Here is a 144,179-nt window from a genome sequence, read left to right as displayed (position 1 = left end):
CATAAGGTTCTTATGCCACCCGCATTTCCCCATTTTGTATCTATGTAAAAGCATAATTCTGACTTATAATTCTTTGAGTAACAACTGAAAAATCTCTTGCCTGTCCTGAAAAGTTTCATACAATTCATCATTTTAAGTAGAAACTTACGAATGTGTCCTTGCTTGTTAATTTCTATGACACAGAGGAGTGAAGTAGTCAGTTCCCTGGCACTAGAGCTCAGGAAAGTGTCGACACACATTCAGCAGAGGTGTTATAGGGGAGTTTAAGCATCAAATGAATGATTGGACCAGATGATTTTTTTTTTTTTGAACCACATGTTCTGATTAGTTTACTTACAGAACTGAGATTCTTTTTTTTTTTTTTAATTTTTATTTATTTATGGCTGTGTTGGGTCTTCGTTTCTGTGCAAGGGCTTTCTCTAGCTGCGGCAAGTGGGGGCCACTCTTCATCGCGGTGCGTGGGCCTCTCATTATCGCGGCCTCTCTTGTTGCGGACCACAGGCTCTAGACGCGCAGGCTCAGTAATTGTGGCTCACCGGCCCAGTTGCTCCGTGGCATGTGGGATCTTCCCAGACCAGGGCTCGAACCCGTGTCCCCTGCACTGGCAGGCAGGTTCTCAACCACTGCGCCACCAGGGAAGCCCCGGACCAGATGATTTTTAAGAGTTTTTCAATCTCGACTCTCAGTGATCCCACCTAGAAAACAGAGAGCTCTGTCAAGCCTTTTGTCAACCAACCAACCAACTAACCAACCAACAAAAAGCCTTCTTCTAACGTATTTTAAACATTTTAGAATGATCCCTCGGATTTTCAGTATGAGCATCAGTATCAGCAACTCAGTAAATGACCCATTATCCCATGTACCCACATTTAATAGTTTGAACTGGAAAGTAGCTATAAGTTGCAAATTCAGTGAATGGAGCAGTCAGCAGCCATATTTTACTAATTTTTTTTTAGATCTTTATTGGAGTATAATTGATTCACAATACTGTGTTAGTTTCTTTTGTACAACAAAGTGAATCAGCCATATGTATACATATATCCCCTCCCTCTTGAGCCTCCCTCCCTCCCACCCTCCCTACCCCACCCCTCTAGGTGGTCACAAAGCACCGAGCTGATCTCCCTGTGCTATGCTGCTGCTTCCCACTAGCCATGCATTTTACATTCGGTAGTGTACGCATGTCGATACTAGACTACCTATAATAATGCCCAGGAAACAGGAATGTAGGATACTTTGAGGAAAAAAAAAATAACAAGAAAAACCTTATGACTCAAAGATCCAAACTAAAAAAATAGCTGGTGTTTAGATGAAGGGGGCTAATTATTGTGGGGTTATCTCAATAGAGCTGATTATTAAGGAAACACTTTAAAACATCTACATAGCCGTGTCAGGAAGAACTATTTGGGAGAAAGGACACCAGACTGTCTTGGAATATTAGCATACCATTTCTCTCAATGTTCACAGCAACAGCATTAGCAACATTCGGACTTTTCAGATTTTAAAGATAATCTTGTCATCCCAAAGTGAGTATGTCACCCATCACTATCATTATATATGAGTATGATAACCAAAAATTTTGTTTCATTTGCAAAAAGCATACAGAAACCAAAGGATAGGCATATATCTCCTACCACCACATGTACCCGGCCTGCATCTACCTTTCCTCATTGCCCACCCTCCCCTTACACACTAGCCCTATTCCTTTGGCCAATTTAAGAGCATTGCCCTAACAGTTCTCTCCTCTGTTTCCAGCGTGTCAACTTGCCACCCTGCAGCCTTCCTCCATCAGTATATAAAAACCTGTTGTAATTACGCCCAGCCTTTAAGAACACTTTCTTGACCCTATTTCTGACACACCTTTCTTTTTACAGAATGCTTCATGACATAGTTCTCTATATTCACTTGTGTCCAATTCTGCTCATTCTATTTTCTCATTGATCCACACCCATTAAGTTTTTGTCCTCACTACTCCACCAAAACTGCCCTTATCAGAGCTCACCACAGACCTCTAGATTGCTGTATCCAGAGGTCACATCTCAGTTCTCACATACGTGACCTAAAGCAGTACCGCTGATCGCTCTCCCCTTGAAACACATTCTTCACTTGGCTTCCAGAATACCACAGTCCTGGTTTTCCTCCCTCTGTCTCCTTTGCTGGTTCTTCCTCATCCCCACAACCTCTAAACATGCTCTTCTTTTTTATTATTTATTTTCACCCCCTTGGAGATTTCCTCGTCACTTTACATGCCATCAAATGACAGTGACTCCCAAATTTCTGTCTCCAGCCCGGATCTCTGCATTCAGCTCCAGACTCATGTCCACCTGCCGACTTGACACATTCACTTTGGTGTCTGACAAGCATCCCTGCCCTGGGATGCTCCTCTTGCCATCGTCCCCATCTCAGTAAATGGCAACTCCCTTTTCCCGTTATTCAGGCCAAAATCCTTGGCGTTTTATTGTCTTTTTCTCTCTCACTCCAATCTGATCCAATAGCAAATCCTGCTGGCTCTCTCTTCAAAATACATCCAGAATCTGATCACTTGTCACCATTTCCACTACACCACCCAAGTTCAAGTCACTATCATTTCTCATGTGGATTACTGTAACAGCCTCCTAATTGTTCTTACTTCTTTCCTTGCCCTGCTTTAATTTTTTCCTCAACAAAACAACTGTAGCAGTCATGTTAAAGCATACACCAATCATGTCATTCCTCAGCCTTCAATGGCTCCCTTTTCACTTCTCATAAAAGCCCAAGTTTTCACAGTGACCTATGAGGCCCTATGTAATCTGCCTGCATTATTTCTTTAACCTCATCTCCACTTACTTTCTCCTTGGCTCATTCATCTTCAGCCATATTTGCCTCCTTGCTGTTCTTCAGACATAGTGAGCAAGCTTCCACCAAGGGCATTTGCAACTGTTGGTCTCTGCCTGGCATACTCTCCTCCAAATATCTATGTAACTCACTCCTTCACCTTCTCCAGATCTGCACTCAAAATTCAACTTCTTGGTGAGCTTTCCGTATCTAGAATTGTAATCCCCCTTTCCCTGGTACTTCCTCTCTTTCCTCTGTTTTATTTTCTCCTTAGCACTATTTGAAAATACTATTTTACTTATCTTGCTTATTTCTTTCCTTTTCAGCTGGAGTGTAAGCTCCATGCGGGTGGGAATATTTATTTGATTCGTCCTCTGCACCCCTAGTAGTCACTCAATAAATATTTGTTGAATGAATGAATAACACTGTAGACTTTATGTCAAGTACTTTCTAATCTATGCTGAATAAACGTTGTACAATCCTCAGTTACAAAAGTAACCTTGTGAGCAGTAAGGATAATACAATTGCCCTGGCTGAGGATAAGGCCATAGTTTCTGGTTAGCATAATTAAAACAATGTATCAGAGACAAATAGTGAAAGTAAACCATGAATCATTTTTCTGGTGCTCCAGGTACCAGGAAAGTACTGAGGGAAAAGTATTCTATACTATTGCTGGTTCAGATTCAAGAAGTAAAATGGGACTTCCCTGGTGGCGCAGTGGTTGGGAGTCTGCCTGCCAATGCGGGGGACACGGGTTCGGGCCCTGGCCCGGGAAGATCCCACATGCTGCGGAGAAGCTGAGCCCCTGCTCCACAACTGCTGAGCAACCCCCGCTCTCCACAACTAGAGAAAGCCCGCACACAGCAACGAAGACCCAGTGCAGCCAAAAATAAATAAATAAAAAAATAAATTAAAAAAAAAAAAAAAAGTAAAATGTAAAATCACAGCATAAGTATAATTAACCCAACGTGTATCATTTGTTAACCAATAAATGATTAGAGACTCCCTACTACACTTCTTCAGGTTCTCTCAGAATTGGGGCTCATCTGGTGGGCATACAAATGGATTGAGGCAGAAAAGGAACAGTGGCAAAGGTCAAATTGACCCATGAAGCACAGTAAGTTTTGCCAAAATTACTTACCCTGCTGATGGTTCTTAGAAAGCCCAGAGTTGATCAAAAAGCAAATGTTTCTAGTTTTCATCTTTCTTTTCAGCCTTTAGCAAACAGAAAAACATTCCCTATAGCTGTACTGATCTATTGCAAATTTACAAGTTAGTGAAAAATTAATAGAAATCCTCCCGGACTAGTTTAAGCAGAAAGGAGCAATGTGCTATAAGGATGCAGGAGTGACTCGGGGGCCACAGGAGCAAGGAAGGAGCCAGGCTGTGTTACTGAACACAAGTTCATGCGTTTGATGCACAGTTGAGGCCAAACGATACCGAAATGACAGAGTTTGGAGCAGAGAAATGTTTATTGCAGGGCCATGCAAGGAGAACAGGTGGCTCATGCCCCCAAAACTCCGAACTCCCCAAAGGGTTTCAGCAAAGCATTTTTAAAGGCAAAGATGAGGGAGGGGCATGGTTGGTGGCTGCAAACTTCTTGGTGTTGGAATCCTTTGTTCTTGCAACTGTCCAGGTAGGTTAGGTCACAATGTTCCTGTAAACCTCCAACAGGATAAATGTTACTCTCTGTTCTGCAACTTTTTATCTCTATGTGAATGGAAATGTGTTACACCCTTAAAGGTCAGAGCCTTGAGAATGGGCTATTCTGTATATTTCAGGCTATAGGCAACATTCTCAACTCAAAGCAAAAGCAATAGAATGCACAGGTTAAAGTAAAAGAAACAGGTCTAATATGGAGTCATATTTGTTCTTCCCTATTACAGCTGTAGGAATAAACTGGAATTAGGGGCTCAAATTCCTCAGCAATCTCAGCGTATCTCATCTCTGCCGTTTCTGGGTGTCAAATTTTCCTTTTCACTGCATAGCAGCTTTCTCTGCTAATCTGTCCACATAAGCAGAACATGGCAGCCATTTTCTCTAAGATTTACTTCTCTTCCTTTCTAGAACGAGAATATAATCTCTTGGTCCCAATTCCAAATTCTCAGAAACTGCTTGAGCCGGGTACCCCCCGACAGAAGCACCAGATTTGTATAAGCATGTATGCTATTTGAACTGTATAGATGAAAGTGGGCCATTGCAAGAATACCTAGGAGTGGGTGCAGATTGATTGAGGCAACCTAGCAGATATCTACTATACTTAGGTGTCTTGGAAATTCATGATAAAGTGTTATATTTACCATACTAACTTTTCTCTTACCCCTCAGTTAAGGTTCAGTCTGATTTCTCAAAGGTAGTAAGTATTTTATGGTAAGATTGGGGCAACCATATTTACTTTGAGCACTTTGAGTCAAGGATTGTGCTTGGCTTGTTCACTGCTGAATCCCCATTCATCGTATCAAGCCTGGGATAAGGACTCTGTTAATGTCAGCTGTTACTGTTAACAATAAGGACTCAACAAAACTCATTGGATACCGCTGACATGGAGGGGGAAAAAAGAGTTATAAGCGAGAGGACGGCATAGTTCCTCAATAAAAGCCTTAAAGGGCACAGATATTTTCGTTTCTCTGACCTTGTTATAGAACCAAAACGTGTTGTAGTGGTAGCAACTGACAATACCCAGGAGGATTTGACATTACTGGGACCACTGCAACAGAATGAATAAATAGCTAAAGAGGATCTGTATTACATAAGCCCTGGTATATTTCAATGATCCTAAATAGACTTGTCAACTACCAGTCTCTTGTGTCCATCAAGTCAGTCTCTCCAGAGATGGCTAGGGTGTCAATCTCTCTAAATTCTTTCAAGCTGTGTTTGCAGTCTGGGATAGGATTTTCCTTTTCATTCTTATATGCATGCTTATCACAATAAACAGACATCTGAAACAAAAGATCAAATATCATTAGCGATTACCCTTGCCTTAATTTCCCTCTCACGTTTGGCTCATCAACAGAAACAGTAACATGGGAATTCCCTGGCGGTCCAGTGGTTAGGACTCAGCGCTTTCACTGCTGTGGCCCACGTGGCCCAGATTTGATCCCTGGTCAGGGAACTAAGATCCTGCAAGCCCTGTGGCGTGGCAAAAAATAAATAAATAAAATACAGTAACAAAAACAACCTACTGTTGTTTTACTTGATGGAAGACAGCAGCTCCTACCAGAAATGAGCACTGTAAATGTTGCTGTAGCCTCACCACTCCATCTTTCTCTCAAACCTGCTTCTTTTTGGCTTATAAAGAGGCTTAGCAGAAATTAGGTTATCATCAGTGGAGGTACTTTTGCCTTGCTCCACTGTGAGATTTTGAGACAGGCTGGGACCTGGGACACTTTGCTGCAGTGCTTGCACCTGGACAAACATCTCCTCAAGCAACAAAATACAAAGAAACTATAAGGGACTAAAAATAACTGCTTGCCTGTAAAGTGGGGCAAATTATCGACAAGAAGATACAAAAGGACCAGAAACCCAACTGCCACTTCTGAGGAGCTGGGAGCAAAAGCAGGGAACAGTGCACGCCCCCTGCACACAGCACCACCAAAGGGGTGGGCAAACTACCTAAGCCACCCCTCAGGCCCAACCCCTGGACACACCTCTACCCTCACCCCATATAAGGAACATATTAGGCTCACTCCCCTTGGGGAGTGAGCAAGGGAACCTGTTACTTGTTTTTACTCCCCCCTTGCTGCAGCAGGGGCCCCAGTAAAGCCTTGCCTGAATTTCTTGTCTGGCCTCTTACTAATTTCTATTGATTAAGGAGGCCGAGAACCCTGATTGATATCAATTTTGCTTTGAGATTTTTCTATCAGGGTACCCTATTCCGAACAGCTACTTTCAGGGCCTTGATTAACCTTTCCTCAGGGCTTCATCGCCCTGTGAGTCCAATTCTCTTCTCCAGAGGAAAGGGAAAGTAGCCTCTGAATCCAAGTTTGGAGAGCTCTGATATAATCAAAACAAAACAAGGTCTTATCCTGTGAGGAAGAGGAAACAGTTCTATGTTTTATACTGTGAAGAAGTTATTTCAACTAATAGACTAGGAACCAAGGAAAATAAAGATATTAAAAGGCCTAGTGAGTTGAAAGCTGATTGATGAGCAGAAAACAAAGGAAAACATGTGCTTTCCTTAGGGCAACTGTAAATAACATTACTATGATTATTAGGCTAAACCTGTGGCCCTTGGCATAAAGAAGCGGTCTAATCTAAGGCTCCCATGTAGCCAACACCCTCAAATCAGACTAAAGTGATCTCCTGCTGGTAGTATTGTCTGCTCCTCGCAGAAGCAAACTCAAACCGTCTCTTGGAGGAAAAAAACCCCTCCAGATTAGGCACTCTGGATTCCCACAGGTTAACTTCAGTCAAATGTGAACTCACAATTCTGAAAAAAATCACCAAGCATACAGGAATCACCTGTTCAGTAAAAGTCAGCAGAAACAGTAAATAACAGATTTAGGCCTCTGAGGATTCCAACTCCAGGCATACCCCAGATATTGTGAGTTCGGTTCCAGACACCACAATAAAGTGAATATCGCAATAAAGCAAGTCACACAAATTTTTTGGTTTCCCAGTGCATATAAAAGTTATGTTTACACTATACTGTAGCCCATTAAGTGTGCAATGCATTATATCTAAAAAACAACAATATATATCTTAATTAAATAGTACTTTATTGCTAAAAAAATGCTAACCATCATCTGAGGTTTCAGCAAATCATAGTAGTAGCATCAAAGATCACTGATCAGGGACTTCCCTGGTGGCGCGGTGGTTAAGAATCCACCTGCCAATGCAGGGGACACGGGTTCGAGCCCTGGTCCTGGAGGATCCCGCATGCCGCAGAGCAACTAAGCCCGTGCGCCACAACTACTGAGCCTGCGCTCTAGAGCCCACAAGCCACAGCTACTGAGCCCTCAAGCCACAACTACTGAAGCCTGCACGCCTAGAGCCCATGCTCTGCAACAAGAGAAGCCACCACAATAAGAAGCCCGTGCATTGTGACGAAGAGTAGCCCCTGCTCACTGCAACTAGAGAAAGCCCGCACGCAGCAACAAAGACCCGATGCAGCCAAAAATAAATTAATTTTAAAAAAAAGACCACAGATCACCATAACAGAATAATAGTGAAAAAGTTTGAAGTATTGGAAAATTTACCAAAATGTGACACAGAAACACAAAGTGAGCAAATGCTGTTGGAAAAAATGACACTGATAGACTTGCTGGATGCAGGGTTGCCACAAACCTTCAATTTGTAAAAAAAGCAATATCTGCAAAGTACAATAAAATGAGGTATGCCTGTATGGGAATTATCAGATTCTGAGTTTAAAATAACTGTGTAAGACATGGTTAAAGTATGATCACATTGAAAGAAGGCCAAATTTTAAAAGTGAAGAAATAGCAAGGGAGTATTAAAGTAGATATAAAAAAAGAATAAGAAACAACATTGAAAAATGAAAAATATAATCATGGATATTTCAATCTACATTTCAAGATAGATTAAGAAGTTAACTAGACACAGGTGAGAGAATTAGTTAACTGGAAAATATTTCTGAAAAAATTACCCAGATTTCAGCGTAGAAACTAGAAGATGGAGAAACCCAAAGATGACAAAGAAATAAGAGACATGAAATCTAGAATGAGGAGGTACAACAGACACTGAATCAAAATCCCTAGAGGAGAGAAAAGAGAAAATGAAAGAAAGGCAGTATTCAAGTAGGTAATGGGAAACAATTTTCTAGAAATGATAAAAGTCATTTATTTACAAATTTAAGAACCACAGTGAACCTCAAGCAGGATGAATAAAAAGAAATCCACATGTAGGGAAATTGCAGAATAGAAAGTCAAAGAAAAAGTCTCTAAAACAACCATGAAGAAAAGGCAGATCACTTCTGAAGGAAAGACAATTAAATATACTGCAGACTTCTCAAAGCAACAATGTTAAGAGGGATGACAATAAACAACTTCAAAGTCTGAGAGAAAAATAAGTGCCAACTAAGAATTATGTACCATCAAACTTATCTTTCAAAAATGAGGGCAAAATAAAACATTTTCATATTAACTAAAGCCAGAGAGATTATCTGTAACAGATACTAAAACAACAACAACAAAAAAATCCATAGACCATATACTTTCAAAAAAAAGAAGTAGACTTCCAAAAATGAAAGTCTGAAATATAAAACTTGTTTATGAGGAACCCTCCTACACTGTTGGTGGGAATGTAAATTTGTGCCACCACTATGGTGAACAGTATGGAGGTTCCTTAGAAACCTAAAAATAGAACTACCATATGACCCAGCAATCCCACTCCCGGGCATATACCTGGAGAAAACCATAATTAAAAAAGATACATGCACCCCAATGTTCATTGCAGCACTATTTACAAGAGCCAAGACATGGAAGCAACCTAAATGTCCATCAACAGAGGAATTAATAAGGAAGATGTGGTACAAATAGACAATGGAATATTACTCAGCCATAAAAAAGAACAAAATCATGCCATTTGCAGCAACATGGATGGACCTGGAGATTGTCATACTGAGTGAGTAAGTCAGACACAGAAAGACAAATATCATATGATATCACTTATATGTGGATAAGCGATTAAAAAATGGGTAAAAGTGAACTTATTTACAAAACAGAAGTAGAGTCACGAATGTAGAAAACAAACTTATGGTTACCAGGGGAAAAGGGGGGGGAGGGATAAATTGGGAGAGTGGAATTGACGTATATGCACTACTATATATAAAGTAGATAACTAATAAGAACCTGCTGTATAGCACAGGGAACTCTACTCAATACTCTGTAATGGCCTATAAGGGAAAAGAATCTTAAAAAAAAAAAAAGTGGATATATGTATATATATAACTGATTCACTTAGCTGTACACCTGAAACTAACACAATATTGTAAATCAACTATACTCCATAAAAGTTAAAAAAAAATGGTTGATGAGTAAAGAAATCAATACAAATTAATATAAATACATTCTGTACATTAAATACAAATTAATATGAATACATTCTGTACATTAAAAAAACCAATACCATTAATGTCTAATCAGGAGTTTTAAAAGATAGTAATAGCAAGTAAATTGGAAATGGTGATCAGTACTCTATTTCTTTTTTTTTTTTTAAGCTTTTTTAAAAAATTAATTAGTGAATATTTTTGGCCGTGTTGGGTCTTCGTTGCCACGCGCAGGCTTTCTCTAGTAGTGGTGAGCAGGGGCTACTCTTCGTTGCAGTGCGTGGGCTTCTCACTGCAGTGGCTTCTCTTGTTGCAAAGCATGGACTTCAGTAGTTGTGGCGCACGGACTCTAGAGCGCAGGCTCAGTAGTTGTGGCACATCGGCTTAGTTGCTCCGTGACATGTGGGATCTTCCCGGACCAGGGATTGAACCCCTGTCCCCTGCACTGGCAGGTGGATTCTTAACCACTGTGCCACCAGGGAAGTCCAGTACTCTATTTTTTGATCAATGTAGTGATTACATAGTAAAATTACTTTGTGAAAATCAAGGTATACTTTTATGTCATTTGCACTTTTGGGGATGTATGTTATAGTTCAGTAAACATGCACACATATATATATGAAATATATAAATATATTTATATATGAAATATATAAATAAATATATATAAATATATATATATATTTAAGAAAGAAAAATGTCGGAATTCCCTGGTGGTCCAGTGGTTAGGACTCCGTGCTTTCACTGCCCAGGGCCCAGGTTCAATCCCTGGTGTGGGAACTAAGATCCCACAAGCCACGTGGGGCTGCCAAAAAAAAAAGAAAAATGTCTACATTGGGCCAATTTAAAAGCAAATTCTACCGAATTTGAAAGGAATATATCATTTCAAACTTACACAACCTCCTCTGGAAATAGTCTCCAATTCATTCTGTTCGACTAGTATAAGCTTAAAAGTGAAACCAGATAAAGACAGCTTAGGAAAGGAAAATGACAGGCAGTGTTACTCACGAATAAGATGTCAAAAACATCAAACCAAATATTAACAAACTGAATCCAGCAGCATACAAAGAAGATGACAAAGTTGACTATATACCAGGAATATGAGCGGAATAACAGTAAACAATCAATTAATACAATTCAACAGATCAGAAGAGGAAAATCTATATAATCATCAAAGGATGCAGGAAAATATGAAACTCAGTAACTATAATTAAGGGGAAAAAACTCTTAGCAAATTAATAATAGGAAAGGAACATCCTTTATTCAGTAAAGTTTCAGATATCAAGACATACCTCATACCTTTATTTAAAGTCATTTAAATAAACTTTAAAATGGTGATAGTGGCTAAAGAATAGATAAATAGCCCCATGGAGCAGAAGAGAGAGCTTTGAGATAGATTTGTGTGTAGATGGGAACCAAGTATACCATAAAAATAGTACCACAAATCAATGGAGAAAGGACAGATTACTTACTACAGGCTGTTAGAAAAAAAACAATTTACTATATGAAGAAAATTAAATTATTTCTACATGACACCATACAAAAGGGCTCTGGATGGATTAAATATCTAAATTTGAAAGGCAAAACTATAAAGTGAATAGAAAATGATACAGGAGAATGTCTTTGGAACATCCTTGGAAAAGGAATTATTAAACACAGTTTCAAAACAAACTTAACTGATACATTTTATTACAACAAAATTAATGATTTCTGTTCAATGAAGGATACCATCAACAAAGTTGCAGTACATCACAAAACACATTATCCTCAGAGTCCCTATAGAGTGTGAAAAGTAAGAGCAATCTGACAAGATTTGTTACATCTAAATGTAAGCATCACAAATTGTCAGTTTGTTTTTATTTTTCCTGACCACGTGTACTAAGGGTGTAGCCATTCAGTACCACCGTGGTTACATGGTTAGGCCATCATGGGTCCAGTTCATTAGCAACAGCCCAGGAGCCCTGGGATCCTGTTCACTGGAAATTCTATAAAAATATTTCATGATGCCAAGGAACAGCATGTACCGTTCTAGCTCAGCCACTCAGTGGAACAAAGATCAGAAACAAAACCTAACAGTCGATCTAGGAATGATGTGTACGATGTAATTCACTTGTGAGTGCCACCATAAGGCTCACAGTATGTACTCAGGCAGTTGTTAATGGCACTTTCTGATCTCCTAAAAAGTTATCTTCAAAGGCTGTGGTTCTTGGGTCAGCATTCAAGAGAAACAGGAATAGTATCCCCAGGCCAATGTAATGACGGAAAATGGGATTGATCTCAGTTTGTGAACCTTCTCCATTTAGGTTACTGTTACATGAAATAGCTTTATACAAACTTAATCTAAGGTGGAGGGATACTAAAATTAAAACTGTTGGGAAAGGGGTCTCTTGTGTGCAGTTTCTCAACCCCCGCTCGGCCCCAGTAAGCCTGGAACACTGCCTTCCAAAGAGGTAGAGTCCTTACAGCCTGTGCTGCCTTTGTCACCCTGTGTGGGAACATCTTTCTCTGTTTCAGACTCAATATGTACTCCTTTGTTCTGCTTCAGCATGTGTGTCATACGGCACTTGGCCAACCCCACTGCTCTACTGTCCCGTATGGGAAGGGGATGGGGTCCTTCTGGTACACAGCTCAGGAGCGGGGCATGAGAGCCAACTGCCCTGCATAGGCTGCCAGGGGGCAACCACTGGCCATGGGAGACCGATGCCCTCTACTGAAGCCCATCTTGCTCTGTCTCCTTCATGTGAGTAAAGCGTTGTTCCATCCGGTGCTTTGACTGTATTTTGTTTTCCTTGGCAACTCCCACACCAAGACGCAGTGGGCAGAAGTGTTCAGACTTCTACTCCTGAAAATAAACCATCCATTTCACTTGCTCAACAAAAACTTAAAACAAACCACCAGGCAAATATACAAATTAGGGACAAATTTGGAATGGTGAATAGTCATCTCCAGACTGTTGGACTAATAACACTGTTACCTAGAAATTCTGAATTATTATTATAATAGCAGTTATTATTTTGGTCTTTGTTGTCAAGTCAGGTAAACATTAGCCCCCTAAATTTGCTATAAATACAGACCAATATGAGATTGTACCAGGTCTCAAGAAATCCCTCACTCCTTTGTCTCCATTCAATAGGGAAACTCAAGGGAGAATCCTTCCATAAGGACTAGGAACTACTTACATAGTTCCAGCCAGAGCGTGGAAGCAGGTTCCAGATCTGCAAATCCTAAGACATTGGGATGTGTTTTAGCCACATGTTTCTCAAACTCTCATGAGCATATCAGTCACCAGGCATCTTGTTAAAATGCAGGTTCAGACTCAGGAGGTCAGCAGTGAGCCTAAGATGTTGCATTTCTAACAGGCTCTCAGGGGCTACCGATGCTGGCGGTCCCTGAACTCCACTTTGAGTAGCAAGGTCCCAGTCAATCTTCCAATTCTTGATTTTACCAGGTGTGCTTTGGAGTGGCCTGAAAGGCTGTGAAGAACCTCAGAGGTTAATCATATGCAGTCTTTTGGAGGAACGAATCTAAAATCTAGCGCACTTGAGACTACAGTGTGGGAGTGAGTTACATATAATGAACGAGCATAGAATCCACAGCTCAGCGAGCCTTTCCTTTTTACTCACCATTACGTTAGGCATTTTATGGGGAAGGTTTTAGACTCTGAAGATTCAAGACATATGCTTTGGCAGCACTGAGCTAACTGTATTTACTTCTTGAATTTACATCTTATCTAAGTTTCTTAATGGAGAGAATGGTCAACTAAAAGGAGAGAGAAACCTCAGGGGATAAAAATAGATTGTGAAAAAGTCATCAGCACCCTGTGTTGTGGTATCCTTTCGTGTCAAACATGACTTTTTTTTTCTGTTAAATGGCTATTTTCATCATGGAGCTACATAGGTAATTTATTACAAGACAACAAATGTTCAAAAGTATATATTCTGATGAAAATAATATTATGCTCTACTATATATGTCATTTTTATAAGATTATCTGTGTTGTAAGAGAGCACTTAAATTGATCTTTCCTTTTTTAAAAATAATTTTTAGAATAATTTTTAATGAGTCATTTATTCCCTTTCTTCCCCAAGGATTTTTTTTTTTCTTGTTCTACTTCCACGTGTAATCTCACCTTAAAGTACTTCCCATGGCTAAATGCAAAAACTGATGCACCTCTCTCTTCTATTCCCTCTAATCCATGAAGGAAAGAATATCTTAAAAAGACTTTATTCTTCAGTTGAGGGTTCAAGTATAGAGCGATGGTCTTTGATTTTCCTTCTTTTAGAACAATCCGAAAGCTTTTAAGTGAATCAAATGAGTGTTTTAAGTCAGCTACGGTATTATTATTTATATCCATTAAAAAAAATAAAAGATGGGCCATGATTAAAAACTATATATGGCATTTGTATGCACATAGATAAGATCTGGACAGAAAATGCAGACAAATAAAAGCAGTTTGATATGCTTGCAAGAATGTAGGTATATTTAACATTTTTAGTTAAATGTATGTTAATATACTACCTTATCTGTGAAATAAGTTTGTAAAGATATTAAGGTTAGTGATGACACTAGAGATCTACTGGCTAGAGAGAGAGATTGGATGGGGGCAGGTAGGTAGGTCTGACCGAATCTTTTTATGAAGATTATGATCTTTCAAACCTAGGTAAACTTCTAGGTATCTATATGCCCTTTTCTGTTCTTGAAGTTTTACTACCAGCTCTAGGAAACAGCCCTAAGTTTAGAGTTTCAGGAACTTGTGAAGCCTCTGGAAAAGATGTCTTAAAGTGGGAATTTGATGAGACAACTGACTAAAGGGGCCTTAAGGAACACTAATTCTGATAATGCTTAATTTTCATTGGGATGTGATGCACTCGAAAAAAAAAATTTTTTTTTTCAGGCAAAGCTGGACGCTTTGGAGGAAGTACAAAGGAGGTTTTTATTCAAAAGGAGCAAAGAATAGCAATGTCACTCACTGGTAGCCTGCTTGGCAGGGAACTAAAGTTGCAGTCCCTTTTTCTACCCCCCGGTAGCTTTTATGACTCTGCTCAAGTCATCTATAACCTCCCTTCATATACGCTCACCTGGAAAGTGAGGTCAATAATACCTGTCTACTTTAAGCCTGATAAGGCTGCTGCAAGAGTAAAATGAAATAACAAATAAGATTTGTGGGTGCTGACTCCTTGCTATCTCCAGGCACTTTTCCTTTAATTTCAATGAAGCTTCATACTACAAGACAAGGGCTTAGAACTAAAACCATATTTTGGATTATGAGAACTGCAAAAGTAAGAATGGTAAAACTTTCCAAATGACACCAAACTTTAACCCTCATGAAGGCAGGAACAGGGGTCTGTGTTGATCCTAACTAAATGCTTAGCCCCAGGCCAAGAGGCTAATTCAAAAGCAGTCAGTCAGGGGACTTCCCTGGTGGTGCAGTGGTTAAGAATCCGCCTGCCAACGCAGGGGACACGGGTTCGAGCCCTGGTCAGGGAAGATCCCACGTGCCGCGGAGCAACTAAGCCTGCGTGCCACAACTACTGAGCCCAGGCGACACTGCTGAAGCCTGCGCGCCTAGAGCCCGTGCTCCGCAACAAGAGAAGCCACTGCAGCGAGAAGCCTGCGCACCACAATGAAGAGTAGCCCCCGCTCGCCGCAACTAGAGAAAGCCCGCGCACTGCAACAAAGACCCAACGCAGCCAAAAATAAATTAAAAAAAAAAAAAAAAAAAGGAGTCAGTCAAATGGCCATGAAGATTGGCCCTCGTGATTATCTGTTTGGAGAAGCCAACTGAGAAAGTTGCCCATATGTAGGGTCTGAGTACAGTAATGTTCTACCTGATATGGAAGGCAGCCAAAGAGAGAGGAATTTGGGAAATGTATACTAACGCTCTCTACTTGCTTGCTTAAGCAGTATTCTATGTTTGACTTTGAAGCCTACACATTGTATAACTGTAGATATGAGCAGTGCGGTTAGAGATTATACAAAATAGCAATGTATTACTTGGTGTATTATATGGAGTTAAGGAAATCACTGGCTCTTCAAGCCTTATTAGGAAGGTAGTAGACTGTAGTTTGGTACAAGTTAGAGTGTTTGCTGGATGGATTGTTGTTCGTGGTTCATTCAGTTTTGGTTCTAGTAACCATCCTTTTTACCAGGTTATATAGTTGTATAATAAAGGATGGGTTGAATGTGCCTCCTTAGAATGATTTAAATTTTGTCATTTCTGGGTCATTTTGTTAAAAGTCCTGTGTCTCTCTATCTTAGGAACCAGACAAATACACTTAGGATCCTTGGAGCAAACATTTCCTTCACCTGAAAAGAAAGAGGGAAAATAGGGAAGAGGAAAGAGAAAGATTACATTTTATAATTTGAGCAAAATCTGATCCTGGCGTTGGTTGTACTGAGCTGAGCCTGGCCAGAGAGCCTGGGAACTGAGGAATCCCTGCTTTCTTGAGGGCAGGTTTAGAAATAGCCAGGACTTTTAATTTTATTTATTTATTTATTTATTACTTATTTATTTTGGGGGGCTGTGTTGGGTCTTCGTTGCTGCACGCGGGCTTTCTCTAGTTGCGGTGAGTGGGGGCTACTCTTTGCTGCGGTGCGCAGGCTTCTCATTGCGGTGGCTTCTCTTGTTGTGGAGCACGGGCTCTAGGTGTACAGGCTTCAGTAGTTGTGGCTCGCAGGCTGAGTAGTTGTGGCTCACGGGCTCTAGAGCGCAGGCTCAGTAGCTGTGGCGCATGGGCTTAGTTGTTCCACGGCATGTGGGATCTTCCCGGACCAGGGCTCGAACCCGTGTCCCCTGCACTGGCAGGAGGATTCTTAACCACTGCGCCACCAGGGGAGCCCCCCAGCCAGGACTTTATAATGGCTTACAACATTATATTCATCCCCAAATTATGGTAACTTAAAATAGGAATACAGTATTAAAAACCTGTTAGTTTGTAGCCTTCTCCTCCATCATCAGTTACTTTTATTTTTCATTAGACTGTATATGAGGTTTAGAAATTTCATATTTGTCTTTTCTGCCTGCATTTTCTTGCTTAGGATTAAATCTTTATCCACATAAGAGTTCTCTATTAAAGATACTGGTTCCATTTTTAAATTATAGCGATTGTACCAGGTAAGAACAAATTTGATAATTATATTGGACCAATGTTCTCTCTCTCTCTCTCTCTCTCTATATATATATATATATATATATATATATATATTTATTTATTTATTTATTTATGTTAAGTATCTGGTGTTAACTTCTTTACACACTTTAGGAGAATTATTTTTACCTAAGAAGAATGGATCACCATATTAGTGTTAGTTTAAGTTACAATATGACCCGTCAGTCCCTAGCACTATGGAAATATTCTAATGCCTCCTTTTCAAGTAATGTCACATTTAAAACATAATTTAAAAATCGCGGTTCCTTTTTACATGGCATTACTTAAAATCACACACACAGAGTCACACATGCATAGGTGCAATGTAGTTTCTTTAAAAGAGTTAATTATTCATCCTTGATATAGCCAGAAAAGATTCTCTCTAACGGAAATATTGAAGAAAAGAGGATAAAAATTTAATGTTAATCTACTAGAATAATTCTATTTTCACACCCATTTTACAGAGGTGGAAATGGAGGTGGGAGAAACCATCACAGGAGGAGGACCTGGGACAACAGCCAAGCTGATTAGCTGGGAGACTGAAGCAAAGGTAGCCCCATCCCCTGGGCCCTCCCCTGTCCCTCTTCTGGCCTGGGGCATTAAGAGGGGAGGGGATCTGCCTCTAGGTTGGAGGTGTGAGTGTGGGTAATACACCCTGCTTCTCCCTTATTCCCACTAGAATTTGGCAGGATATAAGTCTGTGATGCTCATCTGGATTCCCACTCCCCCTCTCCCGAGAGACGTACAAATAAAGACAACAGATATTCTACAGAGAGTCTCATCTAGGAAGATGAGCCTGTGATCTGAAATGACCAGATATGGACTTCCCTGGTGGTGCAGTGGTTGAGAATCTGCCTGCCAATGCAGGGGACATGGGTTCGAGCCCTGGTCTGGGAAGATCCCACATGCCGCGGAGCAACTAGGCCCATGAGCCACAACTACTGAGCCTGCGCGTCTGGAGCCTGTGCTCCGCAACAAGAAAGGGCGCGATAGTGAGAGGCCTGCGCACCGCGATGAGGAGTGGCCCCCGCTTGCCACAACTAGAGAAAGCCCTCGCACAGAAACGAAGACCCAACACAGCCATAAATAAATTAATTAATTAATAAATTAAAAATGACCAGATACCTGGGGCAAGCTGACACTATGGAAGAGAGAAAATAAAGGGACTTACTGACTCGAGAGAACACAAAGGTGGCAGAGCCTACAGGGCAGGGATATTTTGAAAGTATAATTAATGTCTTCAAACATTTAAAAGAAGAGATCATATACATGAAAGTTTATTACATATTTTTAAAATTTTGGAGATGTTAGAAATGAAATATCTAGTTGTTTAAAAATTCCTTGGGGCCATCAACAGATGAATGGATTAACCGAATGTAGTATATACATACAATGGAATATTTTTCAGCCTTAAAAAGGAATGAAATTCTGACACACGCTACAACGTGGGTGAACTTTGAGAACATTATGCTAAGTAAAATAAGTCGGACACAAAAAGACAAATACTTTATGACCCCTGTTATATGAGGTACCTAGAATAGGCAATTACATAGAGACAGAAAGTATAATAGAGATTTCCAGGGGTTGGAGCGGGGGGGAAATGGGGAGTTATCATTTAATGGGTGTGGGGCTTCTGTTTGGGATGATGAAAAGTTCTGGAAATGAATAGTGATAATGGTTAGACAACATTATGGATGTACTTAAAGCCACTGAATTGTGTACTTAAAGCCACTGAATTGTATACTTAAAAATGGTTAAAAGGGTAACTTTTATGTTGTATATATTTTACCACAGTAAAAAAAAAATCACTTTGGGTAACATAGGTGAATGAGGATAGCAGCTGATGAAGAATTTCAGCCAAAGAGGCATGGTGGATACATTTAAATGTTCTAATATTGACCCACATGTATTTTATATAATGTCATCTTTCCTCATCAACTTCTCTAGCAGAGAAATCACTGCAAGTGGCCCAGCCCATTCCCACCCACCCCATAGGCCCCAGCCTGGCTGCACTGGCTGTTCCGGGCACCTGGCCTTGTGCCCTGGCCAACACCTGTGCTCACCTGCACCTCCCAGTGGGTGCCTCGGAGGAGCTCCCCAGGGAGCTCGCTGCCACCAGCAGCCTCTTGGCAACCATGGCCCAGGCTGTCTCCTTCTAGAGCGTCGGTCTCAGAAGATGAGAGACTGCAGAATCAGTGATTCGATCATTCAAAAAGGCCAGAAAAACCTTCCTCCAGCTTCCAGTAGCCCTAGGTGAAAGCTGTAAAGTCCAGCACTCTCCCTTCTTCCTCCACGGGGCCCTGGCCTCCCCCTTCTTTCCCAGCCAGGCCTTTCCAGGGTAGTTGCACGGGGGCAGTTGGCATCTTTTCTCAGGGTCTCAGGGTTCCACAGCAGAGTAGGAGATTTGCTGTGAGAGTAGTAAGCACAGGGAGCCCATGACCTGGGGCAAAAAAGGGAGGGAGTCAAGGGACCTGCAAAGCAAGGGGAAGGTGCAGGCTGAATGGTGGTCCTCTTGGCTGGTTTTTCTCCCCTCAGCCTCCAAAAGGAGTTGCAGCGTGTTAGCCCAAAGGCACCCAGATTAACGTGTCCACAGAGTCTGACTACCCAATGGAAACCCTACCTGCCACCGATTTTTGTTGGATTCGGGGTCCCTGAGTGAACCTGTTTTCTGAGAAGACTCATCTCAGGTCTGGTAAAATCTAGCAGGTGTGAGTTGCGTGGGGCTTCTGCTGCTGTGAGCTGATGCGGGGCAGGGCTGAAAAGGTCTGAACGTACCTTTCTGTCTCAGCTCAATAAAGCCATCTGTGTAGCACTGGGCTGTGTGCCAGTCCAGAGTCCTGGCCTCACCACCAACATACATGTTCCTGGAGTCTAGTTCTAATCCTGCCGCAACTCCCCATGTGACCTTGTGTAAGTCATTCGTTAAAGTCAGGCCTTGCTTTCCTTACCTGCCAGTGGTCATCAAGCTGCTTGTGAGATAGATGTTGAATTAATAAAAATGTTTCTGAATGAACTTTCGGATATAGGTGAATTTTGCAAGGCCACTTAATTCAGGAGGCCTCTTTTGATCACTTAGGCTTTACTGCCTAGTTTACTACTCAACCCTGAATTGACCTACTATGTCCCAAAACAAGCACCAAAGGATAAATTTTTAGTTTTCTCTGCTTTTGGACAAATCTTTTAATCTGGAGTCCACTATTTCTAGAGACACTTCTTTTCTCCACTGCCCTCTGGTTGTGGGACCAGCTTTGCCTTGTGAATCTTCTCTTATTGCCTGAACCTGTTTTCCTCTTTGAAGAACTCAAACCTAATCATTTAGAAGGCGATTTGCCTAGAAATACCACCATTGATTTCTATAATATTGCATTCCAATGCAACCAGGATTTGCAGCAAAAGCTGCTTTTGTACAAATCACTTCTATTAAGCAATCAGACAAACCCCACATTATTCTGAGAAAATTTGGGGTGGGCTAAATAGACCAGAATACTGTATTTGGAATTAGAGAGACTGTAGTTCAAATCCCAGCACCTACTTTTTTTAAAAGTAGTGTGACTTTGGACAAATCAATTAGCTTCTTGGAGCCTCAGTTTCCTCCAAATTTCCAAAATAATATTTTTCCTATAATAGCAAACAACTATATAGAACACTAAGTATCAATGTACTTCATCCTCACAACAGCCTCATATACAGGTATTTTATTATCCCCATTTTACAGATGGGTTAAGCTCAGTTATTAAGTCAGTAGTAGAGTCGGAATTTGACCAGGCAGTTGGCTCCAGACTCATGCTCTTAACCATAGCAGAAGCTTGATTGGCTCAGTCATGTATAGAACACCAACTCCCAACATCCTGGCCGGACTTTCATACTCTAAGCTCCTAGTGACTTGTCATCTAAGAAGCCAAGTACTAACCAGTATATGGGAGGCATGAGGAGTAAGGTAAATATCTAAGAACTTTTATGCTCTTAAATCCCTGGTAGAAGTAACAGCAGTATCCCCCATGATTTTATTCAACTCAGAAGATTGACTTGTGACTTCTGGGAAAGGATGGGGCCTCTGCTTGTTCTAAAAATGTTGAGAGAGTTGAGAATTGCCTTTGAACTCCATCTTCAGGGAGGGAGCTGGCCTTGTCCATAGAGACACCTACTGTGCAAAGAGCAGAGGTGAGAATTCCTGCTGCTGCTAGCTCTAGGTTCAACTGAGAAGTGGCCAACTTTTGTCCTCAATATTCCTCAGCTTCCTTTGGCAAATGTTCTATTGTGAAAATTTCAGATTGGTGGTCTGTGGCCTCATACAGCCCGCAGAACTAACCTTTTTGGCTTACAAATGGTTGACCTACAGATTTTTTTTTTTTTAATGTAATTAGCTGTCAACATTTAGCAATAAGAAGAGTTCAGAGTTGTATCCAAGTTGCTGGCCTATTGAAAAATCTGAAGGTCTGACAACAATCCCACAATCAGCCATCACCTGGAGCTCAGGGGCTGCTGCTGCCATTGGAACACACCTGAACACCACTTTCCACCCCCAGCAGCCCATTTCACTAATGTTCATACCTCCCGGACTCCTAATAGCAACCAAAGTGGCCATCCCTATTCTAGCCTCTTAGGGCTTTTCCCTGACGTCAGCCCCTTTCACCAGATGCCTAGCACTTTTCTGGTTGAAGTCAGTTCAGGTCATTTACTCAATTAGGGGCTATTTCCAGGTTAAAAACAAACAAACAAAAACTTAGCCTTGCTAAAATGCAAACATCTCCTTAGAAGCCATTAAGGGAATGGTGTTAATAATGAGGATTTCAGACATGCAGAAAATCCATTTTATCAAATGGCCTTTTGTCAGGACTTGCTTGATGATAAATCATTTTCAGAGCATAAAATATATACATTTTAAGACAGGTTTTTTTTTTAAAGTTTTCATTTCACAAATGAAGTGCCAGAATTATATAATTAGCTCCAAATGTCACACCTGCAGAAAGCTGTAATGATGATCAACGTAATAGCTAACTTAGGAAGGGACTATTACTTGAAAACTCTTGAAACAGAATATGCATAAGTGAATAAGACAACCCTTCATAGAGAGAATTTTCTTCATGATAATTCTTTTTTTTTAATGTGATTTTTTTTTGGTTGGTGTCTTTTTATTTATGTGTTTGTTTGTTTGTTTATTGGCTGTGCCCCGTGGCGTGTGGGATCTTCGCTCCCCGGTCAGGGACCGAACCCATGCCCCCTGCAGTGGAAGCGTGGAGTCAGGAAGTGCCTTCATGATAATTCTTTATGCAAAGTTTTTCAATCCTCCACATTGGGATATGTGGTCTGAGATTTTTTTTTTTATGTTTTGATACTTTCTCAGAGTATATCCTACTCTGGATTATTTTTAGATATACATCACAACTCATTATTCTTGACAATAGTTAAACCATACTAAATCAAGATCTCTGGAAAATCTAGAACTATAGCCCCATCTATAAGGAAAGTCCATTTAGATATAAGTGGATATGAACAAAGATAGCAGTATCATCGAAGCCAGAATTGAGTGTAATCAGTAATTACAGATTTATGTTATATTTAGCATCTCTTAGGGCATGTACTGTACCATATAAGTATTCATCATTTCTCTACTGGGAATGAGAAAGCATTGCTGACAAGCAGGTGTGCTATCCAGAAAGAACAAGAAGTATACATGGTAGTTTGAAGTCTTATATGTGCAATCCTCGTCCTTGCTGTACCACATTGACACAATTAAAATTACTTTCTGTCTTTTTAAATATTTATATAGCAACTCATGGTCTTTGTTTACCTTTAATTTTCACATAATACTTTAATCGCAGTACATCAGAAAGAAAGAAGGCAGCCATGCACTTATTATATGTTATAGGAGCCCCAAAGCTCTCTGCCACGGCAACATCACTAGGCTCTGACAGTCTCTGAAATCACAGCCGTTGGAGACACATGGTGCTGTCTACACCCTCTCTATGTTGGTATCATCTCAATTCATAATACAAGTCTGCAAGTCTACCTGGGTTGTAATCTGTCACCTCTAATTTTATGCCATCCCAATAAGCAATCAAAAATTGTGGCTTCTTTACTTCATATTACTCCATCATCCACTTTGTTAACTACTGCTAATATTTTCTACTCTGTTTAGACCGGTAGTCTCCAAACTTTTTTTTTGCAATAGCTTTATTGAGATATAACTTACATATCATTTACTTCACCCATTTAAAGTGTACAATTCAATGGCTTTAGCATATTTGCAAAACTGTGAAACCATCACCACAATAAATTTTAGAATATTTCCATTGCCCCCCAAAGAAACTGTATACTTATTGGCTTTCATCCTGCATTTCCCTCCACCCCACTCAGCCCCTGGCAATCACTAACCTGCTTTCTGTCTCTGTAGCTTTGCCTCTTCTGGACATTTTATATAAATGGAATCTTTCCCTTAGCATATTTTCAAGGTTCATCCATGTTGTAGTATGTATCAGTACTTCACTGTTTCTTACTGCCAAGTAATATTTTATGGCTATACCACACTTAGGAATCTAGAGGGCAGAGCCGTCTTGCCTTCCCTCTTGTAACCTTCACGAGTGAGCATCCTATATTAATAAATCTACTTCTTGCTTAAAAATAAAGAATCTAAAGATACCAAGTATTTCAGTGATGTGAAGCAATGAGAAATCTTCTGTATTCCTGACAGGGGAGTAAATTGTTACCACCACTATGACGAACAATTGGCAATACGATCATAGTTAAAGAAATGGTTACCTCAGGACACAGCAGTTATACTCTTAGGTACGTATTCTGTAGAAATGCTTGCAGAGGTACATAAAAGACACATACACATACATTCACCTATGTAACTGCAAAATACTGTAATCTTTCAATGGAATAACCATATCCATTTAATGGAATATTCCATACTGAACTGTAGCCATGGATGAAATTTTAGACATAATTTTAAACAAAAAAGCAACTTTCCAGAACATATTCAATATAAAATCGTATATGTACTTTTAAAATTTTTAAACAATACTGATACCTACTTTTATTTCTCTAAAAGCATTTACTTATTTTAAATTTATTTATTTATTTATTTTTGGCTGTGTGGGGTCCTTGTTGCTGTGCGCGGGCTTTCTCTAGTTGCGGTGAGTGGGGGCTACTCTTCGTTGCGGTGCGCGGGCTTCTCATTGCAGTGGCTTCTCTTGTTGCAGAGCACGGGCTCTAGGTGCGCGGGCTTCAGTAGTTGTGGCTTGTGGGCTCTAGAGCACAGGCTCAGTAGTTGTGGTGCACGGGCTTAGTTGCTCTGCCGCATGTGGGATTTTCCCGGACCAGGGCTCGAACCCGTGTCCCCTGCATTGGCAGGTGGATTCTTAACCACTGCGCCACCAGGGAAGCCCCCTCATTTACTTATTTTCAAAACTAACCCCTTCCTCCCACCTCAGCTAGGGTTCTTTGACGTCTACAAGCAATAGAAGACAACTCGAAATTCAAAACAAAAGGATGTATTGCAATCATACTGAACAATCCATGCGGTCAAAGAAAATGCTGAACCATAAAACCTTGAAATGCAATCAAGGCAGCACTGAAGTCGTCAGCAGAAGGAACTTCCCTGTGGGCCCTGCCACTGTGTGAGTCTGCTTCTGACACCTTAAGTCCTTTGTGGGTTTTCTCCCTCATATTAAAATTCCTGAAAGGGTATGTCATTGACCCGACCTAGTCTCCCTGCCCTTGCAGTGGGCATGTGTAGTCCAGCATGTTCCCTTCTTTGACTGGTTGTGCAGCCAAGGGGAAGGCGTCTCTCAGATCTCTGACTGCAGGGCCCTGATACTGGGCTCTGAAGGCCATCAGTAGGTTAGCACAGAGCCCACACGCCTCCATCTCCTTCCCATCTTCCCTCTTCTTTAATCAGCCCTGCATCCAAGTCTGACCACACTCCCAGCCTCTCCAGCCCCCCTCGTCATTTTCTCTGATAAGCATTTCCCCAATAAATTTCTTGCGCATTTAGCTCCATCTTGCCATCTAATCTTGAAGAAACTGGATTAACATATCAAGTACCATGTAGAGTAGGTGAAGACAGATCTCCAAATGATGGGTGCTGGGCAGAAAAAACACACTTCTCTTCCAGCACCACCATATTCCACAGTCCTTCTGCCAGTGTAGGGGGAGAGTGGTCTTCCTGCACCTTTGCCATTAGAAATAGTAATTAAGGAAGAGCCCAGAGTGAACCTCAGATTCTCATCACTCTCTTCACGGCCTCCACTGTATCAGAGTATATCTATTTGGATGCTTTGGGGGGAAAACAAATAACAGAAACTCCATTTAAAATTTAATCAAAACTGCTCAACATCGCTGATTATTAGAGAAATACAAATCAAAACTACAGTGAGGTATCTATCACCTCACACCGGTCAGAATGGCCATCATTAAAAAGTCTACAAATAACAAATGCTGGAGAGGGTGTGGAGAAAAGGGAACCCTCCTATACTGCTGGTGGAAATGTAAGTTGGTGCAGCCACTGTGGAAAACAGTATGGATGTTCCTCAGAAAACTAAAAATAGAGTTAACATATGATCCAGCAATCCCACTCCTGGGCATATATCCAGACAAAACTATAATTCAAAAAGATACATGCACACCTATATTCATAGCAGCACTATTCACAATAGCCGAGACATGGAAACAACCTAAATGTCCATCGACAGATGAATGGATAAAGAAGATGTGGTACATATGTACAATGGAATATTACTCAGCCATTAAAAAGAATGAAATAATGCCATTTGCAGCAACATGGGTGGACCTAGAGATTATCCTACTAAGTGAAGTAAGTCAGAAAGAGAAAGACAAGTACCATAAAGTATCACTTATATGTAGAATCTAAAATGTGACACGAATGAACCTATCTAGGAAACAGAAACAGAATCAGGGACATAGAGAACAGACTGGTGGCCAAGGGGGAGGGGATGGGGGAGGGATGGAGTGGGAGGCTGGGATTAGCAGATGTAAGCTTTTATATACAGAATGGATAAACAACAAAGTTCTACTGTATAGCACAGGGAACTATATTCAATATCATATGATAAACCATAACAGGAATATTTTTAAAAAGAATGTATATATATGTATATAACTGAATCACTTTGCTGTACAGCAGAAATTAACACAACATTGTAAATCAACTATACTTCAATAAAAAAAATAAAATTAAAAAAAACTGAATCAAAACCAATGAACTTTATTTTCTCAGGAACATGAAGTCAGAACGTAGATTAGGTTTCAGGCACATTTTGATCAAAGGTCCTGCTTAATTTCTCACACCTTCTCTTGGCTCTGACCTCCTCCGTGGGTCAGCTTTATCTGTGCTAACAAAAGCAACGCAATGGGGATTGGCTGCTGCCTTTCAGATGCAATATATGCTTTGAATTAGTGGCATATATTATATTTCCCACAGCAGAATGCACAGATACAGGAACCCAAGACTAGAGCTGAGTGATGGATAAGAAGATTCTTCACGACATTACAGCTCATGAACCACTTGCTTTCTTTCCCCGGACTCTTGGCTCTGTAGATCTGAAGGTTTTACTGACATGTTCTCCCTCCCTCCCACCCCATCTCCAAGACATAGCAAGTTTGTTGCTGAAACAGAAGTTGACACTGTCACTTGGCTGTGTTTGGCTTTTTGCACAACCAGGAAAACAGACGAGAAGGGAGGTGTAAGTGTTGGAGGGGATGTGACCTTGACTCTCTCTACAAGGGAAAGAGAGTTTCACTCCTTGTGGACACTCTTTCCCTAGCATCTATTTCTCCTTTCCTCCTTTGCATCAGAACCCCAATTTCCATCCATCCTCCATTTATTCCCCTTATGACTCATGTGATTTCAGAGGTAATAATCCCATTCCCAGCCACAGAGAGGCGTCCTGTTTAGTCTATTCAAATATGGTGATTCCACTGGCCTCACAATAATAGAATCAGAAACCTAAGTTAGAAGCAATCAACACATGAAAACATCAGGCAATTATCATTGGTTCAGGGATAGGGAAGTGACCAAAGCTGGTCCAGTCAGACTTATGGGAAGAGCTTTTATTCTACAACTGGGACGGGGTAAGTGAAGAAGTATCCTGTCTTAAGAGCTACTAGCAGCTGTCTCGTGATTGTGAGGGAAGGTAGTCTGCAATCTTCTCTGCAATGTTGCTTAAATATTTAATAAAGTTTATTAGATTCGTATTCCTATGTTCATGCAACTCATTTCTAATTTATTTTAAAAGCACACTGCTCGGGCTTCCCTGTTGGCGCAGTGGTTGAGAATCTGCCTGCCAATGCAGGGGACACGGGTTCGAGCCCTGGTCTGGGAAGATCCCACATGCCGCGGAGCAACTAGGCCCGTGAGCCACAATTACTGAGCCTGCGCATCTGGAGCCTGTGCTCCGCAACAAGAGAGGCCGCGATAGTGAGAGGCCCGCGCACCGCGATGAAGAGTGGCCCCCGCTTGCCGCAACTGGAGAAAGCCCTTGCACAGAAACGAAGACCCAACACAGCCATAAAAAAAAAAAAAAAAAAAAAAAGCACACTGCTCAAAGCAGAATTCTGTTTTTCCAAATTACTCAAAAGAAAGTTAGAAATTTTTTTGTTACTTAACATTTCAATACTAATTGAACACCTGCTTTAATATTATTTCTTTTTCCATGAGTAATCAAATTTCAGTCATCATGAAACAATTTTTTTTATCAGATTTAGGATCTTTTAAAAATATTTTGGTTATTCTTTCTCATGTGTTCTACTGCATTTTACAGCCCAAAATGATTTTTTTGTCCCGTTACTTCATTCTTGATCACTTCCTGTTGCAAAAGAGAATCCACAGATAATGATGCTGGGAGAGGCAGGACAGATAGAAAAGCAAGTCCAAATTCAGAATGCATCTGTCCCAGTGAAGGAAAAGTTGCTGCCCTTTCTGAGAAGAAAGAGTCCAAAGTTGCCGGCCTACCACTAGGTAGCTAGCTGGCCGTCTCAGATCAGGCTGCCAGATTGGGAGTTCATTGTGAATTATGGTGGCCCGCAAATTAAACAGATTAGGCACTGCACAGTGGCAGCTCTGGTGATTGAAAGTCCATATTACTGAACTTTCACATAACTTGAAGTCCTGCCACTGAGAATGATGTATTCATGATTATACTGGGCTGGCAAGGAAAACAGGTTGCCTTGTCTCCTTAATTAAAAACTTCCTCTGCAATGGGATATAAGTAATTTTCTTGGCCTTTCGGTGACACAGCGAGGGCATGAATGAGAGTAGCATTCATATGGCTCAAAGCCAGTATTCCCATCATCCCACGTCTTGGTATTGCTTCACCTACGTCAGGGTTTCTCACCCTTGGCACGGTAGTCATTTTGGGCCAGATGATTCTTTGTTGTGAGGGGCTGTCCTGCTCACTGTAGATGGTTAGCAGCGTCTCTGGCCTCTACCCACTAGAAGCCTGGAGGACCCTCCCCGTTGTGACAATCAAAAATGTCTGTAGACAACTGCCAAATTGTCTAAGAACCACTGCTCCATCATGCCAAAGGATTTCTTATCTATTTATAGAATTTAACACGGGCACCATTAGGTCCAAGCTTGCAGTAGCAAACCCAGAAAACTGTTGAAATGTAACCAGCTAATAGGGTGAACATACTGAAGGCAGACGGTAGTGATTATACCAATAGCAATACATTTATCTGGATTTGAAATTATGATCCTCTTCATCAAATACCTTCAAATTCAAACTCCACAAACATTCCACCAATTTTTAAGAAATAAAGTAGTGAATTCTTACGGTTTCTTTCTTCCTTCTTCCTATTCTGCACCATTCCTATCCTCATCATACCAAGGCTATACTGAGGTTGAAACTGGATTATATGGCAAGCAGCTATCACTACTCCAGTTGCTGGGGCTGCCACTCACTAGTGTTCTTTTCACTTTACAGGTTACTGTTTAATTCTCCCAACAACCCCACGGGGTTAGGACTGAGATACCAAGAAGTTTAGCAAGTTGCCCCCAATCCATCAGAAATTAGTGGCAATGCAGTCAGTGGGGGATCACTTGCTTTTTCTAGTAAGGAAGGCAACTCTTTGGCTAACAAAGTGGGGTGGGGTGAGAGGGGAGATGTTGTCTTTCTCCTGAGCCCTCCACATGGATGAGCAGGGAGGGAGGAGTGTTTGTGTACAGGCAGACATTCGTGTAATTTTTCCCTGAATTCTTTAATTTGATTATTTTATTTCTGGAGACCTGTGTATGCTTTTTTGTTCGTTTTATTTTTAAGTGACTTTTAAGAAAAGTTTTTATTTTATATTGGAATATAGTTGATTAACAATGTTGTGTTAGTTTCAGGTGTACAGCAAAGTGATTCAGTTATATATATACATGTATCTATTCTTTTTCAAATTCTTTTCCCATTTAGATTATTATAGAATATTGAGCAGAGTTCCGTGTTAAACAATAGGTCCTTGTTGGTTACCTATTTTAAAGACAAATGTCATATGATATCGCTTCTATGCGGAATCTGAAATAAAAATACAAATGAACCTATTTACGAAACAGAAACAGACTCACAGACTTAGAGAACGAACTTATGGTTACGGGGCGGGGAGTGGAGGGGAGAGGGGAGGGATAGATTGAAGTTTGGGATTGGCATGTACACATTGCTATATTTATTTATTTATTTATTTATTTATTTATTTATTTATTTATTTTTTGGGGGGTCCTGATGGGTTTGTTTGTTTTTAAAATTTATTTATTTAATTTATTTATTTTTGGCTGCATTGGGTCTTTGTTGCGGTGCGCGGGCTTCTCATTGCGGTGGCTTCTCTTGTTGCAGAGCACAGGCTCTAGGCGCCTGGGCTTCAGGAGTTGTGCCTCGTGGGCTCTGGAGCACAGGCTCAGTAGTTGTGGCGCACAGGCTTAGTTGCTCCGAGGCATGTGGGATCTTCCCGGACCAGGGCTCAAACCCATGTCCCCTGCATCGGCAGGCAGATTCTTAACCACTGCGCCACCAGGGAAGCCCACATTGCTATATTTAAAACAGATAACCAGAGCCCTATATTCTCTTTATTCTGATCCTGACTAATAAAAATCATGGGTTAAGTCTGAAACTGCAAATCTTTAATTAGCAGCTGTTAATGAAATTTTTTGAAGTTAAAATGATCATTGATCCAGGTACTGTTAGAAGACAAAATTCTGAGCAGTGCTGCAATTTAAAAGACTGTTACATAGACGAAGGCTGGGAATTATCTTTAAGACTTGATGATGGTAAGATTATAAATCCTAATCCACAGTGAAGCAAAGTACTGGATATGGAAGAGGGTCGAAGACATGAAAGAGATTAAGGGTGAGGGAAAGGCCTGCAGTAGGGTGATTTCACTAGCCATGGCAGTACCCTGTGGCACTGGATGGGGCCAAGAGAGTCAACCATATATGCTCCACCTTTCCAAAGGGATATTGTGAAAATATGCACAGATCAGTATATTTGAAATATATTCAAATCTAATTTCCAACCTACTAAAGCATACTTCAATTCATGGCAGATCATTTCGGTTTATTCTGGAGATATCTCCCCTTCTCCTCCTTCAACATTTGCTGTTCCCTTCTCTCCATCCTACACTGATTCTTTACCTCCTCTAGACCTAGCCAACCTTACTACCACAGGCCAAAGAAATCTCTCTCTTTGACCCAATGTCAACTGTGGTCCATAGCATTTATTTCACACTCATCATTAGCTCCTCTGTATGACTAGTCTTTTGTGTGTGTGTTTGTAACATTGCCTACCCAGGGACTTCCACGGTGGTCCACTGGCTAAGACTCTGTGCTCCCAATGCAGGGGCCCAGGGTTCGATCCCTGGTCAGGGAATTAGATCCCTCATGCCGCAGCTAAAAAGATCCCACGTGCCGCAACTAAAGATCCCGCAACTAAAACCCAGCACAGCCAAATAAATAAATATTTAAAAAAAAATAAATTTATTTATTTATTTATTTTTGGCTGTGTTGGTTCTTCGTTTCTGTGCGAGGGCTTTCTCCAGTTGCGGCGAGCGGGGGCCACTCCTCATCGCGGTGCACGGGCCTCTCACTGTCGCGGCCTCTCTTGTTGCGGAGCACAGGCTCCAAACGCGCAGGCTCAGTAGTTGTGGCTCACGGGCCCAGGTGCTACGCGGCCTGTGGCCTATCCAGACTGTAACATCCTCGAAGAGAGAATTCCTTACTCATGTAATAGTTCTCTAACTATTTACCACAGTACCTATACACAGTTGCCAATAAGCATTTGCTGATTAAATCACTGATGTTGTTTGAATTTCCTTTTGATCTCAAAGGATATCCCAAATGACCATCCTAGAATTGGTGCCTCTTGTAGAAACAGAAAATTATAAACCCTAAATATTTTGATTTAGCTCTTACTAAATTGGATGCCATAGGCAAAAAAAAAAAAAAAAATCAGTATCAAATTTCCTTGAGAGCATAATATCAATGACTCAAGCACTGTTGAGAAAGCAACACTGAACTTGTCATTATCCTTGGACGGAGAAAAATGAGAAGACTGAAAAATATTTACTTATCAGTCACCATAAAGACACAAAGAGAAAAGAGAATTAGCCAAGTGGGGTAAAGTGCTGAACGTAATCTGAATTTTCAAATTTTAGCTATGAAGTTGTTTCTGGCTAAGTTTTTTCTGTGAAAGGCAAAACATTGTCCTGTAATCATCTATTTTTCAGTGTAAAATTTTTGCCCTCTCTTATGGAATTTAAGCCTTGAGTGAAGGGTTAAAGGTTTTGTAAGATACTATATTTATGATGTTTTTATTATTGGGAAATATAATTTTTAAATTCATTTGTTGTAGAAATTTAATTTACTCACCCAAACTTTAATGTATACACCATCACTATGATGATTAGTTTTCCATCTATGACCTTATACCTTTGTTCTATAACTTCACCAGTATATATTTAGCATAAATTTACTTTTTAGGTAGAAAGCACTAAGACAGTTTGTCTTAACATTCTTTCTCAGGCCCGTTTCAGAAAAATACATTTTATGAATTTTAACTGTAAAATGTGAATCTTGTTTTTCCAGTATCTTGAATATTTCTTTTAGGTGGCTTAATATGGCATTTCCTGAAAAGGCAGTAAGATGGAAAGTGATCTTTCACTAACAAGAGATTTATAGCTTCTTATAAAAAGGACATCAGAGAAACAAAATGTCTAAATGAATATCCTACATGTCAGTACCAATGCATAGAATCCTGTCAGCTAGAAGTTTTCTCTGAAGCACTATTTCAAATGGCTAAGGATGTTTTTTAACAACAGAGGCTTCAGAGCTCCTTGTTAGGTTACTGTAGTGTTAAGTGATTGTGTGAATTAAGTTGCACTTAGTATTTGCATTTCCATGACACTAGCAAATGTATTGCCATTCTACCATGACTGCCTTTTGGTTGACTTGTCATTTTAATGATGAGGAAAGAGTTGATGAATAGTTCTATTCAAATAGTAACCAGAAGAGAACAGAGGTGGCTATACCAATATAAAAGATAGAATTTAGATCAAAAACTGTCACAAGAGACAAAGAAGGACATTATATAATGATAAAAGGGTCAATTCACCAAAAAGATATAACAATTATAAAATCTATGTACCAAACAGCAGAGCTCCTCAATATATGAAGCAAACACTGACAGAATTGAAAGGAGAAATAGACAGTTCTACAATAATAGTCAGAGACTTCAATACTTTCGACAATGAATAGAACAACTAGACAGAAGGTCCATAAGAAAATAGAACACTTAAACGGACATATATAGAACACGCTACCCAACAAGGGCAGAATACACATTCTTCTCAAGTGGCGTGGAATATTTCCAGGATAAACCATATATTAGGCTACAAGTCTTAAAAAATGATTGAAATCATACAAAGTACATCTTCTGACTAAATGGAATGAAACTAGAAATCGACAGCAGAAGGAAACAGGAAAATTCACAAATATGTGCAAATTAAACAACACACTCTTAACCAATGGATCAAAGAAGAAATCACAAAGAAAACTGGAAAACATCTTGAGACAAATAAAAATTAAACACATTAATGATAGAACTTATGTGATGCACTGAAAGCGGTGCTAAGAGGAAAACTTAGAGCTGTAGATGCTTATATTAAAAAAGAAGAGCGATCTCAAATCAACAACCTAATTTTACACCTTAAGCAACTAGAAAAGGAACAAACTAACCCAAAGCTAGCAGAGGGAAGGAAACAATAAAGATTACAGCTGAGGTAAATAGAGAACAGAAAAACAATAAAGAAAATCAACAAAACCAAGATTTGGTTTTTTGAAAGGATCAACAAAATTAACAAATCCCTGGGGATACCCAAGTGCTAAGCCACACTGCCCTCATGACAGCACCTGTTAGGGACTGAACGTTTATGTTCTGCCTGAACTCATATGTTAAAATCCTAACCCCCAGTGTGATGGCATTAGGAGGCATGGCCTTTGGGGTGATTAGGTCATGATGAATGGGATTCGTGTCCTTATAAGAAAAGACATGCAAGCTTGTTCTCTCTGGATAGAACCAGAAGATGGTTGTCTGCAAACCAGGATTCGGGTCCTCACCAGACCTCAGATCTGCCAGCACCTTGATCTTGAACTTCCCAGCCTCCAGAACCGTGAATAATAAATGTTTGCAGTTTAAAGCCACCCAGTCTGAGGTTATTTGTTATGGTAGCCTGAACTAAGACAGCACCCAAATCCTGATTAATCCCTGCTTCTACTAATTTCACCTCAGAAACCAGTCCAGAACTGCTTCTGTTAGACCTGCCTCAGAATCCTTGAGAGGGACCTTCCGAAAGATGCTTTCCTCCACCCTCTTGGTCAGCAGCCTTTGGTTCCTGCGAAATATCTTCTCTTACGGTATTGAGTCAATAAATCTGATTTTAACAGACAACAGGCTTGTTCCTGGTGGTCTTTGGAATTTGAGGCTTTAACACTCTGAGAAAGTTCCTGACTGACTGGGTCCTGAAGGGGTGAACTGCGTCTCTGAAGCCTGTTCTGCCACCTTCTAATCATGGGTGCACAGCCAAGACAAAACCTCCCAGGTGCTGCGTTCTCACAGCGTTCACTGTTTGGCTTAGAAGTCTCTCACATGACAATTCTGCTTTAATCAGTTCTTGGCAAAAGAGCCAATTGGTAGTGGGTAAAAAGTGCACTGATAAGTAGTCTTAATATTAGAAAACAGTTTTTTTGAGGGCCAAGCATTTTCTGTGTGTGTGCTAAACACTGTGGTAAATGTCTGACAAGGATTGAAACATTCAGAACTAGAATAACCCTTTAGGGACCTCCCTGGCGGTCCAGTGGTTAAGACTCCATGCTCCCAATGCAGGGGGTGCAGGTTCCATCCCTGGTCGGGGAACTAAGATCCCATATGCTGTGCGGCCAAAGAAGAGGACAGAAAAGGATAACCTTTTAAGGCAGGTACGGTTATTACTGCTCCCACCATTTCCTAAACTATGAAACAGGGTCAGAGAACAAGAAGTAGAAAAAGAACCAAGATCGGAGGCAGCTTGAATTCACAGCCAGGCTTAAGCAATAAGCACACAGACGTGGCTTTAGTTTCAGCTCTGCTGTAACCTTGCCACAATCAGGGATAAATCCATTCATCTCTAAGGTCAGGCTCTTCATCCACAAATTAGAGATGTTCTAGGACCTACACCTTTCACACTATTCCTGTGAACTCCATGCTTGTACATTCAACTGCCTACTTGACTTTTTATCAAGAACTGTAAGGGTCTGAAATTTTACCCTACCTGCAAACTAAGAAGCTAGCCTGCCAGTTTCATGGTTGTTGTCAGAAAACACAGCATATTTAGATCAAAACAACAGAGGACTTTATTACTCATGGCACAGCAAGTGGCGTGAGATTCATGTTCATGTCTGTCGGTTCCCCTCATTCCTCAGGTGCCACGGGGGTTACATGGAGCAGCCCAGGTGGATGCTGGGCACACAATAGGTTTGCATCACATTTGAGGAGCCCTGAGCATAGGGACCCCAACTCTTTTATAATGGACGATAAGCCTGGCTGACCTTTCCCTAAATGGAGACATTATCTTTACTACACTGGACAGTAAGCAAACCTCCCCTCTGCTTTGGAAAGAGGCACTCCTATATTTCAAGGATGTTCACTACATAAATACCTTTGAACAGACAGTCTGGAACAAGGGCTTTCAGTGCCTCTGCTCACATGATGTGCAGAAATGAAGAGATCCACAGAAAATTGTCTCCCAACAATATCCACTCCTTATTTCTATACTCTCTTGGCTTCTGGGGAATTTTTTCATAAGTGAGACACTTTGATGACTCTGACCAGTAGAGGCTGGGACCAAATCCATTCATTTTCTCTCATACAGCATTTATAGCTACGATCGACAGAACCCAAGCAGTGGGATGAGACCAACCCATAATACTGACCTCAACCACGCCCCCCAGGGTCCTGGACTCAACCAGCTGAACAAATCTCAGAAACCATCGTTGTCATTAAGGGTCTCTACTGACCTTTCCACGTGGTGCAAGGCATTCCCTTGGGTGCAGCAGTATGTAATAATGATTGCACAGTCTCTGCCTTGGCCCACAATTCTGACACCCATTAGAACCCTGGCCCACGAGTCGAGGCTGACCTGACGACCTCCTCGGGTCAAACTGCTGACCAGTTCTTTAAGGTCAGGACAAATTTTGCAGCACCTTTTCTAACTGGATGACTCCCATTGTAGGGAAGACTGTCTGCAACGTGAGTGTAAATAATGAGGCAGTTATCCCTCTGGAAGGTTCCCCTGAGTAACCAAGAATAGCCTCATTTGGGGGAGATGTCTGCAGTCATCTTAGGGCTACATGACCTCCTGGTGGTGTTTCCTTAAACTCTTGAGGGTCTCTTAGGCCCACCCCTCTAAAGTACAAGTCCATGTGGTTTTGGAAAGGAGGTAAATTAATGCTTGGCTTCTACACAAGAAGTGTGGCCCCAGAAGGTCACATGGATCCAACAGAAAGAAAATGTTGTTGACAATTGTTGGAAACCCCCTAGTGTGACCCAAATCAGTGGAAGGGCACAGGTTGAGTGCCTCCCAAGTGATTTCCTGGCAGGCTGGTAAGCCCTAGAGTTCTTAGTTCAGCTTGGATTATGAGTCTAGTCCTTGCTTTGCTGCAAGCCCAGTTTGCTCATTTTGTCCACGCCACCAACTAGCAGCATTTGTGCCCCTCGTGGAATGACTGAGCAATGTCTACAGGAATGGGGGTGGGGAAGATGTTCATAGGTGTTGACAGCTGGTTTGTGTGGGAGGTGCAGGAGTTGGGGGCATTCCCTGCTGTTTCCGGTGGCCTCCTCTGTCAGGTTAAGAGGATGGCAATCAGATCATGGTCAGAGCTATCATCTGGCCATGGGGATGGCAGACTCAGCAGTCAGTTCAATTTAAGGGACTTGCCAGAATTTAGGAGAACCTCACCGGGGCATTTTCATTTGTGAGGAAGGTCTCAGGGGCTGTTCTGAAAGACAAAGATTATTAATGCCTCTCCCTTCCCCATACCTCACCCCCACCCCTGCCCCCCAGCCCTGTACCTGGGTGTTTCCATTTCTCCATCAACCACAAAATCAGTGAGTAGCTATAACTTCACCTTTTCTAATCATCCTCTACTCTACCCAGACCTTTTGTCTTGAATGGCCACATGCAAAATGGAAAAAGGCATCTTTTAAAAACTTCCAGAGATCTATTATGCTCCCCAACCTTGGCCCACGTGGGCCATTGCAGAGGGACTCTGCGAACAGTGCTCTCCCCCAAGTGGTCCTTATCTTCAGAAAGGCGGAACTATGGTGGACCCCAAAACCAAGAAAGCAAGAATGAATGGGCCATCAGAATAATGCAGCATCAATCCATTTTCATCCTTGGTTTGAATCCTCAAGGTTCAATTTCCCAACAGAATTTTCATTTTGGCCTAGTCTGGCTCACTTGCCCACCCCTGAGCAAGAAAAACTCAGCTGGCAGTTCTGCTAAGACCGTCTGGAATTGAGGAGGGTAGTATCTCAGAGGAAGAGGGAAGGATACTGATCAGGCAAACCCAACACATGTCCATTATAGGAGGTTATATTTTTTTGTCATGGTTCCCTATTAGCACCTTTTTGACTGTTAAGGAAAAATCACTCATGACACTTGGTAAAGACGGTAAAGAAGACTTCATTCTTGGGGGGAGGGGCGCTGCTACAATGGGGTTTTGTAGTACAGGAGAGAGATCTGACTCAACTCCAAATACAACAAGGACAAGTGGAGATTTAGAGCCAAAGAGCAGGCTGAAACATCAGGGGAAGGGTGGGGGCATTCTGTCTAAATCAAATGGACAGGATTATTGCTGAAGGCAGGCCAGGGGGATAAAATACCAAGGGTGGGAGATAAGGAATTTGATCAGATATCAAGGGTAGGGGATTTTCTGACAAATCGACTCAATAGGATTCTTGCTAAAACTGGACTGAATGGGCAGAGCCACTGGACTAAAGAACAGAGCCCAAGATCAGGGCCTCGTCAGAAAGAGGACTCGGAGGAGTTTGACTCAACTTTGGTCAAGCAGACAGTCTTCGTCGTGGCCCATCCTATTTTTTGCAATCACACATTTCCCTAATTCTTTGATCAAACACACAGTGAGTGAGAAGCATTAAAACAACAACAACAATAAGAAGAACAGCAAATGTAAGCACAGGGGCAGTGCAAGAATTTACCTCATCAGATTTGATTCCATGATTGAGTTGCTACCATCACTTGACTTAATTATTGAAATAAGATGTAATGTAGTGGGGCTTCCCTGGTGGCGCAGTGGTTAAGAATCCGCCTGCCAATGCGGGGGACACGGGTTCGAGCCCTGGTCTGGGAAGATCCCACATGCCGCGGAGCAACTGGGCCCGTGAGCCACAACTACTGAGCCTGAGCGTCTGGAGCCTCTGCTCCGCAACAAGAGAGGCTGCGATAGTGAGAGGCCCGCGCACCGCGATGAAGAGTGGCCCCCACTCGCCGCAACTGGAGAAAGCCCTCACACAGAAACGAAGACCCAACACAGCCAAAAATAAAAATAATAAATAAATAATAAATAAAAAATTAAAAAAAAAAAGATGTAATGTAGTAACTCATAACATTTTTTTTGAGTAGAAAAATGTGTGGTCTTTCTAGACCCGCACTGTACAAATACTACAGCCAGTAGCCCCACGTGGCTATTGACCCCTTGCAATGTGGCTAGTTCACACTGAGACATGCTGTAAATGTAAAATACACACTGGCTTTCAAAGACGTCGTATGACCAAAAGGCAGACGGTACGGCAACTCCAAGACTGCAAACACTGGGCGTAATGTACAACTGATGGGAGCAGGACTGAACAGAGGAGAGGTCAACTTGTTAGTCTTGACATCAGAAAGACCATGGGGAGAAGTCTACTTATACTCCTGGGGTGTGTGGGCAGAGACCAGTCAGGATGACTTGTTTTGTGATTCTGTATATGGACAAAACAATTCATTGTGGACGACATCTGCGTGCTTCACATTTTCAAAGGAAAATGATCAACATGTGTACAGACCACAGTCATACATGAATCACGTTTGAAATGCATTCCGACCTACCCCAATCCAGCAAAGTGTATCCTTGCACAGCTTAGCATTTCTATTTTGTTATTTGGCTGCTCCCATTCTTGAAATCCCAACACAGATCCCACCCCTTGCCTGAGGACTGTGAACTAACTACCTCACTATCAAAGGCCAAAGTGATTTATTCAAAACAACCTAAGTTTGAGTGGATACAGTGCCAGGCGCTGTTCTGGGTGCTGGTGACACAGCAGTAAATAAAACAGGCAAAAATCTTGGTCTCATGGAGCCCATATACCAGTGGTCTCACTCCTCTGAATTTTTATGTTTATTCTTTCTTCCATTTATCAGACTGCTCTTTTTTTTAGTTATCTTTCCATATATGTACATATATACGTATTACGGTATCAAGGGGAAAATCCTTTCCTTATCAATATTAATAAAGTTAGTATGGATGTTGTTTAGAATTTCACTTTTATCTTGGAGGTATTTCAGGTGATCCCCTTGGAGGACTGGTTCAACCTTCTGAGGCAGGAACTTTCCTAATGAGGGCAGTAGTGTGAAAGGTGAAAAAACTGGCATTCTTATATTAAGAAAAAGGATCACAATGCCTTAAACACAGATATGCTGTTCAGCTATCAAAAAGTCTACAAGGTTGTCAAATGTGTGTGGCCAACTAATGGAACCTGTCAGCTCAGAGGCTGTCATCCTGAAGAACAAGGGGAAATTCCTCTAGTTAATGACTCTCCTTGATGGAGGCTTGACAATGGCCTTGACCCATTTACTGTAATGAGTGAGTAATTGTACAAGTTAAGAAAATTGCACTGGGCATTTACATTTCCATGATACCATCAAGGAAACTGTTGTTCTATTAAAATTTTGTAGTTCCTGATTTAGGAATAAGGTAATGAGCAATTCTGTATCAGTGTCAAAGTAATGGGATAAAAATGTAATGAACAGTTTATTTGTACTTCTGGAGTAAGCTGAATTGTGATTAATGACAGTTGGACACTGGTGACCGTTTTTATTTTTATGGCATAATAGAGATATTAGAAGGTGGGTAAAAGGCTTTGGAGGAGGCAGAAGATTTATTTACTGATGACATCTTGACTTAGGTATAAATTGCAATTTGTGCTTGGTGATAAGATTGCTGATATTTACTGATTCCTTTCATTGGCATGTCAACAGGATTAAAAAGTAACTAGAATGAGTCCATTGTTTTTCTTAAATGTTTATGGAGCTATAAAACTCTCATGTTTTCTTTACAAGACAGGATTAGGTATTTGGGGATAAAGTTAGAGTGATCCGTATTGCTCAAAGAGGTTACAAGGTGACAAATGTCAGTTAGAGGAAAGCTCATTTTTATAACCAACAGATTGACTGGACTAATGAGCGTTGTGTCCAGGATGGAAAAATGCAATAAATTCAATGACCGGTAAAGCTTGCTCTATAAGGCTGACCCTCTGTTCCACAAACTGTCTTCTTCTGTACAAGGCATAATAGCATTCAGAAAATCAGTTCACAGAACTGGGCTGTTGACATTGCCTTTTATCTCCCATCCACTCCACGCGGCACACCTGCCGTCCTCAGGTCACTGATCACGTTCTTGGAATCTGCTTGTCCCCCGTGTGTGGGAGGGGACCCCTCAGGGACCACTCTTCTTCCACAATATCAGTCTATCTTCCTCCACTCTTATCTCATACTTAACAACTTGGTCACGCCAGATAACGTCACCAACTTTCAGGAACCAGAAACCACCACCAGATGATAAAATCACTGGCAAACAGAAGGAAGAAATGCCCTGTGTCTTCTTCCACCGTTCAAGGCAGAGCCAGCCTGGTGAGCACGCTCAGGACACCGCAGTCCTTTTACAGAATCAGGCACTTCAACCCTGTAGGTGCTTGGGAGGGCTGCATGGTGCCCAGAGAAGACAGGAAGGGAATGGACAGTAAAAGGGAACAGATGGGCTTCAGCTTCATGGGAACAGAGCCCACATCTATTTTTATTTCTACTTTTATCTCACCCTTATAAACCTACATGATAGCACAGTGCCTGGAACAGAGGAGAGTAAGCTCTCCAAAACTGATAACTACTGCTATTCGTACTACCAAGTACTTTCCACAAAGGCCCCCATGGCACAGCTGCCCCCAGCTCCCTCACTGCTCTGCAGAAGGCCTGTTGTACTTAACACAATGAAGAATCAGACTCTTAGATTAAACACATTTAACAGGGTCCAGATGACATCAGCCATGCTGTATTGCAGGACCTCTGAAGTTACTGTGACTAGTGTTTACTTCTCTTATTAAGAGGATGGCTCCCCGTATACACACTACTGTATGTAAAATAGGTAAATAACAAGGACCTACTGTATAGCACAGGGAACTCTACTCAATATTTTGTAAAACCTATAAGGGAAAAGAATCTGAAAAAGAACACATATATATGTGTGTATATATATATATACATACACACACATATATATGTAACTGAATCACTTTGCTGTATACCTGAAACTAACACAACATTGTAAATCAACTATACTTCAATTAAAAAAAAAATTAAATTAAAAAAAAAAAAAAAGAGGATGGCTCCCCAGATCTCCCTCTTCGACTCTCTGAACCTGCACCTGGAGTCCAGCACCAGTACTCCACTTACAATCATATGAGTTTCCTATTATCACAGAAAAGATCTCACTAGAAACAAAAGTAAACATCACTTATCTCCCTCGTTTAAAATGTAACACATTTTCTCTCTCTCACACACACACACACACACACACACACACACACACACACACATTCACAAAATCAAAACCGGTAACAAGACCTTTCCCGTCTAATTACTCAGCCAGGTCATTCTCTGCATCTGCTGATGCTCTGTTACCACACTCCTCCTCGCTCTGCCCCCAACCCCGTTCTGTGACTGCAGTGCAACCAGTGACAGCACCTTCTACCCACTCCGGAAGTCTGACGTCAGCACACTCTTCCCCTCTTCCCCGTGCCCCCAGGCGCTGGCAGGATTTCCCCTTGTGATCCGCCCTCTCTTAGCGCTTCCCCACTCTCCTCAAGGGGACGTGAACCATCACTTGTCATCCAGGGTTGTCATGCACCTTCTCCACTGTAATGGTCAGCCCAGTTAAGAGACTGGGAACTGAAGGACCTGTGTCTGGTTATGGAGAAAACAAACTCTGGGGCTTGGGACACATGACGCCACCACATGGGGGTAGAATTAGAGGTTGAGGAATTGCCCGAGGTCTCACATCTGGTTAGAAGCAGAACAAAGACGTCCAGACATGAGGAATGCTGGAATTGGATAGGGTATCAGTAACCGTCCAGCTCAGTATCCTCAGCTATGAAGAGTTAACACGCAGACACACGCTACAAGTGGGATTCTCTGGCTAAATTACTTTGGTTGTTTCTTGGTACCCAAACCCAAATGATGATTCCCCTGTGGAATCACCACCACCTCCCTGTGGCTGACCCACTTCAACGCAGCCTCAGTATAAGATGTTACGGGAAACCCAAAAAAACTTTTGGGCCAACCCAGTACCTCGACTCCTGCCAAGACAACAGCAAAAGTTCATGATTCCAGGCCTACCTCTCATGCTTTATTTGTTACCTCCTAAATCTGGTAATCCCACCCTCATCTTCTTTCCCCCCAAAATCCACCACCTCCTGGGAACCTTCCAGATGTTTCTCACCTCTACAATCTAGTGGACAACTTACTGAAACCACTGAGTGAATACTGATGTCAACTTTTCACACCGTGTATGCTACATAGCACCCTGTTCTATGTTTTTAACAGGGTGCCTGGTTGCATAGGCCTCTGAAGGTCCAGTGCCTGTAATAATTTGTAAGTAGCTGGAGGTGGATTTTAACTAGAGTTTATCATGCAAATACCCAAAGCAGTAAGTCACCAGACCAGTGCATGAGACAGGCACACCCCCAGAGGCTTGGCTAGCCCTCCCTTCAAAGATACACATTCATGCTAAACAGTCACTCCCTCCCTGAGGCAAAGGATGGCCATCCAAAATCAGACTGTGACCTCAAAAAGCTGCTGCTACACTGTGCAGGCAGTGTTAAGACACCCATTTCCTTGCCTTCACTCAACGCTAAAAACCCTCCTATTCTATACACTAGCTTCCTCTCAAAATTCCAACCACCCAGTAGAGGCAAATGGATAATTTTCTACATGATAACAAAAGTTCAAGGGTATATATTTGGAAACAAATAATTTTGTACTCTGTTGGCTTTGCTATTTTAATAGAATTATTTATAAGAGAGGCATTTAGAAAGGGCTTTTGATTTTCCAATTTAAGTTTGAACTTATCCTAAGTTGGTCATTTATTCTCTCCCCTCTCTCCAGTGAATTTATTTCATGTCCTACTTTCTTTCACATGAGAATAATCTAACCTCAAAGAAATTCCATCTGCATGGGAAATTTGATGGCATTTTCTCTTCTCCCATTGTTCATTAATTTTCTATTAATGAACAAATTCCTTGTAATTAGTTTAAATAGTAATATAATTTCAAGAGAACATTCACATGCAAAGCAATGTACTTTGATTTTGTACTCTTAGATTGACAACAAAGCTTTTGAAAAAATAAAGAGAGCATAAGTTAGTGGGCAGTTTTCAAATTCAACCATAATTAAAACTACATAAATCATATAACATGCATGTGGAATATAGAAAGGAAACACCAATTACCCCAAACAGAGTTTGATTTGTTTGCAGAAATGTTAGGGGAATCTTACCTTTTTTGAGACTTATGTCAATGTGGATATATTATCTGGAAAATAAAAATGCAACAAAATTTAAAATCAGGGTTTCTGCTTGATATCTGTGAGCTAGAGAGACGAGGAAGCTTGGGGGTGCGGGAGTGCATGGTGGGTTATATTACCAACCTCTGTACAGTAGAACGTGATCTGTCCGTGGATGAGGCATTCTTGTCACCATTTGTGCTTTCTTTCTTCCCCAATCTAGGAAGTGTGCTAATAAATTGCTAGGATGAAATCCTAAACTCAGGCTTTCCTAAAACAGTATTTGGAAGTCTAACATCATAGGTTACAAGATGAGAGGGGCCCTAAGGAACACAGGGTTTAAAATTACTTGATATTTATGGAGGTGCTTGAAGTTCTTGTACCCAAGCAAGGGTGGGGTTGGGTATGAAGAAACCACCAACATAATTCAGCCGTTAATCTCATTTGTAGTGTGTGTGTGTGTGTGTGTGTGTGTGTGAATTCGTCATAGCTGAGCTGTTTGTGCTCTCACTCTACTACCAGGCTGTGAAAAAAAAAGTTTCATGGTCAATGTCTCCACCAACATTTGAAATTATGTATAACTAGCTATTAGTAACTAGCTGTGAAAGAAAGTTTCATGGTCAATGTCTCCACCAACATTTGAAATTATGTATAACTAGCTATTAGTAACTAGCTGTGAAAAAAAAAGTTTCATGGTCAACGTCTCCACCAACATTTGAAATTATGTATAACTAGCTATTAGTATTAGCTAATTATATTATTAATTAATAACTAATAATAGCTAATTAATTGGTTTCAGTATTTTTATTGTCTCTCTCATGAACTGGTCAAAAATAAAAGTTCTGCTGAGCAAGGTTTTTTTTACCTGTTGAAAGAGAAGGGGGAAAAGGAAAGCACAAAAGGATTAAATTTTGAAATGCATAAAGTCTGATTCTACACTCTACTGGGCAGAGTCTAGTGGAGCTTGGTAACTTAGGTACCTGCCTACTGTTGTGAGAGCAGATGCAGAGGTGTCCAGAGTGAGGATGATGATGTTATTTATGGAAGTGAAAACATTTGTTCAACCTGAATTTGCCATAATTCAAAATGGGGATGCAGTAGGCCATCCCAGTTACTCTAAAGGTTTTACATGCCATAGTCATTTAACTTTTTTTTTTTACCAAGATTAAACAATATCTGTATTTTTTTGTGTGTTTTCTGCTACCTGCTTAAAGAATGCTGAAAATCACACCTCTATCAGTGAAGTGCTTATGTGCTGAAAACAATAGACACTCAAATTTCTTAATTTAAAGGGTAAATAATCAAATTTTAAATTATGCCCACTAATAACAGAGCTTCAGGGCACAAATAGGAGTTAACATTTGATCAGTGTTCCAGTTTTACCATTTTTTTTAAAATGGATGGTGTTATCTTAACAGAACTCCAAGAGTTCTTATATAGAATATGCATGATCAGCATGACTCTGATGCTTAGTAGAGCATCTTGCTCTAATAAGATATAAAAGTGTACAGAGATCAATTTTCAAATGATTACCTGTAGGAAATTCTTATGCTTAACATAACATTAAATTTAAAAATATTTATATGCAATACAAAGAATGATGTCATCATTTCTTTAGCAGAGTTATTACTGGCATTGTTTTTCATTCATCTTTGAGAGTCCTACTGAGGATGCCTGGTTCCCTTCTAAGTACTGAAAAAAGATACTAAAAAAATTTGGGGAGGGCTCCTTGGGTCACTCTTTCCTACCATCCCCATTGGTACATAAGGAAAGGAGGTTGAAAACCTGGAGAGAGGGAGCCAAGGGAAATGGAAAGGTAACTGGCTGAGATACCAGAACAAGAAGCTTCAGCAAAATATAAGCTTTCAGGGAGGAGAAGATGGGATCTCTGCTTCCAGCTAGGAGCAGAGAGTATGGGAGCTTCAGCAAGAGAAACACGCAAAATCCCGATAATTACCAGGTTCAGGAAGGATGGGGTCCCCCAGATAGCCACCAGGCTACAAACCTTGCCTCTTCCCACTTTCATTAAAAAAATAAAATTAAACCCTACATTGCCCTCTCCTTATCTCTCTTCCCTCTGCAAAGAGGGTAAAAACCAGGAAACCTCAGGTACAAAAAAAATGAGTGACCAACAATCACAAACATTTCAGGAAAATCAAAACATAAAGGAAGAACAACTTTAACATATGCTTTCTCCTTTTTTTAGAGAGAGAGAATTTGCACCTGAGGAAACTTCTTTTAAAGTGATCAGGACATTAAAACCAGCATAATTAAAATAATCATAGGGATAAGCAAGAATATCACATCATGAAATGAGAGCAGGCAGTTACGAAAAGAGTTAACCAGAGATCTTGGAAATACAAACAGCTACTGAAATAAAACCTTTCAAGAGATGGGCTGAATAGCAGAATGACCACTGCTGAAAATCAAAACAGAGAGCTGGAATACCAAGGCAAAGAATTCTCTCAGAACGCAACACAAGGGATAAAAAGATAAAAGCTATGAATGACAGGTAGAAAAATCTGGAGGACAGATCTAAAATTTTCAGCACCGGTCCACAGATATCCCATTGATTTGGCTGCCATCTTTCCTGCTCTTCTTCATAGCCAAAATTCAAGCATCTTACAGGTTGGGCTTTTCCCCAGAGTTATTGCTGTCTTCCGGCCCGTAGTGCTGGTTTGGGCCCCGGCTTTTCCCCCGGGATTCCCCTACCAGCACCTGTAACTTCCTGGGCTTCAGACAGGCTCCCCCAGGAAGTCCAGGACCACCAGCAGCTTCAGTGCAACCGGTCCCACCCTGCGCCTCCCCAACCTACACTTAGGCACACGCTGCCAGTCGAGCGCCAGTCCGAAGCGACGCTCCCGGACGGTGAGTGACTCCAGGGGTCAGAGGATCAGATCTCAATCCATGGATGAGAAAGCTCCCGAGATCTAGGAAGCCCGGCGGGGAAGCAGAGACGCTGAGCACCAAGATCCGGTTTGTATCACAGCTCGCCCAGCCGTTCAGGCCACGCCCATTCGCCGTGGCCGCGCCCCCGATCGCGGGGCCTTGTGGGAGTTGTGGTTCCGCGCGGCCGCGAGACCGCCTCGAGCCAGAAGGTGGGAGCGATGACGGAGCAAACTACATACAGCTGAGGGGGCCGCTCCGCCTCCCCGGCCTTCGGGGCCACCTCAGCGAATGAGGCGGGACCGCGCGGGCTTTCAAAACAAGGAGGTGCGGGCGCGCGGAGCGGTGCGCCTTTCCATCCCTTTCGCCTTGGTCGCGCTCCCACATCCTTCGTTAGTGCATCTAAAGACTGCACTTCTGCCCTGAACTTGCACGGCCCTGAGGGCCCAGAATTTGGCCTGAACTTTCCGAAGATGGGGCACAGAAGGTGCCTGCCTTTTCTCCAGTCCTTCTCTTGATAAAAATCCCTGAATGAACCCAGTTCAAGTTTAGGTTGTGGTAAAGTATTCCAATCCCAAGTGCTGGATGCTGACAACTTTCTACAGATTTTGTTACTGAACCAAACTTGGGGTCCCTAGCTGGCGCTCGCGCAGTAAAGCCAGTCTACTGACATCTGGTGGTCGTGAAGGGAAGTGCAGCGTTTATTGCAGACGCCGAGCAAGGAGTCCAGGAAGGCTCGTGATTAAAAGGCCCGAACTCCCCGAGGCTTTCAGGGGAAGGTTTTTAAAGACAGGGGGAGGGAGAGGGCTTGTGGGGTGTGTGATCAGTTCGTGGACATTCTTCTCATTGGTTGGTGGTGAGGTTATTGGAAGTCAGCATCATCACCCTTCTGATTCCAACAGGTCTGGGGTCTAGGTGCTTGTGAGCAGCATACAGTTAACTTCTTCCACGGTGGGGGGGGGGGGGTTGGGGGGCGGGTTCAGGATCCGCCAGACAGCTCAAAGGACATGGCTCAGAATATTATCTATATCCCTTGAGGAGGAACGAAAGGTCCTTGATTTTGTTTAATGGCTAAACTATTATTATTTTGTCTTGTTTGACTGTTTTCCTTTCTTTCTGCATTTTCTCATTTCTCTTTGGAACTTGGGGAAGGCCTCAGAGGCTAAAGTTTCTCTACAGACAAGAGGCAGGCAGAGAACACGGGGGGCAGGGGTCTTCTTCCAGGAAGACCCCGTAGGGTCCTGCTTGGTTACAAGTTTGGCTGGTGTATTTAAAAAGAGACCAGAACTTTCTCCTGTGTCAGCCCAATAAATAATTTATTTTAATCAGATTGTATGGGAGGAAAAAAACCTTTTCCTTCTACCCAAGTAGGTTCTCCAGCTGAGGGCCTTGGAAATTAAACTGACAAAAGACGTGTGGGACTCTCACAAGGAAAATATACTCAAGATGGTGGCCAAGTGATTGAGGCTTAAATATCATTTTAGGCTAAACAAAGGAAAAGAAGTTTGGGACTTCTGGGAGAGTTGAGGCAGGTTAGAAGAAGTTGAGGGGAGGAAATATGTAAAGGTTGTCTTGTGCAGCTAATAGTCTCAGATTGTAAGAGTTGTCTCTGGGTGTAGCCATCTTCCTGACACTGAGGCAACTTTACAAATGGAAATTTCCTTTTTTTTTGTTTTTGTTTTTGTTTTTTTATTTTTTGGCCATGCCACATGGCATGTGGGATCTTAATTCCCCGACCAGGGATGGAACCTGCACCCCCTGCATTGGAAGTGTGGAGTCTTAACCACTGGACTGCCAGGGAAGTCCCAGAAATTTCCTTTGTAAATGTACATTTCCTTTGCAAAAGAGGAAATTTATACTCTATTATAGTCAGTTAAGGGGAGGTAAAGAACTTTTCCTGCATCTGTTTGCTCTCAATTCCCTGTAGCTCAAAATAATCCATGTGCCAAATAGTCATACTTTGGAGTGGCTAGTGTGGTCGCCTTCAAGACATTATTGAAAGAGCTGGCAGGCTGTGTGGTAGAAGGTGGTCAGAGAAGCTGGTCAGTAGTAATGGCACTAAGGGTAGTGAATTTACAGAGAGCTCATGTACCAGATGGCCGGTCTTTCCTTTAGAGTATCACAGGACCCTTCACTATAACTCTGTGAGTCGGGCATGATCAATTTCTCTGGCCCGGGTAACTCTATCACTAAATGTTAGAGTTGAGCCCTCAACTGAGGCAGCAGAGCCCATGGTGGTTACTTTCTACCTACCACAGACCTGGGCTCTGTTTGAGCTCTGCTGAAAAGAACCGTGTGACCTCAGGCCAGCTGTTCATCTCTTGGCCTTCCTTTCTCATGTGTATCTGCACACAGCTATGTTAGGTGGTGGTAAAAATTATTCTCACTCTGAGACTGTGGGGCTGCTGAGCACCCACCATGCACAAGACACTTGCTGACACAAAGAGATGTTAGACTAAGGTTAGTGTTTAAAATGGAGACTATTTTTGGTAAAGTTGCGGAAATGTGTAATAATGCTCTAAGTGTCTGTTAAACGAGGTGGTATCTTTTCGTCCCTTGATTTTTCTGCCTTTTGCCCAGAGAGCAGGCACCAGATATTCAGCTTTTGGTGTTGCTTAGCAAAAAGACAGGCTCTTTCCGTGGGAGCTCATTAGTTCTCTTGTAGCTAGAAATGTTTTTTTTTCTCTTCTGCTCTCTGTGTTCTGAGGCTTAAAGATTCTAAGATACTAAGCACTGCGTTGGTAATCCCGTTTTACAAGGCTGTTATTTTTCTCCTTTGAAAATGAACTCTTAATCATTTAGATACTTAAAAGCCTAGATACAGCACAGTTTATTCCTCTAATGTACTGACCTCAAATGCCAAGTAGGTTTTGCAGCGCCTACCCAGGAAACAAGTCCTGGATTGTGCACAGATGACTTACACACATTAAAGTGCCATGAGAAACCCAGGGATTTTTAGGTGAAAATGTCAGAGTAAGAGAAAAGGCTAGAATGTTGGAGACCATACTTAGCATCAAATCCCAGCATCTTCACTTGTTGGTCTGTGTGACCTTGGACAAATTAATTAACCCCTCTAAGCCTTAGTTCCTCCATCCATAAAATTATAATAATAAATCATAGAGTTTTTTTAAGGACCAAGTGAAAAACAATATGATATACATTTAGTATAAAATATTGCCAATTAGAGAATGGCTCTCACAATTCAGCTTTACAGGGATTAGGTCATTAGCCAGTGCAGTCATTGACCTTCAACACACCCTGAAAGAAGTTCAGGGAGATAAGGAATGAGGCACTCTGTGCTCTGGGAAAACTGGCAGTAAAGAGCTTCAGTTAGTTAGATACTTTCAAGAGAAAATGTTACAAACCCAATTTCTTGCATCTTCCTATACTTAGAAAGTACTAAAATGATTAACTAAGATATTTGTGCTTAATGACTAGCAGTAACGTTCTACCAAGATGTGTGTTTAATTGCACATACCCCTTCTCCAAAATCACACATATACTGACCTACCCCCTTACCTCTTTGGAGCAGTTCCTCAGAGCTATCTGAGAGGCTGTCTCCTGGCCTATAGTCCTCAGTAAGTCCCCAAATAAAACTGAAACTCACAGCTCTCATGTTGTGCATTTTTATTTCAGTTGACAGTTTTGGCAACCATGAAGGGACCTGGAGCAGACTTCTATCCTTTGCCTGAACTCTACAAGGATCTGGAGCCTTGGTACCAGCAGGGCCCCTTGTGTCAATCTCCCTCTTTGGCGAGTCCACATGAATTTGGGTGAGTCTCTCCTGGTTCTCTGATCTCCCGATTATTGGTTCATGATCTTGAGTTTTATTTGGTGGTGTATTACAAGTACCTGGCCCCCCAGTTGAAAGATACTGGGGGCACCCAGTTGAAAGACACTGGGGAAAAGTGTCCCCCAGTTAAAAAATACTGGGGGAGTCTGGTTGAGAGATTTGGATTTGCTCAATTGAAAGACACTGAGAGGTGTGGAGTGAGTGATTATGTGGGTGTCTGGCCTAATGTCTCTCATTAACAAGGGACATCAGAAAACCAGCCTCCAACTAACACCCCAGCCAGGTTTATGTACAAATGAAACTTATACTTACAAGTACTTACTTAATTAGGAATTAAAGAAAATCTCACCCTGAAAATGGCCAACATGGGGCTCTTTTGACATTCCAACACCAGTTTATTGCATATGCAGTTAGAATTAGAGAAAGCCAGCTTTATAAAACAGTTTGTTTCAGAACACTGACCCTGAGAGAACAAGTCCTTCTAGAGGAGCTTGCATTTCTCCCCCTGTGCCTTGAGACGTAAATGTTCTACCAGTGCTCTCAAGAATTCTTATCTTATCATCTCCAATTCCTGAGACTGAGGGAAAAAAAGGAAAAAGAGTCCTTTTGGAACTCAAGTGAATAAACTTAACTTATTCTAAAAGTTATTTATAAACTAGTGAGTTTTATATTGTAATACCTGATTAATGACTAAGTTTTAAAAATGAAGCTATGAGATCTCTGATTGTGTCTGTGTATACCTTATAGTTATGATATATCTTTACCTATAGATGGTATTACAAAAATTAATTCATAAACGAGCACTATTTAATTGACTTAAAGGAATATATAAATTCTCAGAAATATAAAAGAAACTAATCCAAATAAATTTCAGGTTCATGTGACTGGGAAATATTCAACATTAAATTAATATTCGATATTTAAGTTAGTTTGTTGCTTTAATTAATGCAGGCATGTCTTTAGAGTCATCAGCATTAAGTATAATACTTTTATTGTACCTAGGTTTACTAGAAGTCAAATAAGATCTTATTATATCTGTTGCAAAATTTGTCAGCAAGAAAAATAACTTGGTATCATGAAATTTTTATAAATAAATTAATGTAAATGAGATAAAAGCTTTTAGGTAAACCCTTTACAAATAATTATGTTTTAGGAATATCTACTTAAAAATAGTCTTTCCAGGGACTTCCCTGGTGGTCCAGTGGTTCAGACTCAACGCTCTCATTGCTGGGGTCCTGGGTTTGATCCCTGGTCTGGGAACTAAGATCCTGCAAGCCGCGCAGCATGGCCAAAAAAAAAAAAAAAAAAAAAAATCATCTCTCCAGATTTTGGTAACTTGAAGAGTTTTACTAAATTAAGCTAAATGGTAGAAGTTTATTAAATATCTAGGTCATTCCCAATTAAAATAAGGTACTAGAACTGGAACATTAATTGCTGAACATAGGCTTCTTTTTACAAGTTCTGATCTGGTATCAAAGAAGAATATTTGCCTGGGCCTAGAAGGGTGATGTGGCTGGGGTTTCGCCGGCCTCACTATGTCTGCCATTTTCAATTTTCAGAGTCTGTTGACTGTAATCTTGCTGCTTATATGTACCTGTGCTTATATCCGATCCTTGGCACCCAGCCTCCTGGACAGAAATAAAACTGGGTTTTTGGGTATATTTTGGAAGTGTGCCAGAATTGGTGAATGGAAGAGTCCTTATGTTGTGGTATGCTGTATTGTGATGGCCTTCAACATCCTCTTCATACAGTAGCTTGGAAAAATGCCAGAATTCAGTCGCAGTCAGATTTAAATATGAAAAAACAAAAGGACTTATCTGCAGAAAATAATGGAAAGAATGGTTAACCCTTTTATCTCTGAACATTGAATGAGATAAATTTTCAGCTGCTGTTCTCTATTTTTGTTATTGGACCAATGTTCTATATAAATAATTAGGATGTAACCATTTAATACTCAGAGTTTAAATATGTCTGTAACAATCAACCTCAGTACTGTCACTACAATATTACATTCTGCATATGTCATTCTATTGTGTCAGATACCAGTTTTTAGTGAGGTATCTTTAAGGCACATAGGAGACAACAAAATTGGTAAATTACTTAAGTTCCTTTCACCGTGATTTGGAAACGATAAATCTTTATAGAATGAGGCTTTTTGGACTAGCTTTTTTATTGAAAAAAATGGTTCAATTTGTGTTGGTAAGGACTGCATTCATATTTAATAATGCTTGCTTTTCCTCTGGCCACATCATTTTGAGCAGTAACCAGAGTACCTCTACTCTTAGCAAACTGTAGTTTATTACAGGTATTTAAACTATTTAAAACAAGCCTATGCAGTTCTTAAGGAGGAAGATAAATGAGAAGTGACTTAAGAGTGCTATTGAGAAAATGTTCCTATTTAACATAAAAGAATTCAGAATACCTGACTGGTATTATCGTCTCTGAAACCTCTGGTTAAGTATGGATAAATGCCTTAAGCATAAATTTGACCAGCTAACTGTCGTGTTTGGAATAAGACTACATGCTTAGAGTAAAAAGAGCTAAACAGAATGATAATCTTATATGCGTTTTTCATTCTTTTTAGTGTTAGGTCTCTACATTTTAATTACCCCAAAATACAAACTGTGTTTTTGTTTTTTAATACAGCACTTTAAATCTAGTTTATGTTTTGTCTATCAACTTGAACTGGAATCTTGTGTAACTTACTACGTGATGATAAACCGTTTTCATATCTACTTACCATATGCCATGGCATAAATGTCTTTGAGCTTTGATGATAAAGGAGGACCTTCAGTAATTTTCATTGAGGCAAGAGGGGCATTGGAAATGTGACATAAATTTTGTAGTAGAGCAGTTATTACACATTTATGGTTAACATTTCAAAATTCAGTTAAAGTTTCAAAGTGAAGGAGAACTTCTTAACTAAAAATTGCCCATTATAGATAGTATTAATTAGATATTGTTGTCAGCTGTTAATTCCCCATAAAGATAAAAAGAATAAACTTTTTTTTTTAAGAAAAAAAAAAGAATATTCAAAACTGTTTAAAAATGCTATTAAAATAACCCTTCACTGGGGAGACTTCCCTGGCGGTCCAGTGGTTAGGACTTCACCTTCCAGTGCAGAGGGTGTGTGTTTGATCCCTGGTCAGGGAGGTGGGACCCCACATGCCTCAGGGCCAAAAGGCCAAAACATAAAACAGAAGCAATATTGTGACAAATTCAATAAAGACTTTAAAAGAAATAAAATAAAATAACCCTTCATTTTCCTACCGTATATCTATGTGAGGCTGGATTTTCCTGATATATTGCAAGCAAAACGACATATCACAAGAGATTGAATTCAGAGACAAATATGAGAATCCCGCTGTCTTCTCTTAAGCCAGGCACAAGGAGATTTGCAAACATATAAAACTTTGCTACACTTCTTACTACTTCCTTTGTTTTGGAAAAAGTAGTTGCTTTCATAAAAAATATATTATTTGTGTTAACATGCAAGGAATATATTTTTCGTTTTTAAAAATGAATTAATAAATGGCTCTGAGCACGGTTGTGAAGAAGGTACACTTGATTGTCAAATTCTCCACCACTCCTTTGGAACCTTTCTATCCTACTACCATCTCTTCTCTGACATCATCTCACCTTCACCCCTCTGGCTACTTAGTCCCCTGACTGGCTGACTGGCTTCACACTATGTTTTTTGTTTTTTGTTTTTTGTTTTTTTTTGCCACACAGCGAGACATGTGTGATCTTAGATCCCCAGTCGGGGATCAAACCCATGCCCCCTGCAGTGGAAGTGCAGAGTCTTAACCACTGGACCACCAGGGAAGTCCCACACTGTCCTTTTTAACCACTAAAAAACCACCAGGATAAATGCACATCTCTCTAGAAGGCCAACAAGGAGTGACGCTAATAGTGGGGATTTCAGACACCCAGGAGCCTGGAAAGAGAGAAAATGAGGTCTTTTGACATTCTTGTAAGGTCACACAGACCGACATCTACTAGCTTAGGTATATATGCACCAGCATAGGTACATATTTATATATATATATTAAATATACTTATTGCTTGATGATCAAATATATCAGACAGTACTGCCAGGCAAACAGAAGCAACTTCATGTTAAGGACAGAGGAAATTTCATTTAGGGATTTTTTTTACACTGACGATGGAGGAGCTGAGAAGAGAAACTGGACAGTGAGGTGAAGAAAGAAGGAAGGAAGTGGATGCTAGTGAGACGGGGGGAGAGGCAGCGTTACCAGTTACCAGAGCCTGGAAGCAGGTCCTGCAGTGACACACCGTACATTCTCAAATTTTCAGTTTTTTTAAAGAACAGCTTTATTGAGATATAATTGACACAATAAACTGCACATTTTTAGAGTGTAAAATTTGATAAGTTTTGACATGTATACACCCACGAAAACATCGCCACAATGTAGATAACGAACATATCCATCACCTCCGAAAGTTTCCTCATAATCCTCTGTAATGCCTCCCTCCCCCTTTCCCCATTCTCACCATTCACCACCTGTCCCCAAGCAACATTGATCTCCTTTACGCCACTATAGATTACTTTGCATTTTCTGCAGTTTTATACAAATACATTAATTCATACCATATGTACTCTTTCTTGTCTGGCTTCTTTCACTCAGAATAATTACTTTCAGATTCATCCATGTTGTTTTGTGTATCAGTGGTTACTTTCTATTTTTCAGTAATGTTCTTTTGTGTAGTTGTACCCCAATTTGTTTATCCTTTCACCTATTGATGGACATTTGGGTTGTTTTCAGTTTGAGGCTATTATAAATAAAGCTTCCGTGAACATTTATGTACAGGTTTTTGTATGGATGATGCTTTCTTTTCTCTTAGGAAAATACCTAGGGGTGCAATGGCTGGATCACATGATAGATGTAGGTTTAACTTTTTAAAGAAATTGCCAATGAACTTCCAAAGTGGTTGTGTCATTTTATATTCTCACAAGCAGTATACAAAAGTCCCTGTTGCTCCAGTACTTACCAATAATTGGTATTGTCATCTTTTCAAAACTTAGCCATCTAAAAGTTACATAGTGGTATAGAATTGTGGTTTTAATTTGCATCTCTGTAATAACTCATGATGTTGATCATCTGTTTATGTGCTTATTTGCCACTTGTATATCTTTTTGGTGATATGTCTGCTTAAATCTTTTGCTCAGTTTTAATTGGGTTGTTTTTTTATTCTCTGGTTTTGAGAAATTTTTATTTATCCTGGATACCAGTCCCTTTTCAGATAGATGCTTGGCAAATTTTCCCTTTGTCTGTGGTTTGTCTTTTCATTCTTCTAACAGTGTCTTTTGAAGAGCAGAAGTTTTTAATTTTAATGAAGTCCAAGTTATCATCTTATTATTATTTTATGGATTGCACTTTTGATGTTGTACCTAAAAAATGCCTAACCCAAGTTCACAAAGGCTTTCTCCTTTGTTTCCTCTAGAAGTTTTATGGTTTTAGGCTTTATTAGATTTATGACCAATTTTTTGTTAATTTTTGTATGTGGTGTAAAGTATGGATCCAAATTCTTTTTTTTTTTTTCTCTAAGCGATGGATATCCAGTTGTAAAAGCAACATTCGTTGAAATGTCCATCCTACCTCCATTGCCTTGTCTTAGTAACTTTATCAAACATCAGTTATCCATATATGTGTAAGTCTCTTTCTGGACTCTGTTCCATTGATCTATGTGTCTATCTTAATGCCAATATCATGCTTTTTAAAAAAATTTATTTTATTGAAGTATAGTTGATTTACAGTGTTGTGTTAATTTCTGCTGTACAGCAAAGTGATTCAGTTATACATATATGTACAATCTTTTTCATATTCTTTTCCATTATGGTTTATCACAAGATATTGAATATAGTTCCCTGTGCTATACAGTAGGACCTTGTTGTTTATCCATTCTCTCTATATATAATAGTTTGCATCTGCTTGTCCCAAACTCCCAATCCATCCCTCCCCCAGCTCCTCTCCCCCTTGGCAACCACAGGTCTGTTCTCTCTGTCTGTGAGTCTGTTTCTGTTTTGTAGATAAGTTCATTTGTGTCATAGTTTAGATTCCACATATAAGTGAATATCATGCTGTTTCGATTACTGTAGCTGTGTACAGATTCTTGATATCAGATAGTGTTAGCCCTCCAACTCTGTCCTTTGGCAATTTGACTAGTTTATAAAGTTTGCATTGCCATATGACTTTTAGAATTAGCTTCTCAATTTCCACAGAAAAACTAGTTAGGATTTTGATTGGAGTTGCTTTGAATATAAAGATCAACTTGGGGAAAATTGACATTTTAATAAAATTGAGTCTTCTAACCCATGAAAAAGGTAACCATTTCTTCATAACTTCTTTAACATCTCTCAGCAATGTTTTTTAGTTTTCAGCATACAGGCCTTTTATATCCTTAGATTTATCCCTAGGCATTTCAAATTTTTAAATTCTATTATATATTATAGTTTTTAGTTTTATTTATGATTGTTGCTGGTAATCAGAAATATAATTCATTTTAGTATACTGATTTTGTATTGCAAATTTGCTAAACTCGCTTAATAGTTCTAGTAGCTCTTTTGAGGAATCTATCACACTTTCTACATAGATGATCATGTCATTTAAGAATAACAATAGTTTTACTTCCTTTCCAATCTGAATACCTTCATTTCTTTTTCTTGATTGATTGCACTAGCGGAAACCTTCAGTAGAATGTTGAATAGAAGTGGTGAAAGCAGGCATCCTTGTATTGTTCCTGATTTTAGGAAGCGTTCATGTTTTCATCACTGAGTATGGTGTTAGATATAGCTTTTTTGAAGATTTTCTTTATCAGTTTGAGGAAATTGCCTTCTAGTCCAAGTTTACTGAGAGTTTTCATCAGGAATGGATGTTGAATTTTGTCAAATGTTCTTCTGCATCTATTGAAGTGACCATATGGCTTTTCTTTTTTACTTTGTTAATATGGTGTATTACATTCATTGATTTTTGGACACTGAACCAACTTCATATCCAGGGCTAAACTCCACTTGGTTATGATGTATTATCCTTTTAATGTATTATTGGATTCAGTTTGCTAATGTTTTGTTTAGAACATTTACATCTATGTTTAAGTAATATATTGTATAATTTTACTTTTTGTGATGTCTTTTCTGGTTTTAGCATTAAGCTAATGCTGGACTCATGGAATGAGTCAGAAAGCATTCCCTCCATTTTCATGTTTTTGGAAGAGTTTGTGTAGATTTGGATTATTTCTTACTTTACTGGTACTTTACTGAATTCACCAGTGAAGCCATCTGGACCTGGAGTTTTCTGTGTGGAAAGGTATTTAAGTACAAATTCAATTTCCTTAACAGATATAGGGCTTTTCCCATTATCTGTTTCTTCTGGAGTGAGTTTGGTAATTTGTATCTTTTAAGGAATTTGTCCATTTTGTTTAAGTTGTTAAATTTATTGGCATAAAATTGTTCACATTTTCCTTTTAATATATGTAGAATCTGTAGTGATGTCACCTCTATCATTCCTGATATTGGCAATTTATATCTTCAGAGAGAAAATAATATCTCCTAGTTATTCTGGCTACAGGTTTATCAATTTTATTGATCTTCTCAAAGAACCAGCTTTTAGTTTCATTGATTTTCTCTTTTGTTTTTATTTTATATTGTATTAATTTCCATTCCAATCTTTATTATTTCCTTTTTTCTGCTTACTTTGCATTTTATTTGCTCCTTTGTTTTCTGGTTCTTAAGGAAAATAGGGTCTTCGATTTGAGACATTATTCTTTCTGATATAGGTGTTAGTGCTATAAATTTCTCCCTAAAACCTGCTTTAATGGCATCCTGCAAATTTTTTTTTTTTTAATTATTAGCACCTTTAATTATTATTTATTTATTTATTTATTTATTTGGCTGTGTTGGGTCTTCCTTTCTGCGCAAGGGCTTCCTCCAGTTGCGGCAAAGCGAGGGCCACTCTTCATCGCGGTGCGCGGGCCTCTCACTATCGCGGCCTCTCTTGTTGTGGAGCACAGGCTCCAGACGCGCAGGCTCAGTAGTTGTGGCTCACGGGCCCAGTTGCTCCGCGGCATGTGGGATCTTCCCAGACCAGGGCTCGAACTGGTGTCCCCTGCATTGGCAGGCAGACTCTCAACCACTGCGCCACCAGGGAAGCCCCCCAGCAAATTTTAATATGTTGTGTTTTCAATTTAACTTAGTTCAAAATGCTTTATAATTTTCCTCCTTTGATGTCTCCTTTGTACCTTAGGGTATTTAGGAGTATGTTATTTAGTGTCTAAATATTTGGTGATTTTCCAGTGATGTTTTTGTTATTGATTTGTAATTTAATCTCATTGTTGTCAAAGAACCTGCTTCTTATGACTTGAATCCTTTTAAATTTATTGAGACTTGTTTTATGGTACATAATATGATCCATTGGATTCTGTTGTGCTGTGTGGATTTGAGAAGAACATGTATTCTGCAATTAAGGAACGGAGTGTTCTATAAAAGTCAATTAGGTCAAAATAATTAATAGTGTTGTTCCAGTCTGCTATATTGTTGCTGATATTCTGCCTACTTGTTTTATCAATTATTCTTTAACTTATCACAGTCTACCTTCAAATGATATTATACCATATCATGTACAGTATATTTTATAATAATATATTTCCATTTCTTTCCTCCTGGCCTGCATGCCAGGAGACATTGTTGTCATGTATTTTACTTATACATATGTATATATTGTATTATCATAATACATTGTAGTAAATTTTATTTAACAGCCAATTATATTTTTAAAGGATTTAAATCATTAGGAAAAGATATATTTACTCATGTAGTTGCCATTGCCACTGATCTTCATTCTTTGTGTAGATCCAGATTTCTATCAATAATTGCTTTCCTTCTATCTAAAGGATTTCTTTTAACATTTCTCAGAGTATAGGCCTGCTGCTGCTGATTTCTTTCAGCTTTTTGTGTGACTGAAAATGTCTTTATTTCATCTTCATTCTTGAAAGATATTTTTCTAAGTATAGAATTTTAGGTTGATAGCTTTTGATTCTTGTTGTTTCAGTACTTTAAAGGTGTTATTCCACTGTTTCCTGCTTGCATTGTTTCCTATGAAAAATCCAATGTCATCCTTATCTTTGTTTCTCTATATGTTACATCTATCTTCTCTGGCTACTTTAAAAAAAAAAATAACAGACTTGATTTTTTAGAGCAGTTTTAAGTTTACAGAAAAATTGAGCAGAAAGTACAGAGAGTTTTCACAAATCCCCTCCTCCCACCAGCCACCCCTACACAGTTTCTCCATTGTGAGCATCTTGCATAGGTGTGATACATTAGTTACAATTGATGGACCAATATTGATACATTATTATTAATTGAAGTCCATAGTTTGCCTTAGAACTCACTCTTTGTATTGTGCCTTTCTATAGGTTTTGACAAATGTATAAGATTTTCTCTTTATTGCTTGATTTCTCCTTATTTCTTGATATGATGTGACTTGGTTTCTTTTTCTTGATAGGTCTTGTATTTGGAATTCCTTGAGCTTCTCAGATTTGTAGGTGTATAGTTTTAATCAAGTTTAGAAAAATTCTGACCTTTCTTTTTTTAAAAAAATTTTTATTGGAGTGTAGTTGATTTACAATGTTATGTTAGTTTCTGCTGTACAGCAGAGTGAATCAGTTATTCATATACATATATCAACTCATTTTTTTAGCTTTTATCCCCATAGAGGTCATTACAGAGTGTTAAGTAGAGTTCCTTGTGCTATACAGTAGGTACTTATTAGTCTATTTTATATATAGTAGTGTGTATATCTGACCATTATTTCTTCAAATATTTTTCTATCTGCCCCTTCCTTGGGGGGACTCAATTTATCCATGTATTAGTCTGCTTGCTGTTATGTCACAACTCACTGATGCTGTCTTCATTCTCTGTTACTATTATTTTTCTCACAGTGTGTTGCTTTCTTTAGTGTTTATTGCCTTCAAATTCACTAATGTTTTCTTCTGCAAGGTATACTCTGCCTTTCATCCCATCTAAGTGTACTTTTCTACTTAGACATTGTTATTTTCTTCTCTCTAGAATTTTGATTTAGGTATTTTAAAAATATGTCCCCCGTTTCTATTCTAACTCTAAGCTTATACTAACTTTTTGAACATGTGGAATAAATTTAATGACATAAAAGTGTAATTCTAAATGTAATGGATATAATTCTAACATTTGTGTTAGTTCTATAGTAGTTATGATTTATTTCTCTCTCATTATGGGTCATATGTTCCTGCCTCTTTGCATGCTTGGCAATTTTTGATTTGTTACCAGATATTGTGACTTTACCTTCTTGGGTGCTGGATATTTTTGTATTCCTGTAAATCTTCTTGTGTGTTGTTCTTGGAAACAGTTGGATCTTTCAGTTCTTGTTTTTAAAATTTGTTAGGCAGGTCGGGAGTAGTGCTCTGACAGGGGCTAATTCTTCCTCACTACTGAGATAAGACCTTCCTGAACCTAATGCCCTGTGAATTATGAACTTTTCCAGTCTGGCTGTGGGAACAGGCACTGTGCTTGGCCCTCTGTGGACACCAGTCACGGTTCACTCTAGTCCTTTCTGATGGTTCTTTCTATGGCCTTGTGTGGATTCCTCACACACATGTGCTGATTAGTACTCAACTGAGTACTGAGGGGGACCCTCTGAGGATCCCCAGGTTTGTCTCTCCGTGTAGCCCTCTCCTCTCTGGTACTCTGATCTATGGACAGTAGCTGCCTTGGTTTCCCTAAACTCATAACTCCATTTCTTCAATGCAGGAAGTTTGCCAGATTCTACCTCAGTTTCTCCACTCAGCACCATGGCCTAAAATTTTTCTCAAGGTAGTAAGTGGGGATAATCATAGGGCTCACCTTCTTTGTTTTTTGTCCCTTTGTTTTTTGACCATTGTTCTTCTTTCCTTGATGTGGAGCGTCTTTAAAACCATTGATTCATATATCTTGTCTATTTTGGGGGGCTTGTTTCAGGCTGGACAATAAATTGAGTCCATATTACTCCATCTTTGCTGGAAATAGAAACTAAGGGTGTGTTTTATTTTTTTAAGATACTATCTTAAACATTTTATGAAATCAACAAATCAAGATTCCAGAAAAACAGAGGGCACCAAAATTTATGCCTAGTGCCTGCTGATTAAATTATCCATTTAACTGTTCACTATATTCTTGTGATTGGGGTTGATAATATCTAAGTTTGTGTGTAATACTAAGTTCTACATTAACAAAGTGGCAATATTTTTCAAAACCCAAATTGGGGCTTTTGGATTAAGATTTTTTTGGCTTATTAATTTATAAGAAGAGGACTGTTCAGACACTACTGTAGATATACATTTGATAGAAATTAACTGGAAAAAAACATAAAGTGTTAAGACCCCTACCATAAATATTGATGGTCCATTTAGTTTTAAAATTAAATATTATACCAAGATGTTGTTCTTTTTAGAATCCTGTCCTTCCCATCAATAATCTTTCACTACAGGTTTAGGTTACTTTTGTATTAAAGCATATATTCTGCAAAAAAGAAAGAAGTTTATTGTGTAAAACCAGATTATATTATAATTGAAGAAATAATGCTGAAAAGTAGATGTGCTCTCTAGAAGGAACAAGATGAAACATTGATTTTTGTAGTCTTTAATTCCCAATCCCAATACCTGTTATAAAACATTTATAATCCAAATAAAATTAATTTCTATAACTGTAAAATTTTATCATATAACCCATAATATTTACCACCTTCAAAAGGACAAACAAGTCTCTGGCTGGCATTTAATGTCTTTCTTACTTGGGCTCTTCCACCTCTTTCCAACCTTATCTCCCATAAGAATCTTTACTTTAATCACATGTTCCCTCACTATTGTTTGATTTCTCACTATGCAACAATCCACACCGTGTCCTCATCTGCATAATATTTGTTCCTCCCTCTCCTCACCGCAGCTCCCCATTCAGTCATTCAAAGGCTTAACAATACTTTTTGCCCTTGTTATTTTTGTGAATTTTACAACTCAAAAGGATCTCTTTCTCTCATATTTCTATTTCCTCTAAACTTTTTATAGCACTTACTGTCTGTATCAAGCATTCGACAATCCATTATCCAGTTATATGTATTTTCATTTCACTATCTGTACATGTCTTCCCAAGAATATGTAAGTTTTTTGCGGTAAGGGTTATGCCTTTTTAATGAAATGATAACTAAATTATAAAATTACCTATCATTTACTTTATAGACAAAAAGATTTGCTGATTAATTATTTTAGGCATAAAGGCTCTAATTTAAAATACTATATTCTCAGAGAAGGGCAACATATTATAACCATTGACACCATAACATATGGCCTTTCATCATTAATTAAGGTTCTGATACCAAGAAGCAGCACTGGTAGATTTTGTTGATGGGAAATAAGCTGAGTTACATTTGGGAAACCACAATGGAGTGCTCCGGGCAGTCAGACAGGCCTGAGGGCCCATGGGGAAAAGCAACATCCCAAAGGGAAGCTAGAAGCCAGGGAGTCAATGGAGAAGCCCGGGAATGTGTATGCAGAAAGCTGGCCCTTGCTGGGAGTGAGCTGATGACTCTTCCAGCTGCTCAAGTCATACCAAAACCTATGTCATGGCTCCTCATTCTTCAGGAAGGTTCACTGCCTGTGATGGGCAAAAACAATAACGAGGTCATGCTGGGGCGAAATGCCTGACGATGGTTCCTTACTGTTCTATCAAGTTTCAAACAAAATATCTCATTACTGTACAAGGCCAAGTTTCACCACTGTCCAGCTGCTTTACTTCTACCTCCTATACAAGTTTTGGATCTTCCTCTTCCCCCTATTCTCCCTCCAACACAATTTTTCACAAGTCAGAGGTCGCACTCTATTTCAGGGCTTAAGATTGTATTGATCTGTCGCTCAGTACATGCTTGGCCCTCAAGGAGCTGAGCCAGCCGAAGCCACAGGGTGCTGACCAGCGTCACTCCCGTCGGTCATTAACAGCAGTGAGCAGGTAGGCAGGAATGTGACGGCCTCAGCCAGCTGGAATGAGCGACAGGTAATGGTCCCAGGCAGCCAGGCCTGAAAAAGGAAGGAGGGCCTACAGGGCTGCCCCGTATCCATGCAACTCCTTGGTGCCTGCTTCAGGCGAACGCCGAGTGCCTCCCAGCATGCCCCACCCTCCTCCTCCTGGTCTCTGCAGGAGGGGTCTTCCCGTCTTTACTAGCTCTTCAGCCTGAGATGGGCACTTCCTATCTGCTCCTCCTCCTCCCTACGAGGTTGCCAGACCAACCCTACCTATCCTGCAAGGTCAGGCTGGTCTGGCTTTTAATCTCTTCTCTTGCCAGTGGAGAGTTTGTCATAAACACTGTGCCCTGCTTCCATCCGGACTTCCCTTTTGGAGTATCAAAACCTTCTGCTTGTGCCAATGAACCCTAAGAAACATTTCTGAAAAGTGAAGCAGTAACTCGAATAGGTCATATTTATCGTGAGTGTTCTGTCCAAAATGAAAAATACTTGAACTTCTGGGGAGTCTCAAGATCTCTGGGAAGTGGAATTTCATAGACTGTCACACGGTTGTGTATATAAATGTCAACCCCAATTCTGTGTGTCAATCATCTTAGGTTCCCACCTCCCACTTCCGTTAGGTATTCTTTACTTCAGAGAGTCCCCCTCAGCCCCACCCCAGGTCAGCCTCTCCTCTCTGAAAGGCCATTGCTGGTAGAGTCTGCGCCATGGCACCTCATGCCTGGAGGTACTGGCTGCTCTCTGTACCTTGGGTCTAACTGCTGTGGAGCCTTGGGAACGGAAGGACACCTCGCACAGGTGTTCTTAGGTGTTCTCTCTAAGACTTAGTGTGGAGTGCCTAGTGAGCAATAATCACCTGTTTGTTGATTCAAACGGTCACCCTTTCTTAATTGTTCTATTACATAATTTATAGGTTCTAAGATTTACTTTTTTCCTCCCAATTTTAATGTCCCTTAAAGTGGCATGCATCTTGCATTCGATGGTATATCATAGTTCAAGTGACGGCGTTTCTATTTCTTAGCAGTACATAAAAATGGTGTATCTTGCCATTGACAGAAGCTTAGATTCAATTCAATTCTTTATTGTGATTATGACTCTGCTACTTTAAATCCTCCAGTGGCTCCCCTTGCCCTACAGTGTAGTATTCCAACTCCTCAGCATGGTATACAAACCATCTCACCTCCATTCCATGCTCTGAGCTCAGCCTCCATCACCAGCCTCTTGCGCCAATCCATGCTCCTCACACCAGATGCCGAGGTCGTCCTGAACTTGCTGTAGTTTCCCAAATGCACAGTGCCGCCTCCTGCCACTTTGAAAACCTGGCACGTTCACACTCATTCTTCAAGGTGGCACTCAACCATCACCTCCCTGGAAATCTGCTCCTAACTTAGTGGCTCCCTCCCACCTCCAACCCTTGGCAGCCTTCATTTCCCCTTATCATAGAGCCTGTCACATGGCACTGTAGACTTGCCGATCTTCCCCACCCCACCGTTCTGTGAAGAAGGAAAGAGCATTGAGGGCACCGAGCCTTTTCAGCTCCAGTGCTGCACCCCAGGCTTGGCTCCCAGGAGATGCTGGATCCTGAACAGATAGATGGTTGTCCTCTAGCTCCCATGGACTCGCCTTTGCCCACCACAGGCAGTGCTTAGCACGGGATCTAGATCAATAAAAGTAGCCCTTATTATTGCTGTTGTTAAGTTCTGGGGATATTTTTCCATATATTTCCCAGACCTTTCCTCTCTACATTAATTCAGGCTTCAACCACTTTCTGATCAGATAAGGTGAAAATATGTTCCTTCCTGTACCCTTTATATACTCTATACCCAGTAATTTATAATCTACATAGACCTACTGCGTCAAATCTTTCATCTTCTTCAAATGTAATTTTGACCATGTCATTCTCTCCTTCCTTGTAATCATGCCATACCTTTAATAGCAAACTTGAATTCTTAGTCATTGTTTTTTGGGGGGGAACTTTAAAAATTCCTCCAGCGCATGGCTCTGTCTTACCTGACTGCTTTCAAATTTCTGCAACCAAATCGCCCCTTCTCCAAAATGTCTCATGATTGTCAGTGGCACCCCCCTTCTCGACACTTCATTAATAGAAAATCCCCTCTCCCCCGTGGTAAATTTGTAACAGTAATGAGACATTTCATTTCAGTAGAGGTATTTCACAAATAAATTTCTCTAACTATAGGGTGGGAAGTTATTAAAAAAGGAAGTTTACAATGTGTTTTAAGACACTGATAATTATTACGACTTTACCTAACTTAATGTACTCTTAACTGGTCAAACACTTGGCACACAAGCAAGCAGAGAAGAGGTGTTTCACAAATAAATAATGTGATGATTCTCTGAGTGAGTTTGCAATTTTTGTTTAAACAGTCAACTATCTTTTAAAAGGCTTTTAAATCTTTTAAATATCCCCTATATTAAATGTAGTTGCTCCCATCCTGAAACTTTGCCATTTTGACCCTCTCTGCTGATTAAAATATTCTCTTCAAAAGCTTCAGTTATTTGCAAGTATTTGCAGTGTAGACATTTTTTCACATATTAAAAAAAAATTGGTTCACGAACTTCACTTACTATAGGAATACCAAGACTCCTTAGTGAATATCTCAAGAATCTAAAAGAGTACCATTGGCCACCCATCAAGTCATTAATGACTGTCTACTAAGTAGCAGGGCTTCAGGGAGTGTGAACTGAAGGGAAAGTAGCATTTTTACACCTTCTGCTACTATATCCGTTTCTTCATTACCCCGAGGGGCCTTCTTTGTAGAAGGACATATTATCTGATCTTTTAAAAATCATAAAGTTGAATTTCCATTCTGTCCCTTCATTTCCCACAGCCTTTGTAAAGTCAAGAAGCGTTGGAGGAAAAACAATTTTGTTCCATTTCTTAAGAGCCCAGAGATGGCATTTTCATCTTCAGTGTTTTATTTTTGAATTTTCATTATTATTTATTTGTGTTACCTCTGCTTTGGACAGGTAAACAATTGCTAATGACCGTATGAACTTGCTACAAATGTACCACCCCAAATCCTTAGGTATGTCTTATGCACACTCTTTGTCCCTATTTAAATATTATTTCTCTCTTGATATGCATTCTTGTTTTATATTGTCTTGCATTACAAAGTTTTTTTTTTTAAAAAAAGACTTTATCTTTTAGAGCAGTTTGGGGTTCACAGTAAAGTCGAGCAGACGGTATGGCGAGTTCCTGTTTATTCCGTCCCCACGTCAACGCAGCCTCTCCCCACTGTCCACACCTCCCACCACAGTGCTACAGTTGTAACAATCAAAGAACCTGCAGTGACACATTATTATCACCCAAGGTCCATTGTTTACATCCTTAGTGTTGTGCTCTGTAGGTTTTGACAAACATGTCATGATATGTATGCACCATTATAGTATCATACAGAATGGTTTACCCTAAAAAACCTCTGTGCTCTGCCTACACATCCTATCCTCCTCCGTAACCCCTAGAAACCATCGATCTTTTTACTATTTCCATAGGTTTGCTTTTTCCAGAATGTCACATAGTGGAATCATACAGTGTGTTGCTTTTACAGATTGATTTTTTTCACTTATTAATATGGATTTAAGTTTCCTCCATATCTTTTCATGGCTTGATAGCCATTTCATTTTCTTGCTGAATAAATTTTCATTGTCTGGATGTACCACAGTTTATTGATCCATTCACCTGCTGAAGGACATCTTGGTTGCTTCCAAGATTTGGCATTCCCACCAGCAATGAATGAGAGTTCCCTTTGTTCCATATCATCATCAGCATTTTATGTTGTCAGTGCTTTGGATTTTAGCCATTCTCATAGAGCTTCCTGGATCTGTGGTTTGGTGTCTGACATTGATTTGGGGAAATTCTCAATCATTGTCACTTAAAATATTTCTTCTTTTCTCTCTTTCTCCTTCTTCTGATATTCCCATTACATGTATGTATGTTATGTAAAACTTTTGTAGTTGTCCCACAGCTCTTGGATATTTTGGTCCTTTTTTGTTTTCTGTCTTCTTTCCCTTTGCTTTTCCATTCTGGAACTTTTTATTGGCATAACCTAAAGCTCTGAGGTTCTTTCCTCATCCATGTCCAGTCTACTAATGAGCCCATCAAAGGCATTCTTCATTTCTGTTATAGTGTTTTTTTTATCTCTAGCATTTTTTTTTGATACTTTCTGAGAATTTCCATCTCTCTGCTTACATTGCCCATCTCTTCTTGCCTGCTGTCTGCTTTCTCCATTTGAGCCTTTAGCGTATTGTCATAGTGGTTTTCAGTTCCCTGTCTGATAATTCCAACATTCTTGCCATATCAGAGACTAGTTCTGATGCTTGTTCTGTCTCTTCAAACTGTGTGGTTTGCCTTTTAGTATGCCTTGTGATTTTTTCTTGATAGCCAGACATGATGTACTCGGCAAAAGCAACTGCAGTAAATAGGCCTTTAATGATGTGGTGGTGAGGTGTGAGGGGAAGGGAAGTATCTCTAGTCCTATGATTAGGTCTCAGTCTTTTAGTAAGCCTGTGCCTCTGGACTGTGAACTTCACAAATACTTCTCAGTCCCCTCTCCCGCTTAGGCGAGACAGGAACACTAGAGTGGGTCGGAGTTGGGTGTTTCCTTTCCGCCATGGGAAAGGTTAGAGGCAGCTGGAGTTGGGCATTTCCTTCCCCCAGGATGGCGAGCCTCTGATAAAACCCCTTCTAAAAAAAAAAAAAACCCCGATAGTTTAGGCTTTGGTAGAATAGTTTCTCTGGAGGGCAGGTTTTGCTAAAAACAGAATGCTCTGGATATTTCAAAATGGTTCCTTTTCCTACTTCCCCTGCTGATATTCAGCGTGAGAACCTCGTCAAAATCCTGGAGGTAGGGGAGTTCCCTGGCAGTCCAGTGGTTAGGACTTGGGGCCTTCACTGCCGAACCCACGTGGGCCTGGGTTCAATCCCTGGTTGGGGAACTAAGATCCTGCAAGCCACGCGTCCAAAAAAAAAAAAAAAAAAAAAATCCTGGAGGTAAAACTCATAAATGTGCGCCCACTGCCCCCAGAGTTTTTCTCTCTCAGATTGGTCTACACTGAGACCTTCAGCAGTTTGTCAGTTGCGGTTCAGGTTTTCCTACCCTGGTACTCCTTCCCATGGAGGTGTCTGCTTGTGTGTTTCTGTTCTGGTAAATTGCAATTCCCTGTATTGGCCCATTGGTCTCCTGAGTTTTAAGGACAGCAGTTTGCTCTGTGACATCACTCCTCTGATGAATCTAAGAGGAATTGTTGATGCTTCAGTTTGTTGAACTGTCTACTTGTTGTTAGGAAGGAGTGATGACTTGCAAGTTCCTTACCTGCTCACCATTAAATAGTTTTAAGTATTTGAAAACAAAATGACTATTTTATTGTTATATTGATATACTTTTGTGGTCATGATTAATGTATCATAATTCAACCACTCTCTTGTCATTGAACATTTAGGTGCTACTACCTTTCCTTTATTTCTTATTTATACTTCAGCTAAAATGAAGTATATCTTTCTGCACTTAAAATTACTCTTTTGTTTAATTTTCTTCTTAGATCCAAAATTTACATCCATAATCCTCAATCTCAAACTCTGTTTAAAAAATGACTGTATTACTCATAATTGATCAGATCCTTTGTGGCAGGGGGCGAGGAGGAGAGAGATGGGGACTGGCCTCTTTCCACAGCTGCCCTGATTGAAATGGAAAATCTCTGAGCACCACAGAAAGTTGCCTGTTGAAACAACGAACAGCACAATCCCCTTTCTCTACAAAAGAATTGAGGAGTTCTGAAACTGAGAGAGCTTTTATTGAATTACTGTTGATGGGCATCTCTGAAATGCAAGTTCTTAATGACCACAAAAGAAAGGTCCATTAACTTCTATTAACCTATGAGAAATTCTGTTCTATAATGCGCAACCTAAACTTGCCCTTCTGTTTCAACTGATTTAAACTTCACTCCATGCTGATGGTGCCCAGTGTAAATTACTGATGAAGAAGTACTAGTTCCTTTCACTGAAACAGCTCCGTTACAGGTGCTGGTTTGAGGTAATTCATGCATAGGTTCTCTGCTCTCTTGTTTGCCTTTGGTGCCCCCTACCTTCCCTTTCGGTGCATTTCCATCTTCTGGCTCCTCTTCATTATTTCCTCCTTTCACAATGTTCCCATGTTCCCCAGAGAAAACCTGATTGGATAAAACTAATTGATAATAGCATAAAACTGTTTGCCTTTTAAAAGAGATCAAAATATCAGCTTGGTGCTTTGTGTCCACCTAGAGGGGTAGGATAGGGAGGGTGGGACGGAGACGCAAGAGGGAGGAGATATGGGGATATATGTATATGTATAGCTGATTCACTTTGTTATACAGCAGGAACTAACACAACATTGTAAAGCAATTATATGCCAATAAAGATGTTAAAATTAAATAAATAAAAGGGATCAAAATAATGTAACACAAAGGAATGAAACGCTAATGGTGCAATTGCATATAGGAACAGTCTTAAGTCAAATATGCTAATCACCATTTATTCTATAAAAAGCACAAAAAAATCAACTATTAATTTTCATATTTATTTCAACATTTTATAGTCTGGAAAATGAGAAAAGTGAAGATAAGTTTCTCAGGTGACTGAAGCTTTGCAAACAGATCAATCTGTGAAACAATGTTTGTGGAGGGGCAAGACTGATTTTGTTATGCAGGCACATTTATGAAAATCATTTCTAAGTGTTCTATTTAAATTTTTAATTAAATAAGGTATAGATAAATTAATATTTATATTATAAAATTAGAACATTACAGACAAGGCTAAAGTCTCCTGTAAGTATTACTTTCTCCCAATCTTGGTCCTTTTCCCATTGCCCAGAGATAGCCATTATCAGCCATTGTTAAGAGTTTGGCATGTATCCATTCTTTAAATAAAAACCAGCTTTATTGAGGAATAATTGTCATACAATCAACTGCACATATTTAAAGTGTACAATTTGACAAGTTTTGACATAGGCATACACCTATGAAAGCGTCACCACAGGCTCCATGTGGCGAGTGTATTCATCACACCCAGAGGTGACTCATTTCCCTTTGTAATGTCTTCTTCCTTCCCATCCTCAGGCCCAGGAACCCATTGATCAGCTTTCTGTCACTATAGATAGTTTGAATTTCAATAGGTTTATATCAGTGGACTCATACAGTATGTCCTCTTTTTTTTCTGGCCTTTCTCACTCAGCATAACTATTTTGAGATTCATCCACATTGTTATGTGTATCAAGAGTCCATTCCTTTTATTGCTGAATAGTATTTCATTATAAAGGTATACCCCAATATTTTTACCTATTCACCTGTTGAATATTTGAGTTGTTTCCAGTTTACAGCTATTACAAATAAAGCTGTAGTAAACATTAGTGTTCAAGTCTTTGTCTGGACACATGCTTGTTAAAAACTTGGGTAAATACATGGAATAGCAAGATCATGTGGTAGGTGTATATGTAAAATTTTAAGAAACTGCCAAATGGTTTTCCAAAGAGATTGTACCCCTTAGCATGTCAACCACCAGGGTATGAGAATTCCAGTTCTTCCACATCCTTGCCAACACGTGATATGGTCAGTCTTAAATTTTAGCCTTTCTAACAGGTGTTAAGTAGTAGCTGATTATAGTTTTAATTAGAATTTCTCAGAAGCCTAGTGACATGACCATCTATTCATGTGCTTATTTGCATCTTCTTTGGTGAAGTGTTTCTTTGTATGTTTTGTCCATTTTTGGGGGGGTTGTTTGCTTCCTTATGTGTTGAGGGTTCTTCTTACATTTTGGATGAAAGTCCTGTGTCAGATACATGCTTGCAAATGTTTTCTCCCAGAAGTGGCTGGTCTTTCCATTATTCTAAGTTTCTCTAGAAAAGCAAAAGTATTGAAATTTGATGAACTCCAATATTTCAATTTTTAAATTGATATTGTATTTTTGGTGTTGTACTTAAGAAATCTTTGCTTAACCCAAAGTCACAAAAATTTCTTCTCTTTTCTTCCAGAAGTTTTATAGTTTTAGGTTTTACATTTATGTACATGTCTTTTAAATATGCTTTAATTGCCCTTAGGTGAGTAACTAAATGTGGAATAACTGGATCATATAGTAGGTGTACATTTAATTTTTTAGGAAACTGCCAAGCTGTATTATTTCTGACTTCATTTTATTTCCTTTATTGGCTTTATGAACCATAACTCTTATTTGTGTTATTTTGGTGATTGCTTTAGAATTTATTGTATAAATCTTTAACATATCGCAGTATATCTTTAAATGACATTATAACAATCCTGCATAACAACCTTAGAAGAGTACACTTCCATTTTTCCCCTCTAGGCTTTAGAGCCATTGTTGACACTAATTTTACCCCTACATATAGTATAAACCCCACATACATTGTTACTATTTTGCTTTAAAAAATCTATGAGCTTTTAAGTACTCTTAATAAGAAGAAAAATATCCTTTTCTATTTAACCATATATTCACCACTTCTGGTGCTCTTCATTCCTTTGCATAGATCGAAATTTCCATCTAGTGTCATCTTCTGTCTGCCTAAAGGATTTCCTTTAACAATTCCTGTAATATAGGTCTGCCAGAGATGAACTGTCTCAACTTTTGTATGTCTGAAAAAGCCTATTTTGTCTGTGTTTTTGAGAGACATTTCTACTGGGTATACAATTCTAGTTGACAGTTTTTTCTTTCTATTCTTTAAAGATGCTCCACTGTCTCCTGGGTTGCATGGATGAGAAATCTGTTGTCATCCTTATTTTTGTTCCTCTGTAATGTGTCTTTTTTCCTGTGGCTGCTTTAAGATTTTGTCTTTGTCCATGGCTTTGAGCAATTTGATTATGCTGTGCCTTGGTGAAATTGTGGTCATATTTCTGGTGCTTGGTATTCCCTGAGATTTTTGGATCTGTTAGTTTAAGGTTTTCATCAACTTTGGAAAACTTTCAGTTTCTTTAGACATTTTTTGGTTCCCCTCCTTCTTTCCATTTCAGGGATTTCAGTTACATATTTACTAGGTGACTTGAAGTTATCCCACAGTTAATTTTCACTTTTTAAAAAAATTATTTTTTCTCTCTGAGTTTCATTTTCAACACTTTCAGTTGCTATGTCTTCAAGTCACTAATCTTTTCTTCTGCAATATCTTATTGGCTGTTAATCCCAGCCAGTGTATACTTCATTTTAGGTATTACAGTTTTAATCTCCAAAAGTTCTATTTTGGGCTTTTAATATTTCCTATGTCTCTGATTAGCTTGTTGAACCTGTGGAATACAGTTATGATAAAAGTTTTAATGTCCTTCCCTGTGAATTCTAACATCTGTGTCAGTTCTGGGTCAGTTTCAATTGACTAATTTTTCTCCTGATTATGAGCCTACATTTTCCTCCTTCTTGTAAGCCTGGCCATCTTTGTATTCCAGACATTGTGCATGTACCTTGATGGGTACTGGATATTTTTGTATTTCTATAGCTTATATTTGTATTTCTTGAGCTTCTTGGGATGCAGCTAAGTTACTTGAAAAGAGTTTTATTCTTTTGGGTCTTGCTTTTAAGATCTGTTAGACGACCTGAGACAGTGCTTGCTTAGTCTAGAGATAATTATTTCCCACTACTGAGGCAAAACTCTTCTGTACACTCTACCAAATGCCCATGAAATGTAAGGTTTTTTTCCCAGTCTCCCTGGTAGGAACAAGCGCTGTTACTGGCCCTGAGTGAGCACCAGGTACTGCTCCCTCTAATCCCCTCACGTATTTCCTCTAGTTGTCTTTTCCCCAGTCTTGAGTAATGTCCAACATGAAGGTACCTATCAGTAAGTGTTATGCTGAGTAGTCAAGGGGGACATTCCATGATCTCCAGGGACCCTTTCTGTGATGTCTCTGTAGGACTCTGTCCTGTGACTTCCAGATGTCTTGATCTTCTCAGACTTCTAGCTACATCTCTTCAAATCAGGGAGTCCACTGGGCTCTGCCTGGGTTCCTTTTCTCTGCACTGCAACCTGGAAATTCTCTCAAGGCAGTAAGCTGGGCAGTCATAGGAATCACCCTGTTTATATGCCAGCTCTTGGGGATCACTCTTCCTTCTTTGCCTGGTGTGCAGTGCCTTAAAAACTGTTGTTTCATATATTGAATATTTTGTCTGTTTTGTTGCTGTTGTTATTGCTTCAGGCATGAGGGTAAATCTGCTTCCTGTTACTCTATCTCGGCTGCAAGGTAAAGTTGGCATGTATCCATTTAAAAATATTTACATGTTGTTATAGAAAAGGCATAGATTGGTTTGTGTCTACCCCTCATCATTCTGCAACTTGCTTTTTCATTTAAAAAAATTTTAAGCTTATTTCTGGTAACTTCTGTAAAATATTCCATTGCATGATTGTATCATATTTATCCATTCTCCTACTGATGGACATTTAGGTTGTTTCTGACCTTTGCTATTACAGACAATGCTGCAGCCAGCAATCTCATGCATGTCTCCTTGCATCATGTGTAAGAGTTCCTTTAGGGAAGGTACAGAAGTCAAATTGCTCTCCAGTGTGACCATATGAGTTTACATTCCTACAACGTACGAAGACTTGTTCCTCCACAGTCTCGCCAATACTTTATATTGGCAACCTTTTAAGTTTCTGCCAACCTGCTAGTTCATTATTGTTTTAATCTGTATTTCTCTTATTTTTAGAAGGTTGAGTCCCTGTTCACATTTTTATTTGCCATTTTTGTTTCTTCTAGGAATTCTTTGTTTTGTCTTTGCCTAACCTTATATTGAATTATGTTTATTGTATTTTAATTTGTTTGAATAAATGCTTAAAATTTTAGAAACTAATCTTTTATTTTATATATATAAATTATATATAATATTCTATTTTATTGAATATGATTATAAATACAAATATTTTATAATTATATTTTATTTTATATTTCATAATTATAAAATAGAACATTACATATATAATTAATTTCTCTAAGTTTATACCCTCTTTTATAATTTTCTATTGTCTTTTTTAAATAATTTTTTTTAATTTATTTTTTTATTTTTTATTATTATTTTTTTAATCAGTCATCAATTTTATACACATCACTGTATACATGTCAATCCCAATCGCCCAATTCAGCACACCACCATCCCCACCCCACTGCAGTTTTCCCCCCTTGGTGTCCATACGTTTGTTCTCTACATCTGTGTCTCAACTTCTGCCCTGCAACCCAGTTCATCTGTACCATTTTTCTAGGTTCCACATACATGCGTTAATATATGATATTTGTTTTTCTCTTTCTGACTTACTTCGCTCTGTATGACAGTCTCTAGATCCATCCACGTCTCAACAAATGACTCAATTTCGTTCCTTTTTATGGCTGAGTAATATTCCATTGTATATATGTACCACAACTTCTTTATCCATTCGTCTGTCGATGGGCATTTAGGTTGCTTCCATGACCTGGCTATCGTAAATAGTGCTGCAGTGAACATTGGGGTGCATGTGTCTTTTTGAATTACGGTTTTCTCTGGGTATATGCCCAGTAGTGGGATTGCTGGGTCATATGGTAATTATATTTTTAGTTTTTTAAGGAACCTCCATATTGTCCATATCTCCATTATCGCACAGAATTTGAATTTTATCTGGTCAGGTTTATCAGAATTTTATGTCTTTTGATTTTTCGACTTAAGAAAGCCTTTCCTGTTACCAAAGTTATTAAGAGATTCTCTTAACATTCTCTCTTAATAATTTTAAAGTTAAAATGTTTGACAGTTAGATATTTAATCTATTTAAAGCTTACTTTTGTGTATACAGTGAGGCAGTGATACAAATTGTATTGTTCCTATAAATATCAAAATATCCCAATACTATTTTTTGAACTGTCCATCTTTTCACCATTTAACTCTCTCTATCATGTAGCAAATTCCAAAAGGATACACGAGTCTGTGTCTTAAATTTCTTTTCTGTTCAATTAATCCACTGTTACTATTGGTTTGTAAGATCTTGCTGTTTTGGAAGGCAAATCCCCTCTCTTTGTTACTCTTTTTCAATATTATCTTGAATTTACCCTTCCATGTGAGTTTGCAATCAGGTTCATGTTCCCAAAAAAATCTTGTTAGTGTGATTGGGTTTGTAGTGAATCTTTAGATTCATTAGGGAATCATAACTATCTTTAGTATTGAGACCTCTAATCTATTAACATGGTATAGCTCTTTATGTTGTCAGATTTATTTTCATGTTTTTTCAGTAAATCTTTGTAGTTTTTGCAATGTTTTTTACTCAGTTTTATTGAATTTATTCCTAGTTACTTTATAGCTTTCTTTGCTGCTGTAAATGGGATCATTTTTGCCCAGTTGGTTATCGTTGGTATACAAGAAAGCTGCTGGTGTTCAATTTGTTGAACTTTCTCTCTCCTTCAAGCTAAAGTCACCTGTTAGTTCTAAAAGTTCTCAGTTGACTCACTTGGATCCACCTTCGTGTCTTAGCTTAGAATAAATTCTAAATGACAAGTTGTTAAAGTAATTTTTTAAATGATTGGTGATTTTGTAGATTCCTAAGTCACCAATTTGAACCTGTGTTCTACATTCTGGGGGTACAAAGCACAGGAAACTATGCTCTCGGGTGCTGACTGTGCAATTTTTAGTTGATCACTGATAATATTCATTTGCCCTTTTCTCCTCACAACCAAAACAAAACAAAATCTCCTCTGGCTGACTTTTATTTGTTGGTTTTCAGTTTTTAACATATAAAGTTCATCTCTTTGAACAGATTTTCTCTCAAAATCTGGAGCAAGACATCAATTGTTATAAATAAAGATATATAAGAAAGCAGCTGGAAATCATACTGAGTATGATAGGGCCTAAGTCAAGGCACCAGGACACACGTGTGAGGGGTGAGTGAGGATCCTGAGGCTGGAGGAGGATTTCTAGAACAAAAGTGCTTGCTGCCCAGCCTCACCTTTTCCTCTCTCTTTTCCTCTTCCCATCTCCCATGCTCCACCCACAGCATTCTAAGCGTTTTAGCCAAATACCATACTGAGAATCACCCACACTGTGTCATTCCCTTTTGGGGAAACCAAACACAGCACAAAAACTGTGGTTTTCTAGCTCATGTATCTTGATGGGTAGATAATTCAAAGTAAGCTGATAGGTGAAGACAAGTGAGATTCAACCTCCTGTAGGTAGAAGGGCAGGCATTGCATAAGTGAGAAGTAGAAGACCTTGAAAAACGATTTATGCTTAAATCAGAACTACATGAGGTACCACCTCACACTGGTCAGAATGGCCATCATTAAAAAGTCTACAAATAACAAATGCTGAAGAGGATGTGGAGAAAAGGGAACCCTCCTGCACTGTTGGTGGAAATGTAAGTTGGTGCAGCCACTATGGAGAACAGCACGGATGTTGCTTAAAAACCTCAAAATAGAGTTACCATATGATCCAGCAATCCCACTCCTGGGTACATATCCAGACAAAACTATAATTCAAAAAGATACATGCACCCCTACATTCATAGCAGCACTATTCATAATAGCCAAGACATGGAAACAACCTAAATGTCCATCGACAGATGAATGGATAAAGAAGATGTGGTACATATATACCATGGAATACTACTCAGCCATAAAAAAGAATGAAATAATGCCACTTGCAGCAATGCCACTTGCAGCAATGCAACTAGAGATTATTACACTAAGTGAAGTAAGTCAGAAAGAGAAAGACAAATACCATATGATATCACTTATATATGGAATCTAAAATATGATACAAATGAACTTATCTATGAAACAGAAACACACTCACAAACAGAGAACAGACTTGTGGTTGTCAAGGGGAAGGAGGGTTGGGGAGGATGGACCGGGAGTTTGGGGTTGGTAGATGCAAACGATTACATATAGAATGGATAAACAACAAGGTCCTACTGTATAGCACAGTTAACAATATTCAATATCCTGAGATAAACCATAATGGAAAAGAATATTTAAAAAAATGTATAAGCCTGCGCACCACAACTACTGACGCCTGCATGCCTAGAGCCCAAGATCCGCAACAAGAGAAGCCACTGCAATGAGAAGTCTGTGCACCGCAACGAAGAGTAGCCCCCGCTTGCTGCAACTAGAGAAAGCCCACACGCAGCAACGAAGACCCAATGCAGCCAAAAATAAATAAAATTAAAAAAAAAAAAAGAATATATAGGGACTTTCTTGGCAGTCCAGTGGTTAAGACTCCATGCTACCAATGCAGGGGGCGCAGGTACGATCCCTGGTTGGGGAACGAAGATAGATCCCACATCCCACATGCCACATGGCGTGGCCAAAAAAAAAAAAAAAGAATGTATATGTGAGTATAACTGAGTCACTTTGCTGTACAGCAGAAATTAATACATTGTAAATCAACTATACTTCAATTAAAAAAAGAACTAATTCTGCTTAAGCAAATGCACCAGAATGTTGTGCTCCTGTCAAACAGTATTCAAAGCAGCAAAAATGATAATATTTTCCTTAAGTTTTTCAGTCTCTCTGTTAATGTTTTTGAATACATCATTTTTTGTGCATATATGCAAATCTACAAGGCAATCAATTTGTATGAGACTGTGAATGCTTAAAAAGGCCACAAAAAGACATTTTAAAATTTCCGGTTTGAGTTTCCCTCACATTTGGACAAGAATGTAAATTCAACCCTGAAGTAAATTACAGTGTATTGTAAAGATGAAATGGTCTCTTGGCCTGCATTCTCTCCTCGCCACATCCTATCCTACACACAGCTGCCAGACTAATCCTCCAAAAACACCAATTTTCATATGCCACTTTTCAAAAACTAGCTTCCTGGCTTCCTGTTGCTGAAAAATAGTTTCACATGCTTTTGTATGGCATTCAAGGCTCTCCAGGATATGGACCCTCCCCAACATTTCAGTCCTGCTCATTTCTTTCACCATGCACAGGCCCATCTCCCAGCCATCCCAGCAAAGGTACCATGCATCTCCTAGGCTTGTTGGCTCATTCAGCGGTATCTGGAAAGGCTACTCCTGGGTCGCTTGCCAACCCCTAGAGTCAGGAGGCAGGGGTGATGGTGCCACGGCCTGATCACATGGATTGAGAGCGGAATGATGGTTCTCCGGGAGTACACTGGGGCATTACTATGGGAAGTTATGTGGCAAAACAGCAGAGACCCACTACCACTGCCTTAACATACTCTAGACAAACGTTCGCAAATATCTGTTCCAAAAAGGAGACAAATGAACTTACTCTCATTTGCGCCTCTTCCACAACACAATTCCCCAAGGGTATATCAAGCCAGTTCAACTGAGGGACTGTCCCATTCTGGAACATAAGGAGTCTCCTATAATCCTAAATCCATACGCTATCATTGCAGGTCTAACCAGTTTGCTGGGTTCATTTACACACAATGTACAACAACCCTTTGACATAAGGAAGTATGTGGTTCAACAATATAACTTTTTATCTCAGGTTGCATAAATTTAAGGAACACCCAAAATGATGTAAAATGAACAAAAACAACATACTTCAATGATGAATCAAATAAACTATGTTTTGAGTTGCTGTTTTCCCCATTTGAAGATAACATTTCTGATCACCGTCATTGTCTGTGAAAAGACACGAGACCAACAGTTTTCCCCCCACTTAAGGCTTTAGCCATAGTATCACAAACGAACGTCTCAAAATTTGCATGAAAACTTCCATGGCAAACTGTCAGTCTGAGGGTGGTCACCACCAAGCCACTTGGCTTCCAGAGGTCTTTAGTCCCTTTCTTCCACACATCCCCCTTCCTGTTTTAAACTTTCATTATCTTGGTTCTACAGTGAAAGAGTATCTGCAAATCTCTCTTGACCACACACTCCTAAAAGTCAGGGACTTCTCACTTTGGTTTCCCAGGGCTTGGCATTTTGTTTGGGGCATGAGGGGGCTATCAATCAATCCACTGATCCGTGCTGTGCACGAACCCTATAATAAATACTGGTTCATTTCTTATAACAAAGGCAATAGGAGCTTCTCATAATAGACTAAATTCCAAGGAAAGAATGAAGGCAGGAAAGTAGTTGGTTTATTTGTACCTACTATAAGCCAGGCACTTTTAGGTAATTTTATATATGCAATATTTCATTTAACTTTCACAATCCTACAAATTCTTACAGACTCAAGAGTTTTGAGTAACAAAACCTTGTGTGCTAAAGTGTGCACACAAAGTAGCACACTAGTAACTTTGTGTGCTAAAGTAACACAAACTCATGGTGACAGGCCTGTGAGTCAAATCCAGCACATCTGACTCTTTGGTTACCAATCCCCATTTATTGTGATTCCGAGATTCATGAGTTAATTTAGGTGCTATCAGGAAAAGTCAAAAATGTCTATTTTAAAGAGTGTTTAAAAACCCTCTTTGGGTAGCAGTAGAAGGAAAAGCAGAAGGACACAGTGTGACAGCAAATAGATTGTATGGTAGCCCTTTGGCAACTCCAGTGGATGATAATTGTTTTTAAGTGTCCATCAACAGATGAATGGATAAAGAAGATGTAGCAATATATACAATGGACTATTACTCAGCCATAAAAAGAAACGAAATGGAATTATTTGTAGTGAGGTGGATGGACCTAGAGTCTGTCATACAGAGTGAAGTAAGTCAGAAAGAGAAAAACAAATACTGTATGCTAACACATATATATGGAATCTAAAAAACAAACAAACAAAATGGTCATGAAGAACCTAGGGGCAAGATGGGAATAAAGGCGCAGACCTACTAGAGAATGGACTCGAGGACACGGGGAGGGGGAAGGGTAAGCTGAGACAAAGTGAGACAGTGGCATGGACATATATACACTACCAAATGTAAAATAGATAGCTAGTGGGAAGCAGCCGCATAGCACAGGAAGATCAGCTCGGTGCTTTGTGACCATCTAGAGGGGTGGGATAGGGAGGGTGGGAGGGAGGGAGACACAAGAGGGAAGAGATATGGGGATATATGTATACGTATAACTGATTCACTTTGTTATAAAGCCGAAACTAACACACCATTGTAAAGCAATTATACTCCAATAAAGATGTTTAAAAAAATAATTGTTTTTAAATTAGTTTTTTGTAAATTAAAAAAAAAATTCCACTTGCATTACACTTCAGAGTTCACAAAGCACATGGGAAAAATAAGGTAATGAGGGCTTATGGTTGCAATTCATAAAAAGTAGGTACAAGGAAAGGGAATGAAAGGGAATAATATATATAGTCAATTTTCTTTTAAAAAATTAACGTTGAAGTGTGTTTCTGCCACCCATCTTCTATTTGATATAATAAGAGTGGGAGTGATAAGACAATTAATTCAGGGTTTTGAAAAGCAAACCAGCTTCAGAGCAACGCTTGAGCTTGTGTTGCCGACTTGCTATGTGGTTCCTGACAACCAACCTCAGAAATAATTCCATCATCATGGGAAGTACAGAAAGAACCACAAACCAAACCTCAAAATGGATGCTAAGAGAAAACACCGTTTAAAAAAATTTCCCTTCCTATCAGAAGGCAGACCAAAAGGAAGTTCATCCTCCCACCCACAAATTCCCCAGAGAGCTTTCCACCAGAAGGTCGACACCCAGCCGGACCCTCTTCTCTGAGCCTCTAGTTTCTTTCACGGCATATTAAGTGCCGATCTGGAGAGTGTCATGGGCCTCAGGACTACTAAACAGAGGGGGAGAGGCACAAAGCACGCCCGTGGTCGCCAAGAGGGTATGTACACACTTGCTGCTTTCCCGCATTTTTCGGAGCTGAGTTTTTAGCCAGAGGCTGCTCCTTCACGATAAATTGACTAAAAGCTATGTTATCTCTTTCAAATCAATTCCTCTCTTTCAATTCTTATGTGTGAAGACAAAGGTTATTTTAAACCCTTAAGAGATTACTATTAAATTTAAATTGCCTGTAACCATCGTATAGTAATAGATTTATGACTGATGATAGGTTTAGTTAAAATATAACAATCTTAAAAATATTCTTCGTGAAAGATTCCAATCTGTGCGCACGTAATTGGTATAAAATTAAAAAAATTAGACCTTGGCATTTCCGAGGGAGCCCTAAGCTATTTTTCTAGCGAGGCTGTGCGAGTGTGTATCAGGCTTCCTCTTTTCACTCCCTTTGTGTTGTAAGTACCCTGGAGGTCATGTAATAACCAATGCCAAAGAAAAATCAAAATAGAAATTATTAGCGTGTGCCATCATGCAGCGGCGTACTCTGCCTAAAGAGCAGGAAATGGTCTAACATCAGATCGCCGCCAGGCATCTCCGCCCAGGCCTGTGCGCGGAGGAGAGTTGCGGCCGGACTCAGGGCGAAAGGAGGGAGCCAGGAGAGCGACCCGCGACTGCAGCCGGCTTTTAAGGCTAATAATCGCTTCGCAGCAGGTCCCGGGCAGCACTCGCGCGAGCTCCGCGGCGGGACCTGCCGTGGGAGACCTGGGCGCAGGACTGGAAGGGCGCTCGCGGCGGTAGCTGGGGACCCCGGGGCACCCGGGGACTCTCCCCGCGCCCTGGCCCGCTGCACCCGGGCTCCGGCTCGCGCGTCTGGGGGCGGGGGGTGGAACCCGGACGCGCACGGCAGGGGCTTTGCTAATTGCCAAGCAGGAAGTGAGCGCCGGGAAGAGCGGCGGAGACAGGGGAGGAGCGGGCGGAGGAGGGGCGCGCGGAGCCGCCGAGGTTCGCTCCCCGCGCATCCGAAAGGCAGGGCAACCCAGCCCTGCAACCCGGCTCTCCTCCCCCGTCCCGCCGGCCGCCCGGCCCGGCTCGGGCGCCCGTCGGCCCCACCCCGTCCCCATGGCTTCTCCGGAGGACCCTGTGCGCGCGGGTAAGTTGACACCGCGCCGCACCCTCACCCGGAGCGCGGACCGCGGGTCGCTAGATCGCGAGGCGTCCGCGTCTGGGGCGGGGCTGTCGGGGCCGAACTCCCCGCGAGCCCCGAGGGGCGACCTGGGACCACCCTGGACCCTGGCGCCCGACCCGGGGCCGGACGGGGGACAGCGGCGGCGCCCGGTCCCGGAGGGCGAGGTGCGAGGCTCCCCCCGCGAGCGGCTACTGGTGGCGCCCGCCTCCGGCGGCCCCCTGGCCCCAGTCGCCCCCAAGCGTGTCTGAGACGCCCCTTCTCTCGCCCCAGCCTCTTTGTTCTGCACCGGGGATGCCAGGTTGAAACAAGCCCCTCAAACCTCTCTGGCAGAAAAGAGCACAAGGGGTGGATTTCTTTTTTCCTCCCGAGCTCTCCCTTTCTCCCCATTCAACGTGCCTTCTCATTTCTCCCCTTCTCTCCTCGTTTCACTTTTATTAAATGGTTTTGTTCTAAATATTGGCCCTCGGAGCTATTTCATAAACTAGTATCCACAAAACCAGGTGGCTGATCCCACCTGTAGAGGCCTTTGGTTAGAATGGCCTCTAGTTCTGTCGTTATCGTTAAATATTGTGTTTGCACCTGAAGCCAGAATCTAGAGTTTTCTTTAATCTCACTTGAATTGAAAAGCCGTGAAATACTGTCTGTACCTGAGACCAGGCTCTCGATTTTTCTTTAATTTCACTTGAATTGAAAATCTTCCTCAGATTTCACCTTTCAGGAATTCGCTGTCCTTGCTCTCCCATACCCTAGGCTGATCCTCAGCGAATGTTTGTCGAACACGCGAGTGAATGAATGATGTATCCCCCAGAGCACACTGGGGCTTTTTCTAGTTTTGTTGAGGCTGGAAAGGCTAGGGAGAGAACCAGATATCCAGAACCATAGATACCTGCTTAGAGACACGTGTTCCCTATTTTATTTCTTGGGCTTGGGCAGGGCCGGAGCTTGAATGTTTTATTGTTCATTTGAGGCTTGAGCAGTTAGGAGAATGAGAAAGTATCTGGAGGTGGGTCAGAAGATTGCTAACTTGGCATTGTGATGTTCTGCGTCTGGGAGAGTTTCCTGGAGATTTTAAGAAAGATCTAAATTCTTCTTCAAGTGGTGGTTCTTTAAGTGAGGAATGGTAAACATTTTATCCATGGGAGATGGAACATAAATAAATGGTTTGGATATCCTTCTCCTCCCCCATATTCATTGTTTGGAAAAACAGAAGGGGAAATTAAGGGAGAAATCCTACCCCTGCCCCCCAACTCTCACCTCCGCATCCACTTCCTCTTCTGAAAATGTAATTGGCAAGACGCCAAGAGGTGTTAAGCTAGATTTTACTAACAGTGGTTTCGCATCTCATTCAATGATGATGGTGAAGGAGATTCAAAAAGATCTTGATCGGGACCCACTGAATGGGGATACATATAAGGTCTGCTTGGGACCCCCAAAATCAATGGCACCAGAGGAGGTGGGTGCTGGGAAACACAGCTTCATGTATAAAAAGCCTCAGTGAGTCAAGAGTGTGATCAGGCCACCAGGGCAGCTAATAGGATCTTAGATGACAGTAATAGTACTACAGGATCTAGGAGTCCGGTGATGCTACTTAGCCTGTTTGGCCCAGCCAAGATGGAAGCTCACAACCTGGGACAAAGGGACTTGGAAATCCCAGCATATGTGGCGGGATGGGAGACCTGAGGATATGATGATAGGAGGGTGTCATTCGGAAAGAACCTGTCTCCTTGACTTTGAGAGGTAGAACCCAAACTTGTAGGTGGACTTTTGTTGGCTTCCTCCAAAGAGGGGAGAGACCTCCTGAGTAGAGATCTGCCTGTCACTTGCAGGGATGTTGAAGAACATCTCCAGGCATCTGAAAGAAACACTCATGTCCATTCCCACTCTGGAATTCTATCCATTAGATGAGGGTTCTTCCAGTTTAAAAAAAGATATATAGTATCTCCACACTTGCATATAGAAACAAAGGGTTGGACAGAAATATGACCCAAAAAATGACTTCCTCTTTCTAACATCTCATATCATTTCTGTAACCTCCAGGACACATCCCTTCCATTTCTGTAATGAAGCCACAAGTGGTGATAATGTGTAAAACTCGTTAACGTGGCATTTTCATGTCTCCACCCCAGACCCAGTTACCATGCTGTCTCACCAGATTTCCTGCACTCACCTCCCAACTGGTATTTCCACACACACTGTCACCTTCCACCAACCTGTTCACCTAAAAGTGGCCAGAGTGACCTTTTAAAAACAAATCAGATCTTGCCATTCCTCTACTCAGAAACCTGCGCTGACTTTCCAGTAAACCCTCAGTCCTTCAGTGGTGTCCATGCTCTGTACGTGGGCCTGTAGCTCTCCCTTCAGTCGGCAAGCCTGCTCTGTCTCTTCGTCTGCACTGCAGCCACCCTGCCTGCTCTGTTTCCTTGAGAGCCCTGGACCACCTGCCTCCTGGCCTTTGCACAAGTTGTCTCTGCCGCCTGGAAGCCTCCCTTCCCCTCCCCCCAACCCCTGCCGGTCCAGTTACCTCCTGCCCACCCTTCAGATTTCCGATCAAAACTGATGTAGATTCAGCTCCATGTCACACAACCTTGGTGCACCCTTCCAGCACCTGTCACCGTTTCTAGCTGTGAAGATTTCACCATTGTCTCTCTCCCCCATTAGACTATAAGTTCTTGGACAGAGGGCACATCTGTTTTGCTCGACCGTTTTTCTCCAACGCCTGGCCCAGTACCCAGCACATAGTAAGCCCTGGTTAAATACTTACCATCTCAGTAAATGAATGAAATATATAAAATATAACCACCTATGCATCAAACTGTGGGCAGAAAAAGCTCTTCCCATATTGGCATCTTAGGAACTGATTCAGTTAGATATGTTAACTGGGTTTACCTTGTAAAGGTTAAAAAAAAATAAAGCTGTTTGTATATCCACATGCATATAACAAAGGTGGGTATCTATTATTATACCGTATGAACTTAATTAAAAAAACAACCCTTTGCCCTGAGAAAATTTACACTGGCAGGAAAATAGTCATGCTGGTTACAGTGTAGCCATCTCATTCCGTCTCTACCACTAATAAACCGTCCATTGTGGAATGAGTCAGAATTGCCTGTTGAAAGTGAATAAAATCTGGTTCATGTTCATACAGATATTAAGGACAGAAACAAAGAAAGAGGCTTTGAAAGTCGGGAGAGTTGGGGAGATGGTACAGTTCATTGCTTCGTCGCAGTGAGCTAAGTGCCCTTGGCCACGGAGCGCATCAGCATATGTTCTGCCTTTGTTCATCCTCGGGGTATTGTTTGCACTGCACACAGAGCTGCTCTCTGGGAGCCCTGGCCCAGGACAGCCCCTTAGGTGGCATCTCACCCCTCATGCACCCCTCTGAGCCCTCCTCTGTGCTTGGATGGGTCTGAGGTGGCACCGTGTCCTTCTTGCAAACTCCAGTAGCACCGGGAGCAGAAACCAGGACTAAAGGGGGAACCACTTCGAGCAGCACCCTTATTTGAAAGGCTGGACCGGCCAGTTTGTTCACCACATCCACCAGAGAGTGCTGACAGGCTGCGGTTTTCCTTTCTTCCTTCTTCCCTTTCTCCTTCCCCGTCCCGTGGGTTTTTCCAATGCCCACTTCATTTCTTTCCCTTTCTTACAATGCCTCTAAGTTTTCTTCTCTCTACCCAAGTATTTCCCCCTTGTCTGCATTCCTCTTTCATCCCTTGGTTCATCTCTTCTCTCCCCTCGCCTCTCCCTCAGCTTGGCCATCATCCAGAGAAGTTGCTCTAGAGGTGCACCTTCTTGATCCCTGGTCCTTTCGCAGCTTGTTCAGCCCCTGCTCTGAGGTGCAGGGATGACAGAGCAGGGCTGCTGCCAAAGACAGAGAAGAAGGTAAACTTAGCAGCGTGTCAGCGCTGCTTGCCCTGAGAGCTTCTGTAATCCTGAATATGGTTAGGACTCTAGGGCTTCCTTAGAATCAGTAGTGAAAACAGCTGTAGGTCAAAAGAAAAGCTAGGGCACAAAAAATAATAACAGAGGAAAAATAAATGAACTCTGAAATCACCGAGTTCAAAGAATTGCCTTTACTTTTTCACTAAGAAGCACAAAAGGCCCTACTCTTCTGACTCCTGATGATCGGGAAAGCCAGGAAGCTCTGACACGCTTCCCTCTTTGTTTCTCTGAAAGGACATCTTTAGAGGAGATCTTTAAACTTCCTTTGAGGAACTGTCTTGAGGAGCTATTGGCCCTTATCTAACGTGATTCATAAAGGGAGATGTCCGGACGTGACCGCGCTGCTCTTGGGCAGCTCACCCGCGTCTGTGTTGGACAATCCGAGATCGTTCCTGGTGGAGAGGCTGCCGGGTGCAGCCCACAGCCTCCAGGGCTCCTGGGGATTCTGATTCAGGAGCTGATGAGAGCCGAGTCTTTGAGTGGATGATGGGTAGGTGAGATTTTGCATTTAGAGTTGATGCCGGAATGATGAAAGCTTTGGGGGATGTCGGGTGAATGTGTTTTGCGCATGGGAAGGACATGAATTTGGGGGCCAGAGAGTGGACTGTTATGGGTTGAACTGTGCTCCCCACCCACAAAAAATTTGTTGGCATCCTAACCCCCAGTACCTCAGAACGTGACCTGATTTGGGAATAAAGTCTTTACAGAAGCAGTCAAGTTAAAATGAGGTCATCAGAGTGAGCTCTCATCCACTGTGACTGGTGCCCTTATAGGAAGGGAAAATTTGGACACAGAGATCCCCCCAGGACAGTCTGTTCCCCTCAGGACAGTCTGTTATCAAGTGGTCAATGCAGGAACCACTTCAAGCAACCCGAAGGTAGTGGAAAACGGGTAGATTTTGAAGTCAGAAAGTTCCAGATCCAAATTCTGCTGCTTCCTTTGCCCTATGATCTTGGGCACTCAGTATGGATAAAGGAGACACTTGGCCCTCTCTCAGGGTTACTGTGAGGATGAAACGGGGCTGTGTGTAAACCAGGTAGCATGGGGCGGTGGGGTGGGTGGGCGGGGAGGGGTACTGGGTAAGTGGGAGCTCTAATTGTAACTGGGCTTCCTGTGTCAGAGTGACCTTCACCTGAAGATGCTCTTTTCACCTTTGGGGCCCCTACTTCTCACCACTCATGGACTTTTAAAGCTGGAAGGGCATGTGGAGGCTCTCTGTCCCCCTGCCCCCTGAATATTACAGATGAGGCACTTGAGGCCCAGAGAAGCAAGTAACTGCAGCTGGCCTCGCTAGCTCTCACCTGGGGCCTCCGGGAGCCAGGCCGGGTGCCCTTCCAGCAGCTGAGTGGCATCAACTCACCATGAGTTTCACTCAGGCCTTTTGAGGACCTCCCCAGAAGATGCTCACGTGAATTAAACATCATTCTCATTGCCATCGGTGAGACCCCCCTTTGGTCAATTACCAGCTAATTTGGGGTGATCTCTGCCTTCTTTAGAGTCACCAATCCAGGAGAATGGAGGCAGCTTTGGGACAGTAGAGCGACAGCCAGGAGCAAGAGGAAGGTCCCCACCCACCCCTGGCTGAGCTGCTGGACTTGCCACCTCGAGCTCGCACGATCCCCCTTTCTGTTTCGGCTTCTTCGTGCCCCATCTAATACCAGAGCCTTGCCTAGAGGCCCAGCCTGCTGTTACCTGGGGCCTGTAAAAATAAACATTTTAAAGCTTCTGAGTAAACTATTTGATTTTATACTAATAATACTGTAAACATGTGGCTCCAAGAGCTCTCAGAAATACTTTAGGACAACTGCTTACTTCTAGACTAGTCTCAAATAACCAGGATCAGCCCTCCTCCAAATAATCTGTCGGTACACATCACGGGCCTGTGAGAACAAAGGTGTTTCTGCGTGAACTACAGCAAGGGCCAGGGGGAAGGCCTGGGATCAGGTAGAACAAGTGGAGCGACACCGTGGGTCTGGGTCTGTGAGCGGATTTGGCAATAACATGTAAGGAAGAACTTCATCCCCAGCCTGGTCTACGTCAGAAGCTGATACAGTCACAACCATGCGAATGAAAATAATAAAAGACCTGAAAGTGCCTCTAAGACTGGTCCTAAACCTTTCCTGATTGCCTAAGCCTTTCCTGATTGCCCTCTCACTTTGCTGTTGTGCTTCAGAAAACAACAACAAAAAAAAACCCCTGAATTCTCTGTGCCCTTCCCATCTTAAATTCCATCTATTCTCAGAGGTTTCAGACCAAAGCAAGAGACTTTGGGCCTCCAAACACTTGTCCTGTTCACCCCATCACCCTCTGAGGCACAGATTCTCAGGGGAAGTCGTTCCCAAACCTGACCTGACCAGAATAATGATGATCAGCTGGGCGTGGGAACCAGCCACGTGGACCCCCTCCTGTTGGCTGGGAACACTTAACGTGAGTCATCCAAGGTCATACCGCTAGACTCATTCAAGGTCAGGCCACTAGGTCTCAGCGGTGTGGCGGTGAGGACCCAAGCCTTCTCCCAAGCCCTGTGTGCCTTCCCTTTAACTGTCCTGTTTGCATTCTCACTGCTGCTTTTGGGGTAATTCTGCCTTTCCCAGCTGTCTCCTCCATTTTCTTCCTCTTCCTCTTTTTCTTTCCTCGCGTACTAATGTCTCTGTAGGAAACAGGCCTAACTTGTCATAGACTTGGTGGGCAATAGCTGCACAGGATACCTATTAAAATTCCACCCCCCTAGTGGAGGTAAACTTTTAAAGTATTATCATCCAGGGAATGCCCTGGCGGTCCAGTGGTTAGGACAACACGCTCTCACTGCTGAAGGCCCAGGTCCAATCCCTGGTTGGGGAACTAAGATCCCACAAGGCCGCGTGGCCAAAAAAAAAAGTTTTATCATCCAGATACACTTTGGTGAAAATGAAGTGGTTGAGACTAGGCTGTGATAGGAGGGAAAGAAAGGACTGGAGGCTACTCATGGTGGCTTCTACTACCCACTCCCCAGCCAGGAGCTAGACATGACAAGGGTAGAAAGGAAAAACTGGAAAACCGAATGCAGGTGTCCGGCTGGACCTATCTGAAGTATGCTCATGTGTCCCGTTCTTTTTCATCTCTAGGCCTTCGCCTATGCTGTTCCCTCTGCCTAGAATGCTTTTCCATCCCTGACTTCTCCTGGCAGCTTCAACTCATCTTTCTGGACTCAAGTGTCATCTCCTCTATGGGCTCCTCTCTACCCGCTCTTCACTCCCCACCAGACACCCCGGGCTGGGCTTGTGTTCCTCCTGTGTTTCCATATCCTTCTGCATTTCTACTGTCTTAACACCAAGTGCTCTGTATGATAATTGCCTTTTCCTTGGGCAGCAGGAGTTCTGTAAACTCAGGGTGGAGTTAGCAACACAACTTGTTTTTATTATTCTTTACATTGACTTAAATCCAGGTCTGAGTCTGTAATCTACTGGGCTGGCAGGAAATTCCATTTCAGTCCAAACTGGGGCCTGGCCCCTTCCTTAGGGTCATATAGGAATCTAAGAGGATGATGTGGTGCTTGGAAAAGGAGGGGCCTTGAATTTTTAGTGCATCCGGGTGGGCTTGATGTCCTTGTTATCCAAGCCTGAGAAGACTCTTGAGGTCCAGGAGCCCTGTGTTTCTCTCGCAGACCCAAATCACAGGTTGGTTTCTCTGTGGGGCTGGGAACCCTGGGACCCAGGGGTTAGCCCCCTCCGTGCATTCCCTGATGTGGTCTTGCCACCTCTGGGCTCTGCTAAGGACCACGGCACAGTCCCAGCTCGTGGAGCTGCAGTGTCTGTCCCCTGCTCCATGGGGGGACACTGGCAAAAACTCTCTCCTTTTGCCCCCGCTCCTCTGGGCCACCTCCTTTAATCTCTCCAGTGACTGTAGCCTGTCATAAAACAAAGAGATGTTCCCTTCACACTGCTTCTCCTTCGGGCATTGTCAACACCTGCGCGGAGAGAAGTGTGAGAAGTCTGGACACATTCTCGGATGGGAAACATCTAGGGAGAACAAACAAATGATCTCCATAAGTTGTCCTGTTTTGTTTGTTTGGATCCCCCAAGGCATTCCCAGGACCTAGGGCCTGGGCCACAGTATGTACTTAATGAAGATTTGGGAGAAAAATGAAAGATGAATCTTGACTGGCCCAAGGCTGGCCACTTAGGGTTTTGCAGGTCGTGTAGTGACTGCACAAAATACTGAGGATCCCATTCAGACAGATATGGTTATCAAGCAAGATAGTTTTCTGGCAGATGTTTCGTGAAGTGTCTTGGAAAGGGGGAGCTTTTTTTTCTAATTTTCTTGCTCAAAGTTATAATCAGATTGTTGCCGACCTGGGTCCTTGGACTCTTTAATCAATAGAAATTGATAAGAGACCAGACGAGAAACTCAGGCAATGCTTTATTGGGACTCGTGCTGCAGCATGAGGGGTAAAAACAAGAAACAGGTGCCCTTGCTTGCTGTCCTAGGGGGGCGCGATGAGCTGGTCCCTTAAATGGGGTGAGGGTGGGAGCGGATTGGTGGGTCGGGCCTGAGGTGTGGCTTAGGTGGCCTGACCACCCCCTTGGTGGTGCTGTGTGCAGGGGTCACTTGCAGTACCCTGCTTTTGCTCCCGGCACCTCAGGAATGGCAGTTGGTTTGTGCCCTTTTTGTATTCTTTTCTGTATGTTGTTCATAATTTGCCCAATGGCACTTGCATGCAGTTATTTTTAGTCTTTTGTAGTGTCTTTGTACTCTGTTGCTTGAGGAGATGTTTGTCCAGGTGCAAGCGCTCCAGTAAAGGGTCCCAGGTCCCAGCCTGTCTCAAAATCCAGTATGCAAAAGAGTCATTAATATCACATTCACCTAATTTGTAGTTATTTGTACCTCTGAGTATTTGTAGATATCTATAAGTAAACTGTTCCAAAATATTTTTTAATGTAGTTTATTAGTCATAATCACTTTCTTGATGCAGCCTGAACTCATTCTTTCTTATTTTGTCTCCACTAATGACTGAAAGTAAGCTTTTCTCCAAACTGATTGGGGTAGCTTGTGTCTATATGAAGACAGTTATCAAAGGACACACTGTGCTTCTAAGTTAAAGAAAATGCTCTCCATTTGTTCTCTTTACAGATCATTTGACAAAGGAGCCAGTGGAAGACACAGACCCTAGCACTATATCCCTTAATATGGTAGGTTACAACTTTTACATTAATGGTGATGACTCCTGTTTTTCCTTTTTCCCCTTTGTTATTTCTTTATATTTTTTATTACTTAGTACTTACATGAAATTTGAAACCCTAAAATAAGGTTTTCCAAGATAAATTTCTTTTTCATGATATTTCTCTGTGACATAATAAACTTGGGGTTTCTCCAGGTTAAAAATGGTGTTAGACTCTGTTCTCATTTTGCACATTTCAGAATTGGTCTTCTTAGGTTACGTGAGGTCTTTATCTGCTTGTCTACTTTTAATACTATCTATTTTTAATTACGAATTCTTCAAAAATCAAAATATCTTAACTTGAGATTGAAAGAAAAAATAGGACAACCTTAAAGTAAAGGCGGGCTGCCCATGTGTCAGATGGGCATACACTGTTGATTAACCTCTGTTACCACTTTTTTTTTCTTTTAATTTTTAAAATTTATTTTTGGCTGTGTTGAGTCTTTGTTGCTTCACGTGGGGTTTCTCTAGTTGCGGCGAGCAGGAGCTACTCTTCGTTGCGGTGCGCGGGCTTCTCATTGCAGTGGCTTCTTTTGTTGCGGAGCACGGGCTCTAGGTGCACGGGCTCAGTAGTTGTGGCTCGCGGGCCCTAGAGCGCAGGCTCAGTAGTTGTGGCGCATGGGCTTAGTTGCTTCGCGGCATGTGGGATCTTCCCGGACCAGGGCTCGAACCTGTGTCCCCTGCATTGGCAGGCAGATTCTCAACCATTGCACCACCAGGGAATCCCCTCTTCTGGTTTCTGATGGTCGTCAGCAGTTCTTGGTGTCCCCTGGCTTGTAGCTGCTTCGCTCCGTTCTCTCCCTTTGGTGGCACGTGGCCGTCTTCTCCCTGTGTGTCTGTGTCTTGTTATTTCTTCTCCTCTTACAAGGACGTCTGTCCTGTTGGATTAAGGGCCTACCCTACACCAGTATGACCTCACCTTAAGTAATTCTATCTACAATGACCCTGTTTCCAATGAGGTCGCAGTCTGAGGTACTAGGGGTTAGGACTTCGAGGTATTTTTGGAGGGGACACATTTCAACTATAACATTCCTTCCAGGATTGAATACATGGTCCTTGACATGGCAGATGAGGTCCTCCGTGACCGTGTCTCAGCATCCCCCTGATGAGCCAGTTGTGTCTAGCTGTTTGCTGCTCCTTAAATGCCCCACGCCCTCCCCCCGTCCTGGGATACCCAGAGTGCTGGTCCCTCCCTGCTTCCTCACATACTGAACTCCTGTGCATCGTGCCACGCAGCTCAAGTGTTATCTGGGAAGGCTTCTCGGCCTTGGGGCCTTCGGGTGCTGCCTTATCCATAGTCCCTACTTTTTATCTCATTGTGTGGGAATTACTTGCTTGCCTGACTTCCTGCGAGGCTGTGCCGACCATCTTCCCATATGCAGAGTAGGGGACGAAGCAGGCAGCAGTGTTAAATGAGCCAAGCTTCCTAAGATCCTAGAACGGCACCCTTCCTAAATCCCTTTGCCTCCTTTCCAGGGTCTTCCATGGAAACCGGCTCCATTATTTCGTGTCCAACCCTGTCTTCCTTTTCCACCTCCAGCATGCATCTCTCCTACAGGCTGGCCCGTCTTCCAACCGCCTGGCCTTGCTCCTCCGTGCCCACCATCTGCAATCACCATGCTCCTTTCTCTCGGTCATCTGAGTCCTGGGCATTCTCTAGGCCCATCTCAACTGTCAGTCTCTCCAGGAAACCCGCGCTTGTTCGTTCATGTAGTGTGAACAGAGTCAAAATCTGGGGATGCAAAGATCATGGTCCCTTCTCTTGAAACACTCACAGTCTGTCTGAGGAAATAGACAAATACTTTGAAAAGAGCCTGATAAGCAGTATAGTACAGATGTGTTTTCCATGCTCTGGGGAGCAGAGTATGGAGAAGGATTTAATCTGGGGGAAAAGTATTTGATTTTTAAGTTCTCTGTGATTGATGATTGATTGATTGATTGATTTCTTTTTTCACTCAGGATTGTGGTTTATTACAGCAAAAGTATTCAGATTAAAGTCAGCCAAAGGAAGTGGGGCATAGGACAGGGCCCAGGAGAGTTGCAAGCATGGAGCTTTCAGCTGCCCTCTGTCAGTGACGTTGTGTGGACAGTGTTTACTTGTCTCAGTAACGATGTGTGATGATACACACAGAGTATTGACAACCAGGGAAGCTCACCCCGCCCTTGGGGTCCAGAGTGTTATTGGGGCTCAGTCATGTAGACACGCTTGACCACCAGTGTGTCTGACCTTAGACTCCAGCCCCTTCGAAGGTTGAACTGATACCGTAAAGATGATTGATTGATTTCTTTTGTGGAAAGGGGTTGGAGGCTTCTAGAAGGTTCTGAAACTTTACTGCCTAGCTCCAAAGAAACTCCAAGGAAAGGCGTTTAAAACAGAATCCCTGGTTCCACATTTGTTTCTTTTCCTCCTCTGTCCAAGGAAGATAGCGATGAGACTTACAGGAGAGTTGGGAGGTACAGCTTTTTTTTTTTTTAAGGCTGGAGGACTGTGGACCCAAAGACCCAGATGCAGATGATGGTGGGAACTGAGCCTGGGTCAGAGGACAGGCTAGGGAGATTGGGTGCATTCCCACTCCTCTCATGGAAGTCTTTAGAAAATGACTACATTGTATAATCTGCAGTAGAAGCTTCCAGAAGCTTAGATACCTGCATATTTGTCAGTACCAACAAAGAAATAATGTGATTGTAAGAGCATTTGCTATTTTGAATTCCCTGCAACAGTACTGCCCTCAACTAAAGCATTGGGGAATTGTGCATAATTGTGCATAATGGGTAACTAACTCGTAGATCTTCGTGCAATTAATGGGATAGTTACCTTTTGACTCCTGTCCTAGTCAACCCGTGACAGAGCTCTCCAATTGTGAGTACTGCCCAGAACACATGCTTATTGGCCCGAATGAATGTCACAGAAATGGTGAGAAGAGATGGGTCTGTCCCCATAATTCACTAACAGAAATGTCCCTCAATTTTGAGCTGCAGGAAATAGAAGAGCACTGCAGAAAAGAGAGGAAGTGTGGGTTAGTGGTCAGAGCTGAAGGCTTCTTCTGTTTCATGTTCCAACATTAACTTCTCATCCACCTTGGTTTCATTTCTATAAAATTGAGAGTGAAAACAAGCAATGGGTCAGGCGTATTGATAAATCCAAGGCTAAAAACTTGCAAGGATTTAAATTAAAATCATGACTTTCCCAAGACAAAGCTTTCTCTTCACTTTGATCTTATAATTGACTACGGTGTTTAAAAGTAACACTCCTCTTTTGTTGGTTTCTACAGTCAGACAAATATCCCATTCAAGACACGGGACTCCCTAAAGGTATGTACAGTTAATGTAACAATTTAAACTTGTGATTACTTTCATATCTTGAACAAAGCACTAGTCAAAGTAATTTTTAATTTTTTAAAATTGTAAAACAGAAACATACTGATAATTTAGTGTATGATTTGACCTTCTCTGGTATGAATTTTCTTATTAAAATGTAGAAATTATTTTATAACAAATTATACATCAAATTCCCATGGTGTTTTTAACATGCATAAAATGAAGAAAGCCAGGACTGTGGGTTGCAAGTGTCAGAAATGTAGCTCAAAGTAGTTTAAAATGGCGGGGGGGGACTTGGTGGCTTAGAGTCTTTGGGTGCTGCTAAATCCAAGCATTTAAATGATGTCTCAGGCTCAGTCCCCCACCACCCCCATGGCTCTGTCTTCTGTGTTGGCTCCATACTCGAGCAGGCTTTCCCCACGTGGTGGGAAAGATAGTCTCTGACACCTCCAGCTTTACTTGGTGCACCTAAGATGCCGGGGCAAGAGGGAGCCTTTTCACCAGCACACATTGCACAATTTTAGGGGCACATCGTGAAAGGAGCAGTTTGGTCGTGTGGCCATCGCTGTATCAGTTGCTGTCGTCGGAGGATGGAGGGGTGACCAGGTCTGAGCCTCGGGGTTGGAGGGCATGAAGTCAGTTCTACTCAAACCACAGGAAAGAGGGTTCTGTTACCAGACAAGGGGCAAGGGATGCTGTCAGGCCCCAAAGCAAAAAGAGCTTGCTTTTATGATCCACAGGCTAATGTCTCAGGCGTGGTGCCGACCATAAAGGCCTGAGCCTTTCCTAATTTCCCCTGGGGCAGCCTGCAAGGCTGTATCCAGTACGGAGGCCGAGCTGCTGCTTATCGCACTGGAGCGTTTACCTTGTGCCGTGCTGACCGGCCAGAGAGGAGGGGTGGGGAACAATCAAATCTGAGCAGCTTCAGAGATGGCAGGGGCCCCCCGGCTTCCTGGAGAGGAAGGACTTCCCAGCACAGCCTGCTGTGGGGTTCCCCAGCAGCCCTTGTGGTGATGGGTATCACAGGGTCACTGGGCTGCGGGGTTGGGAGCTCCCTGGCAGGGCCCACCTGTGGTTAAGTCTGTAGTTCTGCCAGGTCCCCCTCCCTCATTCTCTACTCACCAGACTCTTCTTCCTGCTCCCTGAAATGACATCATTAGAGTTTCATTCCTTTTGCCTCCTGTGCACGTCCCAGGAACGGCAGTGGTGTAGGGAAAAGAGGCTGAAGGCCAGGTTTGAGCCCCAATCCTGGCTGTTCTAGGGGAGGCTTCTCCCAAGCACACTTTGCCCTTTCCCCTCTCCATGAATGACTTCTCAGTGTCCTGAATTCCCCAAGCTGTGATTGCCTAGTTCAGCAAGAAAGTGGAAGGTGCAAGCCAGGCCACCAGGACGAATCGGAGGCTGTCTTGGGCCGTGTTCCTTGGATTTTTAGGGTGCAGTGAAGAATTACTTGGGGAGCTAGTTTAAAATGCAGATTCTGGGCCCCACTACTCCAAAATCATGATGTGGTGGGTCTGGGGTCAGGCCCAGAAACCTGTGTTTTTAATGCAAACCTGAGTGGGTGGGACACAGACCTCCCTTTGAGAGCCTGCCTAAGAAGCTTCAAGAATGTGGCGTGCCACATGTAGGAGACATGTAGGAGAGACCCGAGCTGCAGCCAGACCGCCAGCTCTGAGAGGACTCAGCAGGTGACCTCATGGCTCAGGGTCCCAGTGTCCAGTCTGCAGTGCAGAGAGGACAGTATTACACCGACCTCCCAGGGGGCTTGTGAGAATTCAACGAAACGAGCCTGGAACAGCACCTGACTCCCAACGAGCATCCGACAGGGGTGGAGGGAAATCTGGCAAAAGAATCGTGAGCAGTCAGGGTAGAGGACTGTTGAAAGCTTTCATAGCGGAGAGGCAAGAGTGGAACCACCGTTTTAGGTAGACTTGGCTGCAGCAACTATCCGAAGACCTTTTCTATCACTCTTGAACATGATTTCCTGTTTTAAGAGAAAAAGATTGTTGCTTAGCAGCCTGATAATACAGTAACTGTACTGTTGGGTTTCTCCTAGAATTTGAATTTTACAAAACCTTAATTAAAATGGTGGTGAGTTGACAAGTAACTCCAGATATTTCCTCTGTCCTTATTCATGAGGGGGGGGCGGGGAAGTGTTATTAAGCACATAATTTCTTATCTCCAAGAAATACATCGTCTTCTATGTAATATTCAACATTTGCATTTCATAACAATTTAATGTCTGCAGTATTTTTTTCAAACATACCATAATGGAGCCGATATCATCGTTAAATGCTTATGGTAATTTTCTCATTGAAGTTGTTTTTAGGGAAACAAAGCCCATATATAACTAGTGAAGAGACTAATTTACAGCTTAAAAGTAAATGTAGGGCTTCCCTGGTGGCGCAGTGGTTAAGAATCCACCTGCCAGTGCAGGGGACATGGGTTCGAGCCCTGGTCCAGGAAAATCCCACATGCCGCGGAGCAACTAAGCCCGTGTGCCACAACTACTGAGCCTGCACTCCACAACTACTGAAGCCCTTGTGCCTAGAGCCCGTGCTCCGCAACAAGAGAAGCCACCGCAACAAGAAGCCCGCACACCGCAACGAAGAGTAGCCCCCGCTCGCCGCAACTAGAGAAAGCCCGCGCGCAGCAACGAAGACCCATCGCAGCCAAAAATAAAAATAAATAAATAAATTTATTTTTAAAAAAAGTAAATGTAATCTAATTATATTAAGAACAATTCAGACTCTGACACTTAAGTGAATTCTAGGGGGGCTACTATATTTAATAGAGGAGTCGTTTGTAATTAGCTTGAACCATTTCCATATGATTTAAAAAGTCCTCAAAATGTATTTTCTTAAGAAAATTAGCATGTTTCACAAAATCTCCATTATAATTCTAGTATATTCCTGCTTTTCCCCTGGACAGTACAACGTAGTCCCTTAACACGGTCCACACTAGAGTGGTTCTGAATAATGTGCTTTTACCATAAATCAACTGTGGGAATCTAGTGTGATTTCAATGATCAGCACGTTTTTGAGGTGAAACGTGTTATTATACCTGTTTTCTTGTCGGGAACAAATGTGTAGCTTCTGCCTCCCCTGATTTTAGAGATTTCGGGAGATTCATTCTGTCAGGCTTCTGTTATGATAGGTGCTCTGTGAGAATCTGTAGGCACCAAACTCAGGACTAATTTAAGATTGGGGTTTATTTTATATCACAGAATTCCTGTATCTCATAGAAACTGCTGGCTTGAGGGTTCTGAAGGGAATGTGACTCTTCATATTTTGAGAGAAAAATGTCTTTGGAAAAAGAATTCTGATTTTTGAGGCACTATTCCTAGTGAGGGGAAATTGCACATAACTACATCATAAAGCAATCAAGATTTTATCATCTTCATCTTCTCTGGCATTACTGCCCTTCCATTGTTCAAAAAAATTTAATAGCGGATATAAAGTTAAAGAGAAGTAGACTGATTTTATTGTTAATTATTTTGAGAAATTTGAACTTAAGCATGGATGATATTTGGAATAATTCGTTAACTAAATGGAGAAGTAGTAGTTCAGTTTGAAAAAGGAGAAAATAAACAAGTACTCAGGAGATCACCAAAATAATTCCTAAGTAAAAATGTCTGCCTGAAAACTAGCAGGCCAATGTGTTGTATTTTAGACGATTTCTCATCTTGCCGATTGACTGACAGTATCTTGCTAATAGGTTTCCTTGTTGTAACATGAAACTAAAAACCCCTCCTTTCCGCACAATTTACCACGACCTGGTCCCGCTCATTCCACAAGTTCACTGCCTTCCACCCAGCCATGACGCTGACAGTCTCCTGTTTTAGCAAACCAACCCCTCCCCCAATTATGACACACATACAAAGGTGGCCATTCTGAGAAAGTGTTTTCTTTTATGGAGGGTAGAGGGGTGGGAGAGGGGTACAACCACAGGAGTGCTTGGGGGACCATGTAAGAAAAGTTGCTTTTTAATTTCAAGTTAACATTTCGTTGGGAAATAAAAAGCCCCACTTGTCCAAAAATGCTGGGTTAACAATTATGACACTGGCCATTGTGAGAATTAGTATGACTGAAGTCACATGTCTGTTACTTTTTTGCTGTGAAAAATTAGTGTGCATCCGAATTCTGTGGGGTGCTTGTTAGGTGTCAGATTTCTGGGGTCCCTGAGATTCCAATTCAGAAGGTCTGGAGTGGAGCCCAGGAATCTGCATTGTTAACAGGCAGCCCGGGTGATTCTGGTGCAAGAGAGCTGGGACTGTCTTGAGAAACAGAAGGCTAGGTAAGATCTCTACTGCTCCAGCTTAAAAAGATACCGTATGGAATCTTAATAAAAGACCGTGCTTTTAGTTTAAATTTTGCAGATAATAATGTTAAGGAAAAAATGACCTTGTCTAGGCAGCAATAAATATAGCCCCTTATATGAATAAATCTATCAGCCCAGCCTATAATAGGTCAAAGAATGTTAAGGAATGTAAAAATAAATAGATGAATTAATCAATCTGTCACTCAGCCCTAACTTTTGAACCTTGAATTAAATGATTCTCTATTAAGGGCTTTACTAACTCTAAAATCTTACATGCCACTAAACATTTCTTTCATAACATAATATATTACTGGCGATTTTCAAGGTTAGAGTGCGATGTTGAATTCTGTGGTTAAAGATTAAAATCTGATGGAACAAAATCAGTTTTTAATGCATTTGTACAATCTTCACCACAAGTTGGGAACTGTGAAGTTAACACATATGTAAGACAACCTAAGGGTGGAATTTCCTTCTTACCAGTTAATTCCGAAAGGTGTTAGACATTTCACATGCCTATCATGTTCCTTTGACTTTCACTGGCAATCCCCACTTTAACCATAGAACTGAAGTGGTTTCGGTTTGCTTTTAGGAGGGTGAGCTATCAAGACAAGTATAATCCCACTCTGCTCTCTGAGAGATTTAGTAAACTGTCAAACAGTGAACACCGTGGAATCTGTTGTAAGGTTATCAGAGGGGAACGTGTTTGGACTACCTCCTGTTCACCCTGTTGGTGAGGGAGGGATCCTGCCCTGGGGTTATGGGGATGGCCACACACAGGACACCTGACACTGGGCAGATGAGATTGACAGTAGCTTGTGAGTCACGGATATTCACAGCCTGGGGAGGGAGGACGCTGCACCCCATGCAGGTTCGCATGGGGGTTGCACTTGGGAACAGAGTGAACAACCAGGGGCTGTGGGTGACAAGCGCTGTCCTGTCAAGAGGGTGTGTGACCCCTGGTTCCCAGGGAAGGATGTGATGACTTGTCTGAGTAATTCAGTGGTCTGGCAGGGAACTGAAACCCACTGCTCAGGGATAAGCAGGGACTGTGTCTGGTCCCCTTGAAAAGGAGCGTTGTTTAGCTGGCGGTCTTATCCACAGGAGCAGAGCAGGGAGGGGGACTTGCAGCTGGGCCATTCGAGGTCCTCCTGGTTTTACCAGCTGTAAACAGCACATAATACTGAGTCTTAATTTTAGGCCTTACAACCACAGAGTATGTGCTTTCTTGATCAAGCTTGCATCTTTTTTTTTTTTAATCCCTAGCAGAGGAGTGTGATCCAATTAGTTTGAACTGCCCAACAAATTCTGATGTGCAACACCAGGTAAGAATAATTTCAGTTATATTTTTACCCTTAAGTACATGCTAATCCAACTAGAATTTATTTAGGAATTGTCTTCTAGAGCTTTAAAAATAAAGAACAGGATTTTTAGATAATAAGTTTGGAAATGATCTTTAAGCATCCCAGTAATGTAGCATATCTATACAACTTCTGTTACTTTCAGTAACTGGGGTAGCTTTAATCCATTTTTTGGAAATAAATATTTATCCATATGCCAAAAACCATCAGTGTTACTGAGGTAGAAAGGAGAGTTGCTTTCTTTCGTGTATAGTTGGTATGCTGTGGATAGGAACTTTTTTTAAAAGCCTCAACAAAACTGGGTAGTTTAAAAACATTTTTGTAATGTTTTATAAAACTTTTACTTTGTTCAGATATCAGATGTCAAATTTTAACATATTATTTTAATTGTTGTTTTCCAAAATACATCTATTGTTTTCTGATTATAAAAGACTGTTTGTTATTTTAAACTTCAGATACAACAAAAATGTACCAAAAGGTTGAGAATCGCTTGTCACGTTCCATTGTTCACCTTTTGAGGTACATCCTTCCAGAAGCTTCCTTGGGTCACCGTGTGCTTCAGTTACTACTTGTACTTTCCAGCCCATCTCTGTTCACTCACTCAAAGCTCATTAGCAAAACTGCACAATACCTCACATCTGTTAAACTATAGTTAGAACATTAAATGTCTCAAAAAGGATGTGTTGCCTCAAGATAGACCGGTTGGGTCCTGCTCTCTTTATAATATTGATACCAAGTTAATTTTTAGCAAGACAAATTTGAAGCTTTGTTTAGTCTTGCTTTTAAAACATCAGTCAGTAATAAATCATTAATAGTGATATTCTTGGACAATCAAATCATTTTTGTAGTGAAGCAGAGTTATACAATAGTTGATAAAACAAGCAATTTTAATCATAAACACGGTTCTCTTGAAAATTGTCAATGGTGCTACTTTTAACTTTGATTTGGGGGGGTCTTCAGTCGCCCACTGAGAATATTATTTTCTTATTTATTAATCCTGATACTCAGCATTTTTCTTGGAATTACAGTCTAATGATTGACTTTGACATTGACTGAATTTGAACTATTTTAGTGAACCTAAAGTATAAATTTTTCCTTTCTTGCAATCCTTAATTTGTTTAATAAAGTTTTGCTCCCCACATTTTTTGCAATACGATACAGACTCCTTTGAAGATACAAGAATGTTACGTTGTTTGTTTAGTTTTAGGGATTTTCCAGAATCATTTAAGATTAGGTACAGAATATGCATTAGGACACGTTCAGTATTTTTTCTAATTTCAGTGTTATAGTTCTGGCTTTATCAAGTGGACTGTCTTTAAAGATGAAAAAAGATTTATCAACTAAAAAAAGCGGGAAAAACCTATTTGAGATTTTAATTTAAGTTCTGTTTTAAAACAGGGTGTCTTACATTCCTATAAAAAGTAGCACTGTACCTACCTACTGCAGTTGGTTATTTCTTTGCATAATCTATAGGATTTGTTCTAACTGCTAGATATCCAGAAAGAGTCTTTGAAACCAACTTGGCAGAACAAAGAAAACTCACTAGGGGAGAAATGTTTAAAAAAAACAAAAACAAAAACATCCGCACGCTTCATTTTCTATAGCTCAGACATTAAAAGCAAGTTGAAAATACATTCTTTAGAATATTAACATTTGCTGTTTCATTGATTTTTATAATTTAAAAACTAAAATCCACTTCACTTAAGACTTAATTTTAGCCACCTTTTTTGAATGATGCCACGGAAAAACATTGTGGTGTCCTGGCATCAAAATGGAAATCTGACATGTCATAAAATTTCATAAATGACCCTTTACTTTTAGTAATTTAAAATCAATACCCCATCTATTAGAGCTATCCTACTTCTACAGTTTGTTACAGCTGGTACTTGTCGAGCATATGCTCTGAGACCCAGTATTTTTGGACATGAAATATACCAGGGGGAGTGGGGGGAGGAGACCAGACCCCAGGCAGAGCTTCCAGACCTGGAGAAGCAGTGTACACAGCATTAGATTCTAAATGTGGATATGGTTCAGCTGTTTAAAATTTTTTCATGGTTCTTTTTTTAAAAAATATTTATTTATTTATATATTTATTTGGTTGCGCTGAGTCTTAGTTGTGGCAGGTGGGCTCCTTAGTTGCGGCTCGTGGGTTCCTTAGTTGTGGCATGCGAATTCCTAGTTGCAGCATGCATGCGGGATCCAGTTCCCTAACCAGGGATCGAACCCGGGCCCCCTGCATTGGGAGTGAAGAGTCTCATTCACCCTCATGGTCCTTTATGTTATAGAAAATGTTTCCCAGAACCTTTGTCAAACAATAAAATTTTAACTACAGGCACACATGTATGGCAAATGATAGTAAAGCAAAATTTATTCCAGTTTGTAGCCAAGAATCCATGCCAAGAGGACACTGAGGTAATAAGAAAAACAGTAAATATTAGGAAGCTAAGTTGGAGTTAGAAGTTATGAAAAAAATAACATTTTCTTCTATTTATGCTGTTTTTTTGGTTTTACCAAACTGTAATTTTTTTTTAAGGTTTAAAAACCACATTAAATTATTGGTATGATAATGGTATTATTAGTGTGATACTAATTTATGGTGTTGGTAATAAGGGAAACCAGTGTAGGGTGTGCAGGAATGCTCTATACTATCTTCTCAAATTTTCTGTAAATCTAAAACTATTTTGAAGTATACATATATTTTAAAAACCACACTAAATGGAATTTAGAATCTAGAAAAACAAAAAAAACTCATCCAAAATCCCACCACTCTAATACTCTATTTTTGTCATTTTGATGTATTTATTCCCTTATACATTTTTTTCATAAGGATAATTATAAAAACTGTTTGCAGACAATTTCATGTCTTGCTTTTGTTATATAATATTATCTCACAAACATTTCGTCCAGTTTGCTACATGGCCTTACCATCCGTCTGAATGGCTGCATGATACTGTCACCTCTGATATTTACTGATAGCAGAAATAGATTCGAGGATGTGTGTCTGAGGGCAGGATGAGAGCACTCTTGGTAGAAGGAATGCTGTAAGCAAAGGCTCTGAGAAGAGTCAGGGACAAATACTTTGCCTGGAGCTGAAGTATTGGGAGATTTTAGGCAGTGAGGCTGGAAGATCTGTTGGATCCGGGGTCCCAGAGCCTTGAATGCCAGAGGGAGGCAGTGGAAGGTATTGGTGGTCTTAAGGGATGGTCCCATGACCGTATCTGGGACCCTGGGAGACTGGAGAGAAGATGAGACCAGGTCTTAGGCCTGTGGTTGGGAGAGGGATGCTACCGACAATATCAATAGAGAATTCAGGAGGACGATAAGATTTGTGTGTTTTTAGGATTGAGAGTTGTTTGTTTGTTTGTGGGCTGTGGAAAAAGGAGATAATGGTCTGTAGAGTTTGGGGTATGTGAGATGTGTGATAGGAAGGGCTGCATTGGGGGTTGGTTTAGGATTCCTGCATCAGGAGGTTACACTTGAAGCCCAAGGGGAGGATGGGACTGTTGATGAGAGAGGCCTTGTGGAAAAGCAGAGAGGAGAGCCTAGGATGGAGCCTTGAGGGACAATCTGGAGGCCAGAGGAAGAAAAGGAGCTCAGAGGCAGACAGAGGAGTGGCCAGAGAAGAACACTGTCAGTGGTCGAGGCATCTGTACTTTCCTTTGCAGCACTTTCCCAGTTTATAGTTACATGTTTGCTGATGGCTTCATTGTCTCTCCCCACGAGGGCAGGGACTGCTGTGTTTTTTGGCTTGTAAGTGTATCCTCCATCCTTAGCACGCAGTAAAGTCTCTATAAATACATGTTGAATAAGGAGAGAAAAAGGCCAGGATTGGGCATTGCTTCACGTGCCAAGGAAAGGGCTGTCAACATCATCCTGTGGTCAAGGGCGAGGCCTACAAAGACACCTTTGGATTTATCCTTTCAGATGTTACTGGGACCTTTCAGGAAGGAGCTCGATCATAGGGACAAAAACATAATTGCAAAAGGCTGAAGGAGTGAGTGGGTGTTAAGAAAGTTTATGTAGTTCTGTCAAATTCATTAAGGTAGCAAGGAAAAAATAGTAAACTTTTATTTGAAAGTGTTGGAAGATACAGGAAAAGCTTCTTTTTTTAAGGTTGGGAAACAACAGATTTTAAAGGCTAAGTTATCACCAGGAGTGGAGAGATTAAAAATTAAGAGGGAGAAGAAAGAGAAGTGGAATAATTAATGGGATTTGTTTTCCCTGTGGAAGGTAGAGAGGATTAATTTTCTTAGCAACCGTTTATTGATAACATCCTTAGCAATATCTTGTGGAGAAGACACAGCACATTGATTTCCCTCAAGGAATTTGTAATCTGGAAGGTGAGATATATGTGCCCCTATGTTAGATAAATAAAGTTATCAAAGGTACAGAGAGATGAGTTAGCATTTTAAAAGTAAGAACCTCAACTCTTTTTCAGAGGCAAGACTAGAAGAAGGGTTGGATGGGGAAAGATAGAAACTTCTGTTTTAGATGTAAAGGCAAGAAGTTGAGTTAGTTGATGTCAGATTTGAATTGTGCCTTGAATGATGACATTTGGATGGGGCAGGAAGGGAAGAAATCCATCGAAGTGGGATTGACTCTACACACTACTATATTTAAAATAGATAATCAACAAGGACCTACTGTATAGTGCAGGGAGCTCTGCTCAGGATTCTGTAATAACCTAAATGGGAAAAGAATTTGAAAAAGAACAGATACATATATATGTATAACTGAATCACTTTGCTGTGCACCTGAAACTAACACAACACTGTTAATCAACTATACTCCAATATAAAATAAAATTTTAAATAAATAAATAAAAAGAAATCCAGCCAAGATATTAGGGGACTAAAGAGTTTGTTCTGCTCATACAGCAGGGAGGCCATAGGCCTTCGTGAACTAGGTGGTGGTATGACAGTGTTTGGTAAATTGGAAATAGACTGCAAGCGAATAGATGATGACCCATCCATCCATCCATCCAGTATCTGAGTCCAAGAATGTCTCGCCACTACTCTCCTAGGTGCTGGGGGGACATTGATGCACACTTAGAGCTTTCAGTGAAATTGGGCGTTTTTAAATCTCCGGCAAGGAAAGCTGAGTCGGAATGTTTAAGCTAAGAGACTCTCCCTTAGGTTCTCAGAGAGTCTCAGCACAGAAACAGAGGGAAAAGACAGAGAGAAGACATTTACTGAGCTCATTCAACAGGTAAGCAAGCTTCTTCGATCAGAGAAAGGCTTGTTTCTCCCACCCCCGGCATACCTGTACCCCAACAGCCAACGTTTTCTCTAACTGCCACTGAGGGAGGTGCTGCTCTAGAGGAATCTTGAGGGCCACGTTTGAAGTACGGGCTTCATCTTCCAGGCCCTGGGAAATGATGGGATAAAAACAGAGTCTTAGAAAGGTTATCCTTGTAGTGGCTCGTCAAGGGGGTGGGTGGGAAGAAAGACTGAGGCCAGGAGACCCCAAGTGGCTGTTATAGGAAGCTCATCCCAGGGGCCCCGGTGCAGCTGTGGAAGGAAGAATGAAGAGCGGGGATTGTAATTCCAAGACGTTAGTGTTCACTCGCTGTGACTGCTGTAACGAAGCACCACACAGAGGGTGCCTTAAGCAGCAGAAATGCATTGTTTCACAGCGTGGAGCCTGTGAGTCTGAAAGCGAGGTGTGGGCAGGGTTGGTTCCTCCCGAGGGCCGTGAGGGAAAGATCTGTGCCATGTTTCTCTCCTGGGTGTGTAGACGGCCATCTGCTCCCTGTGTCTCTTCACATCATCTTCCTTCTGTGTGTGCCTGTCTCTGTGCAAATTTCCCCTTTTTCTAAGGACACCAGTCATATTGGTTTAGCGCCCACCCTCTTGGCCTCATTTAACTTGATCACCTTTGTAAAGAGCCTCTCTCCAAATAACAGTCTCACTCTGAGGTACTGGGGGTTTGGACTCCAATGTGTGTCTTTGGAGGGACACCATCCAACCCCTAATGATGCCTGGAAAAAAAAGAAAAAGAAGAACCAAGTAATAACAACACATTTTGAGGGAGAGATGTCAGGGATTCAGTGTCTGACAGGACTTGGGACTGAAGAGAAGGGAGGGTTGGAGATCTGCTTCAGAGAGTTCCAGCTGGTGACCAGGTGCATAGTGGGGCCACTGTCGAAAAATAAGAAAATAGCTTATCTGGGCAGTGGGGAAAAAGTGAGTTCATCTTTTTTTAAGATGAACCCAACAAGTGGTGGTCTTGAGGCCCCCTTCACTTGGCTTGGGGGGTGGAGCCGAGAGCTGCCCCTTCCTCCTTATAGACAGAGGAAGGAAAGCAGCCCCCGCTCTCACTTCTTCCACTGAGTCCTTCACAGAAATCTCTTCCTCTTCTACAAGCTGAGGGTGGGGCTCATACCACTATTCTTGGCCCTTCTCAGCTGGTCCTTTGGGGTTTACCTGGCACCTCTCCATGGGGTGTATGCATACCATTGTCCTCAGCTTGGGACCCCAATTAAAACTCTTAAGACAGTGGGAAAACATCCCATCCCCTATCCTGTTATAGTCTATGCCATAGCGTTACTTGAGTTTCCCAATTATGGGACTTTGAGATTCTTTCGACTGTTTTACTGTTCTCAATACTGCTATGGTGGATGTCCAAGTGTCAGTCCCCACCATATAAGGCTATATATTTCCTTAGACTACATTTACATCTCTATTTACAGGCTAGACCTAATAGGCCACACTGACAGTTTGTTCTTCCACTAAGCAAGCTGTAAGGACTCAAAGTCAATTCCTAGTCATAAATACGACCAAATTTTAAAAAACATGTTGTCTTATCTATCGAAAGCCTATCAACAGCTAATTGATGTCTTCGAAATTAAGCAAGCCTTTTAAAGTTCCACGTTATATTACCCAGAGTAAATGGCGGGCAGGGGACATACATCCAGTTTTAAACCACAGAAACTCCAAGCATGCTGGTCCGTTGATAGTATTATACAAAGTATAACATGATAGCCAAGACAGAAAAGTGTCTTTAACAACTGATGCTAAAGTAGCAGCCCAAGAGATTAATTTTGTATCTTATTTATTCACCGAAGAAACAGAAGTCTTTTATTTCCAACGACACATATTTTGTATCTCAGCCGGGACTCTCCCCTGTAGCCTTGGCCCTTCACATACCGTCTGGGCTCTCACCTTCCTCCCAGCTCTCCCGCACACCCTCTGTTCCGACAGAGGCCGGGGCCCTGTCTATATTATACCTTATCTCCTGAGTTTGGTGCCTCCTGGTACTAAATCAGAGGGGGGGAGGCTTGGCATTGCTAATCCTGACCATTTAGAAAGTGGGTTTGGGCCCAGATGCCCAAATTGACAACTTGGCATCTTTAGAGCTGAAGGGGACTATAGAAATCATGTTGTCTCACAGAGGGGACCTGAGCCAGTGGTTGAGTGGCTGAGTTGGGACCTGGGGCCTTGTCCATCATCCCTCCACCCCCATCCACCCCCTCATGCCTAGCATTTCTGAATCGGTAGCAATTGGTGTTACCAGTTGCTGCTGGGCCTCTTGCCTGGCCTAAATCTAGGGAGACAGGCTTTTCCACAGTTCTCAGTGCTATCAGTCTGGCAGACTAGCACTAGGGTAAACACTACTGGAACAAAATTGGTAAATGGAGGGGTTGCTCTTGTCTTTAAAGTGGACTGAGAGGTGGGTGGCAAAATCCCATCCAGCAGCCTCATTGCCTTGGCAGAGACCATCTGCAAACCCGAAGCAGTTACGTGTGTTTTAGTAACAGGGAATGGACCCCACCAGCACTTGCCGTAGATGGTATCTTCTGTGAGTCAGCCCAGCAGGCCCCTACCTGCCCTTCTGGATATGCAGCAATCCTTTCAAGCTCCAACAAGATCTGTTTGATAGATTGGCAAGTCCTTTCGTTTGTTCTCTAAGGGAAAATCAGATTGTTCTGCTTTTAGGAAATACTTGGTCATTCCTTACTTCGCCCCTGATGTGAAGTTTAGAGATGGGGAACCAGATAAAACTAGAGAACTTTGCCCAGAACCTGCACTTGGTATTTTTAAGGGTTTTTTTTTGTTATTGACATATTTTCTCCTAGTTATTAATCAGATTTTCCTCCTTCTTTGTATGTTTATTGATTTTTTATTGGATGGCAAACGTTGTGAATTTTACATTATTGATCTGGATTTTATGAAGTTCCTTTATTTTATTTTATTTATTTTTTGGCCGTGCCATGCGGCTTGCAGGGCCTTAGCTCCCTGACCAGGGATCGAACCTGGGCCCCCTGCAATGGAAGTGCATTAGGACCGCCAGGGAATTTCCTTACACTTGGCATTTTTAACTCTGGTGAGAGGGACTCCCTTTAGCCTTGCAGTCACCATCTCCCAGTCCAAACAGGCTGCACTTTCTTTAAACAGGCTGTCAGAAGGTTGGTTCTTGAGACAGAGCTGTCTGGGCATTTAGAGGAGGGAGAAGGAATTTCGAGGGGTTGGTTTTGCTAGAATGGAAACCACCTGTTCGATTCTGTGAATTTCAGTCTCTAATCTCTCTTGCCTTGTGCTCCTTAGTCTCCCTGCTCCCTTTGTGCTTCATTTATCTACCTTCCCATCAGTCTACAGAGTTGACTATCTCTCCTCTAACATGGTGATGGAAGGTGCTACGTTAGAATCAATGAACAGATGCACTAACCATTAGAAAGTGAAACCTATGTGAATAATACCAGGTGAACTTGACTAGGGTCTTTAAGAGCTGTGGATCTTTTCTTTCTGCCTTTTAATACCTTAGACAATTTTGCCTAAAACAGATAATGATCTATCTCCCATTTGGTGTTTAAGTGCCTCAAGTTGTGTCACCTTACTTTTTCTAGCCTACATTTATTTATTCTGCGTTGTATCTTCCAATGACCTGCCTGCCTTCTCACTGTGCTCTGCCATCCATGGAACCATCACATCTTATCCCTGGGGACAGTCCCTCCCACATCGGTGACCTAACCTGGTCTGTTTTCTTGCTTCCTCCCCCTCACTCCCTCTGCCCATAGTTTAGCTGCTAACAGCCTCCACTCATCAGGCATTTTGGTGATGCTCTTGCTGATTCTGGGTGGAACCTGCCTTGCCCAGCCCTAGGTTAGGTGGACCAGGACCACCTCCTTTCTCTGTTTTTGATTCCTGGAGAAAATGATGAAATGCAAACTGCTCTTCCCACTACAAATTCATGCCACCCAACCACAGTCGTCATTTCAGGACCTTGAGTCCCTTTTTTCTATAATGAACTTCCCAGAAATGAAATTTTATTTATTTTTTCTTTTTAACATCTTTATTGGAGTATAATTGCTTTACAATGTTGTGTTAGTTTCTGCTGTATAACAAAGTGAATCAGCTATATGTATACATATATCCCCATATCTCCTCCCTCTTGCATCTCCCTCCCACCCTCCTTATCCTACCCCTCTAGGTGGTCGCAAAGCACTAAGCTGATCTCCCTGTGCTATGCGGCTGCTTCCCACTAGCTATTTTACATTTGGTAATGTATATATGTCCATGCCACTCTCACTTCGTCCCAGCTTACCCTTCCCCCTCCGCATGTCCTCAAGTCCATTCTCTATGTCTGTGTCTTTATTCCTGTCCTGCCCCTAGGTTCTTCAGAACCTTTTTTTTTTTTCTTTTTTTAGCTTCCACATATGTGTGTTAGCATACGGTATTTGTTTTTCTCTTTGACTTACTTCACTCTGTATGACAGACTCTAGGTCCATCCACCTCACTACAAATAACTCAATTTCATTTTTTTATGGCTGAGTAATATTCCATTGTATATATGTGCCACATCTTCTTTATCCATTCATCTGTCGATGGACACTTAGGTTGCTTCCGTGTCCTGACTATTGTAAATAGTGCTGCAATGAACATTGTGGTACATGACTCTCTTTGAATTATGGTTTTCTTAGGATATATGCCCAGTAGTGGGATTGCTGGGTCGTATGGTAGTTCTATTTTTAGTTTCTTAAGGAACCTCTGTACTGTTTTCCATAGTGGCTGCACCAATTTACATTCCCACCAACAGTGTAGGAGGGTTCCCTTTTCTCCACACCCTCTCCGGCATTTACTGTTTGTAGATTTTTTGATGATGGCCATTCTGACCGGTGTGAGGTGATACCTCATTGTAGTTCTGATTTGCACTTCTCTAATGATTAGTGATGTTGAGCATCCTTTCATGTGTTTGTTGGCAATCTGTATATCTTCTTTGGAGAAATGCATATTTAGGTCTTCTGCCCATTTTCAAATTGGGTTCTTTGTTTGTTTGGGTTTTTTCCAATTAATTAATTAATTTATTTATTTTTGTCTGTTGGGTCTTCGTTGCTGCACATGGGCTTTCTCTAGTTGCAGCGAGCGGTGGCTACTCTTCGTTGTGGTGCATGGGCTTCTCAATGTTGGGGCTTCTCTTGTTGTGGAACAGGGCTCTGGGGTGTGCAGGCTTCAGTAGTTGTGGCACATGGGCTTAGTTGCTCTGCGGCATGTGGGATCTTCCCGGACCAGGGCTCGAACCTGTGTGTCCTGCATTGGCAGGCGGATTCTTAACCACTGCGCCACCAGGGAAGTCCTGTTTGTTTTTTTGATATTGAGCTGCATGAGGTGCTTGTAGATTTTGGAGATTAATCCTTTGTCAGTTGCTTTATTTGCAAATATTTTCTCCCATTCTGAGGGTTGTCTTTTCACCTTGTTTATGGTTTCCTTTGCTGTGCAAAAGTTTTTAAGTTTCATTAGGTCCCATTCGTTTATTTTTGTTTTTATTTCCATTTCTCTAGGAGGTGGGTCAAAAAGGATCTTGCTGTGATTTATGTCATAGAGTGTTCTGCCTATGTTTTCCTCTAAGAGTTTTATAGTGTCTGGCCTTACATTTAGGTCTTTAATCCATTTTGAGTTTATTTTTGTGTATGGTGTTAGGGATTGTTCTAATTTCATTCTTTTACATGTAGCTGTCCAGTTTTCCCAGCACCACTTATTGAAGAGGCTGTCTTTTCTCCATTGTATATTCTTGCCTCCTTTATCAAAGATAAGGTGACCATATGTGCATGGGTTTATCTCTGGGCTTTCTATCCTGTTCCGTTGATCTATATTTCTGTTTTTGTGGCAGTACCATACTGTCTTGATTACTGTAGCTTTGTAGTATAGTCTGAAGTCAGGGAGCCTGATTCCTCCAGCTCCGTTTTTCTTTCTAAAGATTGCTTTGGCAACTTGGGGTCTTTTGTGTTTCCATACAAATTGTGAAATTTTTTGTTCTAGTTCTGTGAAAAATGCCATTGGTAGTTTGATAGGGATTGTGTTGAATCTGTAGATTGCTTTCCAGAAATGAAATTTTAAAAGAAAAATCATAGTACTCTAATTTGATAGAGTCTATTCATGCCTGTGTCTTTGACTTATTTCTACTTTGGGACCAAGTCAAAAGAAAATGTGGTAAGACAGGTACAAGCTAAAGGGCAAAAATGCCTGCTTCCTAGCACTTGGTAGTTATTTCCCTGAGAGCAGCATAAAGAGAAGTTTGTTTATTAATCATTAAATTGCACGGGGGGTCCTTTACTTTATCTGCTCTAATTGACCTAACAGCTTCTATTCTCATTATTGTTCAGTGCCCTGTGGACTGTAATGCCTTTGAATTTCACAAGTGGGCTAGAATTTCACTTAAAGTTCCGGTTGGTGTGGGTTTCAGGGTGCAGCTGCCCTTATACACGGTTGAGAGTGTAAATTGATACAACTTTCAGGAAATTATTTGGCAGCCATCTATTACCCATTGATCCAGTGGTCCCACTTTAAGGACTTGATCTCACAGACATCATAGCAGAGTGTGTTTGAAACAGAGGAGAGTTGTGGGTATCTTACATGCACATAGGTAGGAAGTGGTTGAATGAATTTTGGTACTTTGACATGTGTAATACTATTAAGCCATTGAAAAGAGGAGAGACCACTGACCTTAAAAGATACTCAGAATATATTGTTCAACAAATAAACCAAGTTGTAGACTAGTATGGTTTGGGGCTAAACAACATCTCTATATAGGTTGCGAGTGTGGCTGTCAGTAAGGACCGAGGAAGCATGTGCCCCAGGTTGTAACCTCTGGGGAGGGAGCTGGGATGAGAGATTAGGAGAAAAAGATTTTTGTATCTCTTGCTGCTTTTTTGAAAAACAGTATGATTTTGAATACTTGTTATTTTGTGTGTGTGTTTGGTATTTTCTTCAAAGAAAAGTGATGGACTAAATCATCCAGACATTTAGGTGGTATTTTGGCTCAGTAAACTTTTCATATATTGGCCCTTGAAGCCAGGTGGTCTTTCTTCAACTAGCACACAATTATGCAGCACAGGAAAATCAGAGACTGAAATAAAGAGTTCATGAATGCACTTCCTCATCTCGAACCTTCGATTGGTCTGTGCTCCAGCGTCGCTTGTATCCTCCGGCCCAGGATTTGTGAATGACAGAAACATAGGCAGAAACATAGGCCATAATCTCCTGTAAAATACTTTGTGATATTTCTGAACAATAACCAACTATACTTCACCCCCATAGGGAAAACCCCTCCCTCTTTCATCTTTGAAACCATAGCCAAGGTATGAAATTAATTACACCTGAGCGTCCCTGCCTTGAAGTCACAGGAACAGCCACTGCAGTCTTTGACCTTCACTTCAACTCCAAAAGTAGCAGGTCTTCCTTGTAATTGGATAGAAAACTCGTTGAAGAGAAGAAAGAACTAAATGTACACAAACCCACAGGTTTGCTCTCATCCTAGCAAAGCACCATAACATTCATTTCAAATTCCCATTCTTCCAGATTTAATTCTTTCATCCTCAGTGAAACTTGCCCTGTTTCTGAGGTCTCACTCGAGTTCCTGCCCACCTTTGTGCTACCTTGGCACTCGGTCTGTGCCTTTTTCACACGTTATTCCTTGTGGTATCGATGTTTATGTGCGTGTCTTTGTCCCATTACTGGATCGTAACCTTGCAGTGTCAGGGGTCTGCATTGTTGCCAACACTGAATAGGTGCTTCATGAATGTATCCTGACTGAAACACATTTCTAAAAGCCAGTTGCTGGAATACAGGCAGACCTTGTTTTATTGCTCTTGGCTTTATTGCGCTTTGCAGATATTGTGCTTTTTACAAATTGGGGCAACCCTGCATCCAGTAAGTCTGTTAGCGCCATTTTTCCAACCACATTTGCTCACTTCGTGTCCCTCAGTCACATTTTGTAATTCTTGCAATATTTCAAACTTTTTCATTATTATCATATGTGTGATGGTGATCTGGGAGCAGTGTGACCTTTGACGTTACTACTGCAAAAAGATTATGACTCGCTGACGTCTCAGATGATGGTTAGCATTTTTTAGCAGTAAAGTATTTTTAAATTAAGGTATGTAGATTGTTTTCTAGACAGAGTGCAATTGTACACTTAATACTACAGGATGGTGTAAGCATAACTTTTATATGCACTGGGAAACCAAAAAATTCGTGTGACTTGCCTGATTGAGATACTCGCTTTATTGTGGTGGTCTGGAAATAAACCTGCAATATCTCCAGGCTATGCCTGTATACTTTCAAATAAATAGATATGTCCAGTTTTCTATATGTATATTATACTTCAGTAAAAAATAAAAATGAAAGTAAACAGTTACTACAATAGTAATTAATTTGCAGGAAAAGAATTGAGTATAGGGCTTCCCTGGTAGTGCAGCGGTTAAGAATCCACCTGCCAGTGCAGGGGACACGGGTTCGAGCCCTCGTCCGGGAAGATCCCACATGCGGAGCAGCTGAGCCCGTGCACCACAACTACTGAGCCTGCGCTCTAGAGCCCGCGAGCCGCAACTACTGAAGCCCATGCGCCTAGAGCCCGTGCTCTGCAACAAGAGCGGCCACCGCAATGAGAAGCCTGCGCACTGCAATGAAGAGTAGACCATGCTCGCCGCAACTAAAAGAAAGCCCACGCGCAACAATGAAGCAGCCAAAAAACAAACAAACAAAAAAATATCGAGTATAAATTGCTTAGAAAAACCCTACACTAGACATAGTCTAGTCCTAATGTTTAGAAGTGGATAATCAGTAAACACATTCAGAAGAGTTACACAGATGTTGGGTCTGTCTTGGGAATTCATAGCGTTGAAAGGTGCTTGAGTTGCACTGGCTGAGTGATGGGAGAAGATTTAGAACAGTCTAAATCCATGCTATATAAGCCCTGTTACTGTGGCACACTCAGGCATTTAAAATCTTATTTTGAAAGCCATTTACTAAAATATTTTCATAAAGCAGAGACATTAAGCTTTAGCATTGGTTGTTCTCCCAAAGCAGCTAGTTAAGTAATTCGGTGTTAAGTCATTTGCAAGGGAGGCATTTCTTCTCAGGCTCTTTGTCTGTCGTGTAGGTTGCTGCCACCAGGTGGGCAGTGATAACTTTGGTCTTCATGGTGGTTTCCAACCAGATTTAGGCTACAGTCAGATTAACCAACCTGTTGAGTGCTTTCCCACTGTAATCCTCCCCTTAGTTTGCAAAATTATAAAGATGGGCTCTTTATTAGTTAGCTAAGCATAGACATTTTTAAAATAAATTTATTTATTTTATTTTTGGCTGCGTTGGGTCTTCGTTGCTGTGCGCGGGCTTTCTCTAGTATGCGGTGAGCGGGGCTACTGTTCGTTGCGGTGCGCGGGCTTCTCATTGCAGTGGCCTCTCTTGTTGCGGAGCACGGGCTCTAGGCATGCGGACTTCAATAGTTGTGGCACACTGGCTCAGTAGTTGTGGCTCGCGGGCTCTAGAGCACAGGCTCAGTAGTTGCGGCGCACGGGCTTAGTTGCTCCGTGGCATGTGGGATCTTTCCGGACCAGGGATCAAACCTGTGTCCCCTGCATCAGCAGGCGGATTCTTAACTGCTGCACCACCAGGGAAGTCCCTAAGCATAGACATTTAAAGATGAACCGAACAGTCCAGAAGAGCACATTTCCCAGAAACCTGGTACCTGGCCCCATCAATCTGGTGCTGGTTAGTAGCCTCCCCATCAGTCTGTCAGCATGTTCGGCCCATCAGTCCATCCCCCCGTGTGGACGGCACACGGAGTACATGTTCATCTCTGAGTTGAGAGCTTTCCCCCGAGTGTCTTCTTGGCCCTGGGGTTGCTGCTGCTCGGAGCCTGGTGTGAAATCACCACGTGTAAGTCTCCACGGGGGACTCTTGTTCAGCACCTGGTTCCTGCAGCTCCCTAAGCAGAAATGGGACCCGACGGCCAGGTTATTAACTCACCAAAGTGCAAAATTAGTGTCACCTAGCCAACTTTCTACTCAAAGAATTTTCAGCAGTGGTTAACAAATTTGCCCAAATACAAGGCAATTCCCCCGTATTCACAATGGAAAGGTTTTACAAAATGGGGATTTTCTTTAGCCTACTTGGATATATAAACCATTGGTGTTCAACTTTGTGGTTACCTTCAGATTTCCTAAGGAGATTTTTAAAAATTTTTATGTGGTAAAACAGTGGTCCCCAACCTTTTTGGCACCAGGGACCGGTTTCGTGGCAGACAATTTTTCCACTGATGGTGGGGGTGGGGCGGGGATGGTTCAGGCCGTAATGTGAGCGACGGGGAGCGGCAGATGAAGCTTTGCTCACTCGCCCACTGCCCACCTCCTGCTATGTGGACCGGTTCCTAACAGTCTGCAGACCAGTACCGTTCCGCAGCCCGGGGGTTGGGGACCCCTGTGGTAAGATACACATGCAGTATTTACCATCTTGACCGTTTTTAGGTATACAGTTCAGAGGCATTAGGTACCTTCACATTGCTGTGCATCCATCTCCAGAACTTTTTCATCTTCCCAAACTGAAATTCTAGCCCCATTAAACACTAACTCCCCATTCTCCCTTGCCCCACTCCCTGGTAATCATTATTTTACTTTCTGTCTCTTTGAATTTGACTCCTCTAGGTAACTCATATAAATGGAATCATATAGTATTTGTATGTCTGTGACTGTGTATTTCACTTAGCATAACGTCCTAAAGGTTCATCCTTATTGTAGCATGTGTCAGAATTTCCTTCCTTTTTAAGGGTGACTAGTATTCCACGTTTTGTTAATCCATTCATCTGTTGATGGACATTTAGGTTGTTTCCAAAAAAACCAACAGATTGCACTTGAACTTCACTCAGAATTAAAACGAGTCCTCTGAACAGAAATCTCTGAACAGAAGAGCTTTGGAACAGGACCTAACAGGGCCTTGATGAGGACAATTTGAAAGGAAACCAAGAATGACCAAAAAGCAGCTGGGACCCAGCTGAGATCATATTTGTGAGCTCATGAATGTGTGAGGCTTGTCATTTCTTTTTCCCCGGCAATACTGAGCATTTAGAGCAAGTCTGGTCGAGTAGAATCATGCAGAGCTAAGGACTGGCAAGGCCCACAGCTGACGGACACATCTAGGGTGTTTTTAAACATATCACTAAGATGGTTGACAGTGACTAAGTGACAGGAGCCAGGTGAGAAGGATGGATTGGGGGTGGAGGCGCACACTGGTGACCAAGGAGATGAGGCCAGAGAGCAGGGTGGGAGGGAATGGGGGAGGGGTAAGGACCGCAGCGTGAAGAGCAACATCCTCGGGTCTGGAGAACTCAGAGCCTGGGCTGGATTTAAGTCTTCTTTCCTCCCTCCCTCCCACATTTTCCTCCCTTCCTCCCTCACTTCCCCTCCCGCACATCTTCTGTGTTATCTGTCTCAGACGTGTGTTAATCACTACGGGACAGCATGGACGAGACCCTTTGCCTCGTAATCTAGAGTCTAGTGCAGAAGAGATACTGCACACCTCCCCACCCAGTGTAACGAGCGCCCTGGGGGGTGGCAGGTCCAGGATGCTGTGGGAGCACCCAGGGCCCGTCACCCAGACTGAGAGTTTGGAGAAGCTTCCTAGAGCTGGTGATGTCTAAGCCGAGACTTCAAAGACAGGAGAAAATGAAGCAGCTAGAAGCGGTGCATTGGCTCCCACCGCTCTGCTAGAGCTGCTTTCAGAAACCACTCTTCTCCTCACCAAACCGTATCTTCACGTGGCCCTTGGAGCCCTGACCTTTTTTCTCCTCCTCTCCGACCTGCCTCCTCTGCTTTCCTTTCTCATTCCCTCCCTCGCCCCCGAAATGTAGGCCGTTGGGTCCTCCTCGAGGTTGTGACCTCACTGCATGCCCTCCGCGGCCTGTCTCTTCTCCCGTGACCATGTCAGCATCCATGTCTCTGTCTCCTGCCCCGGCCTCTCCCAAGGACCAGAGACATCCTCAGCTCCTGCCGAGATCTTGTCTCATCCATCTCATCTTCCAGACTCGCTCTTCGTCTCACCTCCGCTCACTTGCCCACGTCCTGGCTGTATCCCTGCCGTGGCTCTAGCTTTATCCCTTCCTCTCCCAGAGGAGTGGTTTGGGGGCCTCATAATCCTTGCCTTTGAGTCAGTCGTGCTTCCCCCGCCTCCATCAAATCGCCTGGCCGCCCCACTGTCCCTGACCACCCGTGTATCCCTCCACCGCGCAGCTGGGCGCGTGTTCCCGCTCTGATCCTCTACAGCTGCGAGGATGCCCTGCTTCTGGTGAGAGCCCCTTAGCGACTCCCATCGCCTGAGACTGGCGTTCAGGCCTCAGCCCATTTTTCCCACCTCATCTCCCTCCATCACCCCCTCACTGACTTTGCTTCAGACAAAACACCCTACAGGGGCCCTATCTGTTTCCATTCTTTTTGGGCTCACATGAACCTCCGGCTAAATGCCCTTTCCTCCCCGTCCCCACTCTCCAGACCCTCATCAAGGCTCATCTCAGATGCCTCTGATTTGAAGAAAGCTCCTCTGGGTGGTTTTGTTGGAAGAAACCTCTGCCCTCTGACTTGATCTATTCCTTCCTATTGAAATGCACCGTCTTCTGCCTTGTATTTTAGTTACTTGTGTGCGACTCTGTTTCCCCAGCATATCTGAGGGCAGGCCTTGAGGTCAAGGGTTCAGGTCCTTTTATCTTTGTAGGTGGATTCCCCTGAAGGAGCTTGTACCTATTAGCTACTCAGAAAAGAGTTGATGAATGAGGTTTCAGTAAGACCCTAAAAACCACAAAAATCAGTCTTTTCTGATTTCGCTCTTACAAAACTAACCTAAAAAGTAGCATAACATAATAATCAGAGCAAGAATAGAGATTGCAGATCTAAATTCTGTCCCCATCAACCTTCACAAGTAATTCTGAGTCATGTCCCTCATCTGCATCAGGGGGATGAGTCTGGCCCGACACTGATTTTGGTAACATTTTCTCCAGATGATGAGAAATCAAGTCAGATAGGCCGTGTAACATGGTCTTTACTTAAAGGATAGTTCATGTTTTAGCAGGACCTCGTTAGTACCACAAAAATCCGTCAAGTGCTCACATTTGTGTGTCTCGACACTGAAGGTCCTGTTTTTGCTTCTTCCGCGCAAGTTTCCAACTCAGTGAGCAGAACCGTGACTGTGTTGATGGGAAGGCAAGCCTGCCTGGTCCTGCTGGAGCCGCGCAGATGCGAAAAGGCAGGTCTCCACACGACCGGGTGAATAATGAATAGTGGCCTTAACATCTCAGAGCTTCTGGGTTTCGCCTTGCAGAAGTAAAAAGTTGCAGAGAGGAATTTTTGTTCTTTTAGAAACTGCCCAAACTCTTACAAACTGTATATACCTATGGTGAGCAGTTTGCTTTTTGTACTAGTGAGGACAGTGGGAAGGAACGGGACTCAAACAAAAACAGTATTGAGATGAGTTAGGGGACAAAATCTAGCTGGTAAGACATAGGAATACTTCTTGTGTGAAAAAAAATAGGATTGTAATTAGACCAGTGTCTGTGCACTGCCGAGACGTGGGAATTTATGAGCTCGGAGCGAGGAGAAAGGCTTCTTAGGGGATTAAGAGGAAGAGACTGTCTAAAATGTTTGATACACCAGGGAGTTAACACATCATTAAGGGTGAAACTTTCAGAGACCTGAGAATGTGGAGCATCTTAGCGATAAGCGAATCTATCAGCCACCTCAATATACAAATAGGGAATCAGAAGCCGGTGCTGGTGAGTGATGTGCCTGAGGTTATGAGTGCAGCTGGACTTACACCCAGGGCTTTGACCAAACTCTTAGTGCTTCTTCTGCAATACTAGGGATGGAGGGGGTACTGTTAGGTGCTGAGAGATTTTAGTTTTATAAAGGTGGAGTTAACATAGACATATACTAGGGTCGGTCTCCTCTGCTGACTTCATTGAAAACCCTTACACACACACACACACACACCCCCTACAAGAAGATCAGGTAAATCCCTCCAGGTAGTGTATCTTGTAACATGGCCTTGGTTGTAAAAATGGAACCTCAGGCAGGCAGAAACACAATTACCTCTCAAGGGAATTGGTTGCTGCTTTTTAACGGTTTCTCTTTGCTGCTTTGTAATATGTACTTAAAAAGTATAATAGATACAGGAAAGAATTATAACCTGGACTGACAAACAACAAGCCCAACAAAAAGTAAATAGGAAATAAAATAAGGGAAATAGTCCATAATGTGAAATTAAAAAAACCCAAAACGGTAGCATGTTGTTATGTGCACTTACACTTTTTTAAAAAATAAGGACAGTAATTCATTTAACAAACATGTGTTGAGTGTCTCCTGTGTGCTGGGCATTGTTCTGGCCACTGAGGATCCAGCATGGAGAGCAAATAGGCAAGGGCCCCTCCTGCCCTCCAGGAGCTTATATTCTAGGGAGAGACACATCATTCACTACCCATTTTAAAAATGTTTTTATTGGAGTATGGTTGATTTACAATGTTGTATTAGTTTCAAGTGTACAGCAAAGTGAATCTGTTATACATATATCCACTCTTCTTAAGATTCTTTTCCCATATAGGTAAGTACAGAGTATTGAGTAGACTTCCCTGTGCTATACAGTAGGTCCTTATTAGTTATCTATTTTATATATAGTAGTGTGTATATGTCAATCCTAATCTCCTAATTTATCCCTCCCACTGCTTTCCCCCCGGTAAACATAAGTTTGTTTTCTACAACTGTGACTCTATTTCTGTTTTGTAAATAACTTCATTTGTACCATTTTTTTAGATTCCACATATAAGTGATACCATATGATATTTGTCTTTCTCTGTCTGCCTTACTACCCATTAAAATACCATTCTTAAGATCCGTCCTCCTTCCCCCACCGACAGTTTTTGGTGGAAATTTAACTAAATTGAAAAATTGATAACATCTCCAATCATGTATGGGTATGGTTTTAACGAAGATTGCTTTTTGTTTTTTAAGGGAGAAGAAAATGGCTTTCCAGACAGTACTGGAGATCCCCTTTCAGGTAAATGATTGACTCTAAAGGTATCTGGGCTTCAGTGATAGCTAGTGTGGCTAAATTCGAGATCATTTGAGATGTTTATCATTAACTTTCAAAATCTGTATTACACACTAGAGAAGCTTTCCAACCACACACCACAGTGAAGTGCAAAGAAATCTTACAGGATTTCACAGAAGCCTTCAGAGAGTATTTTCTCTGTGTTAACCCTCCTTTGCTTGGGCGGGGTACAGCAGGCTGCTCAAGTGGACGGGTTTAGGATCAGGTGAGGGTCGAACTGACCCTCCCTCCCTCTGAGTTCTGGGAGCCACAGTGTTGGCGGAGAGCTTTGCCAGGTGGAAACGAACAATGGGATGTAGGCAGACTGAGTCGGCGTGGGAAGGGCTGCTCAGCCACCTGCTGCCCGCTTCCCTCCTCCGGCACTTAGGGAGCCAAAGGGGCCCCTCCTGACGTTAGACCATGTGCTGGTGCCCACCGTTTTCTGCTTCTAGTGTGTTTAACCAAGAAACATTTAAAGTTTGTCTCCCCTGCCTCATCCCCTCCTGCCTTTTTTATTCTTTATTGTAAGATAGAAACTCTGGCAATGTTTAGATTCCTCATTAATTAATCATGAGGAAAATATGGAGTGAGCATTAAAATAAGCTACCAAAATAATAATTAGGAAAAAAAAAAACTCACCAACATTTTAAAATGTCTTTCAAAACACCTGTTGAATGGCCCGATTCATCAGGGGTTTGTTTGTTTCTTTTTTAAGGAAGGGTTGGTGACTCATAAAAGCCTTAGGATAATCTGTCATCAATCCCAGGCTGTGCCCAGGTAACAATGCTGAAAATCAGAACTTGTGGTGCATAATCAACTTTTTTCCCTTAGAAACATGATGTTAGCAGCAGTTTTCTCTCTGGGTGGTGAGATTCCAGGTGGTTTTTTGTCATGCAACAGATTTTTATTTCTTGAAGACCCACTGTGTGCCAGGCTCTCTAAGGAGGCCAAATGGCAAAGGTATAGTTCTGGAAGACAGAATTTGGGATTCTGGTTCCAGTTCAGCTCCTGTCCTTCTGTGATTAGAGAAATCCAGGAGAAATTGGGCCAGGAGAACTTCCGGTGGCGCTTACCTACCAGGTTTCATGGGACAGGCCCAATGTCTGGGGTCCTACCCAGGCACCCAATGGAACTCACCTTCTCTGGACCAGAATCTACCCCTACTAGAGGTTAAGGCCACGAGCTAATAATTTTCCCTCTTCCACAAATACTGCAGCAGACACAGGCTCAAATTAGAAGCACCTAGCTGAGTGAGGTGGAGGAGGGGAAAGCATCTTTGCATACAGGCAGAGGCAATTTTATTAATCTTTTCACTATCCTATATTTTAAAAATTTCTAACATGAGTGGGTATCAGAAAAACCTACCCCCAGAACTTTAATCTGTATATACAACTGTATATATAACAAATGATCCAGTGTAGGCAAATACATACAATATGTGGTAAAATAACCAAGGAAATCCCTAAAAGGCTAACTGTGATGGGCCTGGGTGATGAGAACATGAAATTTTTTTTCCACATGCTCATCTGAGTTTTTAGATTTTCTGTGACAAGTACATATTTCTTTTCTAATTGAAAAAAATCTACATTTAAACTTTTTAAAGACTAACACCCTGCACTCTAATGTGAAACGTCAGCTAAAATGAGAATGAATCAAGTAAGTTGTTCAGGAATATCTATAAACCGTTCAAAGACTCTTATGAGTTAAGGTCATTAATAGAGTAATCAAATTTCGGGTTGTCTCTAAAAATTTTTACCTGTGTCAAAATGAAATGGAAGATTTTCAAAGAGAATAAACTTTTCACAGTGATAGCAGGTAATATTACTGAGAGCAGAAATTGTACTGCTGAAGGCAACAGCTGTACCACCCAGCACGATGCTTTGCCCAGAGGAGTGTACAGGTGTTTGGTTGGGTTTGGGGTTTTTTTTTCCCATAAACAAGCAAATGAGAGACATTGACTTATTGGCTTTGCTCTTGGAAGAAAGGGCAAAAGCAGATCCCTATATTTCCTCTTTGAATGAGAGTAGCCACCTAAGTAATATTTATCTTATTGTTTTACTTACACTAATTCAGCATTTGCCATGTACCAGGCCCCCTTCAAGCACTTTTAGAGATATACTCAGAAAAAAAAGCGTTCATGACAACTCTGTGGGTCCAGTTATTTTCTTCACCAGGTGGATGCAACAGAAGTAGCCCTGGGTCCCGTGGCTGGTGCCCCATCACATAGGTCCTAAGTGGGAGTCAAGCCCCAGGCCAGACCCAACACTACCGTCCCCACCAGCTACGAGACCAGGCTGCCTCTCTATTGGTCAGACGCATCGCCTGTGTAGCACACGCGTTGAATACCTGAGTGTCACCCATGGGGGTGAAGGTCAGGCTTCCAGCTCAGAGTTTCCATCTGGAACAAAGCCAAGGTCCACCCCGACTCCCACAGAGTCAGCCTCCGAGCCGCTGAAACACCTTTCCCAGAAGCTTGCTGCTTTCCCCGCATCAGGCCCTTGGTCAAGCCTTAACTCAGAGCCTGGCTTTTATTTAATTCTTGCAATTTGAAAACCTTAGTTACCTGCAATCCAGTTTATATCTGGTTAAAATAAGGAATATGGGGAGAACGGAGGGCTCTAGGATAGAAGGAGGGAATTGACCAGAGTGAGAAATGACAGTTTGTAATCAAGGAGAGAATAAGAGTACAATTCAGAATCAGCTACTACTAGAAAAGCAAAGCCCCCTGGGTGGAACCATTGAATACAGAAGCAAGCCCCCAGGAGACATTAAAGTTTTACAATGTTTTCAGGCAATTTTTCAAAGTGAAAACATTTGGGCATCAAAGGAATAAGCCTCAGTTATAAAAACAAACAAAAAATGCAAAACTCCCAAATAGTAAAGTTAAAAACCTCTTCTTGTTCTCCCTTCTGGTGGCGGTATTTATCACCTGGACCATGACCCGCCTCCCCACCTATTCTCCACAGTTACCTGTTTTTCAAGACTGACTTTTCCGACGACCTTGTATAATTCAGCACTTGCTTAATCTAAACCTAATTTCCCCATAGAAGTGAATGTACAATAGGATTTTCATTTTTTTCAAATTAGGTCCATAAAGTGACACTTAGTAAATATGTTTGTCACATAATTTCAGAATTCATGTAAAATTCTATGTTGAATTTTAACCTGGGTCCTTTCTTATGTGTGTTTCTTTTTTTTTAAACGTGCCTTCTACACTTCAGTTTTGTTTGATGACAGAATGGCCCTGCGTGGTTTACTAGCCAAGATCCATCCAGTTTGTCAATTAGCCTCCCCAGTGACGTTAGCAACTTGATGTCTTCTTAAAAGGGTATTTCAGAGAGGGAAAATGAAACCATATTGTTTTTCCCTTTGGTTAAGAGATCAAACACCCACCAAAAGCCCTTGGGTCAGTTTCTTAATAGATAAAAATAATTCTTCATCATTTTCCAGCTCATAGCAAATAACTACCTCTGATGAGTCGTGTGGTGTGTGGGCACCCCAGTGATTTCTCAAAGCCGTAAACTGGCATTTTAAATATATTTATTTCCAACCACATCGGACACCATACACAGAAAAAAGCATGAATTTACACCCTTAACAAACATAACTGCAGAAGTATTTGACCGTACTTTTGACACTTGTTGGTATTTTCCAAATCTCATAATTAATAGACACCTAGGAGACAGTTATTTTATTTTAGAACCACAATGTTTTGCTGTTTGCAAAGCTGCCAATATAAAATGTTTACTATTTAATTGTTTGAGCTAACTCAAGACCTAGTTATCGTGAGGAGCATTATTATAAACGATCTGAGAGCCAGCAGTGGCACTGAGCACTTTGGAGGAAAACACCCGTGTGGTAATAGCTCTTGAAAAGCCAGGACGTACAAGATAAAACGGCACGTCCCCTGCAGGGAGATAACATTAAGTCAATCTGTGATCCACTGCTGACATCCTGACTGAAGCCATTTTCTAGGCTCAACCAATCATGACCCTTGTGAATTCTCTGTCTTGTTCCAACTAACTGTTAATTGACCAGCATTTTATAACCTGCCAGCCTCAAACTTGAGAGTTAGACACTGCGTCATTGGACACGAACTGTTTCTTACTTTGCTTTAAATGACATACACATACCTTGTCGATGAACATGCTTGATTTCTGAACTCTTCTTTAAGGTTTGATGTAAAATGTGTGTGAGAGAGAGGATGAAGAATAGGGGGAGAGGGGCAAAAAAAGCCCCGTAGGAAAATCCATTCTTCTGCTTGTGAGTGTAGGGAAGTATTATCTATCCACAGACTCCTAATCACCAAGCAGACACGGTATCTTTCAAAGAGAAGTAGCTGTCATTCCAAAATCTACTCTTGGCAGGCCCTTCTGACTAAGAACTTACTCTGTAGATGTCTTTAAGGCAACGGTTTTCAACCCTGACTGCACATTAGAATTGTCAGGAGAGCTTAAAAAAAATTCCCATGTCCTGCCTGTACCCTAGACCAAATAAATAAGGATCTCATGGGTGGCACCAGACATCAGGATTTTGTAAATCTCTGCAGGAGGAGCAGGGTAAGGGGGGTCAGAGAGTTCCATTTTTTGGCCAGGGTTGAGAACCACTGCTTTAAAAAAGGCTGTTGGTTATGGTTCCTTACCCGCAGTTACTAATTCTTTGTTGCATACTTATCGTGCACTAGGATGAGGCTTTAAGGGATGATATCATTTAATCCTCTCAACAACCTTATGAAATAGGTATCGCTCTCCCTGTTCAGAGAGGGAGGCCATGGCGTTAGTAAGCTCAGTAACCTGTCCAAGCTGCACACCTGCACAGTGTCGATTGTATTGACAGTCGGTCAGCACGCCTCTAAAGCTCATGTGGATAATCTCTGTGGTACTCAGTGTACTCTGTCTCCATAGCAACCAGTCATCTTTCTTCTGCCTTGTATATACTCAACACTAAAAAACTTTCAGTTCGTCTGAAAATCTCTAGATAGCTCTTCATAGGCTGCCCAGAGGTTTCTAATTTGACTATTTCTCTGTGTCCCATTCTTCATTCATTTGATTTACTCAGCAGACATTATTGAGTGCCTACTATGTGCCTATAATGAAGTGGTGACATCAGACATCTACATCCCTTTCCTCTTGGAGCTTATATACTAGTTGGGAGTGACAGACAATAAACACAAATAAGTAATTTCATGTGGTGGTAGGTGCCTTGAGGAAAATAAATGAGTACAGTGGGTTTTGCCTGCAGGGAAAGGATGCTGCTTTAGCTAAGAAGGTGCACCAAGGTCTAAATAATGCAAAGAAGCCAGCCATGTGGAGATCTGAGGAAGGAGGACTCCAGGGGACAGAACTAGCTGGTGCAAAGGTCCTGAGGCGGCATTGAGCTTAGTGTTCTAGGGACAAGTGTGGGCAGTGAGGAGCAGTAGAAAAGGTGGTGAGCTAGGCGGTGTCAACAGAGGCCAGATGACATGGGGATTCTTTTTTTTCTAGTCTACTTTAAAAAAAATAAATGTAAAACCTAACATCATTAAATAACATTTACATAAGACTTGACAAAAATGCTTTCACATCGTTTATCTCATTTAATGCATGAGCTGTAGGAATTATTATCATCTCCATGTGATAGATGAGGAATCTAAAGTCCATGGACGTTCAGTGCCATAAGCAGTCAAGCTCTGGGAAGCTGGAGCACCAGGGTTTGACGGGCCCCATCTGATACACATGCAGAATCGGATGCTTCAGGATTATGTGTGTAAAGGACTCAGTGCAGGGCCGGTTATACGTTAGGCATTTGATAAATGACAGTTACTGTGGTGATGAAAATCGCTGAGAAATTTGGCCCTTTCTCCACTGACAAATTCTTCCTTAGTTTAAGCCAGTACTCAAACTGAACTTACAGAGGGCAAGTCCTTCCAGGGTTTTGGCCGCTACAATAAGAAGTCATCATAAATTAATGGTGTAGTACATTCTTGTTTTGCATCGGTGGAAAATACCCAAGTCAAGTGTCAAAATATGACAAGTGAGGACCCTACTTGTTAGAGAATCTAAGTGAATTTTTATATATAATTAACTTCTCTTTTCTCAATAACACTCTCCTTTCCTTCCCCCAATCTAGAGTCAGTCCGTCTTTTTGTATTTGAAGGCCAGTTCTGTTCTATTTTCCACCATATCTGTTAACTGCCAGCAGACATCAGCAACATTCTCTTCCCTTTACTAGTAATTCTCTTTTCAGGTCCTAAAATTCATCAAACAGTAGTAAGAAACCTACCTTGTCTCCTGAGGAGAAAGCACAGTTCTCATTCATTCATTTAGTAAACAGTTTTTGAGTTTCTGCTCTACAGCCATCCTGTGCTTGCTATTGAGAAGCATCAAATAATAATCCCATTTTTCCCCATTTCTGATGAAAACTTCTTTGGTCCTAAGTCTGTCTCTCTCCACGATTGTTTCTTCCCCAAGGCATCACCCAATCTTTCCTTTCATGTGCACTGTTACAAGATGTATTTCATAGGAAAAGAAACACGTTTCTCTGTTTAAGTCCTCAGAGAGCTAATTATAGTTTATGATTCTAAAAGGCAACTTTAAATTCACAACTGTTGGTAGTTTCGGTAGATTCCAGTTCACTAAATGGCTTAGCATTTGTGTCATTGAAAATACAAAAGGAAAACATCAATAGACTTTTTGACACATCATGTATTTTAAAACAAACTAATAATTTTGTGGTCTATGTAGTTGTTCAAAGAAATAGAAGCTTCTTATACACTAGAAGGCTTAGAGGAGCTTCACAGAATCCTTAATGATGTTTTCATTCTTCTTCTTGACACTAAAGGAGAAAACATTGCCAACCCTGAGTCTTATGGAGGTAATACAGAGCAGACTTTCAGACACTAATACATTTAATTCTGGACTTAGAGGTGTAAATCCTACTTTATTTTTCTGTGACATTTAAAAAATATTTTTAAGTACCCAAATAAACGCAGTAACTATAGAAAATTAGGAAATATCCATTGTTAACATTGTTGTTATATGTACTTCCAGGTTTTTTCTATGCCCATGAATGTGTGCATAACATATACTTTATGTGGATATAAATGACTGTATTATTTTGTTTTTACAAAAACTGAATTATACATACCCTTTGGTAAGCTGCTTTCTTTTCCACTTGACAGAATATTATTTTGACCCTACCTTTAAATAGGCGCAAAGAAAATTGCACAGTTTCCCCCTTTTACTGCAAAACCACCTTCACCATTAGACAGTTCTTTTTTTTTTTTTAAATAAATAAACTTCTGTCCCACCATGTAGCTAAAGTCTTATTTCTTTGTACACCGTTATTAATGAAGCTAAAGAATAACTCTCACTATATTACATGTAAATGTAATTGAACATTTTATTTTATTTTATTTTATTTTTAAATTTATTTATTTATTTATTTTTGGCTGTGTTGGGTCTTCGCTTCTGTGAGGGCTTTCTCTAGTTGTGGCAAGCGGGGGCCACTCTTCATCGCAGTGCGCGGGCCTCTCACCATCGCGGCCTCTCTTGTTGCGGAGCACAGGCTCCAGACACACAGGCTCAGCAGTCGTGGCCCACGGACCCAGCCGCTCCGCGGCATGTGGGGTCCTCCCAGACCAGGGCTCGAACCCGTGTCCCCCGCATTAGCAGGCAGACTCCCAACCACTGCGCCACCAGGGAAGCCCCCTGAACATTTTAGAGCTGTAAGATGTGGGACATACTACAGAAGGATATGGATCTGTTCTCAGGGCATTTAAGGTAAATGAGGAACAAAAACAACAACAAAAACCATACAGAGTATCTCACTGCAAGGCAGAGTCAGGAGATGCAAACAAAATGATGGGATTCTGGGTGAGACAGCATTCTAGGCAGGAGCTGGGGGATTTCATGAAGGGGTGTATCTGAGGTGGGTTTTATAGAATGGATGAAGTTCAGTAGCTGAAGGGAAGTCCAGTTAGAGGAAGTTCAGTGAAAGGGCGAGAGAAAGAAGAGAGATAGATAACTGATCAGAGAGAAAATACCAGAAAAGGCATGGAGGAAATCTTTGTTAATTTCCACCTATGCAACTGACAAAGATTTTTTAAAGTAATATTTGGTGCTGACAAAAGTGAAGTGAGATAAGCACCATCACTATACTCTGTTTGGAGTATAAATTGGTGCAGCATTTATTTCTGGAAAGCAATTTAGTGTATATGCATTGATAGCCTAAAAATGCTCATAACTTTTGGCCTAATGATCCCATTCCTGGTGAGATGGTTAAAGATGTGCCCAAAATTTTTATATGTAAGGATCTGCATCGAATTGTTACTCATAGTCTTGAAAATATGGGAAAACCCTAAATGTTCAAGTTTATACAGAATTCACAATTGTATATAATTTTTAAATGTTCTACACTGAGCTTATATTAGTTTTTTTCTTTTCGTTTAATTAAACTTCGAAAAAAAAAGAAAATACAGGTGGTCTGTTCAGGGAACTGAGTAGTCCCCCTTCTCTGGAGCCCAGATTATATTCAAGGAATTCACGGGGAATAGTAAGAGAGGTGTGGAGGGCTTCCAGGGGAGGCTGGGACCCTGGTAACTGGTTGGATAGAGAGAAGAAGTCTGTAAGGATGCTGGGAAACTGCAAGTGTAAATAGGGGACTTGAGGTGCTTTGGGTGCACAGCGGGAGAAATTTAAGTGCTGTTTTGGGTCCTTTGAGTTGGAGATGTCTTCTGAACATCAAGAGGAGCTTTCCAGTAGTCAGTTCTGGAGCCCAAGTGAGTGGGCAGGGCTGACCATTCATATATTCACTCACTCATTCAGTCCACGTTGGTTAAGCATTTACTGTATGCCAAGGGCTGTACTGGGTCCTGCAGATGCAAAAAGAAAGGGTCTTCTGTTCTAGTGGGAGAGTTTTGTAGAGGTTGTTGGGAGTGGAGAAGGTGACCAAAGGGAGAGAATGTGGAAGGGGAAAACTTCGGGCTGAGAACAGGGCTAGAGCGCTTCCTTGGAACTCCCAAGGACTCAGCAATGAGACAGGCTGGGATCTTAGCATATCAGGCTGACAAGAGAAGGGGTGTGTCCAGGACATGGTAGGGTATGCCTGGGGATATGGGGCTTGGCGTTCAGAAGGAACCTTCAGGGAAAACACAGCCTGCAGTGCAATAGACAGTGTCCAAAGGGGCAAAAGAGTCTTGGGCCCAGTTCCAGAGGCAGCCAGATCCAAGGGGAGTTGGTGTGATGGGGGCGTTAGCAGCAGCAGGAGGTCTGGGTGATCCTCAAAGTCAGGTGGGGATCTGCTTCTCTAGACTTTTCTACCCCATCAGAACTGGACTCTGGCCCACAGTTGCGGTGTAGGGAACTGGGTCCAGTCTCTACAGGGTTTGGCAAGAACTAGGCTGGGTCAGATGCTGCTCAAAGCCAAAGAAGGCGAAGATTAAAAACCTGATGAGGCATTGGAAGCAACAGGTTTTGAATTCTCCTTCTAGAAGTTTAATAGTAAATTGGGGCCTCCCTGGCGGGTGGTTAAGACTCCACGCTTCCACTGCAGGGGCCACGGGTTCGATCCCTGCTCAGGGAACTAAGATCCCAAGTGCCGTGTGGTGCTGCCAAAAAAATAATAATAAATACATTTTATAAAAACAGTAAATAAGAGTTAAGAGAAAGTCACTTCAGTGAGTTATGAAGCCAGAGGAGGGCAATTTGAGGTTCTTATTTTTTATGATAGAGGAGCCCTGTACATATTTGTAGATGAAGGAAAGAGAATCAGTAGAGTTGGGTGGCTGGAGATGAGGGGAAGGAAAGGAGATATTTGATGAAACAAGTCATGGGGAAAGAAGTAAGGGGTGGGCTCAAAGGCCTAAGTGAAGCTTGGCAAAGAGGAGGGTCACTCCACTGCTAAGGCTTCTCTGTGCTAAACAATATATTTATTAATGTAATACATTGTTTTAGTTATCATAGAAATACACCACCACTAGAGAAAGTTTGGAAAATAGAAACATAATCCTACCACATTAACCACAACAGCTATTATTATTTTTGTACATTTCCTTCCATAGTAATATTAACAGAGACTTTTTCCATAGTTTTAATGAGTACATAAATTCCTCACATCTTGCGTTTTCCACTTAATGTGAGAGAACAAACATTTTCTAGGTTGCTACGTAGTCTTCATAATTACTTAAATAATATCCCATCAAGTAGTACAATAATTTATTCCACTAGTCCCCTAAGTTTTTAAACTGTTCTTTAAAAAATGGGTAATATGAATAAACTGTAATTAAAATGTTCATGTATATACATATTCTAGATGATCTCCTTAGGCTGGATTCTCAGAAGTTACATTAGTAGGTCAAAGAGAATGAACATAATTTTCACGGCTCTTGTTATCTTTTATTTTGTGCTTGCCTCAAAATTGCTGGTTCTCAATTTTACAGTCACCAAAGTGAGTCCCTTTTTCTGAATTCTTTACTTTCCTAAATTGGGAAGTCCACACGGCTCAGTGTAGAAAAGGTCATCATAACCTCCCAGAATTCTCCAAGCCAGTGATCTCTAGTGTCACCTTTGGCTGTTAATGTCCCTGGTCAGAGGGCTCAGGAGACCCAGTGCTGTTGCATATTTTAAGTCGCTTGGGTTGCCATGCTGTATAGACCCTGCTTACAATTTTACTATAACTGGTTTGCCTCTTACCTGCTAACCTCTTACCTCTGACCTACTCACCGCTTACCTACTAACTTCACCCTCCTGCTAACATGCTGCCGGGTACTGCATGAGGCCAAAGATGAGTGATGGGGAAGGTTGTCCTTCCTCCGTGCTGGGGCTGCTCTTGCTGAGGCTGAGCTCAAAGCCACCCACTCGTCCCACCTGCTGCGCACCTCAGGGTGTTGGCTCCACTTCAAAGGCAGCCCCATGGGTGAAGAAAACAGAGATAAAGGCAAAGGCATGATAAGGTGACCATAAATCTAGAAAGTAAGTTTTCTGGCATTATCAATTATCACTCATTTTCAAATAACGCATATGGAGTGGGTATTCCAGTTTTGGGTGTGTGTGTATTTTTTTTTTTTTTAAAGACCTTTTAAAGAATTGTGCAATCCTTTACACCCTAACATGCTGTGCTTGGCATTAAGAAGCTGTCAGGGCTGACTTGTAAGTTGGAAGGGGTGAGGGTTGAGTATGGGCTGGTTTCTCATGAGATGGCAGAGTCCGACACCCCAGGACTGCCGGTTTGCCCCCGGAGAAAGCTCTGCTCCTCGGAGCCCTCGTTCTGGCCAGCAGTCTCACGAATGCACAGCCTGGGCGACAGAGTCTCAGAAAGAAAGGAAAACTGGCTTTATAAAATCTTGCCACCGCTTCCGGCAAAGCAGCCATCCTTGGCCATAAAGAAGAACACATTATTGGTGAGTATGTAGAAACGAGTATCCTGAGATATCTCTGTAAGATGCGCTGTGGTACTTACACTGACGCTATGAACCATTCAGCGGGAAGGTAAAGGACGGAAGAGATGAGCGCGCCTCTTGGGCCTCTTGCTGACACGTGGACCGTATCGTTTGTCCCCGCAGATACAAGCAAGGACGCGTCCTGCGCAGAAAACTGTACCTGTTCCTCCTGCTCGCTCCTGGCCCCCACCATCAGCGACTTGCTCAATGACCAGGACTTACTAGACGTGATCAGGATAAAGCTGGATCCCTGTCACCCAACAGTCAAAAACTGGAGGAATTTCGCAAGCAAGTGGGGCATGCCCTACGATGAACTGTGTTTCCTAGAGCAGCGGCCCCAGAGCCCCACCCTGGAGTTCTTACTCCGGAACAGTCAGAGGACGGTGGGCCAGCTGATGGAGCTCTGCCGGCTCTACCACAGGGCCGACGTGGAGAAGGTCCTGCGCAGGTGGGTGGACGAAGAATGGCCCAGGAGGGGGCGTGGAGAGCACCCCAGGAACTTCTAGACCTCGGCTTCTTCTCATCGGCCTCTTCGGACATTGAGACGAGCCCAGGTTAAGGAGCAATGTGAATCTGTTCTTTTTTAAGTTTAGGCGAAGGACGTGGGACAGCGGACCTTGGTTTTCCCCAAAGCTGGTGGTTTTGTGGAGGGTAGGGTATGTTTTTGGTGGCGGATTTTCCTTTAGTTTTGCACATCTGTTTTTATTTAATATTTGAATCTGGAGTTGGGAAAAATATGTTGTAGACTCCTATAGGGACCAGGGCCAAAGCTACAATCAGAGTGGATTCATGCCATGATGAAAATAAAAGTATCCTCTACCTTAAAAACTGAAGATTGAAGTCAGAACTAAAAGTCCTCATCCACAAGATCCTTTATGATTAATGACACTCCCACAGCTTAGAAGAAAACCACAGAGAGAAGTTTCCCTTTAGTCTGTTACTCTTTTTGTTGTAAAGTACTCAGGTGAATTCACAGGCTGCTGGCATTGCGTGGTGATACTCTTCAGGACACATGCCATCTTTCTTATTCAAATACTTGTATAATCTGTGCACTATCAAAGAGGACTTTGCTTGAGTATTTTTGAAAGAAATGCAAAAACCGATGGTGATTGGGAGGACAGAGTCAGGAGCTAGCAGGGTAATAAGGACCATGGGAAAGGTGTTGACAAAGAGTAGGCCCTTTCGGTACCCTTGGCTTTTTAAAAATTAATTTAATATTTACTTTTATGTCTTGTATATCAGGCTGAGCGTTTCACCCCCGAGAGAAAGCTCAGTTAAGAAATAAAAATTACCTGGCCTGTGGATGAAATGCAACCCCGTCTAGCACCTACAACCCCACCTTAAAACAGGGCCCAATAATACTACACAGCACTTTAGCGAAGAAAGAGAAATCTTTACTGGTGATACTGGGAAGGAAGCTATGCATTAAAACCTAAATTTCAAAGGATTTTAAACCAAATGAAGAATTGGGTCCAAAGAATATCCCATGTTCTTGTTTGATGGTTTACTGTGGAAGGTGGGGTGGATGGGAGGGTTTGTTATTAGAATTTTCTAGGTTTGGGGGGTGGGCGGGGGGAGGGAGAGAGAAGCCTTGGTTTACTTGACGATTTCATAGAAGTGCTATTTGGTTTTGGCTATAGGTTTAGAAAATTAAGGCACTTTGTCCAATTTGGGAGGATTCTGTTTAAATCCCTGACTAAAATAAGCAAAAATGATGAATGACACTGATTGGAGTACAAGGGAGATTAGGATTAACTCAAAAGAAAGTTGTTTCCTAAACCACTGACATTTTTTCCCGCTAGCAGTTAGAGCAGTTTTTATGAGGTTGCTGGTATATAGTCAGCCTCACCGTCAAATGTAAACTCTAAACTTGCAAAATTACTATAGAGACTCACTTATCACTTCTGATTCAGTCAGTGCTAGTCACACCTAGCTCGTCTTGTCAGATTTAGCAGATAAATGTCAGGTTTATCAAAAGATGTACTCAAAGTAACAGCCAGGAATAAAATGTAGAGATTTTTAAAAAACGGGGTCTTTTGCAACTTGACGTCTAGGGAGTGGTTGCTATGTATTGATTGTCAGCCGTGTTCCAGGCACCGTACAGAGCTTGTAAGGGCGCTCTTATCTTCTAGGAGTTTGATTTTATGTACCGTGTTCTCATTAGGCTGCGTGTGACATGTTCTCATGTGTTAGCCCAGAATGTACTGTGGGAAAGTATAGATGAGCCTTTGGCATTTGTTATGGACATTTTAGGGAAATGGAACTGAAAGGTTGTGATTGTTTAGTGTTTTGTGGTACCAGACCCGCCTTGCATCCTGACACCACCTTGGGATAGAAGGAGCGGATCCTAGCCTGCCAGACGTCCTGCTCACTGCTGCCTGGCCAGGAGCCCCCAGAAGGTCCCTTCCCTCCCCTTGCAGCTGGGGACTCCCTGCACTCCTCCCTTCACAGTCCTCTCCGCCCCGGACAGACTTGTCACCTCAGCTCAACCCCAGCCTGCGGGGTCTGTGACCACCTTAGAGGCAGTGGGGGAGGGGAGAGGGCAGAGAATGGGAGCGAAAACCCCTTTCTGCTCCTCTCCCCAGCCTGCGCCTTCCTCCTCGCCCTCCAGGCCTTGACCTCCAGATGGCACGTCCACCCCCAGCTTGAGCATCATCCGGTGGAGGGCGGGTGGGACGGCTTCCCTTATTTCCACAGTCTCCCTCCACCTGCAGTAATGAAGGGCAGCCTGGGAGGAGGCGATGGAAGGGCCACTCTTGGTGGTCAGAACGGCAGCTGGAGGAGATGGGCTTCTGACTCCCTCCAATAGGGCCACAGCTGCAAATAAAATCAAGAACCAGTTCCTAACATCCCCGAGTTGAAATACGGAAAATGATGAAAATTTTCTCACGGAAACACTGTTGGTGGTCAGGCTCTGTAGAACGGACAGTTCTGTGCTTCACAAGTTCCTGAATTAACAGCTTTTTGTGGGCCGACTTGGGAACACTGGTCCCTACTGGCACTGCTTCTGTGGGACATGTTTCCAAAATTCCAGACTTCAGATTTCAGTCTCAAAACTGACTTTAGGCAGAATTTATCCTCATAGATTTGTTGAACATGGCTCTTGTTCATAAGTGTCAGCTGAACTTTCCTTGAGTTGGATCAAAAACGTTAAGACATAGAATTCAGGTGGATTAGCTATGGGCAGAGCTAAGCACGCTCCTTATCTTTTTTTTTTTTTTTGGCTGCATTGGGTCTTCGTTGTGGTGCGCGGGCTTCTCATTGCGGTGGCTTCTCTTGCTGCGGAGCACGGGCCCTAGGGCATGTGGACTTCAGTAGTTGCAGCATGTGGGCTCAGTAGTTGTGGCTTGCGGGTTCTACAGTGCAGACTCAGTAGTTGTGGTGCACGGGCTTAGTTGCTCCGCGGCATGTGGGGTCTTCCCGGACCAAGGATCGAACCCATGGCCCCTGCCTTGGCAGGTGGATTCTTAACCACTGCGGCACCAGGGAAGTCCTGTCCTTTATATTCAGGAATTACAGGAAAACTGTGAGACCACAGAGCACCACCCACTCATCTCTCCATTTGGCGGCATTAGTTTGAAAGCCCTGATGGCTAATAATTTCCATCACTGGCTGTGAAAGCTTAAATTTCTATTATAATTGCATAGGGGATGTGCCAGGGTAGAAGGGATTTTTTTTAAAATATGGGATTTGATAAAAATGTGTTGTTTTAATTTCACTCTACCATTATTTGCTCATATTGACATCTGTATCTGTTGGCATTTACCTTATGAAAAGTTTTAATTGAGTATGATATTAGCAGAGAGAGATTTAACCACACATTGTTTTTAATTAAAGTTCATTTGGATTCTAGACGTTGACCAAATGGAGGATGACTTTTATTTGTGTTACATACAGAAATATCAAAAGTAAATCTCAACTAAAGTAGAACTATAATTCAATTGTGAAATAATCCCAAGTAACTTTCTTTAAAGTTAATTTTTAGCAAATAAATACTGTAAAAGCATAAATATGCTGATATTGGGTTGGCCAAAGAGTGCCTTTGGTTTTTAAGTAAAAATAAAGGACACATTTTTCGTTTTCACCAAAAACTTTATTGAACAACATATTCACCCTTTTGTTTCACTACCTTCTGCCATTTTTCAGGAAACTTCATAATTCCATCTTCCCAAAACTTTTTATCTTTTTGAGCAAAGAACTGTTCCAGGTGCCTTTTACAGTCTTTCAGGGGATTGAAGTTTTTTCCATTAAGAGAATTTTGTAAAGACCTAAATAAATGGGGCTTCCCTGGTGGCGCAGTGGTTAAGAATCCGCCTGCCAATGCAGGGGACACGGGTTCGAGCCCTGGTCCGGGAAGATCCCACATGCTGTGGAGCAACTAAGCCCGTGCACCACAACTGCTGAGCCTGCGCTCTAGGCCCCGTGAGCCACAACTACTGAGCCCACGTGCCACAACTACTGAAGCGCATGAGCCTGGAGCCCGTGCTTCGCAACGGGAGAGGCCACCGCAATGAGAAGCCCACGCATCACAACAAAGAGTAGCCCCCGCTCACCACAACTAAAGAAAGCCCACACGCAGCAATGAAGACCCAATGCAGCCAAAAATAAATAAATAAATATATGAATTAAAAAAAAAAAAAAAAGACCTAAATAAATGGAAATCTGAAGGTGCATTTTTGGTGAATGCATGTCTGGTGAATATGGCGGATGAATCAGAACTTCCCAGCCAAGCTGTAACAGTTTTTGCCTGGTCATCAAAGAAACATGCAGTCTTGCGTTATCCTGACTAATTCTGGACGCTTTTCGTCGAGTGCTGCTTTCATTTGGTCTAATTGGGAGCAGTACTTGTTGGAATTAATCGTTTGGGTTTCCGGAAGGAGCTCATAATAGAGGACTCCCTTGCAATCCCACCATATACACACCATCACCTTCTTTGGATGAAGACCGGCCTTTGGTGTGGTTGGTGGTGGTTCGTTTCGCTTGCCCCACCATCTCTTCCGTTCCACATTATCGTACAGTATCCACTTTTGATCACCCATCACAATTTGTTTTAAAAATGGAACGTTCTCATTACTTTAAGTAGAGAATTGCATGCGGAAATACGGTCAAGAAGGTTTTTTTCACTTATGTGGAACCCAAACATCAAAGCGATTAACATAACCGAGCTGGTGCAAATGATCTTCAGCGCTTGATTTGGATATTTTGAGTATGTCGGCTATCTCCCGCGTGGTATAATGTTGGTTGTTCTCAATTAAGGTCTCGATTTGATCGCTGTCAACTTCAACTGGTCTACCTGACCGTGGAGCGTCGTTCAACGAGAAATCTCCAGCACAAAACTTCGCAAACCACTTTTGACACGTTCAATCAGTCGCAGCACCTTCTCCGTACACTGCACAAATCTTTTTGTGCGTTTCCATGCATTTTTACTTTTCTTGAAATAGTAAAGCATAGTATGCTGAAAATGTTGCTTTTTTTCTTCCATCTTCAATATTAAAATGGCTACACAAAAATTCACCAATTTTGATAAGTCTTTTTTATTTTTTTATTTATTTATTTTTTTTTAAACATCTTTATTGAAGTATAATTGCCTTACAATGGTGTGTTAGCTTCTGCTTTATAACAAAGTGAATCAGTTATACATATACAATATGTTCCCATTTCTCTTCGATAAGTCTTTTTTAAATGCACGCTGATATGACAGCTGTCACATACAATCTAACAAAATTGTTTTGAATGAAGTTAAAGACAACTAGGTGCTACTAGAGCCATCTTACGGAAAAAACCGAATGAACCTTTTGGCCAACCCAGTATTTTACAAAGGCAAAAGTGGAAAGAAAGGAAATTATTTAAGTTCATTAATACTTAAGAGCTTTGGGCTTCCCTGGTGGCGCAGTGGTTAAGAATCAGCCTGCCAATGCAAGGGACACGGGTTTGAGCCCTGGTCCGGGAAGGTCCCACATGCTGCAGAGCAACGAAGTCCGTGCACCATAACTACTGAGCCTGTGCTCTAGAGCCTGCGAGCCACAACTGCTGAGCCCACATGCCACGACTACTGAAGCCCGCACACCTAGAGCCCGTGCTCCACAAGAGAAGCCACTGCAATGAGAAGCCCGAGCACTGCAACGAAGAGTAGCCCCCTCTCGCTGCAACTAGAGAAAGCCCGTGCGCAGCAACGAAGACCCAATGCAGCCAAAAATAAATAAATAAAATAAATAAATTTATATTTAAAAAAATACTTAGGAGCTTTGCTTATTATACTGTCTGTAGGGATCCTGTTAAATTGACCACATTATGAACTAAACTGCTTCTGATGAGGTCCTTTTGCTATTAGAAGGATGAAATCTCTTTTGCTATTAGAAGGATGAAATCTCTTTAGCTAAGTTCCGAGATACACTCTTTTAAACAAAACTGCCATCTGCAATGTTATGATGTTATGTGATGAGGCTCTATGTAATAAGCATTTTATTTGGTTGCAATAAAAAAGTTCTACTTGCAAGGGAATGGAAAGCAAAGCTGTTTTAGACACCACACACCCCCAGGACATATACACACAGAGGCAGACTCAAGTGGAAGGTAGACCCAAATAAAGCAGAGGGTTATTTAAAATTATAAAATTTAAAATTGTTAGGGCTTCAACTGTATGCCAGGATTGCCCATCAATATTTCAGATAACTTGTATGAATGAGTCTTCCACTTTTGTGACACTAAATAATAAGTACTCAATAATATAGAGGGAATTCCCTGGTGGTCCAGTTGTCAGGACGCCGTGCTTCCACTTCAGGGGCCCCGGGTCCAATCCCTGGTCGGGGAACTAAGATCCTGCAAGCCACCTGGCGAGGCAAAAAAGAAAAAAAAAAATAATAATATAGGAAATACATGGTAATAGACAAAAGGTGCTGCACCTCTGTTTTTTTCTGAATAGTAATTTTAATGTGGTACTGCCCTCTGTTGGAGGATGAAATCTATTCCTATCCTTTCAGGCTTGTTTAAGACCAGCCTAGAACCAACCTTCTACTGATTATCGGTTTTATGTTAGAACCCTTAGAAGTAGCCCCACTAAAAGATAGGAAGAGTGCAGTTATTTTACAAATTGACAAATATTAGAAGTGGAATGGGGCCGGCATGATTGAGATGAGGGTTCCATTCCCCTGAAGGTCCCCATCATGACATCACCCGTCATTCAGATGGAATGTGTAACAGGCAGCTCTAATAACAGTTCCTCACTCTGGGGATTCTTCCTAAACACTCAGAAGGACTTTTCTTCTGTGGAGACTTAAGGTTAGCTGTCTGTGGTTAGTTAGTCTCTTTGGCTTTCAATTTAATGATGCTCCCTCCGTCTTTAACATCATGAGAACAGTGGCTTCTATGCAAAAAGGCAAAGGGATCGATCTCCCTCAGTTACAGCAGACTTCAACCAGGATCACTAGACTTTCCTCTTCCTCTATGATATATGATAGAAAAACACATTATTTTAAATACAGTCCTAATAACTAAGGTCTAGCAAATTTTCTTTCCCTATTTCAGATGAATGAGTATGTTTCATTTAGTTTTGAGCCATGACTATCCTCCTTATAACATTTTTCCACATCTGCCCTCTCTGTTTTAGAATTTTCCTCTCCTCCAGGTCCATGTTTCTGCTCTGTGTGTTGCTTGTTTTAGGGCCATTTCCTCACTCCTTGAATCAGATTTCTTCTATATGCCTGTGGCCTTCTCTCTCCCCGCTACGGGCTAACATCGGCTTCCTTTTTTCACTTAGACACGCAGAAGCAATTTGTTGGATTGTCTTTCATACTTGATGACACTTTGGCCCTAAGAACGTTGAAACTGTTTTCTGCCCTTGTAACTGAAACATACGGAACTGCGTGCACCCAAGGAATTGACTGAGAAACAGTTTCCCTCTTTGTTCTATGATTTCCTACCTGGGAATTCCGACTCCACCTTCTGAACCGTGTGCACTTGGGTATAGATGGATGAGAGGGTAAGTCTTGCTTCCCTCATGTTTAGAGGGTCACGGCCGTGACGCTGATCCAAGTGCCGGGCGCGTGGGGGGCCACACCTGGGGGTCCAGATCACCCAGAGGAAGACCCACAGCAGAGGAGGAGAGGCTCTTCTCTCTCTCCCCGTGGCCATGTTTAGCCGAGGATGCCTCCTGGAAATCACTCCACAGCTGAATCAAAGAGATCAGAGCAGTCAACGGTGCAACTCGAAACGAAATGACTGAGTTTATCTACCCTTTTGGAAACGTAGAGGGTAGCTTCTCGTGGCTTCCTGAGCTGAGCCGTGCTCTTCTGTTTGATGTGACCGCCGGTGACCATTTTCCTTTGAGGCATACCCTTGGAAGCTCCATGGGGGACACTTCTTCAGCTATGCTTTTAAACGACTGAATTTTTGTGATCCTTTCTATATCTTCGTGCTGTACTTTTTAAGCTGCCTTCATTTTGATGTCCTGCATGATTTTATGTTTTCTTTATAAATAGAAATTATTTTAAACTGTAATAATGGGTGCTACAAAATTAAATTGATGTCAACCATATCTCTAATTGGTGCTTTTATGCAGATTCTAACACAATCGTTGATTCATGTGTTCTCTTGGCCAGTCATCAGTCAGAAACCTAGTGACTTTCTAAAATGCATCCCGGGGATGCAAAGATAAACAACACCTTCCTACCCTCCAGGAACCTTAGACGAGGGAGAGTCATTGTACACGATGAGAGACGGTTCCTGGAGAAAATGCCACACCCGTCCAGGAACGGGCAGAACAAAGTGAGAATCACTGACGTAGAAAGAAAGACAAGTAAATAAGCAGTCTGACAAAGTGCTTCAGACGCTGTGATATCTATATGAGAAGGGTGGTTTCTTGGTTACTTTCTGCCTCTCCTAACTTTATCTCTCTGGTCCAGGCTTGTCCTCTGAGCTGCCAGACACCCACAACTACCAGCTTGACATCTCCACGCACGCGGATGTTTCCCAGGCACCTCAAACCCAACCCGTCCTAAAGGGAACCCATGACTCTTCTGTCCAAACTTGTTCCTCACCAGAGTTCCCTGTCGTACCATCCACCTTGTTTCTAAGTCATCATCAAATCCCCCTCTCCATCCCTCTCTCTTCCACCTCCCAAATGTCTCTTAAGTCTCTTCCCTCCCCTCCATCCTCATGACCGTCCTCACCCAAGCAGGCACCCTTTCTCACCCGATAACGGTCTCCCAAGTGGCCTCCCTGCCGTGGACGGATCCTGCCATCCCCACATGAACGCCTTCGAGGGGTTCCCATTGAAGATCAAGTCCCACATTGGCAGCGTGTCCTCCAAGGCCCTGTGACTTGCCTGTGTGGCATGTCATCGTGCTCTACTCGCCCGCAGCTCCTGATGCTTCAGCCACACTGAACTGCGAGGTCCCCTTGGCCGTCGTTCCCTTCCTACCCAAGACTTCACCGCGAGCTGCCTCATCTGCCCTGTCCACACCCTGGCTACACTCAGACCTGGACACACCAGCCTTCCCTAGCTCAGCCTCCTCAGCCCCCAGGTCTCACCTCACTTGGTTACCTTCCTATTATTCACCCCGTAGCACTCATCCCAATAGTGATAACTTGATTACTGGTCTCACCCCTGCTCGACTGCAAACCCCAGAGGACAGGGGCCTTGTTCGCTGTTCACTCTGTATCATCAGCACTCTCTGATCCAGAAGCAATTGGAAATATGCTAAAAAAATGAAATGGAACTAATGAATTAATAGAGACTCTAAATAAAGCAAAAACTTTTTTTTTTTTTTTTTTTTTTTTTTTTTTTACAATATCATGGTCCTTGAGGAGGAAAAAGGTTATAAATATAAATACAAAATGAGGGGTTTTACATACCAAACCATGAATGCTTCTCGGACATGGGGAGCTTTTATTTTAATGAGGTTCAACCCCTTTCGTTCATTTTCTGGGCTTCAAAGATCAAAGCAAAAATGTTCCAGAATTAGATGGTAGTGAATCTTGCACAACGTTGTGAATATACTAAAAAGCACCTGAATTGTACACCTTAAAATGCTTAACGGGGTGAATTTTATGTTATGTGAATTGTATCCCAGTTGGGGAAAAAAAAAACAACAAACATAAAAAATAACCAAAGTAGGCTTCCCTGGTGGCGCAGTGGTTGAGAATCTGCCTGCTAATGCAGGGGACACGGGTTCGCGCCCTGGTCTGGGAAGATCCCACGTGCCGCGGAGCAGCTAGGCCCGCGAGCCGCAACTACTGAGCCTGCGCGTCTGGAGCCTGTGCTCCGCAACAAGAGAGGCCGCGACAGTGAGAGGCCCGCGCACCGCGATGAAGAGTGGGCCCCACTTGCCGCAACTAGAGAAAGCCCTGGCACAGAAAAAAAAAACGAAGACCCAACATAGCAATCAATCAATCAATCAATCTTTAAAAAAAAAACCAAAGCAAGGGAGGGAGATGCAAGAGGGAAGAGATATGGGGATATATGTATACGTATAGCTGACTCACTTCGTTATAAAGCAGAAGCTAACACACCCTTGTAAAGCAACTGTACTCCAGTAAAAACGTTAAAAAAAAAAAAAAAAAAAAAAAGTAACCAAAGCTGCCTCCACAGGGGAGAGTAAGGCAGAAACAGCAGCTCCCAGCTCAGAGCCAGGCGTCTGTGGCTGAGGGGAGTGGGGCGAAGGTGGAGGGCTAAGTGAGGAAGAGGCTGGTCTTGAAGCCCGTGAAGACTGTTCAGTGAGTCCAACCAAACAATGCCCCTTCCGTCTCCTTGGTGACAGCTAGACGATGAGAGCGCCCTGGACCCCTGCTGTCCCCTCGGGAGCTGAAGATCCCTGCTCCTCAGACAGTCTGTGGAGGTAGGGGCCCTGCTCCTAGTACAACCATCCATCTAACCTCTTTGCCCTTTCGCCCTCTCCCGGCACAGCACAGGCCAAAACACCGAAGAGGTCAAAGTGATCAGGGCAGTAGCTGGTGGATTGGGCCAAGTTACAGAAAGTCGTCACATATTTGCCGTGGACTCAGTAAATGACAACGTGGGAGAACCAACCGGACCAGGTAAACGAAGAGAAATAAATGGCAAAAATTGGTTCTTCCTCTGCATGTATGTCTCTGAAACAAGCCAGATCAAAAAAAGAGTTAGTTTTCTGGAGTGACCGATTCGGACAGATTTTACCTCTTTTAGATGATTTCTGTTTCTAGTTTTATGTTCAAAAGACACTAATAGAGGAATTCCCTGGCGGTCCAGTGGTTAAGACTCCGAGCTTCCACTGCAGGGGGCGCGGGTTCGATCCCTGGTGGGGGAACTAAGACCCCGTGTGCGGCGTGGCCAAAAAAATTAAAAAGACACTAATAGAAGAAACCACATTAGTTCAGTCAACAAACATTTACTGAGCGTTTACTGTGGTCAGGCCCTCAGCTCACTTCTGAGAATGCAATGACAGCTCTTGACAGCCCCCAGCCTCAAGGGGCCAACAAGTCCAGGAATGAAGACAGGCAACTGTCGTGTTAGGAAGCTAAAGGTTATCTTTGATAGCTAGAATTTAGAATTTCTAGTTGTTTCAGTCAGTGTCTTTTTGGAGAAGCAAATGGTAAGTTCCATCAGGGAGATTTAATAAAGGAACTAATTACAAGAGTTAAAGGAAACCAGTGAGGAGCTAACAGATGTAGGCATCTTTAGGTCTAAAGGAGGAAGGTGAGGGAGAGGTCGGTGGGAACATGGCTTGGTAGCTCATTTCTGGTTTTTGGGGGGTTTTTTGGCCATGCCACACGGCTTGCATGATCTCAGTCCCCAGCGAGGGATCGAACCCTCAACTTCCACAGTGAAAGCGCAGAGTCCTAACCACTGGATCGCCAGGGAATTCCCTGGTAGCTCATTTCTTTTTAGCACTGATTATCTGGTTGTAACACAGTTTATTTAACCACTCACCTACTGAGGGACATCTTGTTTGCTTCCAAGTTTCGGCAGTTATAAATACAGTTATATTATACTGCTGTATAAACATTTATGTGCAGCTTTTTGTGTAGACATAAGGTTTCAGCTTCTCTGAGCAAATACCAGGAAGTGCAATTGCTGGATCATGTGGTAGGAGTATGTTTAGTTTTGTAAGAAACTGCCCAGCTGTCTTCCAAAGAGGCTCTACCATTTTGCATTCCCACCAGCAATATATGAAGAGTTCCTGTGGCTCCACACCCTCACCAGCATTTGGTGTTGTTAGTGTTCCAGATTTTAGCCATTCTAATAGGTATGTAGTGTTATTTCATTGTTGTTTTAATTTGCATTGTCCTGATGACACACGATGCAGCGCATCTTTTCGTATGCTTATTTGCCATCTGCATGTCCTCTTCTGTGAGGTATCTGCTCAAGTCTTTCGCCTGTTTCAAAATCAGGTTGTTCATTTTCTTATTGTTGAGTTTTAATA

General features: G+C 41.8%; 1 protein-coding gene, 1 long non-coding RNA gene and 1 pseudogene across 5 annotated transcripts in view; 2 read left to right on the top strand and 1 right to left on the bottom strand.

The window, feature by feature from the left end:
* LOC137767589 (uncharacterized) overlaps window positions 1-46,305 on the bottom strand; it is a 47,034-nt gene extending 729 nt beyond the window's left edge. Inside the window, exons 1-3 of the long non-coding RNA XR_011074549.1 lie at window positions 46,141-46,305; window positions 43,320-43,354; window positions 1-695 (exon numbers count right to left, since the gene is read on the bottom strand). The exon at window positions 1-695 is cut by the window's left edge and continues 729 nt beyond it. This is a non-coding gene — a long non-coding RNA (uncharacterized lncRNA). The remainder of the gene's footprint in view (window positions 696-43,319; window positions 43,355-46,140) is intronic.
* A 5,196-nt stretch (window positions 46,306-51,501) lies between these two features.
* LOC137767588 (protein kish-A pseudogene) lies at window positions 51,502-51,767 on the top strand (annotated as a pseudogene).
* A 28,787-nt stretch (window positions 51,768-80,554) lies between these two features.
* Window positions 80,555-142,724, top strand: EDARADD (EDAR associated via death domain). 4 transcript variants are annotated; one of them, XM_068547559.1, is made up of 7 exons: window positions 80,555-80,751; window positions 90,940-90,998; window positions 94,300-94,339; window positions 99,929-99,987; window positions 120,287-120,332; window positions 131,905-132,335; window positions 142,685-142,724. In XM_068547559.1, exons 1-6 carry the CDS (start codon window positions 80,688-80,690, stop codon window positions 132,285-132,287), a joined length of 651 nt encoding a protein of 216 aa, XP_068403660.1. In that variant the 5' UTR covers window positions 80,555-80,687; the 3' UTR covers window positions 132,288-132,335; window positions 142,685-142,724. The 4 variants fall into 4 exon arrangements, with proteins under 4 accessions (XP_068403660.1, XP_068403661.1, XP_068403659.1 ...); XM_068547560.1 differs by lacking the exon at window positions 142,685-142,724 and having other exon boundaries at window positions 99,932-99,987; window positions 131,905-133,255; XM_068547558.1 differs by lacking the exon at window positions 142,685-142,724 and having other exon boundaries at window positions 131,905-133,255.
* The last annotated feature ends 1,455 nt before the right edge of the window (window positions 142,725-144,179 follow it).

The sequence above is a fragment of the Eschrichtius robustus genome, chromosome 7, assembly GCF_028021215.1.
Source record: "Eschrichtius robustus isolate mEscRob2 chromosome 7, mEscRob2.pri, whole genome shotgun sequence".
NCBI lineage: Eukaryota > Metazoa > Chordata > Mammalia > Artiodactyla > Eschrichtiidae > Eschrichtius > Eschrichtius robustus.
The sequence above is the reverse complement of the archived record's forward strand: the minus strand, read 5'-3'. Positions and strand labels throughout refer to the sequence as shown.

Bases quoted from the DNA above. Each gene is read 5' to 3' on its own strand.
- EDARADD (XM_068547559.1), top strand. From the start codon at position 80,688: ATGGGCCTCAGGACTACTAAACAGAGGGGGAGAGGCACAAAGCACGCC. The intron at 99,988-120,286 runs GTAAGAATAATT...TTGTTTTTTAAG, and splicing joins ATTCTGATGTGCAACACCAG to GGAGAAGAAAATGGCTTTCC. The intron at 120,333-131,904 runs GTAAATGATTGA...TTGTCCCCGCAG, and splicing joins TACTGGAGATCCCCTTTCAG to ATACAAGCAAGGACGCGTCC.